Source organism: Protopterus annectens, chromosome 10.part0 (genome assembly GCF_019279795.1).
Source record: "Protopterus annectens isolate FY-2018-M chromosome 10.part0, PAN1.0, whole genome shotgun sequence".
NCBI lineage: Eukaryota > Metazoa > Chordata > Ceratodontiformes > Protopteridae > Protopterus > Protopterus annectens.
In genome coordinates, this window is record NC_056744.1 from 624048044 (window position 1) to 624192222 (window position 144179).

A 144179-nucleotide genomic window follows, 5' to 3' on the forward strand; every position below is an offset into this window, starting at 1 on the left:
GGGAATTCAAGGTTAGCAGGTACAAACAAATAAGCTGGTGTATTTAAATGTGGTGCTTGTAATTATTGTTCTTATTTGATTACTGGGGATACCATTACTTTACCTGCCAGAAATAACAAAATTTTAACTTTAAAAACTTTTATGAATTGTAACACAAAAGGGATTATTTATGTTGGGTTATGTAAAAATGTAATGCTTTTACATTGGCAAGAGTGAAAGAAAGGTTAAGCAGAGAATTTATGAGCACACCTATGATATTCGCATAAAATGTGAAACAAATTCTCTGTACAAACACACAAAAACTTGTCCTGAAGCTGAATTTCAGTTTTTATATTAGAGGTTGTGCCAAAGGACCCCAGGGGCGGTATGTGGGAGACTTTAGTTGAATACAGGGAATTATACTGGCAAGTGGTGTTGGAGGCCAGTAAATTCCCTGGTTTAAATGACATGATCTCACTTGCCCTGTATTAAAAATGAGATCAGCAAAATTGTGACTTTAATGTGTAATAATCCTCCTTGTCAGTAGAGGGCAGTAACTCAATGCATTTCTATGTACAATGATTGTTTTACTGGCTGTTTTTAAAATTTGGATGAGTATATAAAAGCAGTTAACTGAATGTATTAGTGTAATCTGATGAAGTTGTGGGCCAACGTATGGTGATTTGATTCAGCGTTATTTTTCGAGTGAACTGTTCGGCTTAATAAATTTGTTTGCCTACCTAGCAGTGGTTCAGGGTGCTTTGTTTCTATTTACTGGTTTGTTCTGCATCCTCCGTTTTTGGTTACTAGTAACGATGGGATGGAATCACCTGCTGGGAGTGTGGCAAGCAATGGAGCAAAGACTAATGAAGTCGGTGAGCTCAGGAAGCTTATCGGACAGCTCACTCAACTTGTGGGGCTTTTGACCCCAGTCAGCCAATCTTTGGCCTCGGTATTGACGTCTGTATTGGAACCAGGAAACCAGGAAGTGCATCGGAGTGTTGAGGCGAGAGAGGCGGGCTGTTGGTGAGGAAAATGATTCCAGAGATGTAGAAAGGCGAAATGGAGCAGGATCCAGCAGTCTGGATGGTTTCCCTCATTTTGCTTGAAGAAACCGACCACGGACAATCTGAGCAGCCTAACTATGTTAGAAAAATGTGTGAAGGAGTTCGTTTTGGCCCTGGTGGTAGTTTAAACTCTACAGGTACAAAAGACATTTCAGTGACTTATTCAATGTTGTTTATGATTTTGCTAGCAAAAACAACACCAATGATAAACTACAAGGAACTTTTTCTCAAAAGCTTGATGACCTGGACTATTTTTTATACAAATGCAAAATGTTAGAAATGGATAACACTTATTTAAAGTATTGTTTAGAACAGAAAATTGTGCCCAAAGGGCTTAGGGTATGCAAATACCCTAACAAGGTTAATGGAAGGTACAGAGTTTTATTTTGAACTAATAGAGGCTTTTGATAATTGTGGTTTTGATATAATGAGGGCTATCATTAAAAACAATGAGGTAGAAATAAAGAAGTTGCAAGAAACTGTAGAATGTATAAACAAGGACATTACTCACGATTTACTATTTACAGTGGAAAGAGAGAAGCAAATATCATAAACTATTAAATAATTTAGAAAGTAAATGTTTGGAGGTTAAAACAGAAAATTAAACAAGATTGAGAGAGATTTAAATGAATACAAAACAAAGAAACAATACCCGAAGCCTAAGAATTGGGTGAGAAATGTTAGAAATTATGACATTAATCACTTCAGAGAACCTAACAATGACATTTCTGACAATGAATTGCCTTTAGAGAATGATTATGATGCTGCATTTCCACCTTTAAGGCGGTCTGAGAGACTTATGCACAGGAACCTGTTACTTACAATTCAAAAACTACAAAACCAGAAACTGGGGAGCTCAGGAAAGGAGACGACCAGTCTGGGAATAATTACAAACTGTGGTTTTAAATACAGTTATAAAGATTTTAATATTTTTAATTATACAGATGTAGCAATTAACAGTAGTCATTTTGAACTATTGACAAAAGGTTTTGGTTTTATACCTAGAGAGAAAACAAATATTTTTAAACTTTTAATTGATATTAAATTATTTATCAGGAAGAAAAACTTAGAATTATATTTTAAAGGAAATGGTGTCAACATGAACAATGTAGAATTGCGACGTAAGAGCACCTTTAATCCGCCAACACACCCTCAGCTAAGAAACTTTGAATTGAGCTTGGAACACGAGCTTAGGAAAATTCTGAGTTGTCACAAAGTGCAGTCTAATTTAACAGACCCAGAGTTGAAAACTTTGAAATCATTAAGTGAGAACAAGAATATAAGAATTATGAAGCCCGATAAGGGCGGGGGGGTTGTGCTTATGGATGCCATTAATTATGAGAGCAAAATGTTTGACATATTAAATGATAATACCAAATACACCAGAATATCCTTGAATGAAATTAATATTGCCTACAAGCGAATTTATGTTATTTTAAATGACTTATTAATGGATGGAGTTATTGACATGAGTACTTTTAAATATTTGCATGTAGACAAACCTAGAATACCCTCCATATTTGGGATACCAAAGGTGCATAAAGATGAAAGTGACCCACCTTTGAGAGTGATAGTGTCAGCCGAAGGTTCGGTCACTGCACCTTTGGCCAAGTACATTGACCAGAAGATAAAAAAGCTTGTTTGTGACAACAATGTTATTTTAAAAGATTCGTGGCATTTCTTAGGAAAACTAAATGAATCACTTGCAAATGAAACAAAAGGTTTTGGTACCTTGGATGTGATTGACTTATTTACAAGTATACCCCATGATGTAGGCCTTGAATGGTTCGAAGAAATGCTTCTTGAATCCAAACTACTAGGGCACAATGAGTTCAGAACTGTATTGTTATTAATGGAGATTGTCCTAAAGAATAATTTTTATTCTTTCAGGGCGAGTATTTTCGACAAACTAAAGGTGTGGCGATGGGGGCACACTGTGCTCCCACTTATGCTAACACTATAATGTCCTTCTGGGAGAATAAGTTTGTACTGAATTCAGAATATAGTAGTTTATGGAAGTTGTATGGTAGATTTCTGGACGACTTGTGTTTCTTATGGGCAGGCACTCAAGATGAATTTGGTAGCTTTGTGGAATACCTAAATGGTACCACAGAATTTTTAAAATTCACTCACAAATTCACTACTGATGAATTGAAATACCTTGATGTTAACATATCTAAAACTGAGTATGGCTTTGAGTCTAGAATTTATAGAAAAGAGACCTTTTCTAATTCTTATCTGCACTACTCAAGTTCGCACCCCACACCAGAAAAGGAGTGTTATAAAAGGGCAATTTGTGCGCTTGTGTAGAATGACTTCTGATGATGCATGTTATGGTAACGAATGTAAAAACCTGAGAAACATGTTCCTGAATAGAGGCTACCGGAAGAGCTCATTGATAGAGTTTCCAAAGAAGTCAGTGATGGGAGGAAGGAAGGTTTGCCCCTGTATTGGGTAAAATTGAAGATGTTGCAACTCAACAAGTCACAAACAAGAATGTAGATGGGTTAAATAATGAATTCGTATCAGGTATCATTACCACATATGATGGACAAGCTGGTGTGATCAAAAGAATTTTTGACAAAGAGTGGATTAACTTTTCTAAAGTTTCTGACTTAAATCACATTTTCCAGGGTGAAATAAAACATATTTATAGGAAAGGGAACACCCTGAAGGATATTTTTGAAAGAGGTAGTAAAGGGAATTCAAGGTTAGCAGGTACAAACAAAAAGCTGGTGTATTTAAATGTGGTGCTTGTAATTATTGTTCTTATTTGATTACTGGGGATACCATTACTTTACCTGCCAGAAATAACAAAATTTTAACTTTAAAAACTTTTGAATTGTAACACAAAAGGGATTATTTATGTTGGGTTATGTAAAAATGTAATGCTTTTACATTGGCAAGAGTGAAAGAAAGGTTAAGCAGAGAATTTATGAGCACACCTATGATATTCGTATAAAATGTGAAACAAATTCTCTGTACAAACACACAAAAACTTGTCCTGAAGCTGAATTTCAGTTTTTATATTAGAGGTTGTGCCAAAGGACCCCAGGGCGGTATGTGGGAGACTTTAGTTGAATACAGGGAATTATACTGGCAAGTGGTGTTGGAGGCCAGTAAATTCCCTGGTTTAAATGACATGATCTCACTTGCCCCTGTATTAAAATGAGATCAGCAAAATTGTGACTTTAATGTGTAATAATCCTCCTTGTCAGTAGAGGGCAGTAACTCAATGCATTTCTATGTACAATGATTGTTTTTACTGGCTGTTTTTTAAAATTTGGATGAGTATATAAAAGCAGTTAACTGAATGTATTAGTGTAATCTGATGAAGTTGTGGACGAAAACGTATGGTGATTTGATTCAGCGTTATTTTTCGAGTGAACTGTTCGGCTTAATAAATTTGTTTGCCTACCTAGCAGTGGTTCAGGGTGCTTTGTTTCTGTTTACTGGTTTGTTCTGCATCCTCCGTTTTTTGGTTACTAGTAACTGTCGGAGGGAAGCACCTGCTGGGAGTGTGGCAAGCAATGGAGCAAAGACTAATGAAGTCGGTGAGCTCAGGAAGCTTATCGGACAGCTCACTCAACTTGTGGGGCTTTTGACCCCAGTCAGCCAATCTTTGGCCTCGGTATTGACGTCTGTATTGGAACCAGGAAACCAGGAAGTGCATCGGAGTGTTGAGGCGCGAGAGAGACGGGCTGTTGGTGAGGAAAATGATTCCAGAGATGTAGAAAGACGAAATGGAGCAGGATCCAGCAGTCTGGATGGTTTCCCTCGGATTTTGCTTGAAGAAACCGACCACGGACAATCTGAGCAGCCTAACTATGTTAGAAAAATGTGTGAAGGAGTTCGTTTTGGCCCTGGTGGTAGTTTAAACTCTACAGGTACAAAAAGACATTTCAGTGACTTATTCAATGTTGTTTATGATTTTGCTAGCAAAAACAACACCAATGATAAACTACAAGGAACTTTTTCTCAAAAGCTTGATGACCTGGACTATTTTTTATACAAATGCAAAATGTTAGAAATGGATAACACTTATTTAAAGTATTGTTTAGAACAGAAAATTGTGCCCAAAGGGCTTAGGGTATGCAAATACCCTAACAAGGTTGTGGAAGGTACAGAGTTTTATTTTGAACTAATAGAGGCTTTTGATAATTGTGGTTTTGATATAATGAGGGCTATCATTAAAAACAATGAGGTAGAAATAAAGAAGTTGCAAGAAACTGTAGAATGTATAAACAAGGACATTACTCACGATTTACTATTTACAGTGGACGAAGAGAGAAGCAAATATCATAAACTATTAAATAATTTAGAAAGTAAATGTTTGGAGGTTAAAACAGAAAATTAAACAAGATTGAGAGAGATTTAAATGAATACAAAACAAAGAAACAATACCGAAGCCTAAGAATTGGGTGAGAAATGTTAGAAATTATGACATTAATCACTTCAGAGAACCTAACAATGACATTTCTGACAATGAATTGCCTTTAGAGAATGATTATGATGCTGCATTTCCACCTTTAAGGCGGTCTGAGAGACTTATGCACAGGAACCTGTTACTTACAATTCAAAAACTACAAAACCAGAAACTGGGGAGCTCAGGAAAGGAGACGACCAGTCTGGGAATAATTACAAACTGTGGTTTTAAATACAGTTATAAAGATTTTAATATTTTTAATTATACAGATGTAGCAATTAACAGTAGTCATTTTGAACTATTGACAAAAGGTTTTGGTTTTATACCTAGAGAGAAAACAAATATTTTTAAACTTTTAATTGATATTAAATTATTTATCAGGAAGAAAAACTTAGAATTATATTTTAAAGGAAATGGTGTCAACATGAACAATGTAGAATTGCATGTAAGAGCACCTTTAATCCCCAACACACCCTCAGCTAAGAAACTTTGAATTGAGCTTGGAACACGAGCTTAGGAAAATTCTGAGTTGTCACAAAGTGCAGTCTAATTTAACAGACCCAGAGTTGAAAACTTTGAAATCATTAAGTGAGAACAAGAATATAAGAATTATGAAGCCCGATAAGGGCGGGGTTAATGCTTATGGATGCCATTAATTATGAGAGCAAAATGTTTGACATATTAAATGATAATACCAAATACACCAGAATATCCTTGAATGAAATTAATATTGCCTACAAGCGAATTTATGTTATTTTAAATGACTTATTAATGGATGGAGTTATTGACATGAGTACTTTTAAATATTTGCATGTAGACAAACCTAGAATACCCTCCATATTTGGGATACCAAAGGTGCATAAAGATGAAAGTGACCCACCTTTGAGAGTGATAGTGTCAGCGAAGGTTCGGTCACTGCACCTTTGGCCAAGTACATTGACCAGAAGATAAAAAGCTTGTTTGTGACAACAATGTTATTTTAAAAGATTCGTGGCATTTCTTAGGAAAACTAAATGAATCACTTGCAAATGAAACAAAAGGTTTTGGTACCTTGGATGTGATTGACTTATTTACAAGTATACCCCATGATGTAGGCCTTGAATGGTTCGAAGAAATGCTTCTTGAATCCAAACTACTAGGGCACAATGAGTTCAGAACTGTATTGTTATTAATGGAGATTGTCCTAAAGAATAATTTTATATTCTTTCAGGGAGTATTTTCGACAAACTAAAGGTGTGGCGATGGGGCACACTGTGCTCCCACTTATGCTAACACTATAATGTCCTTCTGGGAGAATAAGTTTGTACTGAATTCAGAATATAGTAGTTTATGGAAGTTGTATGGTAGATTTCTGGACTTGTGTTTCTTATGGGCAGGCACTCAAGATGAATTTGGTAGCTTTGTGGAATACCTAAATGGTACCACAGAATTTTTAAAATTCACTCACAAATTCACTACTGATGAATTGAAATACCTTGATGTTAACATATCTAAAACTGAGTATGGCTTTGAGTCTAGAATTTATAGAAAAGAGACCTTTTCTAATTCTTATCTGCACTACTCAAGTTCGCACCCCACACCAGAAAAGGAGTGTTATAAAAGGGCAATTTGTGCTTGTGTAGAATGACTTCTGATGATGCATGTTATGGTAGCGAATGTAAAACCTGAGAAACATGTTCCTGAATAGAGGCTACCGGAAGAGCTCATTGATAGAGTTTCCAAAGAAGTCAGTGATGGGAGGAAGGGAAGGTTTGCCCTGTATTGGGTAAAATTGAAGATGTTGCAACTCAACAAGTCACAAACAAGAATGTAGATGGGTTAAATAATGAATTCGTATCAGGTATCATTACCACATATGATGGACAAGCTGGTGTGATCAAAAGAATTTTTGACAAAGAGTGGATTAACTTTTCTAAAGTTTCTGACTTAAATCACATTTTCCAGGGTGAAATAAAACATATTTATAGGAAAGGGAACACCCTGAAGGATATTTTTGAAAGAGGTAGTAAAGGGAATTCAAGGTTAGCAGGTACAAACAAATAAGCTGGTGTATTTAAATGTGGTGCTTGTAATTATTGTTCTTATTTGATTACTGGGGATACCATTACTTTACCTGCCAGAAATAACAAAATTTTAACTTTAAAAACTTTTGAATTGTAACACAAAAGGGATTATTTATGTTGGGTTATGTAAAAATGTAATGCTTTTACATTGGCAAGAGTGAAAGAAAGGTTAAGCAGAGAATTTATGAGCACACCTATGATATTCGCATAAAATGTGAAACAAATTCTCTGTACAAACACACAAAAACTTGTCCTGAAGCTGAATTTCAGTTTTTTATATTAGAGGGTGTGCCAAAGGACCCCAGGGGCGGTATGTGGGAGACTTTAGTTGAATACAGGGAATTATACTGGCAAGTGGTGTTGGAGGCCAGTAAATTCCCTGGTTTAAATGACATGATCTCACTTGCCCCTGTATTAAAAATGAGATCAGCAAAATTGTGACTTTAATGTGTAATAATCCTCCTTGTCAGTAGAGGGCAGTAACTCAATGCATTTCTATGTACAATGATTGTTTTTACTGGCTGTTTTTTAAAATTTGGATGAGTATATAAAAGCAGTTAACTGAATGTATTAGTGTAATCTGATGAAGTTGTGGACGAAAACGTATGGTGATTTGATTCAGCGTTATTTTTTCGAGTGAACTGTTCGGCTTAATAAATTTGTTTGCCTACCTAGCAGTGGTTCAGGGTGCTTTGTTTCTGTTTACTGGTTTGTTCTGCATCCTCCGTTTTTTGGTTACATATGAGGATGGTGTTTATCAGACAGTCCATATGGTGTCATATTAAGCATGTGTACCATATGTGGCTGTGGCTATGTTTACATTGGTTGTGGGTATGAACTTTAACACAGGTGCATGTTACTCTGTGCTGTGACCCACTATAATCACAGGTACATGTGTATTCCCCCATACAAAATATAGTCCAGTGTTGTGGCAGTCTGCCTGTAGTTTGCACAGTGCTTTGTGACATACCTAGCACCCTAGTGTAATTACCCAGTGTGCTGATATGTCTAGTTATTTGCAAGACATACTGCTGCCAGGTCACCATAACTGTTGTGTATTTCTGACAAAGCAGTTGGATTCTGTACAGATGTATGTCACTAACTACTGGGTAGTATGTGGCCATGTGACCCCTGCACCACCAGGTATTATGTGTCAGGACAGACTGGCGTGTGTGCATGCATAAACTGTGTGGGCATACGTAGTCCAGTATTTACGTGATATACCCATGTGCATGGCTATCAACATCCACATCTCTCACATGAAGGGGATATGTGTACACCTCTGGACTGATCACAGAGTGCCAGACTGTCCACATATATTGGTCATATCTCTGCTGTAGTCCACAGGATCATTACTATGCTAACAATGGTACTATACTATGATGTCCTTAGGATGTCTGTCAGTAGCCAATGGCGCACATGTTAAAAGCAGATGTGACCTCCCAAGCACAACATGTCTCTTAAGACAACCCCTATTACAGTAGCAACAGTCTACATATATACCTGCAATACATACATGACATCCCCTTGCACTAAGAGGTTGGGACTATTGGGGCTGAGGTAGGACTCCACTCCATGTTCTGGACATATGGTGAACATATATGTATATGTGCATATATATATATATATATATATATATATATATATATATATATATATATATATATATATATATACACACACATATAAAAACCCACATATATACATATACACAGCAATATATGTCTACACATATACAGATATAGATACATATGCACATATACTTATGGATAGCTACATATATATCAACAGTAATAGGTATATCTTAATAGATATGTATGCACATATAGTTATATATATATATCTATATATATATATATATATATATATATATATATATATATATATATATATATATAGATAAATAGGTATATCTGTACACATAGGCTGTGCATACATATATATCTATATATACATATATCTATATATGCATGTATGTATGTATGTATATATATATATACATATATATATATATATATATATATATATGCATACATACATACATACACATATAAAAACCCAAATATATACATATATACAGCAATATATGTCTACACATATACAGATATAGATACATATGCACATATACTTATGGATAGCTACATATATATCAACAGTAATAGGTATATCTTAATAGATATGTATGCACATATAGTTATAGATATCTGTATATTTATCTACATAAACAGGTATATCTGTACACATAGGATGCACATACATATATATCTATATATACATATATCTATATATACATGTATATATATATATATATATATATATCTGTATGTATACACAAAGAGATCTACACACGGCTATATATATATATATATATATATATATATATATATATATATATATATATATATATATGATGCATTACACAGATGTGCAGACAGACATATGTATGAATATACATGTGTATGTACATATAGACATATATCAACATATGTATATGTATATATCCATATTCCTGTCATGTGTAAACATCACGGTTGTGTATACCTTCCCAGGTGTATCTCACTGTATGTATGTGATATGTGTACAAGTATAGGCAATTATTCAATACTAATCAATACCACTTTATGATGACCACTGTCACCATCAACCATACAGGTAACTGATACCACAATCCAACCCAGTTATGCATGTGCTGTGTGCAGCCTACCTGTAACACATTGGACACATGGTCAAGTTAGTTAGCAATGATAGGCCCAGGTCTCTCAGACGTGTGTCTGCCTGTTATGTGTCTGTTAATGTGTATATAATGGTATGTCACACTATGTATTGTCCATATACAACCATTACATCCCCCATTAGCATACTGTACATGTCTGGGGATATTCTGCATGTAACATGTAACCTGGAACACACCTCACCCTAAACACTGTATGGTGTGTGCAATGAAAGCCACACATTTCAGTAGCACTACATTCCTAGGTAGAGGTCGAGTCCCAGTGTTGCCAAGTAAGAGTGTGCATGTATGTGGATGGGTCTACATCAGATTGCAGATTACACATGTTCCAGCGGGTCACCTGTCCATGTGGCACAGGCAACAACTGTTATACAAACCTGTGACGTGTTCAATTGTACCCCAGATATGTCACAGCCATGGTGTCACTACAGTGCCATACCCCTTGTGGAATATGACTACAGACCATCCTCCTGCTGACACATTTACACCTACAACACAATTGGATAACATTATGGAGACCACAATCAACCAGTGTTACTAACAGCTATAATGCATCATTGCTGGATGGCTACACTACCTGACATGTATGCATTAAACATTACTCCTGACAACATGTTACACTGCAGTACTTTGGTACACTGTAGTACAGTCACCGTATGCATCAGAACCATATTAGCCTGTCCCTGCATCAATGCTATAGATGACAGGGATGTGGCACAGGTATCATCATATGCACAGGGTGTGTTGTTGGTTTGCCAGAGGCTGAGGGTGGGCCATACATTTGACACCATGTGTGTTGGTGAGGGGTGTAAGGTGTAATGAGTTGAACTTGGCCTGGTGATGTGGTGTGTGTAGGTATATGGTTGCCCTAGGTGTGGTCGTATAGTGTGTGGTTATGCATGCACACAGTTCTGCCATATGGCAACCTTATACAGGTGTTTATGGGCAACTGCAGACCATACCTGGCAGGGTGTGCAGTTTACTGCCTGTGGCCATGGACACATGGACTGTGCCTGCCAGGGGTTCCATGGGCATGTCCAGGTACAGGCCTCGACGTGCTACTCTCGCCTGATGATGACAGATGTCCACTGGAACCAGGTCTCTCCTGGGACTGGCCAGGACCATGTGCTCGTGGCCAGCTGTGGTGTGGATAGTGCCCCACCGCACTGCTGAGGCTGGTACTGCCACTACAGGAGCACCTTGATGTCTTGACATGTCCACGTTGACCACCAACTGTTGGTGTTGCTGGCCTACATCCACACAGTCATCGCTGCACTCCCACCACATGATCAAGCATGGACAAACCACGGTCAATGAGGCCCATCATCTCACCAAACCATCTATCCATGAGCTTGGTATAAGCACAGGGGGAACCAGACAGTTCATGGAAGTTGTCGCTTGCAGATGTGACAGCAGCCCTCTGCAGCCTCAGACCCTATCTGGTGTACAGTTCCATACATGCTTGTGCTCCCATGACAGCCTGAAACATGTGCCTGGTGGTACTAGTTGTGACACATCTGCCAGGGGCAGGATGCCTAGTGGCCCTACCACGAGCACTCTAAGACATCTGTCTATGTGATGCCCTGCCGTACATCTGGCTATGCCTTCTGAGACCAGATACAGTAGGCATGGATACCACACTCTCCTGTGCACTGCCACCAACCACCAGCTGTCCCTCCACTATGGCCACTGGTGATGGGGTATGTATAGTTACTGAAACTGTGTGCAGGGTTGGGGTGGCTAAAAGGGGGATGTCAAATGATGGCGCTGTTTCAGCCCTTGACAACCCCACCTGTGCCTCAACAGTGCTATCATCATCTTTGGTGTCTGTATGGACACCAACATTAGATTGCATGCAGGAGGGACCCTGACCCACCTCACCACCTGTGGGGGAAAACAAGAAACGCACTTTAAGACCTGTGCAGCATTACATAACAGTGCACACATACACACACTCTCTCTCACACACACACACACACACACACACACACACACACACACACACACACACACACACACACACCACTTTAATACCGACCTGTCCGTGACTTTACAGACAGTCTCAAGTTTATTTCCATCTGTTCCCCATCATGCATCACACTTGGTAACCTGCACTCATTAATACAACTCATTAATGTATCATTCCTCTAAATGCCTAGACAAGTGATCGCAGCACAAGACCTGTTACTCTATTACCTCCTTGACCTGAGTGGAGTGGTTTTACATGGCCTGACTGCTGTCATTCAGTGTTCACCCTGTGTATGTCTGGACATCGTGAGCATGGCCCCTATATAGGTTCATAGGTTCATAGGTTGGTACTGAGCTATCTGCCTGAAGGCATATATTAGCCCAGCCATGTTGTGCAGTATTCACCACCCCTTTAGTAGTTCCCTAGACCCTTGTACTAGCAGCTAGTACCCTTGGCCCCTATCTAGTAGTGCTGTTGGTGTGATCCCCGATGTGAACTTTCTGTTACCCATCCACTCATCAAGGTTTCTCTTGAAGAGTGATAGTGAGGGGCTCTGTCTTATGTAGATCGGGATCCTGTTCCATAGTAAGGGAAGTCTCTGCGAAGGGAATCTATCCCTCCAGCATGTTCTATTCATTGTTGTGTTGAGGTTTATATCCCTAAAGCATGTAGCTCGAGTAGATTTGGTTTTGCTAAGTTGGAGCATGTTCAACAGTTCTGGGTTGGACAAGGCTTTGTACGTTAGACAGAGACCGCCTCTGAGAAAGTGGTATGCAACAGAGAACAGTCTTAGCTTTTTCAATCGTGCTGCATAGGGCAACTGTTTGAGGCCAGTAATCCTGTTGGTTAGGTACCTTTGTGGTCTCTCCAGCTGCTGGAGATGTCTAGCCAGGTACATTCCAATTGGTGCATTGTACTCAATAATGGGTCTGATGAGGGAAGAGTAGAGGGGCACCATTACATCCTTAGATCTTGATGCAAACCCTTTCGTGATCAGATGGGTCACATAGAAGGATTTTCTAACCACTTTGGCAACATGGTTATCAAAGGAAAGCTGGGTCCCTAGATCCCTTATTTCTTCTTCAGATTTCAGGGGATTACCTCCTATGTTGTAGTTTGCGGGTACTCTGTTTTTTCCAAAGGAGATTACTACACATTTTTTTGCATCTAGCTTGAGACCATGGCTTTGACACCATGCATCAGTCTCATTTAGGCCCTTCTGGAGGATCTCCATGTTGGCCGGAGACTCTATTATAGCACCCAGTTTGCAGTCGTCCACAAACTTAGTCAGCCACAGCCCTTCCGTGCTTGCCTGTACTTTTGAGAAGTATATGCCAAACAGGAGGGGCCCCAGGACAGAGCCCAAATGCACACCACTCGTTACTGGTCTGGATTCGGACATAGATCCCGCTACTCTTACTTTATGGGATCTGTTGAGAGCCAGTTTGTGATCCATCTTGTGACATAATGGTTTATGCCCAGGCTGGTGAGGTTATCAATAATACCTCAATGGGGAATGGTGTCAAATGCTTTAGCAAAGTCAAGGTAAGCTGTGTGTACCTCCTTTCCCTTATCTATAGCCTGAGTAACTGTCTCAAAGAAATCCACCAGGTTCAGGAGGCATGATCTGCCCTTGACGAAGCCGAACTGTGTGGTGTCCAGCGACTGGAGGTTCCCAATCTCTCCATTTATGAGTTCCATAATGATTCGCTCCACAGCCTTACAGATCAGACTGGTCAGGCTTATTGGTCGGTAGTTCCCAGGGTCAATTGTGGCCCCACCCTTGTGTAGCGGGACCACCATTGCCATGCGCCATTCTATGGGCACATATCCTGTGGAGAGGCTGAGACTGAACAGGGTATTAAGATGCAGGGTTAATTCCTTTTGGAACTCGCGTATGACACAGCCTGGGACACCATCTGGTCCCATGGAGGCAGTGTTTTTAGCTTTAGATAGAGACTTGTTAACCAACATATCGGTAATAATTGGACTTACACAATCCCCTAGAATGGTAATAGGCCCTATAGGTGGTGAGGGGTGGGGGGAATTTGCACTGAACCTGTCAGCCAAGATGTTGGCAATGTCAGAAGGGTCAGTGTATTTTGTTCCATTTTGTACTAGCTCAGAACAGACCTGAGTATTGCCATTTAGGTTTTTGACGTAGCCATAGAAGGCCTTATGGTTATCCTTGGCATCCTTGGCAACTTTCTTTTCAAAATTAGCTTTAGTTGACTTGATGAGGGCCTCAATTTCTTACTAATGCTGATCAGGGATGATTTTTCTACTTGAGATTTGGCCTTTTTTTGTATAAGTCTCCTCCTTTTATTGTAAAGTTTGCTTATGGCTGGGGTCCACCAGACTGGTTTCTTCTTGCTTGAGGAAGGAGTTTTGATTTTATTTGGGATAGCACAGTCCATGCAATCCTGAAGATGCATATAGAGTGCCTTGGTGTAGGATTCTGCATCCTGGATATCATTATCCTTCTGCAAGGGAATAGTGAAGCTTTCCACTTCGGATGCAAGTAGTTTAAAGTTTTCTTTGGAAAGGTTTTTGACTATGGTTTCTTTGATTGGGGGGAGGTGGAGGAGTGAGGATGTCCAGGGTTATCAGTTTGTGGTCAGATCTGACCAAGGAGGGGGTGATAATGGGTGTTGTACAATGGGCGCCCATATTTGTGATGACTAAATCCAATATGTTGTCCCCTCTAGTGGAGGAACATACTAGTTGTTCAAGGGCATTTGAATTTATAAATTCTATGAATCACTGAGCATAGGAGTTGGAACATTGGTAGTTCACCCAGTCTATATCAGGGTAGTTGAAATCACCCAAGATTATGGTGTTGGGTAGGACCTTTATATTTTCCAATGTCTCAAGGAATGCAGAGTGAGCATCTTGGGACATGGTGGGTGATCTATAACCAGCTACGACTTGAAATGTGGTTTTGCCTGCTGATAGTTGCACATGGATGATCTCTGGGGCATCATGCTGCGCTACTAACCTGGAGATAAGGGTATCCTTGATGAATATGGATACACCTCTGCCCTTTGTACTGCGATCCAGTAACTGAGGCCGGAAGATATGATATGAATTGTAACCTGGCAGTGCTGGGGTGCTCTCTTGAGCCTTGAACCAGGTTTCCGTCACTGCGCAAACATCGATTTTCTCCATGATGAGGAGAGCCTTGAGCGTGTGCATTTTGAGGTTGAGACTTCTGGCGTTGAGTAGCATTATCCTTAGTTTTTGGTTACCTGTGCTGGTTACAGTGGTTGGTTTGTCCTTTCAACCTTGCCTAAAAAGGCACTATGGGGACAGCAAGAGCCTTGGCCAGTATTCGAAAACCTAGGGGTGACAGGTGCAACCCATCTCTGGCAAAACAGCGAGGCTTGTCTATCATGTCATCCCAGACAGACAGACACTGGATCCCCTTAGAATGACACCAGAAGCTTAGCCAATTGTTGAAATTGATCATTTTGTCTTTGTATTGTGGTATTATTCTAGGTGAGGGGCTACTATGTTTACTCCATAACTTCACACGCTGGAGTGTTATGTGTAAGTATTGCTCAGTACATGCCAGATATGCTGCTCAATCAACCTATCATGTAACAACTATAATATATGGATACACTCCCTGGTGTTGCCTAGTAATTCCCCAATTCATCTGTAATGCTGCATATGTGGGTGTTGGTCACCTCTCTACTGAATGTGATATTAAGGGTATACCTGGTGTCTATTTTTCCTCCCAATGCTTGTTCCTTGCTACAGACCTTATTATACTATCATGACAAGTATTCCTGGTGTGTCGTGTCAGTCCATGTCCATGTACTGCACGATCCCAAAAGGAAGTACTGCTGTGTGAACAACCCCACAATCACACATGTGCATACATGGACACCCACACAAACGCACATGCATGCACACAAACATCGTACATGCATCAACCTCCCTCCACTTCACCAGAGTGACCCTACAGATAAAATAATCACACACACACACACACATATACATACAGGTGAGGTTGCACAAAGATAGTACACACAGTCCTCCTATTACCCATCTGTCAACATGCATAACATATGTTGCACACCAGCATGCAGTGCAGCTATAGTCAATCCATGCTAGTAACAGTATACATGTGTGTGATGCATGGGCTGTGTTAGTAGGTGACGCCCCTTCCCCTGGATACCACCAGTATTGCTGTGCACCTATTCTGCACCCTGCCATGTACTGTGCACCAAACCTCACAGGCGTACAACTCATTACTGAATGTGTAGTACTGTGTCAGTTATGTCAGCTCTAATGCCCACAACCCCTATGTTTTTCAGCAACACATACTTGGGATGATAGGTGGGCAGATGTTATTTGTGAATGCCTGATGTCTGGTTTACAGATCTCAACATCAGCAGACCATGTATGACCAATCCAATACTATTACATTGATAACAGTCAGACAATACCTTGGCTATGGAGAGTGTACACACCCTTATTGATATGACGCATCCTTCCTTGATCTGCTGTGGGACCACATCACTGCATATATTAACAGTAGATGAGCCCAATATGTGACATATGTCCTGTACATTCACATGCAGTGTCTACGGAATGTGTTAGGTGTGCAGATGCTGACCGCGATGCATACACTATGTGTGTGCATACGTGTGCATACCCTTATCATGATGGTTTGTTGCACCTATTATGCGTACTACAGCAGTCACTATTCCTGGCAGGATTATACTAATATGGGCCATCTGCATTTGCCAGTGTATGTTCAGTCTGCCCTACACATGTCCCCCAAATCTGCATGATTGCAAGGTCTACTCATATGTACATCCCTTGGTGTTCACACACTGCTGTCACTATTGCTGTGGGGGTAGGGTTACATCTGCCACAGTTCCTGAACCTGTGCAGATACAACCATTCTTAGCATCCTTAGGATCCCTGCTGCAGTGCACTGATGTGTCATGCTGACACCCCCTCCCCACCTTCAGCCTTTTTGGAGATGCTTGACAAGTAAGGCCTACACATGTGTGTCAGTTTGCAGTGTCCCATACACTGAACATGACATGTTACAGCCTAGTCCCAGCTAATAATGTTGAACACAGTAATACGTTATGCTATAGTGTAAATCTGTAACAGTTGCCATTGTACTACTGGTATATACACTGTTGTTGCACTGCATACGGGTGATGTTTCACATATGTCCCTACTGCAGGCCATGTCTCCCACCATTATGTTAATCCCTGTGGACACATTCCACAATGACAGGATGTTAGTTATCTTGCAGGTGTCTAACATACCCTTCCAATACCCATCATGGTCACCATGATGCAGTGCATTTAACAGCAACAATACGTGAACATGTACAGCATACATTCTGGGTAGGCGTGTTAGATGTGTGCATGGAATATACCTTAGCCATTACATGCCCGGTGTATTGGCAAGCATCCACATAAACCATACTCACCAGCTACAGGCTGCTGCATTGGTGGTATACTGGAGAGACCTACATAAGAAGGTGAGAGATGCAAAGTCAGTGGCCACACCTGTGGCACTGCTATAGGGTGGGTGCAGCATTACAGTACATCAACAGTACATGTCCACAATACTACCACACATGCACATCTGTTTATTACTACTATGCAGCAGCAAACTGTATCTATGACATGTCAGATATGCATGATCTACCTGTACAGATACAGATGCATACACAACAGTGATCTACTGATGTGCCCTGTGGACTTACCTGCATGCTTCTCAGCCGGTGTGTGGGTAGCACCCACCTCCACAATGGTGTCTGGCAGTTGTTGGCTATGCGGATGGGCAGGTGACACGAGGCTGGCAAGGAGCTCCTCAACACATGTCAGGATGGATGGATGGCATGGCTCCCCCCATTGTGAGGTAATCCCCCAGACTGCAGCAGCATGCCAACAGGCATTGCGAAGCAGATCAGAACAATGATGCCGGACCTGCTCATAACTGCAGTTGTGCAGTTCAACATCATTGACCCTGTAGACTAGGTCTTTCCACAGGGCGGTCAGCTCCTGCTGCTCATAGGAAGCCCAGCCAAACAGGGCAGGGTAGTGCTGGATTAGATAGTTCAGCACTATGTCATTTTCAGCAGCTGAATAAGCAGTGAGGCATCCATGTGACATCTTGCCTGAAAGACATAAAGATGGAAACAGGTCTGAGCAACTCATACAGCAAGGTTATCACAGTTCTTAATACACATCTCTGTCACCTCCCCACCATATCAGTGACAACAAACTGTACACACAACTCGATAGGTACGGCTACAGCTTACCTACCAAAGGGACAGATATTGTATTGTACCACACTTTGTGCTATGTGTTTGTAGCCATGTTCCCTGTGTGGACACTATCATTGCTGGCCTGTTAGGACTATTCACCTGCATGCCATTGTCAGGGCCACTATGGTTCCATATATGCATGTGGTATGCTTGCTATGTCATTGCTGCACATCTGACATTCTGTGTTATTGGGGATATCTATGCATGCTGTTGGACATGTTCCGGGATTGTGTAGATTATTACTACCCACATATGTTCTATATCAGTGACACAATAGCATGTTCAGGGGATATTTGTCAGCAGAACCACCTCTCCAAATTCATCTGCCCATGTTACCAGGCCACATCACATATGGGACCCATCCTGGGGTCTCCTCATGTACTGGTCCAGCACTACCTTCAGGTGGAAACACCTCAGGGGGTGTTGTCCCCCCAGGGGCACACACATACATGATCCTGTACCCTGAGGTCAGGTTCAGGGTCTGTTCCATAGCGGGCTCCACAGACACATGTGGGATGTGCTACATCACCTTGAGGCACCCAGTACACATTCAGAGGGTTCACATGCTCCTCCCACTCAGTCTCCAGGCCACACACATTCAGGATGTGGACTGCTGTTGTGAGTAGCAGTGGGTGGGAGGCTTGTTCCCATTGTTTCCATATTGGGGCACATGGGGCTTCCACATCACAGACCACACACACCATCCAGGGTTTTTACCCACCACATTTGTTATATACCACCCTTGTAGGCTGTCCTCTACATCTACCAACCAGGACCACCTCCACAAATATACCTGCCATACTTCCCCATATTCCCATTCTCTACTTCACAGACCAGGTTAATGTGGTCCCAACAAGGGGTTCACATGTGACATACCCATCCATGTTGCACACACTGACAACTATATATATCTGTGTGTATTGCTATGTGTGCTGTTCCCTTGCACAAAGCATGCAGCACTGTGGTGGTAATATAGGGGACGTGTATTTACATACATATATGTGTGTGTGTGTTTCTATATATGTAGACATGTGCATATATATATATATATATATATATATATATATATATATATATATATATATTTTTTTTTTTTTACACATATACATACCTATATATGGGGTACATTCAGACATCAGGTCCACAATCTCAAAACTCCTTCCTGCACAGCTGCACTGTGCTGCCTTGCTACAACACAGACAGGTGCCACATATGGACACAGCCTAACATTAGGGGGTCATGTGTAGTGCCAGATTGCAGGTAACCTTATTACACAGCTATGGCATTTCAGCATGCTACAATACAGGTTGACCTGAGTGTCCTGCAAGTACTGGGCTGTGGAACCCACATGTCCATCATTATGGCATTAGTTCCACCACCAGCTACTGGCCACTGTAATATACATCCCTTCCATTACACACCACACATTATATTGGCATACATCTTGTCAGTCAGTGCTACTCTACACAGTTGACAGGTATGGGCCACTATTCACAGGGACAGACTCTAATGTCCCATAGCAGTTGTTCAACTGAAGATCATTACAACAGCAACACCCATTGGCACATGTATATCATTCCACATCATCTACCCCAGCATCATGGAATGGTAACTACAGTCAATTACATGCATATATTCTTCACATACCTGTTGTGGGGATGAGATCTGTTGTCAATTGTATCCTTGTAGGAGGTAACTTTTTTTCACTCCTTTTCCTGCTTCCTTTGTTGTATTTTCTGGTGTTGTTGCAGTTCAGGAGCTGTTGTATATTTTTGGGGTTTTTTTTCCTCTTTCACTTTATTTCTCTGCATCTCTCTCTCTCTCTCTCTCTCTCTCTCTCTCTCCAGTAAATGAATTGAGCTGCCTGGAATATATTGCAGCATTGCTTTTGTGGATGATGCACACAATCAGGTGATGGCCTCTGCACCAATCAGTGTCCTCTACTTGCTACCTACATACAGCCAGCATGTGTAGTACTTCCAATTACCACTGTCATGGCAACCCACTACTATAAATCCCTACATCATATGGGCGTGGTCCCTTTACCTTTCCTGTATGGTGGACATCCTTCCTGTGTGTTGACAGCAGTGTTACAGACAGCAGGTAGCAATACCTCTTACAAGAGAAGGCCAGCTATATATTTGTATGAGCTTCGGAACTACAAAAAGAGACTGTGAGTAGTGTTGTTGTATGCATTCTATTGCACCAGTGTTACAGGGTTTGTGTGTACATACTAGTTTAACACAGACTGAAGTCTGTCTGCATAGCTCTCAACTGTGTGCCTATCCACTTAATGGCCAGAGGTGTGCGTGTTATGCTTTGCCTGTCCAACACACAGGTCTTGTGTCAGATATATCACTGGCTGTGTGTGTGTTGAGTCCTATTAGTATATGGCTACATCCATTTGTGTTTCTGACTTCATATTCCTGACTATGGGTATGTTGCAGACTATCCTGTAACACCAGCGACTTGCTTAGTGTATGACAACACTATTTCACATATAGGCCTGTGTTCCAGTCTCTGTTCTCCACCTACATATCAGGCTTTGTCCATATGACATGCTGTCAGGGGTTGTTATGTAGTGGCCTGTGAGAATGTCATGCTGGCATTCCTGCCATCATTCCGCTGCTGTTGGTGGCCCCCACAAATATTGTGGGGTTGGGTCCATATTCATCTGCACAATACATGTGTGCCCTTATGCAGTCCAGAGGCCAATGTATGTAACAGTGGTATATGTCAGGCTATGGGGGGTGCACCATAACTAACCTAGGCTGTTACAACATGTGGGGGTATCAGGGGTAAGCTGCCTTAAGGTATCTGGATGTACATTACTATACAATTCACCTTTGGTAAATGCAGGCCTACTGCTTCCTGCCATACAGACTGTTCTGTTTGTCAGTGTGATTGTGATGGTTTCAGTTATGCCTTGTTATGTAACAGATACATCCCATTGTGTCATTTGAGGTATTTACCCCCTAGGGATTGTGTACAGAGTGTAGATAGAGGCTGCTGGACTATACATCTGCATTACTTACAGTTGATTTATTTTTACCCTGTGGCCCAGTCTGTCTTTACTGTTGTACTACTTGAAGGCCTTGGCCTGGACAGAAACATATGTAATCCTTTCCAGAATACTGTATTAATCTGTTTGACAGTTGCATTAGCCTGTTTATATGTATTTCAGAGTCTCAACAGCTATATGACATGACATATACAACTGTAATAATACACAAATAAAGCTTTCCCATGTATGCAAACCTGTGTGTGGTGTTATATCCTTTGACCTCTCTGTGGGTATATTTTGCAGGCAACAATTTTCATTTGTATGGGTGACTCATACAGTGTCCAGTTGGTAAGGTGGCAACTGTTGGCATACTGGCTGCTCCATATGGTGTGCACTCTCTACATATGTATCTTCCTATACATATCTCTGTGTGTGTATGTGTAGTTACACCTCTCTCTCTCTCTCTCTCTCTATATATATATATATATATATATATATATATATATGTGTGTGCATATATGTGTCTGTGTATATGTAGCTTATGAATGTTGATTGCTTCCACATTGTACATTCCCTATGGTAGTCAGACTGTACTGCATGATATGTTACTGATACCAGCCTGACATCATACAGGTGGGATGGAGTACTGTTAACATCTTGTGCCTATATTGTGTCAGGTCCTGGTTATCGGATTTGCAACAGTTGGTATTGTATTGCAGGGCAGACCTGTTTGGTTGTGGGGGGGGATATCAATATGTACAAGACGTATGTTGTTTGGGCCACCTCACCCCCATTAACGGTGCATGTAGTCATACATGTTTCTGTTATGTTATCTTTTATATCTATAAATATATATCTGTATATACATATATAGATATTTATTTATGCTTACATATATATATATATATATATATATATATATATATATATATAGACATATATCTGTAGACATATATATCTATAGCTGTATGCATATGTACATATATATGTATATCTGGTAAAAAAAAACGCACTAAAACGGAGATAAATTTCACTAAGAACGAACTTTGTGACACAAAAGCATTCAAAAAAAATTTAAAGGGAAACACCAGCAACTCTTGTATTATTTAACGCTTTCGTCTTCTTTAATATCAAGACTTCTTCAGAATGACATGTTTCATTAATACAAGTAACCATTGTATTAAACCATTGCAAAATAATGTTAAATGCTTGCTTGTATTAATGAAACATCATTCTGAAGAAGTCTTGATATTAAAGAAGACGAAAGCGCTAAATAATACAAGAGTTGCTGGTGTTTTCCTTTTAATCCTTTTTGAATGCTTTTGTGTCACGAAGTTCATTCTTAGTTAATATATATATATATGTGTGTGTGTATACACACACACACACACACACACACACACACACACACACACACACACACACACACACAAACACACACACATACATCTACATGTTTAAATACATTTCCTGTACTGTTGAATGACTGTGCTAGATGATACGTTTGTGAAAACATCAAGTTTATGTATATCTTATGTGGCTTAGTGGTAAATCACTTTGGCTATGGTGTGTGGGGTCCTGGGTTTGAGCCAAGCAGAGGCTGTTTATTTTGTTGCTGGGCAGAACAAGGGCCTTTACATACAGAGTGATTAAGGTACTTTTAAGCAGTTGTAAGCGGGTTTGTGCAGAGGTAAGCACTGCTAACTTCTGGTTACAGTTTCTTATACTCAACTTCTAAATTGCTTAACCTGTGTAGGCATTGCTTATCCCCATGCAAACAGGCTTAAACCCGCTTATTGCTGCTTAAAAGTGCTTACTCCCACTTACTGCCATGCTAATTTCTTTAAAAGAGAAGAAAAAAGGGTTAATAGGAAAGTGGTGAAAAAGGGGCACAAAGAGGGAAAGACAGAAGGGAAAATAGCTAGGGATGTGCAGGAAGGCTGTAGGGAAGGTCCATAGCTGCCCATTTCTTCTACAGCAACAGCTGTGCATATACACTGAATTTGGAGGTAGATTTGGACACTCAAACCCCTGAGAGAGGGTTGAGGACAACAATAATATGTTGTGAAGCCAGTTAAACCAGATTACATGTGTCCAGTGGGCATGTGTGAGAAATGAACAGCTATGTATGAGGTGAGATTTTTGGGGGGAACAGATTGCCCTTTTTTTTTCAGGTGAGAGTGGGATGTTGGGAAGGGATAGTAGGTATATTTGTTGAGATAGGTTGGGTAGGTTAACAGACAAGATAAACAAGATGCATACAGGGGTGGTATATGACACGTGGTGGGTAAACACCTTGATGGGGGAGGGGTGTTGGTAAATCAGAACCCCATGAGCCCCCTAGTGGAAACAGTGGGACTGAGGTCCTCACCCATGGGCAGTCACCAACTGCACCTTCACAGCCCCAAAGGTGGCTGTGCTTGGGGCTGAGTCGGAGAGCTAGGCTGACCTTCTAGTCATGACATGCAGCCCTCGAGCTGGTGTAGCAGATCTCCAAACTCCCAGTTGAGCTCGCTATGCACCACGACCTGGACCTGGCGATGGGTGACAGGTTCCTGTCCATGCCTGCTCCCTGGGGGGCAAGCCCCATCACCTGAGGCGGTTCCACCCAAAGGTGGTGCAGGGCCAGTGGATGAGGATGTCTCAAGTTGGGACCCAGATGTGCTGGTGCCTGATGCCACGGCCAGCTGAGGTGGGACAGGTGGGTCCGCTGGGACCCACATTCCCATACTTGCTATGGTGTTTATGTTTTATCAACATATGTGGGTTAGTAATAGTCAACACATTTCAGGATTAGGTATAACAACATGCATAGATATTCCCATTAACCCAGACACCAGGTATGGAACATTTGCATAGCAAACAGAACACATGCATATATGGGACCACAGTGGTATTTACAACAGCATGCAGGTACATTGATGGCACCATACCACCAATGTTGGAGTATTTCAACATAGTACATGCATAGAAACAGATTTAAATAATTACCAAACAACAGGACATATGTTCCAACATTACAGTTAAGTCAGCACATCCCAATTAAGTTGGGTATTTAGTTTATTGTTGTAGATATGGTGGGGGGGGGGGAAGATGTCAATTAACAACTAGTATATTCCTGTAGTTCACATTACTTTCCTAGTCAGTGCTGTTATCTGTACCTTACAAGTATTAGTACACTACCCTATTGCCTTACTTTGGACAGTGGTATGGCTGTCGACAAATATATACATTAACTGGTTTTACCTGCAGTATACACCTCTTACCTGGTATACCTGTGGAGGAATTGTTTGTTAACACTAACTGTTTCTATACATACTCCCAGATTCCAGGTTGATGTTATGCACATACCTGTCCATCTCTTTTTGCACAGACTCTGGGCATGTATTGACCACATGCAGATGAACCGGGACATATTTAGACTATTGCCCTCTTAAACCTTTAGTGACTTACAATACTCTTATACAGGATTTCCTAGACAGTTATCTTATGTAGCACAGTGTGGGTGACAGTGATGAGTGATACCTTATTATTCAGAGCAACTGCAACACTCACAATGCCATACATTACCAGAGTAAAAAGTACCAGTACAGGGTATCAATCTTTTATTACTAGGCACAGTGTTCGTATTTGATGGACCTGTGGGAGCAATGTTGAATGTCGTCACACAGATTACCAGATTCCACATTAGTATTATGCACATACATCTCATTCTGTTACTGTACACACTGTGGTCACAGCTTGACAACATGGGGGTGTAGATGGGACATACTTGGCTTATTATTCTCATAACAGTTTGGGGAGTTGCTAGAGTGACAGCTTTGTTCTTATAGATGTGTGACAATCAGTTGTATTTTTTGTTTGCTGCCTAAACATCTGGGATCATCCCACTGATTCCCCAGGGGGACAGGCAGCAGATATGGGCCAATTTACTGGACATTCTGGACATATCTGTCCAGTTGTGGGGTATAATTCTGTATGAAGCCTACTACCACTCCCAGGATTCGAACCATGGCTCTGTGTGCTAAAAATACAATAGTTCACATATCAGTTGCATGTGCTATTTGGATTTTGTTTTCTGTCTTTTCTCTGTTTTCTGTTTATGTCTCTCTCAGTTGTACTATATGAACTCTTGGGATTACACCAGTCATATACAGACATTTCTACACATTTTATTTATGTTGCACAGTGTGGGTAACAGTGCTTAATACAATAGTACTATTAAGTGATTGCAAATCTACATTACCATATGATATCAGAGTAAACACATGCAGAACAGCAGTTAGACCTTTATTGTCAGGCTATTATGCTTTTATTTACATACAACCTATATGAGACTCTTCCTGCCATATTCTCTGGTGTATGCAGTACTTGCCTTAAACAGTACAGGTTTTATACAGGCAATTAACTTACTAATATTTTTAGATTTATTTCCTATGACAGTACATGCAAGAGTATTACTAACCTGCCTCACCTCTCAACCGCTCCAAGCGACATCCATGGGCCTCCTGGTTTGCAGCCCGCTCACTTGCCACTGTGAAGGACATAGGAGAAATATTTAGCCATACATATCCATAATATACATGAGCTGGCAATTATTAAACAAGTAGTGGAGTGATACTTACACACAGCTGAGACCTCCCCTGTCCTCCTAGCCTCTTGTATCCATTGATCCAAGAGATCCCCTTTCACTGCTTCAAGTCGGCATAGTCATGCCTAACCTGCTCACCAGTTCAGGGTATGCCAGTGGCACTGGTGAGGTCACAGGCGAGATGGTCCCAAGCTACCGCTTTATATTGAGAACCCTGATACTGGCCCAGCAGCAGTCTCTGTTCATAGTCTTTCACAAGGAGTCCTGCCATAACTCTGGACTCCTGGATGCCCCAGCGCTGTGCCCAAAAGTGCACACCCATTCCAGATATAGTGCCTGCAAGGGGAAGCTGCAACCAGTTATGAGATGTATTCCCACCTGTTCAGTATAAATAGGGCCAATTTCCTGCACTTTGCCATGATTGGACAGTTTTGAAATGGCTAAGCTATGGGTAAACCTGCTTACCTAAGGTTGAGATTGTTTAAAGGGGTATATCAATGGGCAAATTGAGTTAGCTGGCCTACACATTGCTTACACCTACTAAGCTTGGCTGTGCAATGCTTAGCATTGCTTAATTTTTAATTTGCATTATATTTTCTTTTTGGCATTGATTTATTATTCATTACATGTTATATATGTGTCTGGTATCCATGATTCATGTGTATGTACACTGTATGGGATCCTTGTGTTTATTAGGGAAATTCAACACTTTATTACAATGATACCTCACATCTGGGCTTACTGCTGTACTCCAGTTCACATATTTATGTTATGTAGTAGCTTATGCATCATAAGACTGTATATAGATTCCTTTCACACGTTCAGTTTGATTTTCCTATAGTAAGGATTTGTTTGATGATACCTCAATCTTATGTACTGCTGTGATGGTTTAGTGTATAGGGTCCTGGGTTCAAGACCTGCAAAGGCTGTTTATTTTGTTTTTAGCCAGAACAGCGGTTGTTGCATACAGAGTGATTAAGGTACTTTTAAGCAATTGTAAGTGGGTTTACGTGGGTTTGGACAAAGGTAAGCAATGCTAACCTCCAGTTAAATATACCTGCAGAGTGTTAGCTTCAATATTGCTTAACCTGTGTGTGCATTGTTTACCCCCACGCAAATGGGCTTAAACCCACTTGCTAGTGCTTAAATATGCTTACTCCCACTTACTACTGCTTAATAGTGCTTACACTTGCTTACTAGTGCTTACTCCCACTTACCACCGCACTAATTTAGATAGTAATGCCCAATGGTTCTTGGGAAGGTGGGGGATTTGGAAGCTATATGAAGTTATCATTCATTACACATTTTACCTTTCATTTGCATCTCTGATTCCTGTGTACATATACTGTATGGGGCATGTGTGATTATCTGTGGGCTTTGCAACATTATGACACTGACACCTCACATCTGCATTTAATGCAGTCCTCCAGTTCACAAATATATGTTATTTAGTAGGTTATGCAACTAAAATATTGGCCATAAAGTGATTTGACATAAAAAATGGAATGTACTGCAGTGGGTCTTGAACTGGGAATGACTGCTCATAAGGCAAATGCTCTGCTGACTACACTATTGTTATACTGCTTCATTTGCATATATCTTGCTTTTTATCCTCTTCTGCCATTTAAGCTGCATTAACCATAGCTAAGCGATGGGCAAACCCATGCACCTACGGTTAAATGTAATCTGTTTCATAAAAAAAAAAAAAAAAAAAATCTTTATATTTGTTGTTTTAACTATTGCTCTTGTACACATGGGGGGATGTTGCTGGGGGTATGCGTACACCTATGAGTGGTCTCGCTCATTATTTTATGACTTGTCTGCTGTTCTTCATTACAGGGGTGTATATATCCTGAGAGCTCTGCTCTCAGACACGCCCCCTGCACTCTTACACGCTCTGTGTAAGATTAGGAGCTCAGGCAGTGCGCCTTCATTAATATGCATAGCGCCCTGCCGTCCTGCTCCTGAACGGCCACTTATGTGCAGGACTAAGCTAGTCCTGCATGAAAAGACAGTGAATCTGGTGGACAGCTTGTGTACACAGATCTGCACGTTCTCTCAAAGAAGAAAAATATTGTTGGAGAATTTCAGGACTCAAATGAGATCAAAATGAACTGCCATGTGTGTATAATGGGGTGGCATATTTATAAAGAGAAAAAAAAAAGCAAATGTTTGTTCCATCACTCAGCATGCTAAACAAGAACTAAAAAAATTAAATACATCCACAGCTTTGTTTTCTTTCTTCTGTTCAGCTTTAAATAAAGAAATCAAGATGATAAGCTGAGAATAAAAAAAACTTTTTCATGGATGGCTGACTCCCTCTCTTAACATATGCATTCTAACTAGTTTATGACATTCCCATAAAAATATGACTTTATTATGCATAACTATTAAATGCATTCTAATGTTTCCTTGGATTCTATCTGGATACAAAACAATGCAATACAATACTTGATTCTTATTACTATAAAAATGCTTTATGCTGTGACTCTGCTGTACAATTATGCAGAACTATACTGAATGTTAGAGGTTGCATTGTGACTACTATTAAAATCACTAATAATAACATGCTTTTATTAATAACTAGTGAGGCAGGATCCATTTCTGCAGATCAGGTCACTGTGCTGATTACAGACCTCTGTAATGGCTAGCCTACAGAAGTGGATAAAATTTAACCAGAAATACTGAAGGCACCAGATGTGGTTGGTGTCCTGGTTAACGTGTCTTTTCACTGTTGTGTAGAAGACAAGAAGGTGCTTCTGAGTTGACAAACTTCAACAGGAGTCTTTATTTTCAGAAGAGGAATAATAGGGTGTATTTCAATTAATAGAAGGAAAGCACACACCTTGGTTTCCCTGGGGAAAGTCTATGGTAATGATGTGCTGGAAAGAAGCCTCTGTCTAGTATCTTAACCTATCATTCAGGGGGTTGCATTGTGGATTTTCTCCAGTCCATAGAACAGTGGATGAACTCTTTGCCCTTACATCAATATTGGAGAGGTCAACAGAGTTTGCCAATTCAATCTACATCTCATTAGTGGACATGAAGAAAACAAATGGCCAAGTACCCTGAAATGTCTTGTGGAACATGCTATGGTAAATATGGAATTCCAGAGCTTCTTATTTTGTGCTATTCAGTCTTTTCATTTGCAGGGTAAGAGTTGTACCTGCATTCTTGGTGGTAAATCAAGTACTTTCAATGTGGGTGCAGAATTCGTCAAGGGTGTTCTTTCCTCCTCTTTGTTCATGATTTCCATTGATGTTATCATGGAAAAAACAATGTTTGAAGAATGTCCATTTTTGGGACATAAAGTTTGTATATCTGTTTTTGTAGATGATGTCTTCTTGGCCTCAAGAAAATGTCATCTCTGGCATGAGTAGGAATAATTACACTTACAGGCAAATTAGAAACAAAAAAAAATTCCCTTGACACCTTCAGAAACCTCGTACAGCTATGAATCTTTAGCCATATAAAGCACATGCACCTCGACCAAGCAGTCCAATACTTCAATGAAATATTCCTTGACTCCCTAACCAAACTATCACCCCCTCAGAAACATATGCATAAAATCAAAACCTATACAGTGGCTTACAGCTGAAAATAGACCAATCCTAAAGGAAAGAGACATAGCATGGAACCTTTACCAAAAAACTAAAACCCAAACTCACTTACAAAACTATCACCAGCTATGAAACCAAGCAAAAAAAGCTAATTAAACAAGAGAAGAGACAATATTATACACAAATAAAAGAACAACAAAAAATCCCCAAAAATTCTGGCAACCATAAATCAGCTACTAAGACCTAGCCAACCCACCATTCCACCACCATCCACAACTAACTCTACAGACAGCATAGCAGCATCTCAGTTCAATACACAATTCATAAACTCTAGCCAATCCCTAGTTAAAATAACATGAACACACCATTAACCAGTAATACAAACCCTGACAACAAAAACTGTTTCACTATCACACCAATTCCAACTTCATCCATAAAAAAACACCTAGCTAAACTCTAACATGTAGCCCTAGTTGCTGACCAGCTCTCTAGAGAATTTTTTAAAATCACTGCAGATATCATCTCTTACCCCATATCAATCCTTATGAATAGAACTATAACTGAAAAGTACATACCCATTCTTTGGAAAATCTCCTACATTACCCCCTACACAAAGGAGTTACGTACACAGAACTCACTAATTATCGACCTATTGCCATCCTCTCTCCCATAGCAAAAATACTCTAAAATGCATACACTCTCAACTTCTAGACCACCTTCTAAAAAATAACTTCCCTTCCTCATCACAACAAGTATTCAGGTCCAAACACAGCGCAACAACAACATTACTTAGTTTTATGGATACAATCAACCACCATAAGAAACAACAACCTACTGGTCTCTACCATCTTCTTAAGATATGTCCAAGGCCTTTGACACTGTTTCCCACCAAAAATTCATAAATGAAGTAATTTCCTTAAATCTCTCAGATTCTGCTCTATCCTGGTTTGCCAGCTACCTGTTGGACTGGCAGCAGTCAGTTAGATAGCAAACTGGCCTCTTCCTTCTCCTACCAGTCTCCGCAGGCATACCTTAAGGCTCTATACTGGGCCCACTCCTTTTCTCATTTTTCACAAAAAAAATTTCCACAGTTACCACACATGACCAGCATACAATATGCAGATGACTCCTCTTTCATATGTGCAGCCACCTCTCTTCCTGAACTCTTACAAAAAACACAAGCCTTCCTAGATGTAGAAAAATATCTCTCAAACTGTCAACTCATTCTCAACCCAACCAAACAAAGCTAATGTTATTCACAGTCAGCAGAAAAAATAACAATCCCCCTTTTACAATATACTCATTAAACAACACAAAAATAGAGCCAGTCAATGACAATAAACTCCTTGGAGTTCCAATAGACAGAGACCTCAAATTTGACAAGCACCTAGCGCTAGCAATCAAAAAGGTCCACATTAAATTAGAGTCACTATACAGGATCAAACCCTTCCTATTCAATACCACAAGACAATCAATCTCCAGAACTCACCTCCTCACCATACTCCTATACACATCACCAACATTTACCAATTTAAGAAAATCAGACCTAAATAAACTGGAGACATGTTATCACAAAATAAGAGGATTCGCCACTGACCTACCATCCAGATCACATCACTGTTCAGCATTACTTCCCTTAACATGGATGGAACTCCCCAATCTCCTAACTTGCAACCAAATAGTCCTACACACTCCATCCTAAACCATCCAGACATCTGTCCAGCCCTTAGCAATCTCATTATACTCCAAAACAACCACCTGTCCTTAAGATCCTCTCAGAAACTCTTACTAAATGTAATCAAACCCAACAAAAGATATGGTGAGGCATTATATTCCAACAAAAGTGCAAAACTCTGGAATATAATACCATAAGATATAATCAACACACCCAACCTATCAAAATTTAAAATGACACTAAAATAACATCTACACAATAAATGGCTATGCCCCTGCAACAATCCAGGATAAACAAAAAAAATAAATCAATAAATAAATAAATAAAAATAATCTTACAATTCTGTCCTTACCCTCCACCATCTCTACCCTACAATAAAATAGACATACAACTATACCTCTTCTCTAATTCCTTAAATCCTATTGTTCCAGCTGCTGTTTCTTACTTACCCACTTTTAACATGATATAATTCTCACTTATCTACTTACACTACCTCTGTAACTACAGTGCATACAATAACCAATAATGCTTTATTTTATTCTTCTGATATGCTATTAATGTGATAAAATAACACCACATTATAAATTCATCTGGAAGTATTCATCTTTTGATCTCATAGTTGTTAATTAATTAAATGTCACACTTAAGCATAAGCATTTTTTTCTTTTTCGCCTATCTCACATTGTAATCTATTTTATAAATTACCTGCTTTTGTTTTGTTTCAACTATTATGTGAAGCTTTTCTCCCCTGGCCTCTGCTGAAAATTAGTCAAAAACCCCAGTCAGACTTCCCCAGTAAACAAATGTAAAATAATAAAATAAAAATAAATAAAATAATTTGCTGCTGAATATGAAGTGGCTGGGAAGGGAATCAGGGGTCATGGTTCCATCTCAGAAAGGAGGAGTTTATGTATCTTGGGGACTTGTTCAGGAGTGAGGTTAAAAGGGGGGGGTCAGGAGATTGACAAACAGATGGATACAGTTATAGAAATATTGCAGGTGTTGTACTGGAGTGTGGTGGTAAATTGTGAAGCTGTCAATTTCCTCATCAAGCCTATGTCTCCTTCCTCACCCTAGGGTCGTGAACTTGGAATACTGACTAAAAGATTGAGATCACAGATACAAGTGGCAGAAATTATTTTTTTTCCTGGGACTACTGGGCTCACTCTGTGACTGAGTGAGGAGCTTAGCAAGGCAGGAGATTCTTGGTTTAGAGCTGCTGCTGCTGCTCGGGAAAGAGAGGCACCAGTACAGGAGAATTGAGCACTTAATGATTAGATCCCCATGTGCCTCCATCACATGTGTACCAAGTACAACCCATTGAGAGGAGGCCTTGGGCAGACTAAACACACACTAGAGAGATTACATCTTTTAGATGGCCTGGGAATGCATTGGCATCCCAGGAGAAGGAAGAGATAAGAAGCATTGTTGAAAATAGTGAAGTTTTGTCTGTTCTGCTCAGCTAGCTATCACTGTTACCTACATCAGTTTAAGTTATGTAGAAAATGGATGGAAAGTATTGTGCATTTTAATTTTTTATGAATACATACATATATGAATTCATGTTCAAAGCATGTATATTTGTGCATAGAGGCACCCCCCCTGCACACACTCATACATGCACTTACTGCATGTGTTTATGAAATATGTGAGCAGAGGTGCAAAATATGCATAGTATCTAGTACTCTACATGGTAGGAAAAGCTATATGTATAGGTTCATAGGTACATTTTAGGTTAGCTGTCCTTGCAGATCATTTTAATTTAGGCCAGTTTCCCCTTTGGTGATTGGATTAACCTATCCCATTTGGAGTTAAGATTTCTTATTCATCCCATGGTAAATAATTATATGTTACCCTTAGTGACAATAATTGGGATCACACCATAAATAATTAGAGGTAACCCATGTGTGGGATAAAGCATTTCGGATCTATTTCTGTTCACTGGAAGTGCATGTGATGAGTACTGAGGCCCTGTGTCAGGATATGAGATCTTATTCCTACGGTGCTAGATATTACACATATCTGACATCTCATCCAAATATATTCCAGCCACTCATTTTTACTTCTTTGTATTTTTGTAATTTACAGTTTCTGCCTTCTTTATTTGCTCTTGAAAAATGAAGGAACACAGGGATGATATACATTTTTGTGAATGTACTCAGTTATATTTTATTTTATATTTGTTTGCCAGAGTATATCAGGTAAGCAAATATGTTTCTTATTCTCATTTTCTAGTTGTGGACTTTTTTGGCATAGTAGCTCTAGATAGCTGTGTTACTGATGCAACAGGTAGCACACTCACTTTTGATACAGAAGGCTGTGGGTTCTATTCCCACATAATGTACATGGATTAATGACACTACAGTGAAGCATATGGGCACTACTGCAGTCCTGAGTTTGTCATCCTTCAGATGAGACATTAAACCAAAGTTCTGTTTGCATAACATGATGGTAGCTCAGGTAAATGTAAAAGATCCCATGGCACCTATCAAAATGAGTTGGAGGTGTTTCATTTAAAAAAACATTATGTACAATACTATTTAAAAACTTACATATTTATATATTTACATATTTATACAGTGTACAAATCTCCATTCTTTTCCATAGTCATACAATCATAGCTTTCTTGTTTTTCATTATTATGTTAAACATTCAATACCTTATTTAAACCCCACTCATGTTTCCACAACCAGTATCGCATTTTTCTTAAAATTACTGCTAGTCTCCATTTATCATTAAACATGATTTCATTCAGCCTTTCAATCTAAATGGTCCACACAACATAAAATAATATTTTATATATTTTACTAACATATTCCTTATTTTATGGCTATAATACCCATACATAATCAGATCCACATTTATTTTATTTACCTCCTTTATATTTTCAAGAACTTTTCTTTACTCAGTTTTCCCACAATTTTGCAACCATTATACATTGTAAGAAAACATGCTCTGCAGTTTCTTCTTTACCACAAGATAAACACATTCTTTCAATGATTTTTTATATGTCATATTTCCCTTCACTAGAAATTTATTAATAACTAATCTCCATAAAAAGTATTGGCATTCTATTTGCTTATTACACCATGCTTGTAGTACTTTTATAGCTTTAACTATTTAATTCACTAGATCAGCTCAAGGATTAGTATAATAATAGTGTATCATGCTATTATTATACCACACTTTCTTCTCATTTTCTATTTCAATTTTTATTTTGCATAAAATAATTTTTCTTGATAACATCTCATTACTTAAATTGAACATACTTTTCCTCTGTTGAGTTTTTTAACATATCTCAATGTCACTTATATTTGTACTTTAGTAAATATACTACTAACTTTCATTTTTATCATTTATCCAAAAGAAATGTGTATACAAATTCAAAGAAGCAGCATAAACAATTTATTTATTTATTTATTTATTTTACATTTGTTGACCGGGCTAGTCTAACTGGATATTTGTCCATTTCAGTAGAGGCCTGGGGAGAAAAGCTCCAGCATGAACAGTAAACAAAGTTAACAACATATAACAAAGACATGTATGAAAACAGTACAGTGGTAGCATTGGTTAAAAGAAATAATATAGTAATATAATTATAGGATAGACATTATGCTAAAAGTTAAACTAAGTAAAACAAAACAGGTATTGCACAACAGAGTAGAGTATTTATAATTTATCCTCTTACTCTGAAAAAAAAAATTGGTTTACTAATCCTAAACCTCCATCTTGCTTGCCCATGTATAAGACTCCTCTCTTCACTGAATTCAATCTTGATCCCTGTATAAAAGAAAAATTACTTGTAATATTTATTTTTCATAGATCAATGGCAGATGTATAGACACTAGCAAAATATGCAGTCCTTCCCAGTATAAATGAAATAATCAAATAAACCTTTTTTATTACACAATAGCTTGTATATTTTCCAAAACATCAAACCTCCTTTATTTCATCTAGTATCCTATTCCATTGTTCCTCACTTACATTTTTACCCCAAATCTTATTCCTAATACAGAGATTTTTTTCATCAAGAAACATACTCCTCCTCCTGTCTTTACTATATAACCCAGTCCTTTACACTTTTCTTTATTTAAAGTCATGAATTTTGTATTTAAATAGTGATGTACATAACATATCATTTCTTTCATCCAGACTTTGTTTCTCATAGTCAATATACTATCATCTGCATACTTAAACATGACTGGATTTTTTATCTCATTAGTAATATAAGCAGTACCTCTCGTGCAAATTTGCATCACTGACTAATACAGTCCTAACTAATGAAAGTAATATACTATTCATTGGACATCCCTGATGTATGCCTTTCTTTATATCTATTTCTTTACTTAACCATCCATTCACTAACATTCTTACTTTATTTTTATTATATTCAGAACATACATTATTAATTTTCTTACTAATATTACACTCTTCCATAATTTTCCACAAAAGTTTATGTTGCACTGTACCAAACGCTTTATTTAAATATCCTATCATGATCTTGGTCTCATCAGTTCTGTTTATATCATCCACAATTTCCCTTACTATGAATAATAATTCCTGACATCCCTTTCCCTTTAAACTATATATGCTACCTTCCATAACACTTTTCATTTTACATTCCATTCTCTTCTGAATCATTTTCTTAAAAATCTTATAATCTATATTGTTTCCAATTTTCAATTTTATTTTTTATCTTCCTTTTTCCATACATATTTAAGTATACTACTGCAAAAATCTTTATGCATAAAACATTCATTTAACCAGTCATTCATAACTGTTTTAAGAAGTATTTTTCTGCCAATCTGTAGAGTCCTTATAAAACTGGTATCATATTCCACCTGATCCTGAAACTGACAATAAATTAACTTGTCTAAGTACTTTATCTAATTCATATAAGGAAATGTCATTTTCTAATTCCCTTTTTGCTTGTTCTGACAATTTTTAACATGTCATTTTTGTACTTTCTATCTTGAAACATTTTCTTTACAGTTAGATGGCACTATCATCTTTCATTTCTCTCATTATACTAGTATTCTCTTTAATTATGCTACTCAAATAATCTGATACTTTTTCTTTTCTACCTTGTAAATATCTTTGCTTATATAATAATTATTTAATTTTCTCTTGATATTTTTCATAAATTCTCCATTTTTGTCACATAATATTCTCTATAATCCCTTTCCAAATTCTTTAAAGCATCCATATACATTGTTTTATTATGTATTTTTTCCACTTTTCTTACATCTGACTGCTATTCTAAAAACATTTTTTTATAATTTTACTTCAAAGCAAGCCACTACTCAGACCAGTTTTTATAATACACTCTAGTAGAAATGTGATCTTTCATAAAAGTATACTTTTCCATTTTCATCCCATAATTTCTCATTTATTGTTTTTATTACTTTTCCCAGTCTGATATACTCCTTTTTTTGTATTTCTAATCAAGACTGAGTGATCTGGAAAGCATGTTACAAGTATCTCTCCCTTAGATATATTTAAACCTTGTGAAATAATAAATAATCTAATTCCACCTTATATATACCTTAACTTTATGACTACAAATTATTCCAAATAATGTTGGTGGTGACAAAAGAGGAGAATTTGATTAAATCCTGGAGGTTTGTGAAGATGGACAACTGCTCACTGCCTCCCACAAATTGGCTGTTTTTGTTCTGATATGGACTTTGTACAAGTTTAAATTTAACACAGTTATGAATTCTGGTGCTCTAGTGTACTAAGCACTGGATCATTCATATCAGCTCTTTAAGATATTGAGATGGGGAGAGAGAGAGATAGAAGAGAAGAAAAGAAATGCATGTTACTACCAGAATCCTGTCACAATAAAGAAAAGTCTAAAGACTGTGGTATACTTATGACACCTGCTTACTCACCTGAATGCTATGGATTGGTCCATGCTGCTCATGATGAAAGAAAGGGCGGAAGGCATTAACTCCTGGTTGATTTAGAGGAGGTGTGGTTGCTCACTGCCTACCACCACCTGGCTGTTTCCATTTTGATGGAAGTTTTTTCTGGTTTAAATCTAGGACCGCTGCACAACCTGGACTCTATTGTGCTAAACTTTGCTGTATGCAGCTCCTGTAAGACTAGCACAAATAGCCAATAGAAAGATTACAACCCACTTACAGATTGTCTCTATAAATCATATTCTGTAGTCTTGTTTACTCAATTGTGACCAGTAAAACCCTAGACAGATCACCTGCACCAAGGCAAGGTTGTTTTTTTTCCAATTGTTTACCTCTGTGTAGTGACCTTCTGTTTGATACTGTACAATTGTTCCATTTAAACTCCTTTATTACAAATTCAAACTGAAGTGATCATTTTACTGTCATTTGTAATATTGGTGATAATTACTTTATAATACAATATTTAGTGGTTGTACCTATTTTACATGCTTCTCTGTTGAGTGTTTTTTATCTATAAAATATCTGCTTAATAAAGTAAAGTAGTGTTGTGTAGTGATTTTCTCCATAATATATTATATTAATGCTTTATGTCATTTAACATTTATCTACTGATTTTAGATACTGCAGGACTACTAAAAATCCTAGTTATACTTGCTTCCCCAATTAGCAACAAACATCATTGAATTCAGCTGTTACTTACCTCAATTTATCAAATGATAAATTACTTACCACTATGCCCCTTCCTTCACTAGCCTGCAAATAGTTTGAGCATTAATGCAGTGTAGCAATGACCTTATGTTTGCCAGCAATCCTTTTATCATGTCAAATATTAATAGTACCTTTGAGAGTTGGAAATATTTACTCCTACTAGAGGCAAATTTGTCCTTACTGCTTAGAGTCAGTAAGCAGCATTCTCCCATGTTAGAAAAATATGTATTTGAACATATATAAAGTGCTAGTTAAAAAGCAAATAGTGTATAATGCATTTTATTCTATTATTAATATGGCAATAAGAATGATTTTACATGTAATTGCTTGAAGCTTTGGAACTGCAGTGTATTTGAACTCTGACCCTGGCAGTAGCCAGCTCAGCAAGCTTATGTTTTTCACTAACGATTATCGGCTGGGTCAGGAAATTAAATGTATAAAGCATTGAAAATCTTCTTCTCCTTCCTTTGGGACAATTGGCCTTGTAAATGTTATCAAGATAAGACACAGCTGTTGCGAGAATGTTGCAAGAAGAACAAAGAAGTGTATTACAAGACTGAACCAGCTATTGTATTCAAGCAGGCCTGAAACCTTGAAGGAGTAACATTTACAGAAAGACATTATAACTGACAAGGTGCTTTGCAAGGCTATAGTATTCCCAAGGGAAAGCTTTTTAAAAATATGTAACATCAGCAATCTTTATGAATAGGATGTTGTGAACCATAGTGATGTAGGTGCCCTGTGACTAACCACGTCAGAAAGGTGGGCACAAACTAGAAAGTAGAAGCTATAAGAATTGTATACTTCCTGTATCATGTCAGACAAAATTCTGTACTTGTACGTTTTTTGCCTCCTGGTGTACACTAGTAAATTTTTGCATCTGAGCCTCCTGTGTTGTAATCTTTATTTTTATTTAACAGTTTGGTCCTTCTTGAACCGGAAACCCTCGGACAGCTACAGATCAGAGTGTACCGGTGGTCGAACACTGCGCAGGAGAAGCTACCGAAACGGTTCTTCTTGAAATATAAAAGACCTCCAACTGAATTGTCGTTTTGAGAGGCTGGCCACTTTCTGATCTGCGGCCGAAGAGCGGTCTTAAACTGGTCGACTCAGGAGGCTCAGGTAGGAAGATATTTGCCTTTTTTCTGTTTTAGATCAGGGACTAGGTTGCAGTAAATATTATTGTCAGAAGATTTGCTATACAGATCAGGGACAAAAGGAAATTACTGTATATTTTGTCAGAGATCAGGGAAACAGAATAAGGTAGGCAGTCATTCTAGATAAACTGTGTAAGGAACTGAAATACCACGTGGTGAAAAGGGTTACGTAACATTTTCTTTTAATATGGGAAATCAGTGCACTAAAACATCGCGAGATCCGGCCCTAACTGAAGATGCAAAATATATGCTGATAATGTTAGGTATTATACAAAATGGGTTAATAAATATGGATTTGATGGTAAATTGGATAAAATTTCATTAGTTAAACTCTTAAAACAACTTAAATCTGACGCAGAAGGTCAGGCAAAAAAACAACAACGATTAGGCATTCCTCAGGCACACAGGTGGATTGAGGAAGTAAACCGAAGGGAACAGAAAACTAAAAATGCTAAGACGTTATTTTTAGATAAGGAGGATAATAATATGGTAATAGCGACGGCTCCTCCCCCCTCCCCCTCCGATGCCTTTTTCAGGATATGAAGCAGGTGGACAAACTGGTCCACCTCCACGTTATCCTGATGTCACAATGACACTAAAACCATTTGTTAGAGACCCTATTGAAACTAGGTCCCGGACACGTAAAACACTTGGGGGACACAGACTTGTATCAAATAGGAAAAAACACACTAGAGGAAAATGAGGAAGAAATCTGTCCACTTATCGAGGTACCAAATCCTCAAGCAGGACAGGAAGGGCAGGACCCAACTCTTCTAGTGTACAGACCATGGACACCGGAAGATATTCGGAAAGCTACAGAGGGAATCCCCCATCCAAAAGTCAATTACACGAAGTTTTTACAAGATTTACAAGGTATGAGACTGAGTTACCACTTGAATGGGGAAGAAGTAGAAAAGGTAGTTAGACAAATTGTGGGTCCAGACTGGCACATGATTTGTGGCACCTGGAATCCTCGTAATGCAGAGCTTAAACCACTCCCACATAGTGACGCAGAACTAGACAACAGAGTAAAAGGTCTTACAGACCGAATTTCCAAAAAATGGAAACCTAGAGCAGATTGTACTTGCATTAACCAATGCATACAACAAGAGAATGAAACTGTAGATGGGTATTATGGTAGATTATTGGAATGTTTCAATAACCATAGTGGTATGGCTATTCCTGAAAATCAGACACATGATACCTCGTATGAACAACAACTGAAAAATGCATTTTTGAAAGGTTGCATTGCACCTATCAGTAGCTTCATTACGAAGCATATGATAGATCATCGAACAAGTAGGCTACAAGCCTTACTTGAATATGCTAGACATGCCGAAAGACACTTTAATAGTAAAAGAAAAGAAGACACAAGTCTTCACTGCTGAAGATGGGGCTGAGGTTTTGTAGTACAGACCGGTAAAAGGGTAACAAAATGCTCAGGAAACAGACAATCTGACAAGCGGTCAGAAGATTTTGAAGAGAAAAAAGAAAGGTGAGTGCTTTAAGTGCGGAAAGAAAGGACATTTAGCGAGGGATTGCAGGCAGAATAAAAAGGTGACTACAGAAAGCAAGGACGATGAAGACTGACTATATGATAGTGATGAAAGTCAGAAATCATCAGGAAAGGCTAACAAACAAAGAACAAATGTAAACGTAGTAGAAGGAATAGAGGAAGTGCAAGTAGATATGGAGGATGAAGAAAGTGAAATTTTAGATTTGGCATTACTGAGCTTGGAGCTCTATCTGGCAGACACAAAACCGGAAGTCACACTTCTGGTGGAGGGGAGGGAAGTGAAATTCCTATGTGACTCAGGAGCGTCACGGACTTTGATACACCCCTCCAAGTTACCAGAATATTCCGAATCACCTGATTATATATTAGTAAAAGCAGCAAACGGACAGCTATATAGGGAGCCACTCTCCCATGATATAGCAATAACTGACCCTGTTTCAGGTATGACTCAGAAAAGTAAAATCGTAGTTTCTGCAAAATGTCCAGTAAACCTACTGGGAAGAGATCTTATGCAGATATTTGGCATAGTGGTAGTTCCCACCATGCAGGGTATGGAGGCACAAAGACAAATGGATACTTTCATGGTGCGACTGGAGGGTGAGACTTTTTACTGGTACAGCCAGGACCTAGTTACGACTGGTCCAGGGGCAGTAACCGAGGAACTGATGAACGTAGCCATCAGTAAGGCCCCCTCCCTTGACACTGACCGACAGCATTTGTTACAGTGTACTCTATACTACTGTAGCATGCCAGGACCTGATAAAGAATATGAGCAAGAATTATTCAAAAATCCTGCTAACAGATTAGTATTACGAACCTTGTATTGGGATACTGAGGGAAACAGTGTGGTAAGCTGTTCATTACCTCAGGAATTCATAACACTGTACAAATCTAATCGACTACCGCATGTCAGCTTAACAAAAAACAAAAATATGAAATGGGCAGACTTAGGAGAAAAAGTAACAAGATGGGAAAAACAAACATAAATTCTCCAAAAACAAACAAACTGAGCAGGGAATACAAAAACAGAAATTGAATTGGCTAACACAGACACACTTACAAACTAGTGAAGACAGCTGATTAGCATTCTTATTAGAAGAAGAAGAAAAAGCCTTGTGTGATATATCAGAGATTCTTTGGTCAGCAGGCAAATCAGATGTAGGACTTATTCGAACAGCAGGACCAGTTACTATTACACCAAAATCAGCATTTAGACCACAAAAAAGACAATACCCCTTGAGGAAAGATGCAGAGCAAGGAATCAAGCCTATAATAGCAGCATTACTCAAGGAAGGAGTACTGGTAGAATCTCTTGATTCACCATGTAATACCCCTCTATTTCCTGTTAAAAAAGCAAATGGGGAATGGCGGATGGTACAGGATTTACAAGCTGTAAACAATGCAATAATACCTAGAGCACCTACGGTGCCAGACCCACACACCTTGTTGAACGATTTAAAGCCACAACAAAAATATTTCTCTGTAATAGACATAAGCAATGCTTTCTTTTCAATACCTATACATCCTGATAGCCAGTATTGGTTCGCATTTACATTCCAGGGTAAAAGGTATACCTATACTCAGCTACCACAGGGATATTGTGAAAGTCCAACAATATTTGCACAAGAAATGGCTAGCAACCTGGCAGGGTTTACCCCACCAGGAGGTAGTCAGATTCTGCTTTATGTAGATGACATCTTGCTAGCAGCCCCCACCCAGCATCAATGCAGGGAGGATACTATAGCGTTGTTGAAATTTTTAGTAGCACAAGGACATAAAGTAAACAAAAGTAAGTTACAACTTTGGAAAAAACAGATTAGATACCTAGGATATGTAATATCCAATGAAGGTAGAATATTAGACGAAGACAGAAAAACAGCAATTTTACAAACACCTAAACCAGCAACCAAGAAGGAAATGATGTCCTTCTTGGGAACAACTAATTTTTGCCGAAGCTGGATATCAAACTATGCTTTAGAATCTGCTCCACTGGCTGATTTAATATATAAAACACCAATGGCAGCACAAGATTTATTACAATGGACACCCAAAGCAGAAACAGCTTTCTGCAGACTAAAACAATTGATAGCTTCTTCATTAGTTTTAGGACTTCCGAATTACCACAAACGATTCTTTCAGACCGTAGATTGTAAACAGGGATATATGACGTCAGTTTTGATGCAACAGCATGGGGATAAGCAACGCCCCATAGCTTACTATTCATCACAGTTAGACCCAGTGGCACAGTCATTGCCTCACTGTGTGCAAGCAGTGGTCGCAGCTGCAATGGCAGTACAGGATTCGGCCTCAGTGGTGTTATTCCACCATCTCACATTGAGAGTGCCTCATGCAGTCACGATAATTTTACTGCAAGAAAAAATAGCATATCTTTCTCCTGCTAGACATCTTTCATGCATGACCATACTGCTGAGCCAACTTCATATAGTAATTGAACGTTGTACAACTTTAAACCCGTCAACGTTACTTCCAACCCCTGTGGATGGCACAGCTGCCTGCAGGAAATTGAGCAAACAACTTTGCCCAGACAAGATCTCACTGATATGCCCTTGGATGATGCCGAGGTGACATTTTACGTGGATGGCTCATGCAGAAGGGGTCCTTCAGGGAAAAATCTAGTGGGGTATGCAGTAGTTACAGATACAGAGATCTTAGAAGCCCAACCTTTACAGCATAACCTATCTGCTCAAGCAGCAGAATTGATAGCTTTAACACGGGCTTGCACTCTAGCGAAAGATAAATGTGTGAACATATATACTGACAGTATGCTTTCTCTACAGTGCATGTTTTTGTGCAACAATGGAAAAATAGGGGAATGATAACATCTAATGGTAAACCGATTAATCATGCGCAATTTATTTTGAACCTATTAGATTCTATTCAGTTACCTACTAAAGTAGCTATTTGTAAATGTTTAGCTCATACAAAACAACAGGATAGAACTTCAAAAGGAATGCAAGCTGATGCAGCTGCAAAGCAAGCAGCCTCTGACTCAGAAACTTCACTTTTAACCGTGGAAGTACAACCCTCTGCGTTATCAGTTCTAGAAACGTTAAAAACAATGCAGCCACTAACTACAAAAGCAGAGAAACAAAAATGGGAGAAACGAGGCGCAATCCTTGAAAATGGACTGTATGTCTCCAAAGAGAAAAAAACAATCTTACCGTCTAATTTATTTAGATATGCAGCCTTGTTGAGCCATGGGCAGTGCCATGTCTCAACAGGGGGAATGGTACAGTTAGTACATCGAATATTCCAAACATACGGATTCATAAATTATACCAAAAAATTTTGTGCATCATGCCATACTTGTAACAAACATCATGCACAAGGGGCATTCAAACCCAAGCAAGGGAGTTTTCCTACACCACCATATCCGTTCCACACTATTTGTATGGATTTCATAGAGTTGAATAAATGTTAAGGGAAAAAATACTGTTTAGTAATTATAGATATGTTTTCTAAATGGGTAGAAGCTTTTCCAACTAAAAATCCGGATGCAGTAACAGTGGCAAAAGCCCTAGTAAAAGAAATAATTCCTAGATTTGGCATACCGGAAAGGATTTATAGTGACAATGGGACACCAGCTTGGGAGATTCTTTGGAATTTCCTTAAAGAATCATTGTGCTTACCACCCACAGTCTGCAGGACTGGTGGAAAGGTACAATGGAATTCTAAAAAACAAATTGAGGAAGCTAGTGAGCAAGACACAGAAAAACTGGATTTGCTGTCTGCCTTTGGCACTGCTGAACATGAGAGCAGTTCCAAATGTAAAGGGTTTGACTCCCTTTGAAATGATATTTGGAAGGGCATATTATGTGCCGCAGTGGAAAGCTCTCATGCCTGCAGAACTAGAGGCTGACAGCTCATTAGCTAGCTACATGAGAAAACTGTTAACAAATAAAACTGTTTTGCAGTTGAACTCTTTTACAGATAAAAGACAGACCAGACCGTTGGAAGCAGTGCTGACTCCGGGGACCTGGGTGTGGCTGAAGGTTATGAAGAGGAAGAATTGGAGTCCAAAGTGGGAAGGACCGTACCAGGTACTGTTGGCAATGCCTACTGCAGTCAAAGTTGCTGAGAGGACGTCCTGGGTCCATCTGACACTGTAAACCGGTAAAGAATTTTCAACTTGATAAACATTTTGTGAATGATACACAACAAAGGCAGGATGGCAAAGAGCAAAAGAGTAAAAATGCAGATCAACCCCAAAGATGTTGTTTAATCATCTTGTTGACTATGCATTTATTGACTATGATTGTGATGACCTTCCTTTTGTTGTGGTTTTTCCTACATGTAACCACACAAGTGAAAGTGGAGAAACGTGATGAACTGTCTATAGACTGGCATCCGAACTTTAACAGATACCTAGCTATGAAGCGTGTATATGTAGAGACTATGAACATTTCAAATTGCTGGGTTTGTACTGCTATACCAACAGCATATGGAGGACTGTTAATGTCCGCTGTCCCCTTGGGGATAAATGAGACTTGGGAGAATTTACTTTTTGATACAGGATCTGTAAGATCACAATACAAAATTGCATTATATTTGCCTATCACACAGAAGGGAATTGTATGTTTCTATAAGAATGATACACTTCAAGTGAGTTGGAGTAACTGTAATATAACCATATCTTATAAATGTTACATTAAAGTTAAAGATAGAGGCACTGTTTGTAATACGAATTATGATTCATATTTGAGTTTAATGAAAACAACATTAAGTGAAGTGCAGAGAAATCCTGTTTTACATAAACAACTGTCTATTATAGACAAGAAAATGTTTCATGCAGAATTAACCCGCATCAGTACTAAAGTAGAAAACTGTTATTTTGTTTGTGGGAAAAAGGCATACAAATGGCTACCTGAGAATTGGTCCGGCAGTTGTTTTTTGGGTTATCAGGTTCCGGCCATAAGACTTACTGCAGAATTACCTCTGGGTAAGATACGAAATGTGAGAGATGTAGCCCGAAAACCTGAAGGTCCAATCGGAAAACCTGTAAATCCAGTGGGACAAATCGAAACTGGTTGGAAAGACCATCATTCCATAAAGAATAGAGAAAAATTGACAAATTATGGACTTGAGTGACAGTGTAATATCCTGGGCTGGAATACTTCCAGCATATGGAGCAGTCAAATCGATCTGGGAGTTGAGAAAGCTGTCGAAACTTCTCGAAGTAATGAGTAATGCAACTTTTTCTGCTCTCGAACTAGTGACTGATGAACTGAATGCAATGAAAACTGTTGTGCTGCAAAATTGAATGGCTCTTGACTTCACCCTAGCGGCGAGAGGTGGTACGTGCGCGCTTATCAAAGAAGAATGTTGTGCGTTTATACCAGACAATTGACATGAAATTAATGACCACCTAGAGGTAATACAGCAGGTATCGGCCATGACTGAACCAGGCCCAAACCCACTGATGAACTTTTTCCAGAATCTGTTTGGTGGGTGGGGTTCTATCCTAATGAACATCTTGATTGCCATTTGTGTGGGTCTGCTCCTATTAGGAGCATGTGTCTGTTGTGGGATTCCCTGCATGAAAAGATTAATCAAAGATTTTATTGATATATCTGTAACTGAAACTTTGTACCAAGACATTGAGTTAGAAAAATTAATTTCAGATGAAATTCTTTCCAAGTATAAACTAAAATGACTTACCTGGTTGAAAGTCCTTAAAAGGAAAAGGCTAGGAGATGAAATAACATTGTTTATATTTCAGAATAGAATAAAAAGTATTAAAAGGGAGGAAAATGTTAGAAAAATATGTATTTGAACATATATAAAGTGCTAGTTAAAAGCAAATAGTGTATAATGCATTTTATTCTATTATTAATATGGCAATAAGAATGATTTTACATGTAATTGCTTGAAGCTTTGGAACTGCAGTGTATTTGAACTCTGACCCTGGCAGTAGCCAGCTCAGCAAGTTTATGTTTTTCACTAACGATTATCTGCTGGGTCAGGAAATTAAATGTATAAAGCATTGAAAATCTTCTTCTCCTTCCTTTGGGACAATTGGCCTTGTACATGTTATCAAGATAAGACACAGCTGTTGCGAGAATGTTGCAAGAAGAACAAAGAAGTGTATTACAAGACTGAACCAGCTATTGTATTCAAGCAGGCCTGAAACCTTAAAGGAGTAACATTTACAGAAAGACATTATAGCTGACCAGGTGCTTTGCAAGGCTATAGTATTCCCAAGGGAAAGCTTTTTAAAAATATGTAACATCAGCAATCTTTATGAATAGGATGTTGTGAACTATAGTGATGTAGGTGCCCTGTGACTAACCACATCAGAAAGGTGGGCACAAACTAGAAAGTAGAAGCTATAAGAATTGTATACTTCCTGTATCATGTCAGACAAAATTCTGTACTTGTACGTTTTTTGCCTCCTGGTGTACACTAGTAAATTTTTGCATCTGAGCCTCCTGTGTTGTAATCTTTATTTTTATTTAACATCCCACTAAACCATAGATTCTAAGGAGGCCAAAAACATCACCTCTGCCTTCCAACCACCTCACTAGCATACCTCAGTCACTCATAAGAACTACTAGGGCCATACCTAAAGATGCACCATCCATTATACCTACTTCAGAGGGGAACAGCTATTGCTGAAAGCCTTCACCCTTAAGGGCTTCATTCTCTGCAACCCCCCTAATAAAGACTTACTTATTGATAAATTCATAGGCAGGCATACAGAATTTGCATTCACTAAGCCATACAAAGGTAAGGTAATAATAAGCTGTCCCTCTGGTGCCACGATTTGTGATGCCATCTATATACTTAGAACTGTCTCCTGCTCTAACTACAACTATGACCTTGTGGTTGCCCATTTGGACCTATATCTACACTAGGAAGAATGCAGGGAGACCTGAATGAACTCTCTTAATAGCTTAGAACTACATTCTTCATCAAGAGAAACTGGTTTTGCACAATGCAGTCACTTACTTATTTATGGCTATCTAGTATTAGCTTGTCTCTTAACTGCAATATATTTCTTTAGATTAAATAAATAAAATCCATTTAAAGAGACAGATACTCATTAAGTAATCATAGTAAATAATAACATTCCATAAATGATCTTACAATGAAGGCAAAATTGTCACTTTGCATGATCAGGCATCATACACTGACAGCACAGGAGACAAGTGAACAGCCAGCATGCAGTAGGTGAAGATATTACAAAACCTCTGATGCACACACTTTTACAAGTACATAGAGGTATGACATTCTTGTAATATTGCATCACTACCAGTGATGTACACACATTTTCAAGAAATGGAGCTCATCTCAGTGCTATAGAACTTTAGATCTTCTTTGGTGATACATGCATTAGAGGACATCATGGAAAGGGCATATGATGGACAATGACAAGACTGATCAGCAAATCTACCTGTTATTGAAATGTGATGATGGCAAAGTATGAAACATTCTGTTGAAGTAATACTTGTACTGATGTCTATGCACTGCAATTACAAAGATATAACAATTTGTTAATCTCTGAGATAAAGACATGTATGTTTGGTAAGGTGACATGTTGAAGCTGTCAACAGTAAGAACACATTTGTCACAATACATGATGTCCACATTGGACACCTGCAGAAGCACTTTCACTTCCTGTAATTGTCAAGTTATGACAAGTATAAAATTTTCAGATTTTTGTCTATACATGTAGAAGGGAACATGCCATCATGATGGGTAAGGTATCACACTGATGTTGGTATCTATAAAGGCAAATCTAATAGAAGACATTATGTATACCATCCAAATCTTCTAAGAAATAATACTTTGTTTATTTCTCAGATTATGAAATTAATATTTTCCGTATTTTTATCCACATCACTGTTTGAGAGAATTGAGAACATGATGGATATGGTAGCATTTTGAAGATAGCATATATGAAGACACACTGACCTCTAGATGGTATCTACTTAGCATACAATAAATAATCGGTTTTATTTACCAAGTTATGATAATTACAATATTTTCTTATTTTCTCTAGATAACTGGAAAGAAACAGGTCATCATGATGGGAGGCACTTCAGTTTTAAGCTGACAGCAGAAATAAATTAGCCCAAACACATCACATCCATGTAGCATGTGTGCAGAGATTGCGGAGCCCATTTTTCTGCTTCTGAAATTTACAATACTTTTCTTATTTTTTTGCTCATATATGTTGAAATAAGTATAACAGCATGTAGGGTAATGCTTCATTTTGAAGTTAATACTGGTAGTAACAGAGTGACCCAAAGAGATAGCATCTACGTATGTGACAAACCTATGGAGATGTTGTGCAATGTCAGAGTAATTATACTAGTTTTCATATTTTGTCCATATCTATGTAAAGGGACACAATATCATGTTTTCTTTTATATGAAAGAGGTGTATATTCCATACTTTTTGTCCTGACTACTGTTACCCTTTCTGGAAATTTTGAAGCCAATGTTTAGGGCCTTTACCAAAGTTCTTTTGTTGATTGGTGGATATGTTTGGGATGAATGATGGAGTCAAATGTAGGCTTTGCTGCTGTCTGAATCCACTTTATTGAGTTGGTAGGTGTTCATACATTGTATTGTGTTTGAGTAGTTGCTTGTATAATGTTCTAGTGCCCTAAGATGAAAGTTGATGTTAGATTGTAGTTGTTTTGTGCTTTTGTCTGCTGGGTTTTTGAAACTGGTATAGTGTTATTTTCTTTCCAACTTTTTGGAATGATGTTGGGATTTATCAAGAGGCTGCTGATGTCGGTCATTGTTTTGGCCATTTGTGATGAGAATATTTTGAGAAATTCAACATAAAGAACATTTAATCATGTGGTCATTTACTGTGAAATTGCTTTAGTTTTGGTCACTGTGTTCAATAAGACCATGCATAGTCAGAGTAGTACGACAGCAGGAGTTAGTTGCTACAGACCAATAAAGACTGAAATCACCAAATATGAGTATTTATCCTTTTTATGTTAACAGTTATCAAGGAGAAGATGTCCTCAGCTGAGGGTTTGGAGCCATTTGGAGTAAAAGTGACACTGACTAATTTGAATGTATTGAATTTTTGTCAGTCTATATAGTTTGTAGTGATAAGATAATTACAGTTCTGGGATTTACAAATGACTTGTACTAAATGTTATATTGTCAGGGTACAAGTTTGTTACCCCGCCCCTTATGCAGATATGTTTGGTACATCGGCAAAACAAATAGCATCAGAGCTATTAGATTAAAAGACCTAAATTCTACTTGCAACATAAATAGTACAAGTTGGAGAGACAGATATGTTTCTCAAAGACTTCCCATTCTCTGGAACAGGCTCCCCATCCATGTGAAGCAGAGTTCCTCCCTATACCTATTTAAGTAAAACTCGGATCAGTGGATAAGTAATCAGAAATTCACCTCTGGTCTGGATCTCTGGATTTCTGGAAATCCATATCCTCCCTTCTGAATCCAGGTAACATTCAAAATCCATTACCTGCTCCCAACAAAAACCCTCTCCAGATAGCCCAAATGTTCAATAACCATTTTATTGACACCATTCAAAAAATAAACAAGGATTCATCCTCTTATACAAATTCCATCTGTACCATTACCTCCATAGACCCCCTACTCCCCACTAAGTCTCTACTTAATTCACCCTTCTCACTCCAACCCATGCCTACATCCCTAGTTCAAAAGTTTCTAAACAAACTAAAACCCTGCTCACTCGCTGCTGACAACTTACCACCAGAATACTTACAACTAGCAGCCAAAGCTATAGCTTACCCAGTCAGCATTCTTATCAATCGTTCTATCACTGAATCATACGTTCCCCTACTGTGGAAAAAATCCATTATTACCCCACTTCACAAAGGAGGTAATCCCCATGATCTCTAATTACTGGCCCATCTCCATACTCTCCCCACTGTCAAAAATCCTAGAAAAATGTATTCAAAACTAACTATTCAATCACCTCATCAGTAATAATTCCTATCTCCAACTCAACATAGCTTCCACCCAGGCCATAGTACAACCTCAGCTTTACTCTCTTTTACAGATATAGTGAACAAAGCTCTTGATGCTGGCCAAGCCACTTCTGTACTGCCGCTAGATCTTTCAAAAGCTTTCGACACAGTATCTCACCCTAAGCATTTACAACACCTAGAGAAGTTTGGTTGCTCTCAGTGTGTAATAACCTGGTTTTCCTCCTACCTAAACAATAGACAGCAATCAGTTAAATGGCAAAACCAGCAATCTGACTACCTATCAAACAACACAGGCATCCCACAAGGTTCCATTTTAGGTTCACTAATTTTCAACATATTCATCGATGATCTAAACAAAGCCTCCCATCAAAGCACACTAATTCAATATGCAGATGATTCAACTATCATTTCATCCTCCAAAAAAATTTCTCTGACCTCCAGAAAATCACCCAAGATGCCTTCTTTTCTATAGAAACCTGGATAAACAACTCTCAGTTAATGCTCAACCCCAAAAAAACTAAACTGTAACTATTCTCATCAAAACCTCCAATTACAGAATTCAAAATTCTCTCCGATAACAAAACTGAAATCAAACAGGTACAATTTGCAACACTTCTGGGAATTACTATTGACAATAAACTCTCCTTTGAACAACATATACTCAACACAGTAAAGAAAACCCACTTCAAACTGGGCAAAGTATATCGACACAAACTCTACCTTGATAAACAAACTAGGATCAAACTAGCAAATGCTTTGCTTATTCCATCCCTTATGTATGGGAGCCCCATTTTCACCAACCTCCATACAATGCTACTATAAGATAGCAAAATTTGCATTTAACTTGTCTAATCGCTCTTACCACTGCAACACTCTCTCAAACCTGTCTTGGCTAGAGTTTCACAAATATTGCCAGCTTACTCAACTAACTATTGCCCACAAATTAATTTTCCAGCTGGATAGCTGCCCCACTCTCCAATCCATCTTACACAGATATACCCCCTACTTGATCCCAATGCTCTTCAGAGGGAATCCTTCTATGCATAGCTAAACCCAACAAGAGAGGTGGACAATGCCTACATTCCTACAACATAGCCTAACTATGGAATACCTTCCCCTCTTTCACTACCCAACTACACTCTATGAAGACTTTTAAAGTTGCACTAAAAAACTACTTTTTACAGAATCCAAATTATACATGTGAATTACAATCCAAGTCCCCTTAATCCTATAATTTATTTTTCCAAAAATCCTGCCTTAACAACTCTGATTATTACATGTCCTTTACTATGTGCCTATTTTTACTATGTTAAAATTTTACTTGTGGTATGGTGCATCTATAATAATTTGTATAACATTTGTTTGCATTTATGTTGTTTTTCTGTGATATTCTGATTTATTGTAACTGTGGAGCCTTCTTCCTAGATCTGTAATTTAAATGTACAATATTTTAACTTTCGTTATTTTGCTTTTAACTGTGGAGCTTTTCTCTCTGGGCCTCCACTGAAAATGGGATTTTGCCCAGTGGACTTTCCTGGTCAACAAATGCCAATAAATAGTAAATAAATAAATAAATAATGTCTCCGATAGATAGAGGCAGTCAGTAAATCACCCCTATATAAATCAGATTTTTGTGGGTCACATTTGGGTTGCATGGCTAGGTTTACAAGGGCCCTACTGGTTGTTAGCCTAGTATACACCTATGAAATTATGAACCTATGAATGATATTATAACCATTGGAAGCAATTTCAGTGTTTGAAATCTTTGACTTTGCCCCATCTTTGTCATTGCTAATATGTCTGTTATGTATTGCATCACTCAGCTATGAAATAGGGACTCTTGTTGCAAACAGAATGAGCATTCAGATGGATGGTTTCCAATCCTGACAAACTCTTCCAAAAAGGCAATACAAATCAAAGACAACTGTGTTTTTAGGGGACAGTCCTGAGATACTGAAGTACAGCTCAGATTACTTTTTTTTATAAAAGTTATACTTTGTAATCTAATAAATAGTGCATAATAACTCATAGCTTAGGTGTGTCCATGGGATTTAATTACTTGTAGCAGAAACTGAATAGTCTGGAGGTGTTGGGGGTTTGATGTGAGAAGAAGAGCGAGACCACTTTCAAAAAAGCAGCTTTCATTTGGCAGAAAATGTCCTCCTGATCTTCACAGGTTCATAGGTTTATAGGAGAGTACTAAGCTAGTGGCCCTAGAGCCCTTGCAAACCTAGCCATGTTAATCCCGAGTTGTCTCAATTGTCCTTGGTTAGATGAACATAATTCGCAGAGTGAGTCTATGATAAATACCAACTACCTCTGTCTATGAGGAACATGGGTGCTACCTCTAGGGTGAATTTGCAGTCTCCCATCCATTTGTCCAGGTTGTACTTGAATATGGTCAGTGATGAGCTCTGCTTCATGGGAATTGGAAGTTTATTCCAGAGTACTGTCAATCTCGGGGTAATATATCTGTCTCTCCAGCATGTTCTGTTAAAGTCACAGGATAGGTTAAGATCCCTAGAGTGAGTGACTCTTGCGCCATTTGACTTGCAAATGTGCAGCATACCCATCAGGGCAAAATCAGAGACTGCCATGTAGGCCAGGCATAAGTCATCTTTCAGCAGTCTATACAAAACAGAGTACAGTTACAGGGCTTTCAGATATCCATGAAAGTCACGGTCTGGCGGACCTGTATTTTCTTGGTGAGAAACATCTCTGGTCTTTCCAGCTGCTGCAGCTGTCTGGTGAGGTACATACAGGAAGCAGTATTGTACACTATTAATGGCCTGATGAGGTTCAAGTAAGGTGGAGTTACAACATCCTTAGACCTGGATGCAATGCCCTTACTTATGAGATGAGCAAAGTAGAAGGCTTTCGGTAGCACTGTTGAAACTTGGTGGTTGAAGTTCAGATTGCTATCTACCTGTGTTCCCAGATCTCAAACCACTGGGTTTGAACTTGGGGGGGGTGCTGTCAATATTGTAATTAGCAGGGAAGTCTGCTTTGCTGAAGGGGATAATAATGCACTTTTTTGCATTTAGTTTTAGACTGTGGCTTTGCTGCCAGCCATTTGTCTGTGTTAGCCCCTCCTGTAATATGTTAGCATCTTTGGGGGGACTCAAAGATTGTACCCAATTTACAATCATCAGTGAACTTGGTAAGCCAAAGGCCATCTACCTTAGCCTAGACTTCTGAGAAATAGATTCCAAACAGTAAAGGGCCCAGCACAGATCCTTGTGGTATGCCACTGGTGACGGCTCTACTGGCCAAGGTGGAGTCACCAACCTTGACATTATGTGTTCTGTCGGTGTGCCAATTGGCTACCCATCTAGTGACATAAGGTTTAATCCCCAGCTGGGACAGTTTCACAATGATACCTGAGTGGAGGATTGTGTCAAAAGCCTTGGTTAGGTCAAGATAGGCAGTATGCACTGTCTTACCTTCATTCAGGGCCTTGGTGAGTGTCTCAAAGATGTCTACTAGGTTTAATAAGCATGATCTACCCTTAATGAAGCAAAACTGGGTTGGGTCTAGAGTTTGAAGGTTGCCTATGTCCTTGTTGATAAAGTCTGTGATGATTCTTTCCATGGCCTTACAGACGAGGCTGGTTTGACTTATGGATCTATAGTTCCCAGGTTCTGTTGATGGTCCCCCCTTTGTGCAAGGGATTACTGTTGCCTGTTCTACAGTCTTCTAGAACAAAGCCAGGTCTCAGGCTATGGTTAAAGAGAACAGCAAGTAGGCCCACTAAGCCCTGTTTTAGATTGCTTAATAAGCAACATGGGATGGTATCTGGTCCCATTGAGGCCATGTTTTTGGCCTTGGAGAGCACACATATGATATAATCTCTAGAGATGCTAGGCAGAGGACTGGTGTCAGGTAAGCTTTGGGGGTATGGCTGGTGGGGATAGGGAGGTGAAGTTTGCACCAAGCCTGTCAGCTAGCAGGTTATCAATTTCCTCCAATATAGTATGAGCGGTATCATCTATTATTAGTTCAGCACATAGCTGGGCATTCCCTTTTAGATTTCAAACATAGTTAAAGAATGCCTTATGATTATCCTTAGCTAGGGATGCTATTTTAGTTTCATAATTAGCTTTAGAGGACATTACAATATTTCTGTTTTGCTTGTTCAAGCTGTGGAGGGAATTCTTCCTCTGCTGAGTCTTTTCCCTTTTGTTCTTAGACATCAATGTCTTCCTTTTGTTATATAATATGTTTATACTTGAGGTCCACCTGACCAAGGCCATCCATTGTTATGGCCTTGGTCAGGTGTGAAGAGCAGTGAACTGCTGATGATCTTGATGTCTTGAGTTTACTGTGTCTGAGATTGCTTTGCCTATAAGGACATTGCATATGTATGTCTCTCGCACACTGTGGTATACTGTTTGAGTAGTAGATGATCATCAGACAGCATGAGACAATTTTTATACTCTCTTAAGATACCCATCTCAATCAGGCTCACTACTTAAGTTGTGAGGAAGTGCTGATCCATGGTTTCGACTGGAATGACTCAGGGAGGGGTGACTATAACTGATTGGAGTTCAGTTTGTTTGGGATACTGTTGGGTGGATTAACTACTAAGGTGCAGGGGAAATGCCTAATTATTTGGTCAGGCATGTACTGCAGCTCAAGATGTGCTTATTTGCACTTAGCACAGGTTATTTGAGTCTCAAACCTGGATTTCTAAGGTCTCTTATAGTGAAAAATACTCTTGTACTGACAACCCACAAGAGAGTGAGTCCAATGGTTGCAGTGCACTGAGCACAGGTTTTTTTCTTCTTTTTTAATGAAACACTAACTTCTCACAACTCAGGACTTTTAAGCTTCTCAGAGTCTTGAATAAAAGACCCTGAGTGGGTGTAATTCTGTGCTAGCTATAGCTGTCTAGCTAGAGAGGGATCCAATCACATAAAGCCAACAGTGGGAGCTCTGTGACTTCAGAACCTGTAATAAGTCACAGTTCTCTTAATCTTATGACTCTGAGTTACAGGTCAATGACCCCAGGTAGGTTAGAATTTCAGAAACTAGTGCAGGCAGGGAAAACTGTAATTAGTGTACAGCATGTAGGGGGCAGCAGAGAGTGCAGTACTTAATTATCAGTTGGGGCTGGGGCAGACACAAAAAGGGAAAAACAGTAGTGATGTAACACATGGAAAGTCATTGGAATGCAACTTTAAGCAGGCAGATGATAAGCAGAATATAAGACTCTACCAGCAAAACTGGAAGCCAAATAGCTGTATTAGCACAGACACACAAATCATGCAACAAAAATTACAATACTGCTATTACTGCAATCCAAACTACAGCCTAAGGCACTAGACTAGGCAAAGATTTACTAGTAACACTGCTAGTGGAAAAATGCAGGAATAAATGACTAAATGATGCTTAGATCCTGTGATATGCTAGAATTCTCTTACAGTTGCAAATGGAACTACAAGACTAAGTTCTCAGACTAAGTTCAAAATACAAACATCTAGCTTTTCCAAGTAATGCTACTCATGAAGATAGAAGTGCAATATCTTGTATAAATGATGCTTAGATCTTGCAGTAATTCACAATTCTCCCACAACTGCAGATGAAGATATAAGTCCTGGAACAAGTTAAAAATGTGAACAGATATTTTTTGACAAAAACATGGAAAAAATATAAAAAAAAAAAGTATTACCACACAAGTGTCTATAGAAGTGCAACTGGACATATTTAAGTAGAATTGACATTAAAACTGTTTTCCTCTTTTTTTTGATGAAAAGCTAATTTCACACAGTCCAGGGCTTTCCATGCTTCTCAGAGTCATGAATAAAAAAGGTAGATGTAGTAGTCATGCAGGTGGGTAGCAGTTTGGGAGGTCAAGGATTACATCCTCCAGTATTAGGGTCATACCTCTCAACTGTCCAGATTTTCACAAACTATCCACATTTTTGACTTATATTTTTGATCTGTTCCTCATGAAATGTATGGTTTTCTGGCAAATCATTGAAGGTTGAAGTTGCTAAATAATGGCTACATTTGAGTTTCAGACTTTATATCATTCAGAAAATGCATGCTAACACAAATCCTGCTATTCTAGCAACTTTCTACATTTATAAGAACAATATTTAAAATCTGTCTATATTAGTGGGCCTTTGTCCCCATTATCTTAGGTTTTGTCCAGATGTATTGTGCTAATAGGTTGAGAAGTATGATTAGTGTTGAGCTTCCATATCTTGAGCTTTGGACAGGTGTACAGCATAGCTCTGCTGGTTTAGGACTGGTTGAGTCTTGCTAGAGGGATAGTACAATCCTTTGGGAGCATGTACAAGAGCACTGCTGTGGCCTTCAGTGTGTGGATATTATAGATGGACAGCATCCATGACCCTAAGAATGGTCTTTACTAAGTGTTGCACTCAGTAGGCCAACATGGGATAGAGATGATATAGAACTGTGGTATCCAGAGTGGAATAGTGGATGGATTTTGGAGACCATGTATTGGAGTCAAATGAGTGAAGGCCATAGCCAATGAGATTGGCCACACCTATGGGTGGTGCTAGCCATGAATGGGGATGATAGTGATGTAATTTTCAGAACAGTGTGTGCTATCTGTGTAAGCCTGGCCTGTGACTATCCACCATACATATAGACTCTTTACATGGCGATGGTAGGCATTTTCCAGTATCGTTATGGGTACACCAACAGGTACCATTTGAGACATCAATGACCTTAGCAGGTATGTTTGCTTCAGGTCCTTATATGCAATGTCACTCTGCATGCAGTACAAACCATCCTACAGTGCCAACAGTAGTTGTATATCCTCACATGGGTCAGTCATCCCCTTCACCATCACTGTCATGGTGTTTGTAACAGCAGTCTGTGCCTGGATCACCAACCTGAACATTCACTGATTGAATGATGTGTGGTACTCAGATCACAGCATGGGTTGGAGTCATGGTTGTGATGGACATGGTCAAGCCTCTCCCCTGTGGTGAGTGTGTGCACATTGGAGACAGTGTAGATCATGACTGTTATCTGAGTTGGTGATTCCTATGGACACTGTATGATCCCAGAGGTTCAGTTTGTCCCTATACAACCACCTATTACATAGAAGATGCATGTATGCCCACCAATGTTAGGATTTTTGAAAGTGCCACTGGGTTATCAGACTGTTTCATGTACATAATGCCATAATCATCAGCCACAGGTGACTCAATAGCTTAAGATGTGTTGATGTTTTCTGCTGGACTCTGCAACAGAGAAGCCTGTGAAACCATAAAGTTAACTTACCTGAGGCAGTGATGGAACAAATGCATTGGTCCCCCATCTTATGGTGCAGAGACTGACAGTGACAGGTAACTTATGTAAATAGCAATATACAACAGGAACAGTGGTTAAGTAGCAGCTTGTAGAATCCAAATGAACAGCAAGAACAAACCAATACAGCTAAAATGTATTAATTTTAGCTGTATCGGTTTGTTCTTGCTGTTCAACTTATGTAAATACCACATGGGCACATACATCCCTTGTGGTGCAAGTTGTTGCAGGAAAAGCCCCAATGTAACTAGAGAACAGATATGCATATCTGTTTTGCTGACTGATCCCTTTATATTTGTGGGTTGTTGTAAAACTGTAAAAGAACATGCTATTACTAATCTGATGCATTGTCTACAGATACTTGGGCAGTTGTCATTAGTCCAGCTCCATACCCAAGCCACCCTCATACTTGTGGATGGCTTGGGCAGTTGTCATTAGTCCAGCTCCATACCCAAGCCACCCACAAGTATGATGGTCTTCTTGCATGCCACAGAGTAGGTTACAGGAAATATTCCACCTCTGTCAACTGCTTTTGTTTTGATGGTCTGCTTCCTCTGGTGGACATATCCCTGGTGATGCTGTGCCTTTGTTTTGCTATGCAATGTCATATGAGTGACCCTATATCACATCTTCAGTGGTTTCCTATTATGGCCAAACAAAGAATTGATATCCTGCACTATTCCCTGCCATGCCTATCCCTGGAAAGCCTTGTCAATTCCATAATTTTCAAGGATAGGCATGCCATATGTGTATATGGCCTGCAATAGCACCTCTGATGCTTGTGTAGTGAACTTTTCTAGCCACTGGCATTTTCTCAGGCCCATAACAGCAAATGTAAACCTGTGGGTTACATATTTGGGTCAGTATTTGTATGTGCATATGTGTATGACTGCCTTTAATTGACCTTTGTGTCTTAGTACTATCCTCTTACCACAATTTGGTGGCCACATACCTGTTTGCTAATATATTTGACCATTCGACCATTCCCACTCTGTGCTATATGGACAATAGTAATGGGCATGTTGTCACTCCACAACTTCTTGCAACACTGCCTTGAAGGTGAATGATAATATGCACATGTTGTGGTTCACCACTCCCTCTTTGTACATGGACATGCATTGATCTATGTACAGGAGGCATTGTTCACTCTGTATCATGTCTTGCAGTCTGTGCACATATGCTATGGTGTGACCCTCCTTGTGGACAGTAACCTGACTGATTTTGTACTCTATTTTCTGTCAGGGGAGCCCACTCCTAGCTGGAAAGTAGCTTGTCAAACATTTGTGCTATGTTTACTATCTGTTCACATTGTTTCCATGTACCCATGTGTATACACGGCATTCCTAAGATAAATGACCGTTGTCTTGTCTTATTTCTGTATGCCTGTATCACAGAACAAACTGTTGCCCAACAAATTTTACAATATGGCAACAGTGTTTTCTTATCATTCTGCAATGGCTCTTATAGTGTGGTGGTTATGCTGATGAGGCAACGTAGTGCGACCATCTCTGAATTATTGCCGTAATGTGTTGCACTATCACCTACAGCCGGGACTACCATACTCATCCCTGCTTGGAGGTCATGTGCACACTATGCACAGACACTGCAAAGCCTGTAATGCCACCTGTCTGTGCTAGCGGTGCTTTCTACAGCACACTCTTTTTGCTTGACAATGTGCATCATGCAGCTTGTGCATAGGGCTACCATAAAGGCATGTTGAGTGGCCGTAGCCTCTTCAGCTGCTTTCTGTTGTCTTCCTGCCTAATGCAGCCAGGAGACTAAATTATTCTTTTATGTGCTGCACAGTAACAATGTAAAGTTCCTGCTGGACCATTGAGATAGCACTTATTGTGTTTATTTATTTATTATATCTGATATATGGGTAGGTGGGCTGGCCCTCAGAGTATGTTAAACCAGGGCTCAGGCCCGTAGTGCAAAACAGAACAGTAGAACAAATAACAAGATATTCAAGAATGTTTAAGATGCTAAGCAAATGTCAAATAAAACGAGTTACAAACATATACCAATCTAAAAAATTTACAAAACGTATACAGATATGTAGATATTCACATTCTTGGCTTGGATGCCACCACAAACAGCTTAATACAGGGATAAGACAATCAGTAGCCTACAGCTATGACTGGACTCAAGCTTGGAATGTCTACATACAGCAATCGATGAGTGCAAAAGTCAGTAAAGTCAGCTACAATAAGTAATGTTGTCTTAAAAACAGTAAACTGTAAACTGACTCAGTTTCTACAACTGCAGTTTTAGTAAAAAATTAATGGATCACAGCAATGGTTGGACTTCATCTCAGAATCTCCACAGCTAGCAAAAATAGTGGAAGAGACAGCAAACAATATGTCTACAGTAAGATGGGGTTGGACTTCATCTCAGAATCTCCACAGCTAGCAAAAATAGTGGAAGAGACAGCAAACAATATGTCTACAGTAAGATGGGGTTGGACTTCATCTCAGAATCTCCACAGCTAGCAAAAATAGTGGAAGAGACAGCAAACAATATGTCTACAGTAAGATGGGGTTGGACTTCATCTCAGAATCTCCACAGCTAGCAAAAATAGTGGAAGAGACAGCAAACAATATGTCTACAGTAAGATGGAACTCGACCCTAAGTGATATGGCTCTCTGCAAGTGTTCTTAAGTGCACAAAACTACATTTATGCGTCCATAGCTGTCCACTGCTACTGTGCTCAGTCATCGACAGGAGTGTGTAAGTGTGCCCATTTAGATGCTGTTGTCCTTTTAGTGTTGTACCTAATCATGTGCCAAAGCCGGACAGTTAAATTTAACTCATTTTCCCTTAAAATCCAGGCAGAAATATCCATTTGCCGAGTTCCTCTGTGATCGCTTCTGAAAAGTCATCCCGAATGACAACAGTCTTCAACCTAGCATTATGGACAGTTGGGCTACTCTTGTTTCTACTGCAACCTTGTTGACTTGGGTCTCTTGAGGCAGTGTAGCAATTGCCTCATGTACACAGACAACCCTTTACTAATAACACACTCTAGTACAGAGTGCAATAGATGTATTTACACAAAGAATCTAGATTCCATGCTCTCTCTCACTCAAAACAGTAAAACAGAGAAGGTTGTCAACTCACCCACCACTACATATTCACATAGTACCACTACTCATACACATATCGCTACTCATACACATAGTACGCATCAAACATGTAAATCCACATACTGAGAGAGCTCGACCATGTCTCTCTTCATATACTCCAGACTAAACACCAGAGACCTCCAAAACACAAGTCTACTACAGCTAACATTATCTCCACAGCACCCATGACACATAGCAGCACCAGTGTGTCACCCATCAAAGCTGTAAGCTGTAACACTCAAAAAACAAGTTTTCTTGTCATTGGAAACTCAATAATGAGACACACTGATGTCCCACTCACCAGGTTGGACAAGGAGAAAGTCACAGTCAGCTGCCTGTCTAGTGCCAGGATTTGCCAAATCACGCATGCACTCAGGTCTCTCAGCAACAAGTACCATTATGACTCTGTCATGGTTCATGTGTGAATGACCTGAGATGTACCTCACTGGACTATATGAAGAGAGACATGGTCAAGCTCTCTCAATATGTGTCCCAGGCATGTATGTCCCTAGCCTTGAGCAACATACTACCTTCACCTAGAATGATGACACAGTATAAACAAAAAATGACTGATTTCAATAACTGACTTAGTTTTTGGTGTCATTCTAAGGGGATCCAGTTCCTGTCTGCCTTGGCAGCTATGGTCGACAAACCTTGCTGCTTTGCCAGAGATGGTTTGCACCTGGCATCCCTAGGCTTTTGGCTTCTGGCAAAGGCTCTTGCCTCCCCCATAGTGCTTTTTTTAGGCAAGGTCTCAAAAACAACATTACCAACATTAAATTAACCAAGCAGAACAAAATAAGGGTCATGCTGCTTAAATGCTAGGAGCTTAAACCAAAAACTGAATTTTCCCTGGAAGCACTACTATCACTAGAAGATGTAGATCTCTGTGCAGTCACAGAAACCTGGTTTAAGGCCCAGAGATTACCCTGGCTCAGCTAGGCTACAATGCCTTCCACACTTTTAGACTGCAAAATGAACATGTGAAAACCAAAGGATGCAGCGTTTCAATCTATATTAGATATAAATTCACCTCCTGTCTAGTTAGACTGGACAACTCCATGGAGTTTCTCCAGGTTCAGGTTACAGTGGGTAAGACCCCTATTCAATTCCTAGCCAGTTATATATCCCCCTCCATGGGTCACAACACCCATTAAGCCTACATAACCAAATTGAAGGCAATCCAAATTTTACCAAACCCACTCATTATGAGGGATTTCAATTATCCCACTATCTACTGGAAAACTTACTCTAGCTGAAACTTGCTAGCATAAATGTTCCTTGACTGTGAATTCAAATGCCGTGGAGCAAATTGTCCATACCCTGATAAGAGGAACAAACATTTTAGATCTGGTCCTCACCAACATGTCAAACATGTACACTGCTGCAACTGTTGGACCCTCATTAGTTAAAACTGACCACAAATCAGTCACCTTAGAACTGATACTAACACCAGAACTCACAAAGGGTGAAAATGTAAATGCATTCCAAGCCTCGCCCCAAGCTGAAAGTGGTAACTACGCCAAAGCTTACACTAAAGTCCTGTACTATCACTTGCATAAGTGTATAAACTCAGTTGTACTAGATAGAATCAAAGCCAGAGCCCCAAGTAAAATCAAGCTGCCATGGTGGACTTCCAGCATCAACAAACTCTGCAATAAATGCAAAATGTTGCTGTTCAACAAAACAAAGATAAGGACCCCAACAATGGAAACACACCCTCCTCTGCCTTAACAGGTAAATAAGACAACTTGTCAAATCCTCCAAGAGCTCCTTTGAGAGAAACCTAGCAAGTACTGCCAAGTTTAACCATAAGGCCTTTTACAGCTATGTACGTAACCTAAAGAGTAAGACCCAAGCATGTGCATAACTGGTGGCTAATGGTATCACACACACTGACCCGACAGAGATAGTGAACCTACTAGTGGATGGGTCTGGCAAACATTTAATTCCCTTATTCTCTCCTAACTTACAACAAACCCTCCCCCAAACACCCCCCCCCCACCTTAAATGAACTAGCATCACCACTAAATACCCTTTTCAATCATAGCCTCATTGTAGGCTTTGTTCCTGCGGAATGGAAAACAGCTACAGTTATTCCCCTTCACAAAAGTGACCTAGTAACAGACTTGGGGAATTACAGACCCATAAGCCTGACCAGCCTCATCTGGAAGGCCATGGAATGTATCATTATAGACCTCATAAATAAATACATAGGTGACCTTCAAACCCTGGATCCTACCCAATTCAACTTCATGAATGGCAGATCCTGCCTGTTAAATCTGATGGATTTCTTTGAAAGTGTGACCAAGGCCATTGATGAGGGCAAATCTGTGCACACATCAAACCTTAATTTGGCAAAGGCTTTCGACACAATCCCACATTCAGGCATTCCTGATAAACTTAGCAAACTAAATGTAAATCCCTTCATTGTAAGATGGGTTGCCAACTGGCTCACAAACCAAACACACACTATCAAAGTGGGTGACTCCACATCAGCCAACAGACCTGTTACCAGCAGGGTGCCATAGGGGTCAGCCCTGGGCCCCTTACTGTTTGGTATATATTTCTCAGATGTTCAGGTCAAAACTATAAGGTTGTGGCTGACCAAGTTTGCAGATGACTGCAAACTAGGTGCAATCATTGAATCACCAAATTATGTCAGTGTGCTCCAGGATGGTCTCACACAGCCCACCAACTGCTGTATTAGTCACGGCCTCAAACTGAATGCTAAGAAATGCATGAACATTCCCTTTGGCACAAACAATGTCCCTTCACACTATCAAATCCATAACAATACCCTAAGTACCCATGAAGTGGTAAGGGACCTGGGATCACAGGTTGACCACAACCTTAACTTTAACCACCATGTGTCTACCATTTTCAGGAAAGCTTTCCACATAGCTCACTTGATTAGTAAAGGCATCGCCTCAAGAGCAAAAGAAGTTATTACCTCCCTATACTCGGCATTTATCTGGCCCATAATTGAGTATAACACCCCATTCGGTATGTATCATACTAAGCACCTACAGCAATTAGAGAGACCTCAGAGGTTTCTAACAAAGAAGATTAAGGGCCTCCAGTATGTGCCTTACATGGATCGACTAAACTCGGGATCATATAGACTTCTTAGGGGAGACTTATGCCAGGCCTAAAGAGCAACCCAAGACCCAAACCTAATGAACTTACTGCATATCTGTAAATCAAATGGGTCTAGGGCTACCCATTTCAAGGACTTTAAGTGTGGCCTGTGACTTAAATAGGACATGCTGGAGGGACAGATTTATCTCCCAATGACTGCCATGTCTTTGGAACAGGCTACCAGTTCATGTGAAACAGAGCACCTCTATAACACTGTTCAAGACGAACCTGGATGAGTGGATGGGGTATTGTACATTCTTACCGGGGATAGCACCCCAAACCATCCTGGACATGGGCAGTCATCACTAAATGCAGACTTGGGTATTGACTAGTACCTCTACAGTATTACATTGGGTTGAAATGGCTAGGCTTAAAATGACCTGGCTGATAGCCTAATAATCTCCTGTGATCCTATGAAGTGTGTCAGAGATGATACCACTTCAAAGTTTTTTTATAGAATCAGATAGTGAGAACACTTGAAACTGTTGTAAATAGTTTTCAACAGTGCAAAACCCTGCTGCAGAATATGCAACACTTGCCAGATGTTGTTGGGTTTGGTTCTTTGGTCGATTATGTATTTTCTGCTGTCCTTGTGATCTCACTGTAAATAGTATAGACTGGTCTCCTTTGTATATATTATAAGGTCTTATAGGTTGTCTTACTTTCTTCATTGACATCCTCTCACTTGTTCAGGACTTTTTATTTCCATTGCTGTACAGAGGACTCAAGGCTCACTAATGACATTAAAGACTTGATGAAACAAAGGGATAAGTCCTGGAAGAACTGGAAAAGAAATTCCTTCCTTAACAACAACCTTCACAACAGCCACCTGTACCAAATATAGGCAACATTAAGGAAAACAGTCTAGAATAGCTACCAACTTATCTAAGTTCCTATCTTAGGCAAAAACAATTGTCTGCCACTACCAGCCCAAAGCATTTCTGCATTTTTGAAAAGAATTAAAAAAACTTACTGGACCAATCACAGACTCATCCCATACCTCGGATTCGGCTACCAGTAATACCTCATTGATTATAGCTGAGAACTACAAATCTTCTATCATTTCTACTATCACAGACATCATTTTAAAGAAGAGCAGCTGACAAAATTGCCAAACCACTCACCTACATATTCAGTCTTTCCCTGACCTCAGGACTAGTACCATCAGCCTGAACCAGACCTCTCAACTGTCTCTATTTTGAGGGAACGTTCCTATTTTTAGGCCTGATTTAGGATGTTCCTATTTCTGGAGGTATGTCACTATTTTCAAGCTTGATTTACTCCTTTACAAAGTTTTCTGACTTACCCTCATCACATGTGATTGTTTTAAAGCTGTCTGATGCACAGAAAACTACACTGAATGACCAACAAATTCATGGCACCAATAATTTCAAGAAAGAGGACACACGTCTTACAATTCTCTTTTTTCCGAAGCAAACATAATTGACCTTGTGCAGTAGAATTTTGTGGTGCAGTTCATTAAGGTCTACAGTTTTTATGCTGTCTCATTAATAATATTCTTGTACTTTTCCATCATTTTTGTCACTCTCTGTTTTTAAATGTGTTTCTGAGTAGTATCCCACATTCCTATTAGAGTTATGTTCTATTTGGATATATTTTATGCTAATTAGACGTCCCGATTTTTGGTGGGATATTCCTATTTCTCAAGAGCATTTTTTCCTATGTTCAATGTCTGCAGGTTGAAAGCTATGACTGGAAGTATTATATTATCTCTCTCCCTAAACTTTCTTTATCTAAATCTCTCAAAGATGTCTGATTCATCTTAAATTGCTGACTTCTTGCTAGCATCAGCTAAAATCATATACAGACAATTTTTACAGCACATGAACAGCTGTGGTCTACTTACAGACCTACAGCATGGCTTGAGAAATGCTTTCAGTATATCAACAGCCTTGCTCACAGCAACTGACGCCATCTATAGTAATATCAATGATGGGTTCATCACTGCTGGCCTCTTCACAAACATGACAAGAGCATTCAAAACTGCAAATCATGACCTTTTCCTCTGTAAACTCAGAAAATTTAACTTTGGAAATGACAACTTTAAGGGGTTCCAATGTTATCTCAAAAATAGAACTTTCTATGTCCAAACAGATAAAAAAAAAACTCTTCTATCAGGATACTCAGTACAGAAATCCCACAGGGCTCTGTTCGATAACCCCTACTGTTTTCCCTCTTCATTAATGACTTAACAGATGACATCTCATCCTTAGATGTCATTGTCTGTGCAGATAGCACTCCTCTTCTTCAGGTCAGTAAGTGCCACCCCATCTTACAAACCCAATTGCAGCATTCCTTCTCTGAGCTGTACCTTTGGGCTAAATCTAATAATCTCCTCATCAACCTTAAAAAAAGGTCATCTTATTTACCTCCATTCACAAACTAGCCAACCTTCCTAGTTTTGTCATCAGTATCACCTGTAATAAAATTACTCACAAGTTGCAGAATATAAAGACTTTGGCCTGATCTTTGACTCAGCATTTTCATTATCACCCCAGACTGGGGTGTATATTATTTCATCAAAATCTACTTATATTGAACTGCTATTCATCAAAATGACATAACTGAACTTCCCTTCATCAAACGTTCACATCTGCAAACATTTTTCCCAGGTAAGGAAACTTGTTGGCCAGCACACCAACTGACACACAAACACATTAAATTAAACCCAACCCAACAAACTGGGGCTATGCCGCCCAAACCCCCCTACTTATATATACCAACTCAGAGATCACACTACAGTGGAGAAAAGGGCAAATTTTCATATGTTGTCCAACTAGTTTCCTTACTTGGGAAAAACACTCGCTGACTTGAACATTCGATAAAGGGAAGTTTGATGAATAGCAGTGTGTGATGTAAGTAGATTTTGACTAAATGATATAGACCCCCCCTCCCAGACTGATATAATCACAAACAAAGTCTTCTCACAGCTAAAACTCTGCTACATGATCTCTAATTTTCTTTCCCCTGTGACCCAGTTTGCCCTTACCAAAACAATTCTCATCCCCAAATTGGAATATGGCCATCCACTATTTATCTGTAACCTGATCTAAAACATTCAGAGATTACAGATAGCTGAAAATAAAATCTACATTTCAACTGTAATTCATACATTGGTATGTTCCAGATTTAACTACTGTAATGCGTCTGCCTGGGACTGCCTAACACTAAGTTGGATTGCCTACAAATAGTGCAGAATTATACAGCAAGGTTACTAACTTCATGTTACCATCATATGACACCAGTTCTGCAAAGTCTTCATTGGTTTCCAATTTACTATCATTTTAAAGATCTTAGTGTTAGTATATGTGTCCATTTATGACTTGGGTCATTATTACTTGAAGGAACTTATTGAGCCTTACTGTCCTGCATGGGTTTAACATTCATTTTAGACAATGAATGTCATAATCTTAGCTCTTAGACTACGTTCTGTCAAATAATCTGTTATCTAATACACAACATGGCTTTCGACCTAGGCTTAGACCCAGTACAGCTCTAATTAGCTTTACTAATACCATAAATCAATTCAAAAACAAAAACCAGCTAGTGTCTGCTACCTTCCTAGACATGTCAAAAGCACTTGATACTGTGTCTCATCAAATACTTCTCAATAAACTGGCTTCTACCACTGCCACTCTGAAGCCCTAAGCTGGTTTCATAGCTACCTGTCAGATAGGAAACAAGCCACTTTATGTGACAATAAACTCTCCCCCAGCTCCCTATATGTGTAGGAGTCCCACAAGGATCTATCCTTGGCCCACTTTTATTCACAATAGTGGGCCAAGGATCTATCCTTGGCCGACTTTTATTCACAATTTTTACCAGTGACCTAAACTCCTCGGCAAATCCAGCCTCAATCATACAATATGCTGACAATGCTTCTTAATCTGTTCTGCCCCCTCTATCAAGGAACTCCAAGAAAAAACTCAGGCAGCCCTCTACAATATTGAAAACTACTTAACAGCCCATCAGCTTATACTTAACCCCAATAAAACTAAGTTTATGTTCCTCTATAATACTTCAACAACTAACCAACCACCTATCTCTATTTCCTCCTCCAATGGCACAAAAATAGAACCCATTGAACATACAAAACTTCTTGGTGTCACAACTGATGGTGAACTTAAGTTTGACAAACACTTTGCACTAACAATTAAAAAAGTTCATGTCAAACTGGGTTCTCTCTATAGGGATAAATCATATCTTGCTGACCATCCCAGACTCGCAACAGCCAGAAGCCATCTCTTATCTTCCCTGCTTTACTGTTCACAAATATTTACCAGTCTTTGTAAATCTGAACTGAATAGCCTTGAATCTTGCTATAGCAAAATAGCCAAATTTTCCACTAATGAGTCTCAAAGATCTCACTACTGCACTGCCCTTCTCCAGGTGAACTTGTTAGAGCTCCCTCGCCTGCTTACTCTGACTCGGTTACTAACTGCCCATACAGTCTTATACAAACCTGACAACTGCCCAGCTCAATTTGACCTTGTCCAATCCTACACAAACCTAAAATCTCTTAGGTCTGCTGATAAAGTATTGTTGAAGGTTAACAAAACCAAAAACTGTCACAGTGTCTCCATATACTCACATATCATTCCCAAATACTGGAATTCTCTACCTCAGCATATTCTGTCCATCAATGATACACATTCATTTAAACAGTCCCTAAAGGAATATTTCACCAAACACAGGCTTTGCTCATGTTCTCCACCAGGCTAACTAATTTAACCCCTTACTGTCTAACTTCCTTCTCTCCACCACCCATTATAAAAATTTCTTGGCAAATGAGCCTTCTTAGCTTCAGTTTGATATTTTTATCATGTAAAAAGAAAACAAATATGTATTTTTATTTTGTCTGTATGAATAGTATAAGCTTATTGTACTACCATTGTTATATGCTTTTAGATACGACATCAACAATGTTACCCCACATGTATCACTACTGTGGGCACATGCATTACCTACCCCACACCACTGCAGACACATGTAGTACCCTCCCCATGCACATGCACGTTACCCCACATGTATTTCACTTCATGGATCTTCAGTGCTGTAGAGACCTTTGTTTGCATAGTGGCAGCCAGCTGACTGAAACTACCTCTCCCTCCCCCAAATGGATGAGATAATATTACCACTCACTCCTATCCTCCCCTGCATGGGTCTTCCAGTGCCCAAGCCTCTATTCAAACACAGGTCCTCTAGGACATAGCTAAGGCTGTTTCCCCTCTATATCACACAACCAGAGTTTGTACATGTGCACTTGTATTAGCAGTTATATTAGGTCTGTAGTAGCAAGCTACAGTTCACATGGTTTGTTTGTTTGTGTCTTTCGCTTTTCCCGGTTAGGGGTCGCCACACCAGAACTCCGGTCCACTAATGATTGGTAGTTGATTTTTTCATGTGAGTTACCAGCCCTGGCGCACAACCTTCAATGAAGGTACGCCCATTCACGCATGTCTCCATGCAGAAGATGCTCTAGCTGAGAATCGAACCGGACAGCGTCTTACTGTGAGGCGACAATGCTACCGCAACACCACCACCGCCTACACAATTTTCTGTCAATCAAAATCACTAGAGTTTGAGATAGTCACCTTTAAAAATAACAGTCCAGATGAAAAGGCATCATACTTTGTGTTTACAGCCAAGTTGATCTAGTCACTTTATCTGTTAACTTAAAGCAGTATGTGTCTTAGATCTGCAGAAGGAGCTGCAGTAAATCTTCTATTTTAAACGAGATTGTTATAAATAAGTTAACATATTAAAAAGATCAAAATGATGTAATACAAACAGGATCTGTTAAACATAAGCTTCACTGGAAATATCTTCTTCTTCCTTTGACTTTTCCTGGTTAGGGGTTGCCACAGCAGATCACCTGTCTCCTCATGATTGGCAGTGGAGTTTTACAGTGTCAAGTTGCCAGCCCGGCACCCAACCTTCCACAGAAGGCACACACATGCACACACTCACACCTAGGACCAATTTAGAGTGTCCAATCCACCTACAGCATTTCTTTGGGATGTGGGAGGAAACTGGAGCACCCGGAGGAAACCCACGCGACCACAGAGAGGACATGCAGACTCTGCACAGAAGGCACCCCAGCTGAGGATCGAACCGGAGAACCTCTTGCTGTGCTGAAAAATGTTATTGACTTTTATCAGTGGACATAAATTTGACCTCATTATTTACTCAGATGTGGCACAAAACTACATCGGCTTATTAATTAGTTATCCTTTGTGAGGTTTTAGTATGGATATTGTGGCCTTTTCTTTCATATACACACAAACAACTGTGTCTGGCAACAGAACAAATGATCAATGTAGTTCCATTCAATGACAATACTTAGATGGTGTCTGTGTGAATATAATTTAAATAAAAGATCAGTAGGGACTTTGGGGTGTTTATCGTCAGTTCTAAGTTAGCTCTTTCTTTGTAACCTAGGAACTAAGAAGTTATTTTGAACAATTTTGGTTTTGATACATTATATTTTAACATTGCTAAAATTCATCACAAACCAAGTGTACTTTGTTAGTCAACAGAAATACCCTTGTAGTTGAAGATGACTTTCCATAAAATTAAACATATTTGAGTTAAACTATTAGCTGTCGTACATTTGCACGTCACTATTGCAGGGTGTTAATGATTACTGATTTGATTTATTAGTCTGCATTCACACTAAATTCATTGCTATTAGACTTTGGTTGCTGATGAAATTATCATTAATAGGAGCTATTAAAACGTGTGAGCTGGGAGGAGACTATAACTACAAAATGGAAAAAATACACACACACACACACACACACACACACACACACACACACACACACACACACACACACACACACACACACACACATGCATTCACGCACAAATGGACACTCTTGTTTGTGTACTTTAACATTTTAGATAGTTCATACTAAAATTCCAGACATGCACATTTAAGTTTAAAGCATTAAATATGTAAAAAAGTATATCATAATTAAAATGAATCCAAATACTCTCATGAAGTCATTTTACCCTAAACAAATATGCAGCTATGTGCTACTGACTTAACGCTGTGTCTTATAAGCCACTTTATTTTAATCAGAATTTCCATTTGTACATAGCAATTATTTTTACTGCAGGCTGAATAAATTGTTTTATTAGTTAATTAATTATTGCATATTCCACAAGGAAACAAAGTCCAGTAAATATGATGAGTTGAAAATTGTGCAAGTAATATATGACCTAAAATAGTTCAGGGAAACAGGTCTAAAAATGGAAAAAAATTGCTTCAGGTATCAACTTTACATGGTCTACATTGCCCTTATTGTCAGTTATTTTAGTGCATGTATTTTTCCAACATTGGTTTGAATTGTAAAGGCTAGGCTTTGACACCTACTCCCACAGCAGTAAATCTTGCATATGCCAGTAAGCACTAAGGTATCTGTAAATAGCAAAAAGATAGACTGAAGCTATTTAAATGTAATTTAACAAAGGTATCTGGAAATTGCAGACATTTAACAATATACACTACAAACAAATAGTTGCTTGCACAGTAGCCATGCATGAGATATAAGATGTGCACCTAAAAAATTAGTCTAGATCATTGCCACTTAATCTTATGAACTTTAGTCTTTAATTGTGCACAATAAATAATGTGGTTTATTACAGGAGCTTAAGGCAGTTGGTGCATTTTTGCAGCTCTTGTGAGCTATTTTAGATTATATTATGTACCACAGAGATTTGAGTAATGCAATTAAATTACTTAGGAAGATAAAACACTAAGTGCAGAGTGTTACTGTGGAAAGCGTCTTTTTATTTATTTATATTTGTTTATTGGTGTAGTGCCCTGATCAATATTGATGAATTTCAGTCTCAGCAAGGGTGAGCAGTTTATTCACAGGAATAAACTGTTGTAGGTAAGAGTAACAGTCAGTTACCAAAAGAAACATTATGCAAATATGTGGTGAAAAATATGAGATAACAGTGGCTGTATGAGGACTGCCCTGTTGGAGATCTGATAAAGCAAGGCTCACTGAAATATCTGACATAGCTGTTGGGTGGTTGAAAGCAATCTAGTGAAATGTTACCTACCTTGAGGCGCTTTGATGTTGTACTTAGTTGTTCATAGTTTGTGGAAGGCATGAGGGGGTCACAAGTCAGCTTTCAGTAACAAAAACAGTTATAAAGATGGTTCAGCAAAATTCTTTCATGCTAATTCTAATTTTGGTCACTTTCAGTATGTCCAAAAGCAGTCTCTATGAAAGTCTTGCATGCAGATAACATGATACATTTTCATACAGATAAAGCAAGCAACATTGACCAAGAAAACATGACAAGTTGCATGTACATTACTCATCGCAGCGAGATATCCTAGCTTGCTGTGAGGCCACAATTCTCTTATGTTCACTACCATACTATGTCCATATGTTACCAGCAGTACCTTTATAATGTATAATGTATACCTTTATAATGTAGTCCTAAGTCTGGCCATATGAAATGACATGATCATGTGGAAAAGATTCTTGATGGTACTGGGGTGTTCACTCAGGATTATAGTTTGGCAGCTCTTGTTGATGAGGTGAAAGACAGGGCAGATTCTAGAACATTGGCCTTGAATAGGTCCAATAAAACTAGACCTTCAGCCTCTAGATAACAACACTAGGTGACTGCCTAAGGCATATGTAAGGCCTTAAAGCAATTATTGGGTAGCCAGACTGTCTAAGCCAGTAATGTTCAGAATCAGGCTGCAGATAAGTTGAATAAGAATTTGGCGCAATAATAATTTGGACTTTAGTGGTTTCTGTTTCAGTACAGGTAATGGGTATTGAGAAATACACTGCTGATTTTATTTTACTGTTGATTCCAGCTTGCTCCATCAGTGATGCCTTCTAATTGCCTTGTGGGGCAGTAGATAGAATGTCATTGTTAACCCAGGATAAGCTCTTAATTAAGCTTATAGCCAATGACGAGTATTGTTTTTGGCCCGGTCAGTTTATAGATGCCCAAAAATGTTATGAACAGAATTTAGCCATTGCTCATGTATAGCTCTTTAACTTTTCTTGAAGAGAAAAAAGGCAATTAATCAGTATGTTTCAAGGAAAAAAAATGTCTTGAACAAAATTACACCAATGTAAATTAAATTAAAATGACAAAGTCATCTTCATGATTTTCTGAATAATGTCATTTTAATAGTCTACAAACTGCATTTTTCTAATAATAAGTGGAACAATTTTTTTTTTCAGTTTCTAATAGCAATTTGAAATTGTTATTATTTTGGAGGGTAAGCATAGAAATACAATGGACATACCAGAGTAAGTTATAGAAGTAAGGATTCAGAGTAACATCATACAGGTGGAGGGTGGGTTTGCTGCCGGTACTTGTCATTGTACATGGTCAGAGCTTTCTACAGATGTCATTACAAATACCCTCTTAAGAGAAAAAAGAAAGAAAGAAAGAAAAACACAACATGGCATCCTTAACAGAGATAGTGAACAGAAAAATCAAGTATTCTAGGAACATCTGGAAATACATGATACACTTGAAGTGATGCTTAGTCTAATTGCACTATTTGATAGATGGTTTCTAGTTCAGAGAAGAACTGTTTAGGTGTTTGGATTTATTTCTGAGCATACGATCATATGATCATAAATGTTAAATGGCAAATAGGCCAAGAGAGACCATTTGCTCCTTTAAGATGCATCTCCAACTTCCAGAATGGCAAAACATGTCAGGCTAGGGCTGAGTTTGCAGATGTTCAGGCAATCATTCAAGTTCTTTTTGAAAGATAAGAGCATCAATTTTTTTAATATGTAAAGGAAATTTGCTTCAGAGACAAGGTAATTGCCATGTAAAACAAATCTGTCCTTCCAATGTGTTTCATTTATGCAGTGGTGGAGGTTTATACCCCTAGTGCAACTGTTTATTGCCTTAGCTAGTGGCTCTGGGACATGGGTGACAGAAGGTTGTCACACATTTCTGGGTTCTAAGAATTGTTGAATAAATGGTATATGGATCATGGATGTCAGTTCAGTAGTGATGGGGATCCACTGGTATAGATACAAGGCTATACAGGCAGTCCCCGGGTTAAGGGTGAGATCCGTTTTTTAGTCTGTCCTTAAGTCAAATTTATATGTAAGTCAAAACACATACATGGAACATTCTACTGTACTGTACTGAAATACAGTACAGTAGAGTAGAATGTTCCATACAAACATATGCTAAACTTGCCTCTTTTTAAGCTTCACTTCTCATTTCTGTACTATAGGCATCATCCATGGATGTTTTCCACTCTTTCCTGAACTTTCAAACCTATGCCAGGCCTCCTACTGTCATCTAGACCTTAGTGAGCTGCAATGTCATTTGCCCATTCTACTGTACAGTGCACTAACTGCTTCAGTACTGCCTACTGTACAAGCCAGCAGTCTTGACCAATCAGATCACCAACACAGCGATCTCTTAACCAACTGGATCTCTTATTTTACGTGAAGGCAGAAGTAACTGCTCTAACAGGACATGCGAGCAGTTTCACGAACTGGGAAAAGGAAAGTACAGCAAAATTCTTAGTTTTAAGCTAAGATTTGAGCAACTTTAAAGATTTTTATTTATTTTCATGGTATTTCCAACATTGCGGCAGCCTGTTCTTATCTATGGGTCATCTGTAAGTCGGATGTCTGTAACTCGGGGACTGGCTGCACTGGTCTGTTAGGATGCATTTATTAAGTAGAGAAACCAGGATACAAAGTAACAGATTTAAGTGTGTCATTCATAAGCACTTAACAAAGAGGAAGGCAGACAAAAACATTCTTAGGATCATAGCATCCCTACTCAAAAACTTTAGAATAACTAGTGATATAAACACCAACAGTGGAGAAAAGTTCAGGAGACATTCTGTAGTAAATGTCTCAACATTTACAACAAACAATGAAGATAACATACATGAATGAGACAAAAAATAACAGATCAAAGAAAACTGAATGGTAATAAATACCAGTGCCCACAATCTAGGTGAAAGGCTGCCTTAACTAGTGTCTATGATGCAAATACAGAGCAATTTATATTGTTGCAGTAACAGAAATGTGGCACATGAAAAACATGACTCTTATGCTAATGTTAATATAACTGATATGCCACTTGGTCAAATAACACTACTGTGGTATTTGTACAAGCCTCTAACATCAGGATTAAATTTGGAGTTTGGGCTCAGTTTAGTATTTAGGGTTGGAATGGGGTTAGGTTTAGAGTTGGCTTAGGTTTGTGGTGATTGGCATTAGGGATAGGGTTAGGTTTGTGTTAAGAGTTATGACATGTATGGGGCAGTATGTTTGTACTGAGTTGTGGTAGTCTGCATTCTATAAGAACTGGTCTAAATAACTATGAATGTGTGCATTTTTTGCTAAATTTGCATTTCAATGAAGTGATTTTTAGATTTCCTGATTTTATAGTATGTGGACTTGTTTATGTTGTTTCCAGTAGGTTTGTGTTTGACTCAATGACTTAGAAATGAAAATCCAAAGCCAGATCTAAAGAAAGGGTAGCCAGTTCAGTCCAAGATGGAAGATTTAAACCATTTATAGGACCATAAGTAAAAAAAAGGTAAACGGATGGACAGTAAAGCATAATTAAAAGGCATTATGTTGGTAAAACATGAAGATGAAAAAGCAGATTCTGCTCGGCATTCACAAATGAAGAAAACAGATATTTGCCAAATGAATCCAGTAAAAGTGCCCAGAATAAAAGTGTGTGTAGGTTGAGGGGTCTCATTTTATCTCACTTCTACTGCAGAATAAAAGCTCCATAAATTAAGGAGCACAGCACAATGGGATCTGATGGCACTCATTCTAGATGTCTTGGGGAAGGGGAGAACTGGCAAACAGCAATTATGTGAGTCACTCACCATAATGATGTATTTTTGATATGTAAGTTCTGGTTGCTATGCAGTATAGCACTGTGTCTCCTTTGCACAAGGACAGCTTGACAATGATTTTCTGTAGTACACAATCTAGGCCTTACCCATGGACCATGTCCTGCTTGTAAATGTGGAAGAGTTAGTCTCCTTTCTACTTCTTTCTTGATGACCTACCAATCGAATACCACATCTGTACTGAGTTCCAACATGTGCCATCATGAGATGACACCTAATGGAGATGGATGGAGGAACCTATCCTGTATACAGAGCTGAAATCTTCAAAATGCATTGTTAAAGCCAGTACCTTACATAAATGTTGTATTTAATTCAGAGACACTCTGGCTATAATACTCCATGGGACAAAGTCCTGAACAGAGCCAAGGATCCCATGAAGTGAGGATCTTATGAGGCTGATGGCATATTTTTCAAGACAACCATTTCAAAGGATGCCTAGGACCTGCAAATAGAACCAAATTTGCAATATTTAGTGAAAGAATGTGTGGTAGGCTAGGATAGAACCTCAAAAATCTCATCTATGGGAGATGATGCAAAAAAGGACATTGCAAGTACAAACTGGTTTAATAGAATGAGCATTTGAAGTAATATAAAGTTCATTCCTGTGTATGTAATAACAGAAAATAATGCCATTCAGAGGCATTGAACAGTCATCTTCCTGCCTTCCTCAACTCTTGGCAAAAGAGACAACTAATTCAGTCTTGTGTGTGTATTATCTCGATTCCTAATGTACATAATAGATACACAAAGATGTGCCCTCACATCTGAGTACTCTAGGAAAAGACTAAAAATGTAATGTACTGCGTCATAATTATGGCAGTAGCTACTTTGGGTATGAATTGTGTTTGATGTAAGAAGTAACTTTATTCTTGTGGAAACTGAGGGAAAAATGGATGAAATGACAGAGCTCCTAGCTCAGAACTTCTGGCTTATGTAAAAGCCTCAAAAATACTATTTTCTGAGACAGAATATTTAGTTCTGTCTCATGGGCTAGTTTTATTGGAGGAATAGCTAACTCTTCCTTCACAAAAATGTGGTGTGTGTGTGTGTGTGTGTGTGTGTGTGTGTGTGTGTGTGTGTGTGTGTGTGTGTGTGTGTGTGTGTGTGTGTGTGTGTGCAAGAAAAGTGTATCCCTCAAAAAGGTTTTTTGAAGTTGACCATGTAATCCCATATGGAAAATGAAGATGGCGGCCAAATGCAGTTTGTATAAAGGTTGATATAAGGCCAGAAGAGTGCAAGTAATAATCCAGCAACATAGGTGGAGCAACATGCTCCGTGAAGACCAGTTTATAAGTCATTCAATAATCAAGGCATCTGCATTTTCTTTTGCCTTAGTAGGGTTTCACAGTCAATGGTTTCTGGGCTACTAAATTAATGTGTTATACATCCACTAAAAACACCGAACTCTGGCATGCACTAGAATTACAGAACTCGTGTCATGAACTGTAGTTTGAAGAGGTCTGTGTGATGACACCCTCAAGGATGAGATAATAGGAAGTCTTCTCTGATGGTGGGTTGAGATGAGTATTTGAAACGAGCTCTGCAAATGTATGAAAAATCATGGTTGTGTTGGGCACAGGTATGCCATCAGAAATAGCTCTTTTGCTTCTAGCTCATTGGAAAAACATAGAAATCAGAGATACTAGAAGATATGCTTTCAGAAGATTTTTGGGCTAATTAAATGAAATCATCCTGATAGGAGCTATATTTGGAGGGAATTTGGGAGAAGAAGCTCATTCAATTTTCAATAAGTTTCTTGTCAACCCTTATTACTAGAACTTATAGCAGTATATACATTTTTAGGTGACCAGTCACAGAGCAAATAAAACAAAATAAAACTATGGTTCAACTTGTTCATTAGATAGCCAAGCTTTCCCAGAATAAAGATAACTGTTAGGGAATTGTTATTGTGAACCACCTATTTCTACACGACTATGATTTCCCTCCAAAGTTCGTAAGAGCCTTTTCCTCTATTTTTGTTGATATACCACACCACTGTTTCACTGTTTAAATGGATCCAGCTTAGGCCCTTCAGAAGATGGGATGCAATGCATTACAAAGCTAGGAGTATGGCCTTCATCTCACACATATTTATATGAATAAGACCCAAGAGCTACATTCATCTAATGGTAGTGGCTACAAGATGAGGATCAAAAATAAAAAGGCTGAAAGTCCTGATTATCCAGTTGTACAAAATGCTTAGAAACCAGTTTTACTTAAAAAAATCTAGATCTTTATTATCCATTCAGTATAAAGGATAATGTCAAGAGAAAAAAAAAAAAAAAAAAAAAAAAAAGTTTCCTAACTCTTAGATTAACATTATCAGTTTTGTCTGAACGTATAATTGCCCCTGCAAATGCATTCCTATTGCAGTGGACCATTTACTTTATATATCCCTCCAAAGTCATAAATGAAGAATTACAGCCCATCAAATTTATGCAGGATTCAGTGGTACTTTGTATCATTACCGGTTTTTGTACGAGCAGGTTTTGCTGGCTAAAAAGAAGCTATTTATAAGCCCCATCACCTGTACCAGTACCAAAGGAACTGGTCGTTCTCTGCCTGCACAAAGGATAAAAAGCAACTTCTTAAAAGATATTCAGACATCTGGCACTATATCTCAAATGTTCAAGCACATTATTACAAGTTGAGAAAGAAACAAAGGAAAAGTTCTCAGTCTCAATATGTACAGCAATTGTGCACAATCCACAGCCACAAGGCAGCACAGACCTATGATTTCCTGCAGCCATAACATTTTGAAAAAAAAAAGTACTGCTAACCTTTTAACAAACTGCAACAAGGGCAATATTCCTAAAGACTAGGCAGTGGTAGGTATAATTCTCATTTACAAAGGTGGAGAAAGTTGGAATCTGGAAATTATTAATCTCTCAATTTAATCTCAGTTGTTAAATTGACAGACATAATTAATGACAAAGAAAATATTTTGTAAAAATGAATAGCTTGCCTATCTGTCTGTCTGAATGTCTATCTGCCTGTCATTATATTTGTGTAGCTGTCTAGCTATTTAGCTAGCTAGCTGCTTTATTTTAGAATCTCTTGAAGCCAATGGGTTATATGACTCATGATAATATTCACAATACAAAAATTATGGTAACAACTCTATTAGTTTATTTTGACTGAGTAAATTAAATCAGAAAGGCGTACTAGATATGGTCTAATGAGACTTTATCAAAGCAAATGACATGATGCCGCATAATAGACTAAAGAAGAAATTTAGAAGACTTAGAATGGGTCTTATCGTAATAAAGTGGGCAAAAGATGGCTAGGTGACAGTACCCAGGGATTCTAGTAAATGGAGTTAACTCCAGGGAAAAAGATGGTGACGATGGCAATAACAGTTGGCGTCATTACAACAGACATTCCTAAAGAACTGGAAGGAAAATCTGCCTTTTTACTAATACCAAAAAAGTATGAAACAGGGCTGATATACAATATTAGAATGTAGAAATGACAAAAGACTTGGCAAAAGACTGGATGAATGCTCTAAATACAGGAGCTTATATTCATGGTAGTGCATTTTTGGAAGCGAAAACTATGAAATAATTAACTAGAGGAGAAAATGGCAACAAGCTAAAAAAAAAGGAAAACATGAAGTTTTCATTTTATTTGAGCTAAAAGCAAGCAACAAAAAAAAATGTCTCCCCCCACATTTCTTATTCATACTGTAAATATTTTTAATCTGCCCCGACAGTTGTTACTATGAGGACATCTAGACACTGTTTAAGAGCAAAATCCATTTTAGTGGTGGAACATTCAGAATGTGCAAAACATATAGTATTATGTCAAGGTTAATCTACCATTTTGTGACAACACTCCACATTTCAAATAGAGGTAAACAGATGGAAGAAAAGTGAAACAGAGTAGGCAGTCATACAGACAAACAAGGAAACTGGAGATTACAACTATAAAAGAACACAATGACCCAAATTATTCAAAACAGTTTCTGAAGTATGTAAATATATATTCTTTTGAAAATTGTATGGAAATTGTTAGGTGAAATCAACTCCCTCACTCAAACATGCATATGTACAGGTACAGCTCCTTCCTTTGTAATTTACTAAGTGCCTTGTTATCACCTCTGATATCAGTCTTGTTATGCCAACTGACTCAGGATACTCACCTTTGTACATTGCACTGCATTCATTTGTTTGTGAATTTTGTGAACCGACTATCAGAAACTAGTTATATTGGTCACCACAAACTTCTAGGTTATAAAAAAAAAAACAAAATGTGTCTGCCTGTGTACTAATACGTATTCTAAAAGAGAAATGTAAAGGAAGATGATACCGCTGCACAGAGGTCAGCATTATTTCCTCACAGCGCTTGATTTTCTACTTTGGTTATTGGCTGGAGTGTCTTTTTTGTTAAGTCTTCATGTTGCCTTTTGGAATTTGTCGGTTTCCATTGGGTGCTTTGTTGCTTTAGTTTCCAAAATATGTAGATGAATAGGTGATCTTCTGAACTACCATAGGTGTACATGCCATGTGAGTGCATGTATTCTGTGATGAATTGGCACACTGTTTAGGGTGAGACTCTATGTCTTGCGCACACTGAATGCAGGGATAGGGTACAACTTTTCCATGACCCAGATCTGGGTTAACTGGGTAATAAACTGGAGAATGAATGAATAAAGTGAATAAACTCAGGAGATATAGTTAAACTGAGACTGGACTCCCCCATCAATTTCTTCAGCTTCTACCACAAAAATCTTCTCTGTAACACACTGATGAGATCAAACTTTCAAAAGTACACTGTCTCACTGTTACAGCTAGACTTACCCTGTGGCACTTGCAGTTAATAATGTGTACACTAGATTGTGTAACTCGATAAGTAGGTGGTTCAAATCCAGCTTATATAAGTACTATCAGTGTATGCATCTGTACTGTCAGGTAGAATTGGCTTCATCAAAAGATCTATTGTGTACCCTTCCACTTATGAGACATATTTTCTCTGGGAAAGGACACATGATCAGTCTGTTGCATTTTAATAAAAAAAAACATTCTGTACAACACACTGATGATACCATCCTTTCAAATGTGCAGTATCTCAGTGTTGTAATCAGGCTTCTCCTGTGGAGCTCACTTTTGATTCTCTAGATTGTGTGACTAGATAGATTATTCAAATTCAGTACTGTTGAACTAGAGTGAGCGTGCGTATCTAGTGTTAGGTGCACTTCCACTGAGAAGAAACATTTACAGTGGAAGAGTGCTCCTACATCAGTTTCTCACACTTTTAACATGAACATTTGTTCTGCCAGACACTGATGAGGTCATTCTTTCAAATGTGCTTTATTTCACACTTAAATTAAAACTTCTCCTGTGGTGCTTGTGATTAATACTGCATATTCTAGACTGTGTAACAGGGTTAGTAGGAGTTTTGAATCCAGCATTACATAAATACTATGTGAGTGTGTGTCTGATGTGTCAGGTTGAATTGGTTCCATCAAAAGATGCATTGTGTACACTTCCCACTGATAAGGCATAATTATACTGGGAGAAGCCTCCTCCATTAATTTGGTGCAATTTTAGCCAAACACATTTTGCGCAAGACACTGATAAGATAGTGTTTCCAAATGTGCACTATCTCTGTGTTGTAAACAGACTTGTCCGGTGGAACTTGCTTTGATGCTGTGCTCTCTAGACTGTGTAACTATATAGGAAGGTGGTTTGAAACCAGCAGTGACTCACTGCTGGGAATGTGTGAGTCACTCTTGTGCTAAGTAGCTTTGGTTTCACCTATGAATATAATGTGTAGCTTTACAGTGGTAGTGGGCTCTACAACCACTTTCATTCACTTGTACTGCACGCATCATCCTATGAAACAATGGTAATGTCATCCTTTAAAATGTGCACTGTCACATTTATAAACAAATGTGTCATGTGGTGCTTGTGATTCATTCAATGCTCTTTAGCTTGTGATGTCAGTTAGATGGTCAGTTTGAAATCAGACATTACTCCATAGACTTAGATGTGTTAGAATGTGTGTGTGTGTGTGTGTGTGTGTGTGTGTGTGTGTGTGTGTGTGGGTGTGTGTGTGTGTGTGTGTGTGTGTGTGTGTGTGTGTGTGTGTGTGTGTGTGTGTGTGTGCACGTATGAATATACATGTAGGTAAGAATGGTGCCACCCACATATCTGATGTGCACACGTATAGCCGGAAAAGTCTCTTTCACTACTTTCAACCCATTTAGTACAGACAACTGCTTTGCTAAACACTGATGAGGCCATTTGTTGAAAGGTGTTTTATCTCATCCTAGTAATAAGCCTTATGTCACATGAGAAGATAATACAATGTTTTGTAGTATGTTGGTATAGTAAACTATGAGTTTGAATATAGGATTATCTACACATTGTGCAAGATTGGTCTTCTACAGTCACATGGGTGACTGCATTATACAGCATTTGTGATTGGCTGCACCTACTATTATGCAATATATTGTGAGACAAAGAGGTTGATCACACCATTCTTTCAATCATTTAAAAGGCACAAATATACCTTACAGCAATAAGATGATGTAATACCATCAAATACACCCTATCTCACATTTATAGCAATACTCCTCCTTTGACTCATGCAGTCAAGACAACATCCAGTAGCTTGTGCACTTAGATAGGTAGGTGTTCAAAACCTGCACTAGCTGAATAGTATGACTGTGTGTCAGTATTTTTCTGTGAATGAATTACATCCCTCACAGTTTTAATGTGTCCATTTACAATGGGAGATGTCTCCTCCATTACTTTTAGTTCAAACAACTGCTTTGCACCATGATGATGATGTTATGCCTTCATATATGTTCTGTCTCTCGGTTATGGTAAGAAGAACATTAATTTTGGTAGAGCTATGGAATTAATATATAGTCAAGATATCAAAGGTGTACAGAACATTATTTGCCAGAAATTTAATATTATATCTCATTTTGATAATCTTAATGAAATTTATATGAGGCTTCAGCTTTTGATTACAAAAGAGGGGCCAATATAAAAAAAATTTGGATAACAACTAAAATGTGAGCACCATTTGTAACAGTGAAGTTACATACGCTAGGAGATCTGATGCCTCTAACCAATGTAGTTACATCTACAATAATGGTCAAAGGATGTTCTTTGGGCAATTTAATTTTCCAACTAATTTTTGTTGAGTTAATTATGAGATCAAGGCTTTAGTGAATTTAGCTGTTTATTCATTATGTGACATATTTTATATTACAAAAAAACAACATAGTTTGAAAGAAAAAATATATGAACATGTGTATACTATTTGCAAGGTCAGCACAAAAATGCACTTAGCAAACATGCTAAACTGTGTAAGAGTCTTTTGAAATGTACATTTACTATACTGGGCAAAGGGAGAACAAACCCCATAGTGGGAAGCTGGGAAATGCTCTTGAATACCATGAACTATGATTACAGTTAAGTGTAAAAGCCTGCACCCCCCCCCAGTCTGAATGAGTACTAACAGTATTCTGAAGCTCAAATTGGCTAAACTTTAGCAGGGGTTTTCAATGGCTGATTCACTTGTTATTCATTAATTTTATTCATTTTTATTGATTTTATTACCTATTTCACAGCTTATAATTATGGGAGTTTTTATCAAATATCAATGCATACTATATGAAGAGGATGAAGAACGGAAAGGCTGTTGGTCCAGATGACATACGTGTGGAAGCATGGAGGTGTTTAGGTGAAATGGCAGTGGAGTTTTTAACTAGATTGTTTAATGAAATCTTGGAAAGTGAGAGGATGCCTGAGGAATGGAGAAAAAGTGTTTTGGTACCGATTTTTAAGAATAAGGGTGATGTGCAGAGCTGTAGTAACTACAGAGGGATTAAATTGATCAGTCACAGCATGAAGTTATGGAAAAGAGTAGTGGAAGCTAGGTTAAGAAGGGGGGTGATGATTAGTGATCAGCAGTATGGTTTCATGCCAGGAAAGAGCACTACAGAAGCGATGTTAGCTTTGAGACTGTTGATGGAGAAGTACAGAGAAGGTCAGAAGGAGTTGCATTATGTCTTTGTAGATTTAGAGAAAGCATATGAGATGGTGCCTAGAGAGGAGTTGTGGTATTGTATGAGGAAGTCGGGAGTGTCAGAGAAGTATGTAAGAGTGGTACAAGATATGTACAAGCGTAGTGTGACAGCATTGAGGTCTGCAGTGGGAGTGACGGATGCATTTAAGGTGGAGGTGGGATTACATCAAGGATCAGCTCTGAGCCCTTTCTTATTTGTAATGGTGATGGACAGGTTGACAGACGAGATCAGACAGGAGTCCCCGTGGGCTATGATGTTTGCAGATGACATTGTGATCTGTAGTGAGAGTAGGGAACAGGTGGAGGAGACCTTGGAGAGGTGGAGATATGCTCTAGAGAGAAGAGGAATGAAGGTCAGTAGGACTAAGACAGAATATATGTGTGTGAATGAGAGGGAGGATAGAGGAATGGTGAGGATGCAGGCAGTAGAGGTGGTGAAGGTGGATGAGTTCAAATACTTGGGAACAACAGTTCAGAGTAATGGTGAGTGTGGAAGAGAGGTGAAGAAGAGAGTACAGCAGGATGGAGTGGGTGGAGAAGAGTGTCAGGAGTGATTTGTGACAGACGAGTACCAGTAAGAGTGAAAGGGAAGGTCTACAAGAGGGTAGTGAGACCAACTATGTTATATGGATTGGAGACAGTGGCATTGACAAAAAGGCAGGAGTCAGAGCTTGACGTGGCAGAGTTGAAGATGTTAAGATTTGCACTGGGTGTGACGAGGATGGACAGGATTAGGAATAAGTATATTAGAAGGTCAGCCCAGGTTGGAAGGTTTGGAGACAAAGCCAGAGAGGCAAGATTACATTGGTTTGGATATGTGCTGAGGAGGGATGCAGAGTAAATTGGGAAAAAGATGCTAAGGATGAAGCTGCCAGGTAACAGGAAAAGAGGAAGGCCTAAGATAAGGTTTATGGATGTGGTGAGAGAGGACATGCAGGTGGGTGGTGTGACAGAGCAAGATGCAGAGGACAGGAAGAAATGGAAACAGTTGATCTGCTGTGGTGACCCCTGATGGGAGCAGCCAAAAGAAGAAGAAGAAGACTATATGTACTTTGGACGGTATTTTATTCATTCATATATTCATGCTGTAACAATAAGTAACAAACTTAGCATTTCTTTGGTACTATTTTAATTGGTTTTGAGAATATTTTGGTGTTTAATGACTTGTTTTTACAATCTAAGGATGGCAACTAGCTATAAGCATTTGATATTCATTTGGCTTATTATTCAATTTATTGAGATTGATGGGAGTGGCATTAAAAAAGGACTATTTAAGAGGACTAAGTTTGTCATGACTGTTTGAACTTTGAAGAAGTCCTGGTACTTTAAAGGATGAAAGTGCTAAGTTTGTTATTTATTGTCACAGCTTTATTTTTGTGTGGAAGCAAATACTTAGTAAACTACTTTTGTTTTTTTTATATATACAGTACAGGTCCATTTTCATTTCTGGACATTTGAAGGGATTGCTTTGTGGAACCAATCTTTCTGAACTGACATATAGTAGGTCTGAACTGCTGTTTATTTAAGTTTTCATCATTTCCAATGTTTTTCTGGTTTCAACCTTTATATAAAACTAAACAGGCTAAAAACATTTTCACTGCTTGTATCTGCCATAAAACAGAGCTCCCAATTTAGTTTGGTATTATTTTTTGTTTAGTCTCCTCCCACATATCCTTAGCTGCAATAACAGAATCCTTTTTAATCCATACTCCTAAGTTCTTTTTTATCATATCCCCATAAATATGGGTATTGCTGAATGAATTAATGTGTGGATAGATAATTTACAGCTATTGCCTTTGTTTTATCTTCATTGAGTTTGTATCCCAAAAAGACCTGAAACTATCTCAGAATGTTCCACATCACTGAAATATTATTTTCTTGTTTTATCAGGTACAAAATAATATCATTTGTAAACAAAGCCAAATTTTCTTGACTACCATATCAATTATATTCTTGAATTTCTGAGTCCCTTATTTTCTTTGCCAATGGTTCTAAATACAACACAAATAATGGAGGGGAAAGAGGACACCCCTGCCTCATTCCTCTGCTCAAACAGAGCTTATTATAGAGGAACTCCCCACTTTAATTTTCACATCTGATCCCTCATATATCCTTCTAATCAACCTTATTATTTTATCAGGGAATGCAAATGCTTCCATTGCCCTACTCATATAATCCCAGCTTACTCTCACAAATGCTTTTTCTGCATCAAGATCCACCAACAACAGCAGCATTTTCTTACATTCTACTTCCCTCTAGATCTTCATTGCTCTATTAATGTTGTCTCCATTCGACCTCCTGCCGTTTGCTGTAGTGGTGTCGACAAGATGCACGTCGGCATTATAATAGTAAACTGTTCACTACCCATTCCTTAAAATCTTGTCTTTTTAACAGGTGTGGAAACACCAGTGTCTCATTTTTTTTTCATTATCCTGCATTTTTATTTTAGTTATTATTGGCTCGTGATTTGAAATAGTTATTGGATACCTATCAAAACTTTCAATTAAATGCAAATGTTTATGTCTATACAGGGTGAAACCCCACCACCCAATCAACAAGCCTTAATTAACCCTGCCTCTGAATGCAATACAGGTTCAAGACCCAAGATACTTCCATTAAATATGAAGCATTTTTTACCATTACCAGTGAAAATATGGACAGTATTGCAAACTAGGTCCAGCAGTCGGGATCATCGAAAGAGGAAATACTATGGAGAAGGCAGCAATATGAATCGCCGAATCAGGAGATAAGTGACTTAATATTTAATTTTTCAGACTATGCTTTGAGTCCAGCTGAACTTTCTTTATTAAATAAAGGGTTGTCTTTCATCTGGTCGTAATACAGCATTGAAATTATTATTTATGAAAGAATCTGCACATGAAATTGGATCAGCTAATATATTGAAACATAAGAGCTCATTTAATCCCATGTTACCTGTGCATGTTGACTGCTTTATTAAGATGTGTGAAAGGGATGTATATGAGTTGTTCTATGATAGAAACGCTCATAAATGTTCTTTCTTTAATCTAAAAGCTGACAAAAAGGAAGCTTTGTGGTCTTTGCAACACAATGAGACTATTAGAATTAGACCAGCAGATAAGGGAGGGGGATCATTTTAATGAATAGTATAGATTATATGGAAGCAATGAATCAATTTTTACAGGATACAAATACATATGCTATCATTGATAATGACCATTATACTAACATTGTCAAAAATGTTCATGAAAATGTGTATGATTTATTAATGTGTAGGCAGATAGATTATGAACTTTATAATTATTTACATATAGAGTTTCTGTTCATTCCATACATAAAAGGCCTGCCGAAAGTACATAAATTAGTATATCCACCTCTTGTGAGACCCATAGTTGCTGGGGGTGGGTGGGTGACTGAAACTATGTCTGTGTTCATAGAACAGAAGTTGGGATCAGTAGTGAAAGACATTCCTATAATATTAAAGGATACTATGCAACTATTGAATGATATAGATATATATACACAAGAATCTTTACCTCATGGATGTCTATTAGTTACTCTTGATGTGAAAAATCTCTTTATTTCTATTCCAAATGAATATGGCTTAGATGCCATTAGGGAGATTTTGACTGATATGAATATACTAGGGAATAGTGATTTGATATTATTATGCAGTATGCTACATATGGTTCTTTCTAACAATGTCTTCATGTTTAATGACCAATTATATCTACAAAGATGGGGTGTCGCCATGGGCACCCCATGTGTGAACTCCTACGCTAATTTGGTTGTACATCATTGGGAAAAAAGGTTTCTACTGAATTGTATCTATAGTCCACATATACGCCTATACAGGTGATTTGTAGATGATATCCTTTTATTTTGGGATGGTGAGCCTTCTATTCTACATGATTTTATCAATTATTTGGAGTCGATGACTGACTTCCTAAGGTTCACAATGACATATTCTACATCCCAAGTAGATTGTCTAGATGTTACGATTCATAAAGATCATTATGGCACTTTAGCCACTGGGTTATATCGTAAGCCTTGTTGGAAAAACAACTTGCTAGATTTTAGTAGTATGCATCCCCGATTTATATTTCCCAATATAGTAAAAGGACAATATTGTAGATTAAAGTGAATTTGTAATGATCCTATTGACCTGAATACCCAGGTAGATACACTTGATCATCTTTTTATGTATAGGGGTTATAATGGATCTATACTGAAAAAAGTCAAAAAAGAGGTTTTTGGTGATAATAGGGATGTCAGAACATGGAGACTAGGTCCTAAAAATCATTATAGAGGCAAGAGGATTGCTGTCATAATCACCTATACCAATGACAATGCCTTTGTAACAGACATTAGAAGATGTAACTGGCATGTACTCACTATAGACTCAGCCATGGCTAATATAGTGGGAGAGACACTGGGTTTTATATTTAAGAATAGTAAGAATTTGAAACATCTTCTCTGTGGTGATAAAGTGGGTAATACTATGAACAATAGGCATTTGAGACCTGGCACCTTCCCATGAGGACACTGTAATATGTGTAAAGTAATAACAACTATTCTAGTATTATACCAGTAATATTGCTTTAAAGGGAGTTCTGTGTAATAATACAATGCAAAGAAAGTAAATTGTCTGCCAGAGGAACAGAAGTTTTATTAGCTGTACAGTGGCAGCTATAAGGTTCTTGGCAATCTTAATCTGATTAAGTTTATTACACCACAAATACTCTGGTCTTGCATGACAATGACAGAGCCAGGCTTGTAGTTACTACCTGCACTGTATCACATTTCTAATTATGTTTGCAGTTTATAAAATAACTGTAGTGTGAGGTCATTGTTATATACATGCAGAGAGACAGACAGAGAGAGAGAGCGAGAGAGAGAAACAGACAAGCAGACATCACACACACACACACACACACACACACACACACACACACATACACACATACACACACACACACACACACACACACACACACACACACACACACACACACACATTGTAATAGTTGCAGCACTGATGACTTGGGCTGGGGAATTTTTCTTTGTGAGACCTGACCGTCTTTTAACCCTTTTGAAAACAACCCCCACCCCAAAAAAAAAAAGAGGAACTACATCTGTGTGTGAATTTGTCTAAAGGTAAGTACAGCAATTAATGGTAATGGTTTAAGAAAAAAATTACTCATATGTCCTGACGTGTATTGTTTTTAATTTAGTAATGGGTAACAAATCAGCCTTCATTATTGTCACTATACAGAGAAAACCACTGAAAATGCTTAGTATGTTGTAAATAGGGATGAAAAACTATCACTTTGTATCGCTCCAGTTTCTTCTAGAAGTTAAAAGAAGATGATGCAATGGCTGCAAAATATTATAAACAATACACATCAACTTTTCACAAATTCTAGTGAAATACGTTTTAAAAGAGACATGATACTATTCACAAGAAATTACTGTGATTAAGCAGGGAACTGCAAATGCAGCTACTGACCCCCGCCCCCATGTGACTTTCATTGCTTTCACTCTGCCTTGGAGGCATGAGCACTTATGATGTGGGTAATACTATGAACAATAGGCATTTGAGACCTGGCACCTTCCCATGAGGACACTGTAATATGTGTAAAGTAATAACAAGAACACAGTCTTTCAGTCATCCAACCCTGGAGTATAAATTCTTTCCTAAGTTTCATGCCATTTGTGACAATAGTTATTTGGTGTACCTTGCTAACTTCAATCACTGTGATTGTTTCTACGTTGGTAAGACATCTAGGAGGCTTAAGGAAAGAATATATAATCATATTTATGATATAAAGAATTTAAATCAACGAAATGCCCTTGCAAAACACATTGTGATACATAAGGAACATGCTTTTAATTTTAGAATTTTGCAGTTAGCTACAAAAAAAACACAAGAGGTGGAAATATCAACAACTATTTGGAGTCCATGGAGTTAAAATGGATATTTAGGTTACGTGCTTACATTTTTCCTTGATTAAATAATTAAGTGAGCATAAAACCTGCCTTAGAAGCACAGCCATTGAAATAAAATAAAATAGAATGAAATGTTAATATAACAGATGAATTAAAAATGCTATGAAATGAAATAATAGATAATAGATAATAAGTAATCATTTTTGATATATTGTATTTTATTTTGAATTACATCAAAGTCAGTTAATTGACTCTATATATATATTTTTGTATATGTATCTCTATGAATACCTGCACTTTTGTGTTTTTATACTCCATGACTTTGAGACATTAATTATTTTAATTGTTTTATATGTATTAATTGAATAATTGATAGGATATATTACTATTTAAATGAAGGTTACTGATGATTCCTTGAGATCTGATGAAACGTGTCTGTATACACGAGAAAGCGCTTATCCTGTTTTATTTTGTTTATTAAACCTAGGTTTTATCTACGTAGTGGTCCTACCTTGTTCCTTGCTATATTCTGCTTTGTTTCATTATCTTGGTTGGGACCTTTGGGCAGCCGTGTGTATTTTCATCTTTATAAATGCAAATGTTCCTGTGAAATACAATTTCTGTCTAGCTTACTTCAGTGTTTATACCTTCAGGAAAACTGTCTCTGAGCTCGTAATACTGAATTTACATCTTCCATACCAAATATTTTCATGCATTTCTTCAAAAATCTACCTTCTTTTGTTATATTTTCCCTTCTAGGCCCTCCACATATATTCTCACTGTTGCAAATCAAACTACAGTTGCTACCTATAAGTAATATTCCCTGATGAAACCTGATTATTTCTCCCAGAATTTTGCTATGCTCCATTGTAGTAGTTTTATGTAGAATATAAATACATGTCAGCATAATCCTCTTCCCTTGCCAGTAGCGCCTTACTACTACAAGTCTACCGTTATAGTTTTTTTTCTCTTTCCTGACTACTGAAACTCCTCTGGCAATTAATATAAGTACTCTCCTTTTCATTTGTCCCAGATATTCTGCTGAGTAACCATCCCAAATCCTTTCTTTATCAAAATCACATGCTCAGTTCTTTGCAAATGTGCCTCCTGTAGCATAACTATTTGCACTCTGCATTCTTTTAATATAGTTCACTACTCCTTCTTTTTGTGTATACCTGTGAGGCTATTTACATTTAAGGTAATAAGGAAGGTGCTGTCATTATAGGTTCATATGTAAATACTAGGCTATCTGCCCCTGTGGGCCATTTTAAGCCTAGCCAATTTCCCTCCAAGGTAAGAATCAAACCCTGTACTTTGTGTATCCGAGGTAAACATCCTAACCATTATGCCAACACTCCCAAATTATAAAAGTTATTAGTCCCAACAGTTATGTATCAAAGCTTTTTAAAAATGTCTAGTTTCAGCTTTTGTCTTACATGTATATACTAATGCTTGGCAGGTTGATCATTTATAAAGTTATTTCTTGTCATATCTATTTGAACCTATGTCACATCTTACAAGTTTTTTTGTTGCAATGAAAACCCTCAAAAAACAAAAAACAAAAAAAACACCTCCAGAACACCACCATAATGTACTAGCTTAATTCAAACACACAAAACTATGTACATCTTCAAATAATGATGTTTAACCCTCCTAATAGGAACGGCTGTCCCAGATTGGCAGCTGCACTCACAGGCTTGACTTGACCTATAATGAAGGTTATTCATGCTAAGATACATGGTACAGCCTATGTTTCTACTTACACTAATTGTTGCCTGTTTTTGTATTATCATTATTCCTCTCCCAAATGTAAAAACAAATTGAATACATTCAGAAATCATTATCTTCTAGCAACTGAAATGAAAACTATTCTGTTTTAGTGCCCTTATTAGCTTATCTCCATAGAAATATGAGAACCAGATACACAGTTGCCTTCACCTACAAGCTTCTCATGCTGCACTGTGAACATTTATTTGCTAAAGGAAAACTTTTCATTACAATCAGTGTTTTTTATTTACTTGCTTCCCCTTAACACCTGTTGTTTGATCAAGCCAAGGGCCTTAATCCAGTCATGTCCCTATGCAAAAACAAGAAAAAGCATATCAGAGCTATACTTATATCATGTTCTTTTTGTCCAGGGTTTCCTTTTTACATTGCAGTGTCTACATTTCTTAAAACTGAGGAAGAAGAAAATAAGAAAGAGAAAGAAAGAAAGAAAGAATAAAGAAAGAAAGAAAGAGAAAAAAGAAAGAGAAAGAAAAAGAAAGAAAGAAGGAAGGAAAGAAGGAAAAAGGGCACCTGCTTACTTTAGCATCCCTATTCCACACACAAATAGCCAAAACACTTTACTTTATAACATGCAGTGTATTTCATGTTTTATAAAAATACTATTAAGAACATCTTACAGTTACTTCTTTCCTTCCTGTACTCCTCTCCTTAATGTCCTTCCAAAATTAATGACATGAAGTAGGGCACATGCTTTGGAATCCCCTACAAGTTTAACAAATTAAAAAAAAGTCCAATAGTTCCAGGTTTTCTTTTTCTGCCTTATTTCACAAATGTGGTTACTGCTTTGTAATCCCACATTTATTTATTAATTTCTGAGTTGCTTGTTTTCTTCCTGTTGAGCTTGATCTCTCATCTCAAGCCTCTGGTTCATTTCCAGCATACTCCTGGTTCTTCTAGTTAACTCCTGTGCTGTTTTTCTGTCTCTCAAACATTTCCTTTGGACCATTGGAAAAGGTTTCAGTGGCATAATCTCTATGAACTTTATTATCAGAAGAATAAGAAGTAGAATTTCCTTCTGTTTGATAGCTCACTTTCTTTGATGGGCAAACTTTTTGTATTTCTTCCTTAGTATGTTCTGCATCAAAACATGACCTTGATCCTCCAGGGAAAAAATAGTCTGAAGATAACTTGGTAAAGAAGCTTGAATCTCAGACCTGCTTCTTGACAGTTCCTGATTGCTGGAATAAAATTACTACTCATCTGCCTGGTGGACAGTGAGTAATCATTTTCCACAAAAACTCTACTGACTCCAACTTTTAGTAAATTGTCCTTCTGTCTCACTTTTGTCAGAATCAACTCTTTCTGTTGGTTGGATTCCATCTTTACTATTAGAGGTCTTGGCTGATTTTTGTAGTCAGGTTTGCAGCATACACACAATGTGCCCTTTCAATGAACAACTCCTGCTGTGGAATACCATTCCAGTTGCTTATTTGTGCTTTCATAAAAAGTAATACAGTCTGTTCTTTCCTGTTTGTCTGGTACAGTAGATAATTAAGGGTTTTCCCTATGTGCTCTGTTCCATAATTTTAAAGTTTTTTGGAGTATCTCTTCTTAGACAGTCTCATACTCAGCCAGCCTTTTTTTTTCATTTCACCCATTGATTTTTTGCAGTTTTATCAGCCCATCTGAATATCCGTTAAAGCTTCATTCATTTTTTCAATCTTTTATTGTTTGAAATGATATACTGCTTCAGTGTTTCGTTTATTTTAATCAGCTCTGAGCATATTTGACTTATTTTTCCTCTAGATTACTGGAAGTCATGTCTTGCACCAAAACTGGAGCTTGAACTGCTTTTTGCTGAACAGCTGCATGATTCTTCCTAGCCAGCATTTTCTCATCCTTTTTGATGGATGTTCATTCAGTTTCTCTAAATTGCTTCTTTGCTGGCATCCAGGCAGTGCACTTATTAGCCAGTATCTGAAACTTACCTAAAAAGACACATTCACTGTCTCTCTTTTCTGAGTTTCTGTTTTCACACTGTGAGTGCTGAAATTAAGCTGTTAGTGTGCAGTCCTCATGGAAGTCTCTGTGAGCTTAATGTTAATATTTTAACTATGAATGTATTTTTTATTTAGCTTGTTTTCTGCTGGCACACAGGTGTGAAATGTAGTGTGTTTGGAATACAGTAGTTTGTCTAACAGTACAGATTATTAAAGCTATGAGCTGTTAAAAAGCTTCTTCCATTGTAGATGGTTCAATTCCTTTGGCCTTCATTTGTCTTCTATGTGACTTTGCCAAGTTACTTAACTGGGTAGTACTCCTGGGCTGCTTCAGCCACTTGGCTATCCCAGGCTGTTAGCTAATGTGTTATACTTTGTCTTTTGAATTCCTGCACCCTGCACATAGACACTAATTAGTTATTCACTATATGACTATATGCTATTAGAGTATGAATCTTGGCATGTCTGTTGTAGTGTAGTGGGTTGCCAGATGAGTTTTCACTATATGTGAGTTTGAAGGGAAGGGAAGTTTACTGTTTCTTGTGCTAAGTCAGTTTTCAATGTGAGAGTGTTTTGTTTTGTTTAGAAAATAGCTATCAGTTTTTTTTCTGGAAAATTTTAAATACATTTTAAAATGTAATCCAAATCTATGTGATAATTGCAAAATTGTAAAAGTAAAGAAAGACTACTATATACACTGATTTGAACAATGCTTATGGTAACTGGGGAGAGACAGACAAGTAATGGGATACTAGTACGGCTGGGGGCTTGATTTATTGAGATGTAGGTGTCCCGAAAGCATATACTGTAAGTCACCCAAAATAGTATGCTATACAGAGTAATATGTATGACTTTTGTATAACTTACACATTGTCAAACAAAAATTGCTGTAGCATATGTATTGTCTTAAAATGCTTTGCTTTATTCATTGTAACATATGTTAATTTATTATGGGGTCAGGGTAGGCAATCAATCTAATGACTGTTACATGCCTAAGCCATTGACCAAAGGTAAGAACCAAACCCCTGTTGCATATTTTGTGATACAGTCTTCTGTGTCTGATGCTAGTGATCCTATACAGTCGATTGGCACAGATGCTTCTGTTGAAAATGTATTTTAGACATAAAAATATACATGTATTATTTTAGCTGAATTAAATATATATGTTTTAACAGAGGATACTGGAAGAGAAGAGGTTAATAGCATTCCTGTTTGTAAATCAATGTTTTACAATTAATCTGATTCTCCATTGAGTCATTTCTATTGGTCCAGCAACATTGGTGTTGATGTAGTGTTCTCCATATCTGTGCTGTGTCAGAAATAATACTAATGCTACAAAAAACGATTCTCAATAAAGAAGACTAAAACAAAAATAAACACAAAAACCTCTGTGGCACTGCAAAAAAATACACTTGAACACAATGATAATGAGCACTCATCCAGATGTTGATTAGCTTTCTTCCACTTTTTAATAAAAGAATGAACTGTTAAGACCATAAATATAGTGTTTAAAACAATGCAGGAACCAATACAGCCCTAATAAATATATTGACACAGCTGTACCTGATAGGATCAATGGTGGGCATCTAGCATTAATAAGTTATACAGAGAGGTCCCAGCACTAGAAGAACACCCCATAACCTAAAATGTAGGACCCAGACATGTGCTGAACTAGCTGTGGATGGAATCATACACAGTGACACTGTGAAAATAGCTAACATATTAACTGACAAGTTTGGTGAAAATTTCACCCCACTCCCCTGTCCCCTCCAAATATTCCACAAAGCATTCATTCTATATCTCCCTCACCTTGCATCTCCAAAGAACAAGTCATTAATGCTCTCTCTAAGGCCAATAACATAGTCTGTATGGGAATGGATGGCATCCCAGGTTGTGTTTTAAATGGTCTAAAACATGAGTTAGCAACTCTGTTAGGTATCCTCTTCAACCACAGTCTGAGTACTGGTTTTGTTCCTGCTGAATGAAAAACAGCAACCATCACCCCCCTTCATAAAGGAGGTACCACAACAGACACTGGGAACGACAGACCCATAAGCTTAACCAGCCTTATCTGTAAGGCCATAGAACAAATCATCATGGACCTTTATAAATAAGGATATAGGTGATCACCAAACCCTTGATCCAACACAGTTTGGTTTTGTCAAAGGCAGGTTATACCTGGGTTATGCCTGTTAAACCTGGTGGAGTTCTTTGAAAACATCACCAGAGCCATAGATGAAGGCAAATCTGTGCATACAGCACACCTTGACTTAGCCAAGGCCTTTGACACAATCCCACATTCGGGCATCATTGATAAACTCTCCCAGTTGTATATCAACCCTTATGTTGTCAGGTGGGTTGCTAACTGGCTCACCAACAGATCACACTCAGTCAAATTTGGGGACTTTACCACAACCAACAGACCTATCAGTAGTGGTGGTCCACAGGAGTCAATGCTGGGCCCCCTATTGTTTGGAATATACTTCTCAGAAATTCAGGCTAAAACCAAGGGGCTGTGGCTGACAAAGTTTGCTGAGAACTGCAAACTAGGTACAATCATTTAATCCCCAAATGATGTCATTATACTTCAAGAGGGACTTACACAAAACAATGACTGGTGTCAAAGCCATGGACTCAAACTCAGTGCTAAAAAATACATTATCATCCCCTTCGGTAAAAATGATATCCCTGCACACTATCATATAAATAATAATACCCTAAGTAACAACTCAGTAGTGAGAGACTTGGGAATGCAAGTTGACTGTAGCTTAAACTTTGACCACCATGTGTCTACTGTGGTAAGAAAGGCATTCTACATTATACATCTCATTAGCAAAGGCATTGTCTCAAGAGCAAAACAGGTCCTAACTCCCCTGTATTCAACCCTCATCAAGCCAATAATTGAGTACAGTGCTCCATTTGGTATGTATCTTACAAGGCACCTGCAGCAACTTGAGAGACTTCAGAGATTGCTAATCAAGAAAATTCAGGGTCTCCAAGCACATGTCATACAATGACAGACTGAAGACACTGTCACTGTACTCAGTAGCATACAGGCTACTTAGATGAGACTTGTTCCTGGCCTACAGAACAATCTTGGACCAAAACCTAATGGAAATGCTGCACATCTGCAAGTCAAATGGAACAAGGGTCACCACTCCAGGGATCTTAACCTGGCATGCGACATAAATAAGACATACTGGAGAGACAGATATGTCTCTCAGAGGTTGCAACTCCTCTTGAATAGGCTACCAATTCACATCAAACAGAGTCCCTCTATGTCCCTGTTTATTGTCCCTGTTTAAGTGTAACCTGGATGACTGGATGGGAAACCGTAAATTATTTCTGGGGATTTCATCTATGACCCTCCTAGATATGGGCAGTTGTTGCTAACTAAGATCTCAAGTTTAGGAATAATCCTTATATTGGGTTTCTCTAGTATTATACTGGGTACACACAGCTAGGCATATAAAGACCTTCAGGTCAATAGCTTATTAACCACCTATGAACTTATGAGACTAAAGTCCCAGGGCACTCTGTTTTTGGAAAATGACAAGGAAAGACCCCTCACCTACTTCAACTTGCCTTGACCTTTTCTGTAACTGTGTGAACCTGTTTATCTGTGTTATTTTAATATTTCATGTGATTGAAACTCTGGTGTTTATTGTAAATAGATATTTAGTGTTTTCATGTTCTTTTCTTATTTATTATTAAATATATTTAAACTTTTCATTGTGGCTGGTCTTTTAGAGAAAATTTTAATCTCTGAGAATACTTATATATATATTTGGTGACAGCTCTGACCACTCCTGAAAGTCTTACTGCATTGGCCAAATACTGCAATTTGTATTAATATTAATTTCACTCAGTATAATTGAGTACCCTTGTAAGTGCCTTGGAGTAGCTGGCTTTGGAGTGTCTGATGGCGGTGCAACTACCTTATAGTCTGGGCAGAACATGGCATAGCTAGCAAATTTGTGCCAGCCTTAGAAAGGTGTGTGTGCATGTGTGTGTGTGTGTGTGTGTGTGTGTGTGTGTGTGTGTGTGTGTGTGTGTGTGTGTGTGTGTGTGCACAAATCAAATCCCAAAGAGTGTGTGTGTGTCAGTTGCTTGGAGCAGGGACAAGAAGCACTGGTTTCACAGAGAGGGTACTGGAGAACTTGGTTTGGCCACTTAGCTGAGGTCTCAACTCTACAGCTGTGCCAGTGGGGAGTCTTACTCGGGACCTGGAGGGAGACAGATAGAGAAACCCAGACCCCAGACTGAGTGTGTTCCCTGTGTGCTCTTAAGGGAAATTGTGCTTGATACAGAGAGCTGCATTTGGAAATACTGGGTGTATCTATTTTTGTTTCAAGTGAATGTCCCTCTCCAGTGTCAGTGGTAAGGATTCAGGCTACTTGATTACTGGCCTAGACTGGGGACTTTACACTGTTATCATCTGATCATTTTTAAACTGTCTTTAATCTGGCTTTGCAGTATGTGTGTGTGTGTGTGTGTGTGTGTGTGTGTGTGTGTGTGTGTGTGTGTGTGTGTGTGTGTGCGTGTGTGCGTGTGTGTGTGTGTGTGTGTGTGTGTGTGTGCAGGCAAGTGTGCGCGTGTGTGTATAGATTAAGTTGGAATACCTTGGCTACTGTGTGCTTTTGTAAAACAAATTTGAAATGTGTAACTTTGAGTATTATTGTTAATTTTTGACACAGACATTGGAGAAGGAAGCACTCAACATTATAGCTATAATTGTTGGGTTTGGGAGATGTCTGTGGATAAAAATGACTGACCCTGCTGAGCTGACAAAGTTAAAAAGTCATTTGCCTGTCTTATCAGGACTAATGTGCATTTGTGGAAAGCAAATTGGAATATTTTATCACAATCATACACATGATGTGTCACAGTCAATAAAGTGGCCATAATTATTTATTACAGATATTGCTGGATTTTAATGACAGCAGTCTCTGAGTGGTCTTTTATGGTTGAAATTTTCTGAAATTGATTCTTTTGTCATTATTGGTTTATATATTTTGCTTCAAAGCTTGCTGGATAAAAAATATTGAAAACTGCAAATTTAAAACACAATAACAAATGTTGCTATATTGAATACTCAGGAAGGTGAATCAAAAAACACATGTATTTATGCATGTCCTAAAAATGTGTGTGGGGCCCATGGATGGAAAACAGCCCGGGAACCAAAGCACATTAATCTGCCACTAATCAGATGCATTTTCAGTGAATGTGAGTTTCAGTACATTTTCAATGACTGTGAATTTCAAGATATGAGAATTTTACTGCCATGCTAAGTGTTTACAATGTGAGATTGTTTTTTTTTTTTTTATTATTTATTTAGCAAGTGGTCCTCAGTTTTTGATGTACAAAATCTGAAATATCAAATCTCTGTAATCATTGTAAATGTAAAGAAGAAAATAATATGCACACTGACACGTCTGAAGATTGTTTATGATAAACAGGGAGAGAGACAGATAATGGGACATTGGAATAGCTTGAGGGAGGGCTTGTCCAGATTTTCTCAGAATGCCCAGATTTACGGCTTATATTTTTTGTCTGTTCCTCATAAGATTTGTGTTTTTTCTGGCAAATCATTGAGTACTGAAGTCACTAAATAATGAAAGACATTTGAGTTTCAGGCTTCATATCCTTCAAAAAATGTTTGTTAATGCAAAACCTGTTATTCTAGTAACTTTCTAAGTTTATAAAAGCAATTTTTAAAGTCTGTCCCTATTTTTGGGCCTTTGCACCCCACATTATTTTTGGATCTGTCAAGATTTTTTTGGGCTAAAGATCTTGAGATGCATGGGAGGAGGGGGCTGGTCCATTATGCTGCCTAGGGCCCTATTTGACCATGATCTGACTCTGCCTAAAGAAGCAGTTGTGAGGTGATGGTCTACATTACAAATACCAATACACACCTGTAACTGCCAACAGGTGTCAGTAGGTGTAAAGACACGATAGAGATTAAATTCAGGAATAAAAGGAGTGTTTTCATTATTTGAAACCATGTCTCTGTAAGATATTTAAGATGCAGGAGGGCTTCAAGTTTGGGATTTTTTTTCTGTTAAGGCTCCTTGCACTGAGTGGAACCTCATTAATATGTTCCAAATTAGTATTTACTAGGATGGAATGCCCAGAAGATAGACTCTGCCTTATATGGCACTCAGGGGCAGGGGAGCAAAACTTTTAACCAGAATACAAATGACATGGTAAGCGAAACGCACATCATTGTTGGTAAAACAGGAAGGCTGTTCGAGTATTTCATCCCAGTCTGACATCTTACTTTTCATTAATTAGCTTTGTGTAATCCTTTACTTACAGTTGAAATATTATCAGTGAAGATAGTTTTCTTTTAGTTTAACATCATGTCCGATGGATGGCTTATGCTTGCATTCCCCAAACTACAATACCATTGGGAGTAAAAGACCATAAATTCAGTTGCTTGATGCAAGGCTAGAACCCACAAAATTCAGATCTTCTGGTCTTCTGGAAAGTGCACAGCCAAGCAAGTCACTGACAGCAACTTAAGTCCTTGAACTTATTTATTTTAACGTCATGTTATCTAGTGTTCAGATGAGAAATTTTGTTCAGTATGCAAAGCTGAAAATGATGTTTGTGTAGCTTAACCAATTCTGTTACTAAGAGATTTCACTTCATGATGTTACTGAATATTATTCATTTTTTAACCTATCATGACTAAAACTGCTAGTCACACTGTAATTAGCCAGTCAGCATCTAGAATAGCTTATAACCATTTCAATGTGAAAAAATAATGAATAATGTAACTAGCAGTAAATTAGTCACACAAGAATGGAAGAGCACTGCGCTGAGAATTGGATGCAGCAGGACCTAGAGTTCCGAAGCAGCAAAAGAGCAAAAACATGCACAAACAAGTAAAATGGTTCTCTATGGCTCTCTTGCATTGTTTAAATGTTAACTAAATATTTGCTGTCAGTCTGGTTTGTTAGCAAAACTAAATGAAGAACTTACCAAATAACAAAACAGACAATAAAATTCCTCCTACTTTTGTTGATTTTTCAGGTGGTTGAAATGACGTTCATTAAGTGACCCCTTCTGTTATAAATTATGAAACTTTGGTCATTTTTACGTGTTTGGGTAGCAGTTTGAATTCTGATATGAACCAGTAATATTGCTTTAAAGGGAGTTCTGTGTAATAATACAACGCAAAGAAAGTAAATTGTCTGCCAGAGGAACAGAAATTTTATTAGCTGTACAGTGGCAGCTATAAGTTTCTTGGCAATCTTAATCTGATTAAGTTTATTACACCACAAATACTCTGGTCTTGCATGACAATGACAGAGCCAGGCTTGTAGTTACTACCTGCACTGTATCACATTTCTAATTATGTTTGCAGTTTATAAAATAACTGTAGTGTGAGGTCATTGTTATATACATGCAGAGAGACAGACAGAGAGAGAGAGAGCGAGAGAAAGAAACAGACAAGCAGACATCACACACACACACACACACACACACACACACACACACACACACACACACACACACACACACACACACACACACACACACACACACACACACACACACACACACACACACTTACACATTGTAATAGTTGCAGCACTGATGACCTGGGCTGGGGAATTTTTCTTTGTGAGACCTGACCGTCTTTTAACCCTTTTGAAAACAACCCCCACCCCAAAAAAAAAAAAAAAAAAAGAGGAACTACATCTGTTTGTGAATTTGTCTAAAGGTAAGTACAGCAATTAATGGTAATGGTTTAAGAAAAAAATTACTCATATGTCCTGACGTGTATTGTTTTTAATTTAGTGATGGGTAACAAATCAGCCTTCATCATTGTCACTATACAGAGAAAACCACTGAAAATGCTTAGTATGTTTTAAATAGGGGTGAAAAACTATCACTTTGTATTGCTCCAGTTTCTTCTAGAAGTTAAAAGAAGATGATGCAATGGCTGCAAAATATTATAAACAATACACATCAACTTTTCACAAATTCTAGTGAAATACGTTTTAGAGACATGATACTATTCACAAGAAATTACTTGTGATTAAGCAGGGAACAGCAAATGCAGCTACTGACCCCCGCCCCCATGTGACTTTCATTGCTTTCACTCTGCCTTGGAGGCATGAGCACTTATGATGTTCTACCACTTTGCAATACTCCCAATGTTTTGCAGCACAAGATTAATTTTAATCAGTGGGTTTGCTGCACTGATGAGATTCTGGAGCCATGTGTCACCAAAGGGAAAATGCAGTAAATCCCCTGAATAAGATTTTACTCGTAATATTGCATTAGAGACATTCCTCCTCTTGCCTGACTTTCTGCTGCTTCTGACTGCAGAAATGTCAGATCAATAAAATACAATCATGTTTATGAGTCAGTGACTCAGTTCTGCAGCTGTAATACCATCCAGAGCTTAAGGCTGTCAATCACATTTGCTGACAGCTAACATGACTGGGTGGGGGTGGATAGTCATTCACTTATTGTTGGACAAATTATTCATGAAAAGAAGCACACAAGAAATACACACGCCGAATTCAAATGTGAAGTAAAATGTCCATGGAGTGTTTGAAAATTAGCATGAGCAAACTAACAATTCTTAGCATATCAAACCATACACTGTCAATGGATGGATGATCATATATAAATATCATAAGAACATTTGGGAAGAGAGAGACATTAGGTAACAGGGATACTATAAATAAAATGTTTTTCATAGAATGCAAAATATCTTTATGTCACTAGGCAGATAACCCTTTGTAATCATAGTGTGCAGAGAGAGAAATTGACTGCAGAAGTGTGTGGGAATGGGAAACCATGTAGGGTCGCTTCATACGCAAGGGAGACGAAGGTTTAGGGGAAGCAGAACTTAGTGGTTTTCAGATTACCTGGGGGAAACTTTGAGTAGGTTTATGCAAGCTAAACAGAAAACAGCTTTCAAAATACGACTGAAATTAACTTAGTTGTCAGTCAGTCAACATAATGACCAGGTAATAAATGCCAATGATAGCAGCCTAATTTAGAAATAAAACTGTAACCTCATATAAAAGATGTTAAAGAAAATCAAGCATTCTTGTGATAATCAGAAGGAAAATGTTAGTAGTAAGGTCAATTAACTTGAATCAGTGATAGATTAACACTAACAGCACCAAATGCAAATACTCTGAAAACATTTTGCTGAAAGCATTTCCAGCAAAACTTGGAGTGAATATTTTTTGCAGAGTGACAAGCCCCTCTGTAACCCTCCTCCATGAGGTAGGCCAACCCTGCCCAGTCAAGAAAAGGAAATTATTATATCACCAAAAGTGCTTTCAGTGAGACATTTTTGGTTAAATGGCATTCATCTGACTATCATCAACACACTGACATTCTCCCAATTAAAGTAATGGGAGGGATTTTTATGAGTATAAAATCAAGATGTTCCAAAGTAATCTTACTCTTACATGATTCTGGTTAGAGTCAAACTGAAGCAGTAAGTTTAAATGGGACGCTTGAAAGAAAAGAGGAAAATTAATAATTACAAGGAAGTTACAAGACTTTAAAAACTTGCAGCATGCTAAAGGGATTAGGATTATATTTTGTTAGTTACATAAGATTATGGTAGACGGACATAATGTCTGCATACACCTGTGTCACCTGGATGCTTTGGGCTACCGACATCCAAGTATCAGAAACCTGAGCAGTGGCAATAACATATAATTAATATGTCAAGCAGTTTCAGGCATTATCTGCTGGATATGACTGACAGAAAAAAGACATGTCTGGAAAAAGGTAAATAGATTTTACTAATAGCAGGAAAGAAATGCATGGCATTAGACAAAATGGTGGCAAAAATGGATATTCTACCTGTACCTGCATATATAGTTGTATTGTCTTGTACTTACATCTTCTTTGATATCCAATACTGCCATCTGACATATGGATTACAGAGGGGGAACCTCTTGAAATAAAACCTTTGATTTTGACCCTGTGATGACATAAGCAATAACACATTGGCAACAAATACCTACTTAAATATGCCCTAGCCAGAGAAAATGGTGTAAAGGAGGAACATTATAGTGCAGATGTTGAATGTTATCAAATACTGACATTCAAAGATTTCTACATTCTGTGATAGATTATTATTATTTATAATTTATTTATATTTGTTGACCGGGAGTGTCCAACTGGACGTAGGTCCATTTTCAGCGGAGGCCCGGGGAGAAAAGCTCCACAGTTAAAATAAACAGACAGTAGTTACATTGGATTACATAGCGATTAACAATTTACATAGCAATTACTTACAACATATTTACAGATGAAGAACATAGTACATCAGTAGACAACTAGAATCTTTATCTGTGAAGTACATAACAGACATTAACAAATGTTACAATACGACGCTCCTGCTGTATAATAAGTACTAGGCTTATGAGCATCTGAGCTTGCTATAATCAAGGTAGTTAGTGGAGTGGAAAGAAAGGTAGTGGTTGGATGGGGTGGGTGATATTAGAGTGGGAGTTGCAAGGGCATAGCCAGCATGTTTTTAGGTGGGCTTTTAGTAAAGTTTTGAAGTGGGTGCATGATGGTATGGAGGTAATTGTGGGTGGGAGGAAGTTCCATAATTTGGCTATGGTGCAAGAGAATAGTGCTTCACCAGCAGAGTTATTGGCTTTAGTGATCTGCAAGTGATTTTTGTTGCTGGATCTTAGTGGTCTGGTGGTATGATAGGGTTGGAGTAGATTCTGGAGGGATGGGACATTTAGTCTAGTTTGTGGGAGAGTGAGAGTTGATACCAAAAAAGGTAAAAGAGGTGAAAAAGGTAGGCAAATTAATAGACTGATTAAGTGACAACTCATTAACCACCTTGGGCATAAAATAAGGATTAGTACATGCAAGGACACCCTGTCCTCATGAAATATCAAAAAAGGTGGGCTTTCAACTCAGACACCCATCTGGCAGAAGTAAGAGCTAACAAAAGAAATGTCTTCCAAGAAGAATGTTGCACGGAAGTCGAAACAGCAGACTCCAAAGGAGCTACAGTCAGAACAAAATTAAGATCCCAGGGAGAAGAGAAAACCTCTTCCATTTAGATAAGTAGGATTTCCTAGTAGTAGGTTTCCTGGCCTCCTGCAGGACCTGCAGCACGTCCTCAGGAAAAAAAAGGCGTCTATGAGGAATCAAAACCCTATTACCCACAGTGTCAGTTGGTGTGGAGAGGTAACTTCTGCATCTTGCCAGGGGCAATCGTCATAAGTAGAGGGAACCAGTACTGTCATGGCCAAAAGGGAGTCACCAACAAGATTTTTTTGAGCATCCTGTTGAATTCTGAACAGGACTCTCAGAATGAGGAAGGGGAGGGAATGCATAAAGACATCCCCTTCCAAGAAAATGAGAGGGCATCCACCTTCCAAACCAGAGGACCTAGGACTCTGTCACAAAACAGAGGAAGTTGTTTGTTCATAGGGGAGGCAAAGAGATCTACTTAAAGAGTACCCCACTAGTGAACAATTTCCAGAAACACATCCCTGTGAAGCACACATTTGTGGGACTGAGTAAAGGATCTGCTCAGAATGTCTGCCACAACGTTCCAATCTGAAGGAATGTACACTGCCTGAAGATACTTTAGATACTTTGAATAGTGTTATTTTTAAGCCAGTTCTTCATTTATTTACAAGTTACTCACTTAATCCAGTTCAGGATTACATATAGGCTGAGATTATACTAGTCGTCAGTGGATGCAAAGTACAGAAACTAGTACACACAACTACTCACTTGCAAATGGAAAGTATACCGATAGGCAATATGGAGGACTTAGCAGGTCTTTCAGATGTGAGAAGATACTGGAGCACTTGGTAAAAATGCATTTAGATCTAAAATGGATATGCAGATTTTAAACAGAAGGCACTCCAATTCTGAATCAAACCAGAAAACCAACATGAAGGAAGCAACAATATTAACTGCTATACGAATGTGCATCGCTTAATACCCATACATGCATGTACAAATATAGCTCAACCTCACCACCCTCAGCCCATTGTGTTCAAAGAATCTAACTCAGCGTGAACCTTAACATGTTTGGTGCCAAAATTAGAGTAATAATGACAAACATTTTACATTGCCAAATAAGAAGAAATGTTTTATGTTTATTTACATTCCAACAATAAAGTGATACTGTTATGCAAGTGTTTAGATTAATCTCGAATATCTTTTCCCAAGCAACATTTATTTGACTCAGCCTGTGACTACTCTAGCCATCTAAATAGCAACTGTTCCAGCATAAGTATTTTCTGTCACTTCAACATATAATTTGTTAATGATTAGAGGAATGCTGACTACAAAATCCCACTGAAAGGTAAAACAACATTAAGTAATAGCCTACAACCAAACTGAAAGTATGGATCAAATACAGCCTGTAAAATCTAAGCTACAAATAGTCCTGGCAAATATGTTAAGATATTGTCTAACTATAAAATGTCAGGGTAATTTAGGCTGCACATTCAGGACTCACTAGATCACGCAAATAGTATCCTATCATGGTATTACAAGAACATATTTTTCAGTGCATCACTCAAAATCAACCAGCTTATCTATGACTTATCAGTCATCATTGGAAGGGTCCAAATGGACATCCATAAAATATTGTTGTGTTAGAACTTGAGTGCCTAGGAGAAATAGTTGAATTCTTGATCTGTGGTGAGAAAATCCTTCTGCATTGCACAACTTATAAGTAAGGGCATGACATCCACATCCAGGTAGTTCATTGTTCCACTGTACTTATCTCTCCTCACACCACTCATCATCTGCAACACACCCTTCACCATGTATCTGACTAGGCAATGGCAACAGCTTGAGACACCATAGAGGTTACTCACAAAAAGAATACCAGGAATAAACAAGTCCTATGCAGACCATCTCAAAGCCCTCTCCCTGTACTTAGCTTCCTACAGACTGTTGAGTAGCAATCTATGCCTAGCCTAGAAGGCATCCTCTGATCCCACATGGATGGATTTGCTGCAGATAAACCAAACAAACAGCATCTAAAATAGCCATTCTAAGGACCTAAACCTCATCTGCAACATAAACAGGACATGTTGGAGGGACAGGTATGAGTCTAGTATAACTATTTGAAATGTTGCAGCAAGTCCTTAAATGCGGAGACTGAATGGTTGAAAGACTGGACTTACCAAGTTTTAGAAGCCATTTCTAAGAATACTCCCTTTTCTCTGATGTATGGTGATCTCAGAGTTGGTATATATAAGTTTGGGGGTGTGGTGAGATTTCCCCTTTGTAAAAAGAAGTTTTAAGGAGAAGAGTGATTTTCGAGATTCACTTATCTCCTGTGCTTTCACTCTTTTTTTTTGGCTTGTTGGTACTCGGCATTTTGAGTCTCGACATTTCAATATGTCACCATTAGAAAGATTTCCCCTTCTCTGGAATAGGCTTCCCATCCATATGAAGTAAACTTCATCCCTAACCCTTTTCAAATATAATTTGGAGCAATGGATGAGGAATCAGAAATTCACCCCTGGTTTGGCTCCTATGTCCTTAATGGACAACTGCAGCCTGTGAATGTTTGATGTGTACAAGCCTATATCATACCTGTACAATTACTTGGGGTATTGATATATATCAGCAATATTTTTCTTTTAAATTTGGAGTAAGCTTGGTTAGGCTTTAAAAGGCTCTTGGGCCAATAGCCTAGCAACCACTTATGAACCCATGAAAGTGTGAGAAAACAAGATGCAAGGTTTGCCACCTTTGAAGTACCATCTACAAGTCTGTGGAATTACTGCTTTGCTTGGGATGGACATGTGGCTGCAAACAGTTTTTTTGAAAAATATTGCCAATCTATAATGATCACTTTGAAATACTAATATGTTTTAACATACCCCCCTTCTCTCTTCTTGTTTGTAGTCAAGATATGTTAAGACCTCTTTTTCTCTGCTTATGTGACTTATGGAACAGCTTCTTCATATTTTCTTCAGCCATTAGTTGTGGTATTTTTTGCTGCAGCTTCCAACATGTAGCAGAGTTTTCTAGCTACTGTCACACTAGTTGTTTTTATAATGATACTGTCCCTTTATTTCTAATCATTTCACCTGCATGCTTTTGTATTCTAACATCATTCTTGCCCTCCCAAGTGCCTTCTCATTATACTCTCTGACTAACTTTAGGTCCATAGGACTAATTATTCCTAGACAGTGATCTTGTTTGATAGCTGATAGTAGCCCCTCAGCCGAAACAAATATGATCTCCTTGGGTTCTCATGAATAAAATGCATAACAGTCCACCTTTAAATAACAATGTTCTTATGTTTGACTGACCCTTTAATGTTGACAAGCCCCTTTCATTAACATTTTTTCCTTTCTGATATACTTGCCATAGTGCAGCTGCCCCCCCGCCCACAATGGGCAAGTACCCATCCTCCCCTGCTCAGCCCTCCAATACCTGTGTCACTGGTCAAACATGGGCCGTCTGGTGTACAGTCAGGGCTTTATCCCGCTGTGCCATGTTGATGGCTCAGTCAAGATAGCTTTGTGAATCAGCAGCGATGCAGCTGGAATGAATGTAACATCCTCCTCAATTCAATGTGGCCAACCACAATCCACTTTTCCATCTGCCTTTACCCACCTGTGGTGAACGTAAAAAAAAAAATAATAATCCTTATCCCCAAGTCCAGTCACATTAGCTATGAGTAACTTGCACAGAATCCCTAATGCTCCCAAGCTTCGAGGGTCAAAGGGTATTGGGTACAGTGGAAATCTTGCTGCAAATTGTTTTCAACCAGGTCTGCATCTCCCTGTCTGTTGCTAACTGATCAGAAATAGACACTTGGAAAATGGCTTTTGTTTGCAGGTTCTGCAGATAGCATACTTAAGTATCAATAAATACACAGCAAACAGTCCTGGATAAGGAGCCCTTTCAGAGCAAATACTATGAAAGTCAAAAACAGAGAGGGCTCACCACGGCCGATGAAAAACTCTTATTACTGCAGTACAAGTAAGCGCTTTCGCGTTCTCTCAACGCTTCATCAGACTTCAAAACTGTTGCATTCAGAGAACCTTCTCTTTAAATACACTCACCAATAAAAACAACCAATCAACATTGTTACAAAATCATCACATGGTTACATTACTTAAAAAATAAAGATATATATATATATATATATAAAACATGTATATATTATATAAACTCTAGTCATTCCATAATAAATATATATAATAAACTTTCCTAAATATATATATAGACAAATATATTAAAACCCCTCAATAAAAATATATTTAATAATAATGTACAATTTCATAAGATTAGTGCTTATAGGGGCGTGCTGCTAGAAAAGGTTTTAAAGTAACCTTCTCATTAAGTCCTCGTCCCTTGTGTGCCTGTAATCTAATAATCCATCTGTTTTCACATTCTTCTGTCTGATTTTTTTATATTCCCCAATCTATTTGTTCTTTTCACTAACTGCAGAACACTAAACTTAAAAGAGTGTGATGTTCCTACACTTAATATATGTCTAGCTAGAGCATTGTGATCATCCTCCTTGCTGATGGCATATACATATTCCCTCACGCGTTCCCTGAGACTTCTATTCGTCTTTCCTACATAGAAACAAGAGCATACCTGGCAAACAGCCAGGTATACTAAGTCTCTCGACCTACAATCAGCATAGAAATCAAACTTGAAAGACTTTCCTGTGTCTGGATGAGTAAAGAGCAAAGCTAGGTTTATTACCCACTATTTCAGAAATGCTGTCATCAGTGGTGAGAATACTCCAGTTCCTATTTATTATATCCTTGATCTTCATGTTCTTATTAGAGTAAGGGGTAGTTATCCTATTTACACCAGTTTGATGTCCTCTACTGCCTATAGGAATATGAAATCTTTGAAAAGGTTACTTTGCTATGAGAGTAATGGCAAGAATATTATTTTATCTAATAGGAAGGGTACACTCCCTTGTAGAGGCTGCCATCGATGTACATATATGTCTGGAAGGGTCTACCTGAGATGGTCGACAAGCCATTTGATCGACTTTCATTTGGTCGACAATTGATTTGGTCAACAGACAGATTTGCCCCCCTCCCCAATGTTGTGCAACCCTGGAGTTGATATATATAGTTAGGGAGGGTGTGGGGGGCACAGCCCCTCACATAAAACTGCTTGTCGACCAAATGAACTGTCGACCAAATGAAAGTCGATCATATGGCCTGTCGACCATGTGATAGGGATCCGTCTGGAAATAGTGTCTTTACTCATCCAGACATAGGAAAGGCTTTCAACTTTGATTTCTATGCTGATTGTAGGTTGAGAGACTTAGTATACCTGGCTGTTTGCCAGGTATGCTCTTGTTTCTATGTAGGAAAGACGAATAGAAGTCTCAGGGAACCCATGAGGGAACATGTATATGCCATCAGCAAGGAGGATGATCACAATGCTCTAGCTAGACATATATTAAGTTAGGAACATCACACTCTTACGTTTAGTGTACTGCAGTTAGTGAAAAGAACAAATAGATTGGGGAATATAAAAAAATCAGACAGAAGAATGTGAAAACAGATGGATTATTAGATTACAGGCACACAAGGGATGAGGACTTAATGAGGAGGTTACTTTAAAACCTTCTCTAGCAGCACGCCCCTATAAGCACTAATCTTATGAAATTGTACATTATTGGGGTTTTAATATATTTGTCTATATATATTTAGGAAAGTTTATTATATATATTTATTATGGAATGAATAGAGTTTATATAATATATACATGTTTTATATATATATATATATATATATATATATATATATATATCTTTATTTTTTAAGTGATGTAACCATGTGATGATTTTGTAACAATGTTGATTGGTTGTTTTTATTGGTGAGTGTATTTAAAGAGAAGGTTCTCTGAATGCAACTGTTTTGAAGTCTGATGAAGCGTTGAAAGAACGCGAAAGTGCTTACTTGTACTGCAGTAATAAAAGAGTTTTTCATCGGCCATGGTGAGCCCTCTCTGTTTTTGACTTTCAGCATACCTAAGTAGCTTGACAATGGAAGATCATTTTCTTCTGCTCTTTCCTTTTTCATTTGACAGTGGCAATAGATTCAAAGGTGTTTACTAGGCTAATGACAAGGGCCTTTTTAAGCCTAGCCATGCATCCCAAATTCCTGACAAGTTTTGGTGCCCTTAATAAGTGTAAGCAGGGGCTTGGGAGTGAAATATTTACAAGTATGGGCCTGGAAGATGAACCATTTACAAGATGCCTGTGTCCATTAGTGACATGGGTGACAAACCAGGGCTGAATTTCCTGTTCCTCATCCAATTGTCCCAGTTACACTTGAATTGGATTAGGGAGGAACCCTGCTTCACATGGATGGGGAGCCTGTTCCAGAAAAGAGGTAGTCTCTAGGATACATACTCATCTCTCCAGCAGGTCTATGTATATCACAGGCAAGGTTTAAATCTTTGAACTGGGAAATTCTGGTGCTGCTTGTTTTGCTGATATACAAGAGGTCCATCAGAGTAGGGTCTGACGATGCCTTGTATGGCAGGCATAGATCTCTCATCAACAATTTGTAGGCGACAGAATACAGGGATAGAGCCTTCAGATGATCTGCACAGGACATGTTACTTATGTCCTGTATGCTTTTAGTGTGGAACCTCTGTGGATGTTCCAGTTGTTGGATATGCCTGCTTAGGTACATACCAAAGGGGGCATTGTACTCAATGATAGGTCTTATGAAAGCCACATATAGTGGAACAATGACTTCCTTGGACTTAGATGCCACCCCTTTGTTTATAAGTTGCACAATATAGAATAACTTCCTCACTAACAGAGAAATGTGATGGTCCAAGGTTAGATTACTGTCTATGTGTGTCCCCAGTGACTACTGGATCAACTCACAAGGGTGTGATGTTAATATGATGGTTACCAGGGGTGGATGACTTCCTGAAGGATACTATTATACATTTCTTTGCATGTAGTCTTAGTCCATGGCTCTGGCACCAGTTGTTTGTCTGTGTCAACCCTTCCTGGAGAACATTTGTGTCAGTGGGAAATTCAATGACAGCTCCTAATTTTCAATCATCTGCAGATTTAGTTAGCCAAAGGCCACTGACATTGGCCTTGAATATAGAAAAGTAAATGCCAAAAAGGAGCAGTCCCAGGACGATCCACGAGGGACTCCACTTGTGACTGGCCTGACCTCTTTGCAGAGGTGGACTCCCCAATTCTAGCTTCCTCAGTCCTGTTTGTGAGCTAGCTGGCTATCTGATAGGTGATGTAAGGATCTGTACCTATCCTCTTATTTCTGTCAAATGCCTTGGCCAGATCAAGGTAAGCATTGCAAACCATTTTTCCCTCATTCATTGCTTAGGTGACTTTCTCAAGTCCTTCAGGTTGATTTGGCATGACCTGCCCTTGATGAAACCAAACTGGGTTGGGTCCAGTGTCTGGGGGTTTGTTATGCCATTATTGATCATTTCCATGATAATTCTTTCCATGACTTTGCATATGATACTAGTGAGAATTATGGATCTGCAGTTCCCAGGGTCAATGGCCCACCTTTGTACAGAGGGATGACGGTTGCTGTTCTCCATTCATGAGGTATGAAGCCTGTTTGGAGGCTGCAGCTAAATAGCAATTCCAGATGGCCTGATAGATCACGTCTCATGCTATTTAGAAGGCATTGTGAGATATTGTCTGGGCCAATTGATGCAGTGTTCTTGGCCTTAGTGAGAGCATTAAAGACCTGTTCCCCAGTGATAGCAGGGGGGTTATATATTTGATGGCATTTCCTGAGGGAAGGTTGATGGGGAGAGAGGGGTAAAGTTGGAGCTGAATATATCAGCCAGGAGGTTTGCTATATCTTCTAGTTCAATATAGGTGGCTCCATTTACAACGAGCTCTGCACACAATTGTGTATTGCATTTGAGGTTGCATACATAGCTAAAGAATACCCTGTGGTTGTCCTTGGCCTGGGATGCCAAATTTACCTCAAACTTAGCTTTGGTAGACTTTTTCTGCCCTCTGGGTTGTTTGTTTAGTTTGGTGAGAGTGCTTTTATCCTTCTGGGTGCTGCACCTTCTGGACAGAACTGGAATGGTGAGAGTACATCCTTTGTAGAAGACTTGAGAAGTGGCATCATGATTATACTCTTAAATGTCACATTACATGTATTCATCTCACACAATATTCTTGCAAATAACAAAACATCAGATCAACAGAATAGTCTCTACCATAGGTCTTGCAGAGGAGCAAGTAATATTCTTGTAGGATTTTAGCAGCTATTAAATAAGAGTTGAATAAATGTAGTCTATAAATCTTGCTTTAACTAAAAAAAAACAATCAGTCATTTGTACTTCACTTGGCTTCACCTACTGACAACCCATGCTGTAGCTTAACAGCTGCAGCTAGTGGACTGCCAGTGTAGCACTCATTTCCATCATTCATTCCTTTAGATGCTGGTCTTTATCTAATTTTTTTAACCCTTGTTAAAAGTGTTTTTGCCCTAATCTAACATACCACTGTTTTGTGCTTCATTCCTTTTTTTTATTTTTTCATGCCTAAACAAGATACCAAGACTTTTTACAGTTTCACTTATTGATGAATATAGTAGCTTGCACCTGGGTCCTTATCTGTTTGTTTTGAAGCTTGTTACACACAACTGAACATTCTTATCCTTATCAGTATTTTTCTCAAGCTGTACCAGCATGTTACATACACATGAATGCCGTTTTATTTATTTATTTAATTTTTAGCCGAGAACAGTTTAATCCTTTAATATATGTATGCCAGCAAACAGAAATGCATGTATTTAATTGACTGCATTATTCCTACATATATTATAGCAACAGAAGTGTATATGCATCTAACTAGCAAACAGGTGTACATGCATTTATAAATCTTTAAATATATATATATATATATATATATATATATATATATATATATATATATATATATATATATATATATATATATATATATATATATATATAACAATTCCCTCTGTTTTTTTAATACAAAACAGTCTACATTAGAATGTACTTTTAGTCAAGTCATAATTTTTATCGCTATTAATTAGAAATACATTGGGAAACAAAACTTTTAGCCCCAGATTCTCTATGCCTTGCATGGCATGTAGGATCAGTGCAGGAGCTCTAGCAGGCAATATGTCTGCCGTGCGATCCAGGAACAGCCTGCAGGGGTGTGCACGAGAGCTCTTGCATTAGTCCTGCACAGACTAAGCCCCTGTATGCAAATCACCCCATTTGCAGGAGAAATCCATGCAAATGAGGTGAATTTGCGATCCAGAAAGCTTGCAACCGGCCGTGCAGGACTAGTGCAATCTGCAGAAATATACTCGGTTAATAACAGAGTACATTTCTGCAAAAATCCAAAACGGAACTGTGACAGCTCCAAATAAAGGCTGTTTATCAGTTAGGAAGCATGCCAATTGCCAAGTATAAGGCCATTGGCATTGCAAACAGCCAAAAAAATAAAAAAAAAATCAACTTTTATTTTTTTTAGCTGATCTCGGCTGTTTAAGCATAGGGCAGTGGCGCACAAACTGGATCAGGGGCGAAATAACAAAATAAACCTAAATTAAGCATTCTAACTAAAATCACTATTCTGCCATGCAAGTCAATGGCAGGCAGAAGACAACATTTTATTTATTTTTATTTATTTAACATTTGTTGACCGGGAAAGTCCAACTCGGTTCCACAGAGCCTGTTTTCAGTGGAGGCCCGGGGAGAAATGCTCCAGATGGCCAGTGAGCAGTGGTTGCTAAGGGGGGAGGCTCAGTGTAAGACATGTAACTATGCATTAGCAGGCAATCCTATGCAAATGAGGGGAATGATAGTGAATCCCAGTTTTCCCCAGCATGCTAGTCAGGTCCCAACAGTGTAAGAGTAGGAATAGCTTGGTGCAAGCCTAGGAGTTAGCTGACATCATGGAGGGGGTGTCAGGCATACTGTAAGTGGATTGGAGCCCTGTGGCTCAGATTTGCACCTAGCTTAGCTCAGCTAAGCTAGGAGGTGTGTCTGTATCTGGCCAGCACTCTTTACATTTCCTAAGCGGGTGTGCGCGCCGCACACCGGGTTTTAAAGGAAGAAAAAAAAAGTTAACCAGGAAATAACAGCACTGTGCACATTTGAGTGCTCTGTTTGCACGGCGTGCCCCCAGGCTTAAACAGGAAGTCAATAGGAAGGGAAAACAGCAGTAGGAAGGTAAATAATAGAAATAGCATAGCTGGCAGGTGAAATGTATCAGGATCAGCCAATTACATAGGCAGCAGACCCGCTCAGCCAGAACACTACTATAAACTATGCAAACACCTTTCCCTCTGGATTTACCACACTCTACACCACCAGTGTATACAAGCGGGGAACTTTTAACAAACAAACCTACAAAATGAGAGGGGATGCAGCAGGCAACATAGAACAACATGTGCAAGAGGCTGAGGGTGGTGAGGATGTGAATGCTGCCAATCAACCCACAGTGAGGAGACGGGAAAGAGTGGACAGACCCAGGGTAACCTACCAGGGGCTACATGAGCTGGAGATAGTAGAGCACTATAGGGTGGACAGGGACCTCCTACAGCAAATTGTTGACTTGTGCCGGCCACACCTGACACACCAAACTGACCGAGGGGAACCCATCCCAGTGGATACTAATGTATGTGTAGGCCTAGGAATTCTAGCCACAGGTACCTCCCAAAGCTCAACTGGGGATATCATGGGGATCTCACAGGCATCAGCATCCAGAGTATTCCACCATTTCCTGGATGCCATGGTAGCACATGCCGGTGAGCACATATATTTCCTCAACACCCGTGAGGTGCTGGCTAGCAATATGCGTCTCTTCCACCAAATAGCAGAATACCTTGAGGTAGTGGGTGCTATAGACTGCACACACATATGCATCAAAGCACCACCCAAAGATCAGGGTAGGGCCAACATCAACCACAGGGGCATCCCCTCCATCAACTGCCAGGTTGTCTGTGATGCCCAGGGCATTATAATGAATGTGTGTGCTGGCTGCCCTGGAAGCTATCACGATTCCCACATTTGGCATCTGACGCAGCTGTACCAGAGATTTGCCAATGGAGACATCCCCTATGGTCACCTATTGAGGGATGCTGGTTACACACTGGAGCCATGGCTGATGCACCCATGGCCTCTGAATGATGCCTATGGGTAACCTCCCCTCCAGGCCTACACAGACTACAGCAGGTCAGGCAGTGGGATATTACTTCTGAAGGTTAGGAAGTCAGACACTAATATGTAGGGCAACCAAAGCTAAGATCTGTAGTACACTGGTATGCCTCTAATCAGCATGATAGGTAAGAATACAGAATGAAATGGCATACCTGAAATACCAGTACAGTCATAGCAAATATGTACAAGTGTCAGGTGTGTCTCCCCCATACTGAGTAGTAATGTAATAACAGTCAGGTGTGCCCCCCCCAATCCTGTGTACAAATGTAGAAATAGTCAGGTGTGCCCCCCCATCCTACGTAGAAATGTAGTAACAGTCAGGTGTGCCCCCCAATCCTGTGTAGAAATGTAGAAATAGTCAGGTGTGCCCCCCAACCTATGCAGAAATGTAGTAACAGTCAATGCCCAATGATCGACAGATACCCTGCAGAAACAGCGTGCTACCTGTAGGTGTACAACACAAAGGTCAGCACTGCAGTACAAGCTACCTGGACTCGATCCACACATTCAATACAGACGGGCATACTGGGCATGCTCACACACTTAAACACATGAAGGCCATGTCTGCAAACACCAGTGGACCAGACATATCTGGCAGTCACAGATATTAGTGCAGACACTCCTCAGTATGCACCACTCATGCTTTGCACACACAGTGGATAGGAATACAGACACATATATATAAGGACAGCACACTATAATAAGCCAAAGGTAGACATACATCAATGTGTGGAAGAGGGTGACTGTGACAAGGAGCCATCCAGGCCTGCCCCACCCAGCACACATCCAAAGGGCCACAACCACATGAGGTTCAGATGTCACTTACTGCAGATACTAGCCACTGGTATCTGTCAGCATTACAGACTATGTGGTGCACGTGCTAGCTGTGCAACATGACTGTACAAGGAAGTAGTCATCTAGCAACTCTATACACTTACCTGTGAAATATGACCCTGTGCGTGCCCGCATGTGGTGTGTCAACATCTAGATGAATGGGTTATGTCCCATACACACACACTGCCCTCCCCATAGCCCAACTATGACAAGCCTGCTAAGATCATCCACTGTGAAATACACCTTTGGGAGAGCTGCAGCCCAGTAATCTCCGTGGTTTGCCCCATAACTGCGTACTGCTGTAGTGTGATAAACTAGTTAGGTAGGGGTTCCAATCCTAGACATGGTAACTGTGTGTGTCTGTCTGTCTGTCTGTCTGTGTAGAGAGCAATGCTTTTTAGGTTAGTCACACTACCTACAATTGAAATGCTCTATTTTGGTAAGGCTGCTGATGTCATCCACCTAGAAATACATCTCTGGGAAGGTTATAGCACAGTAATCTCTGTAGCGCGTGCCATAACTGGGTACTGCTGTAGTGTGATAAAATAGTTAGGTAGGAGTTCTAATTGCTGACTTGGCAAGTGTGTGTGTGTGTGTGTATGTCTGTGTAGAAAGCAATGCCTTTTAGGGTAATCACACTCCCTACAAATGAAATGCTCTACTTTGGCAAGGCTGCTGATGTCATCCACCTAGAAATACATCTATGGGATGGTTGTAGCCCAGTAATTTCTGTAGTGTGTGCCATACGTGTGTACTGCTATAGCGTGATAAAGTAGTTAGGTAGGAGTTCTAATTCCAGACTTGACAAGTGTGTGTGTGTGTGTGTGTGTGTGTGTGTGTGTGTGTGTGTGTGTGTGTGTGTGTGTGTGTGTGTGTGTGTGTGTGTGTGTGTAGAGAGCAATGCTTTTTAGGGTAGTCACATTCCCTACAATTCAAATGCTCTACTTTGGCAAGGCTGCTGATTTCATCCACCTAGAAATACACCTCTGGGAAGGCTGTAGCCCAGTAATCTCCGTAGCGTGTGCCATAACTGCGTACTGCTGTAGTGTGATATAGAACTCTGGTAGGGTTGTATTCCCACCAATGGCAGTTCTGGATGTTTTGTGTGTGTTTCAATGTCTGAGTAGGGAACAATGCATTTTAGGCTAGTCACACTCAGTACATTTCAAATGCCCTACTTTGGCAATCCTGCTGATGTCATTCACTGTGAAATACACCTTTGGGGAAAGGAAACTAAACCAATCCTCATGGTGCATCCTATAACAGCATCATGCCGTAGTATGATATAGACATCTGTTAGGGGTTCTAAACCCACACATTTCGGTTGTGGATGTTTTGTGTGTGTTTGAATGTCTGTGTAGGGAGCAATGCATTTTAGCCTAGCCACACCCACTGCAATTCAAATACCCTACAGTGGCAATCCTGCTGATGTCATTCATTGTGAAATACGCCTTTGGGGAAGGAGTACTCCAGTAATACCAATGGTGCATTCTATAATAGCTTCATGCTGTAGTGTGATATATACCTCTGTTAAGGGTTCTATACCCACACATGACAGTTGTGGATGTTTTATGTGTGTTTAAATGTATGTGTAGGGAGCAATGTATTTTAGCTTAGTCACACTCACTACAATTCAAATGCCCTACTTTGGCAACCCTGCTGATACCATTCATTGTGAAATATGCCTTTGGGAAAGGAGTACTCCAGTAATCCCCATGATGAATCCTATAACAGCTTCTTGCTGTAGTGTGATATATATATATATATATATATATATATATATATATATATATATATATATCTTTTAGGGGTTCTATATCCACACATGTCGGTTGTGGATGTTTTGTGTGTGTTTCAATGTCTGTGTAGGGAGCAATGCATTTTAGCCTAGCCACACTCACTACAATTTAAATGCCCTACTTTGACAATCCTGCTGATGTTATTCATTGTGAAATACACCTTTGGGGAAGGAGTTGTCCAGTAATCCCTGTGGTGCATCCTATAACAGCTTCATGCTGTAGGGTGATATAGACCACTGCTAGGGGTTCTAAATGCATACATGTTGGTTGTGCATGTTTTTTGTGTGTTTCAATGTCTGTGTAGGGAGCAATGCATTTTAGCCTAGACACACTCACTAAAATTTGAATGCCCTACTTTGGCAATCCTGCTGATGTCATCCAATGTGAAATACACCTTTGAGAAAGGAGTACTCCAGTAATCTCCATGGTGGTCCTGTAGTGTAATAAACTAGTTAGGTAGGAGTTCTAATCCCAGACATGACAGGTGTGTGTGTGTGTGTGTGTGTGTGTGTGTGTGTGTGTGTGTGTGTGTGTGTGTGTGTGTGTGTGTGTGTGTGTTTGTAACTCCTATCCTGTGTGGAGGTAGTTGTTTGTAACTCCTATCCTGTGTGGAGGTAGTTGTGAGTGTGTAACAACTGGGCCCAATGTGGAGCATGTTTTGCAAATTTCTTATATGGTGGCCCCAGTATATATCACAAAGTCCACAGTACAGGGATAACAGATGTGAAATAGCTGAGAGGCTGTGGTGCATATCCATACCCATACATGTGAAATCAAGGCCAGGCAAATAAAGTTAGCAACCCTAGTATTACCCAGAGAACACTCTCAACCCATGTCTCATACACTCACACACACACACACACACACACACACACACACACACACACATACACACTTGCCTAGGCATCAGCCACTATGTTGGTAGTACACTGCATATTGCCCACTGATAGTAACTATGGAGTGATTGCAGTGGGCTGCAGAGGGCATGGCACCCTGTCCATCTGTCCAATAGGCACATACATGCAGATAGTGCACCTTCCCCATGTTCCCCACTGGACACCTGCAACACCTGGGGTGCCATCAAATGTGACCCACAAAGGACATACCATGCCTGAAAACATGACCTGTATGGACAGATGCCACAGACACCAGGGAATGCTGTTAGCATGCTATCAATGTAGGTGCAGGGTAAACCTGCTGTCCATTACCAGTTCCCACCACATGAGGCCAGGACTGGCACTTCTGATAATAATCTGTGTGCACAACATGGGCCAGACACCCCAGGTACAGTTCCACATGTCACTGTATATGCATGTGGGAGGTGTGCATATCCCAGACACCATCCATATCATGGACCAAGGAACACATACATGGCAATCAATGCACAGCATTGGCCACATGCAATAGTCACCCAGGTGACTGGATGGTGAATACAGTACCCACCTGTGTGGGCAAATCCATCAACTGCACCTCTGAGCCACAATGCAGACCATTGTCATGCGGCGTGATGCCAAGGTATACCCATCACCTAGCCTTGTATAGCCATCTGGCACAGTCAACCACCACACACCCTTGAAGCAATGCACCCATGCATGTCAGTACTGGCACCATATGTGTGTGTGTGTGTGTGTGTGTGTGTGTGTGTGTGTGTGTGTGTGTGTGTGTGTGTGTGTGTGTGTGTCTGTTGTATGATGCGTATGATCACATTCACACTCACTACAACCCCCATTGGCATACTGAAGCATGCTGTCTGATGTCAGACACCTCCCCATATTCTTTGCCAATATAACCTCCGTATGACCCCTGTGGTGCATGTGATACCTGCACAGTAATGTGTTGTGGCAATCTCACTAGTGATGAGTTGTATTCCTGGCCCTACCAAGTGTGTCAATGTGTGTGCATCCCTGTGAGAATGTGGCTGTGTTGTGAGAATGTGGCTGTGTTGACGCTGGTACCTGTTCATGCAGACAGGCACTTGTACTACACCTACCGTATAGCTATCATATCCCTGTTGCAAATGTCAATCACATATACATTCTGAGGGCTCCTCAGCATGTAAACCTATGTGCACATCCAATAACTGCACAGAAATGTGATTGCACTACATAGTCATCAGGGGTTTGATGCCCTGTGCTGGTAGGTGTGTGACACAAACATGCTTAAGTTTTACTCTCTCACCCCTCCCTGACTTGTCTTTGCCTCTGCCTGCCTCTCTGGTGGATGTGGAGACCTGCACCTGCTTTGCTTAGGCAGCAGAATGTGTATTTTAAGTGATGCTCATGATCAGCTGATGGCCTCTGCACAAATTGCAGCCCTCCGCTAGCTGATTGCATGTGGAAGAGTTGTGGTAACATTCCCATAGCCAATTGCATGGAAACACACTCCAATATCTAGGAACATCATGTTGGTGTTGGGCCTTTTCATTCACTCTGAGCAGGAACTTGATCTGTTGTTTGGCAAACAACATCTCAGATGGATTGGGGATTTATCTCTAACAACATACACTGTGGAAACAGGGCAACCACAGGAGGGGTGTGGCTGACCTGACTACAGACTGTAAGTGCTACTATATTGCATTTGGAGTAATGGTTTAACAGGGTGTGTGTGGATATGGCTGTCCTACATGTTTTAATACCTGCCATGTCAATGCTATGTTTATGAGGAATCCCCATCTGTAGGGTCATCTGCAGACTGGGCAGTGTGTGGTGCCTTTGGTTTCATGTGTTACCCACAAAGCATCTATCTGTGAACTGCAGAAGGTAGTGTGAGGATTGCAGTCTATAGATGGTGAAAGCCATGACAGTTACTGACTTCATATCCCTCATAGGACATATGTTGCAACAAACCCTGTTACAACAGTAAATGTATGATATTATTACAGCAACATGTTAATATTGGCCCTGTGTATGTGCTTCTAGGAACAACTTTGTCAACCTTTGTACATATGTCATGCATTAAGAGGTGCATATGTGCTGTACTCCATAATTAGTGACATCATATCTGATAACAAGCCAGTGAGATATCAGACTGCTACACATGTTATGTACAGTAGGGGTTATAATTGATGACATAACTTGGACATTCTGTGGTTGTGTGTGTAGTACTGAGGTATTTGTACTTATGGTGAATGTCAACAGTGTGTGTATTGTTAATATGTACTTTGGCCTGTGTACAGACTGTGGTAGATGTCATTGTTCTTGGTCCTGTCCTATCTGATGTTACATGCTGCTCCACTGTATGCTACCCTATTGGCTTACATGTTTGTAGGGCCATACACACACATGTCCCATACCACAGACAGGCATCGGCCCACACTGTGTAGTGGCCCAGTATATGTAGGGTTAGTGTGTGAGTGGCACATATGAGGATGGTGTTGAACAGATAGTCCATATACTGTAATATTATGCTAGCTTACCAAATGTGGCTGTGTTCACATTGGTTGTGGCTATGCACTTTCACACAGGTGTATCTTACCCTGTGCTGTGACATGTCTGTAGAGCCTGCTATATATGCAGGTTCATGTGCATTTCCCCCATAGGAGATGTAGGCCAGTGTTGAGCCAGTCTGCCTGTAGCGTGCACAGTGCTTTGTTACATGCCTAGCAGCATAGTGTACTTACCCAGTGAGATGTCATGTCCAGATACTTGCCAGATGTACTGCTGCCGGGCCTCCCTTAACAGTCATGTATGTCAGACAGACCAGTGGGATGCTGGACAGATGTATGTCAATATCTAGTGGGTAGTATGTGGCCATGGCACCTCTGTACCAGCGGTTATTATGTGTCAGGACAGACAGGGATGTGTGAATGCATAACCTATGGGGGCAAATGTATACCAGTCATTATGTGTTATACCCATCTACATGGCTGTTGACATCCACATTGAGGACAACAAATATAAGTTGTGATGCAAATTAGACTGGATTACATGTGCCCAGTGGACACGTGTGTGAAATGGACAGCTATGTATGGGGCGAGAATTTTTTGTGGGAACAGATTGCCCTTTTTTTTTCAAGTGAAAGTGGGATGTTGGGGAGGGGTAGTAGGTATAATTGTGGAGGTAGGGTGGGTAGGTTGACAGACAAGACAAACAAAAAGCATACAGGGGCGATATATGACACATGTGGGGGTAAACACCTTGATGGGGAGAGGTGTTGGGTAATTGAAAGCCCACAAGCCCCCTAGTGGTGACAATGGAACTGAGGTCCCCACCCATGGGCAGTCACTACTGCACTTTCACAGTCCCAAAGGTGGCTGTGCTGGGGGCTGAGTTGCAGCACCAGAGTGATGCTCTAGTTGTGACACACTGCCCTTAAGCTGGTGTAGAAGATCACCAAGCTGCTGGATGAGCTCTCTACGCACCACGACCCGGACCTGGTGACAGGTTCCTATCCACACCTGCTCCCAGGGGTGCAAGCCCCATCCCATGAGGCAGTTCCATCCAAAGGTGGTGCAGGACCAATGGACAGGGAGGTCCCGGGTTGGGCCCCAGACATACTGGTGCCCGGTGCCACGGCCAGCTGAGGTGGGACAGGTGGGTCCGTTGGGACTGGCCTTCCCAAGCGTGCTATAGTGTTTAGATGTAATCATCAAATGTGGGTTAGTAATAGTCAACACATTCCAGTGTCAGGTATAACAACATGCATAGATATTCCCATTAACCCAGACACCAGATACGGAACAGTTGCATAGCAAACAGAACACATGCATATATGGGACCACAGTGGTAATAAGAACAGCATGCAGGTACATTGATGGCACCATGCCACCAATGTTGGAGTAATTCAATATAGCACATGCATGGGAACCATTAAAATAGTTATCAAACAATTGGATAGTATCAGAACATATGTGTCATTAACCTACCAGTTGGGGTGGGTATGTTGATTATTGTTGGAGATATGGTGGGGGGAGAGAAAGATGTCAATTAGCAACTAGTATATTCCTGTAGTCCACATTACTTTCCTAGTCAGTGCTGTTATCAGTACCTTACAAGTCTTACTACACTACCCTATAGCCTTAGTTTAGACAGTGATATGGCTGTCATCATCATTACGCATGAACCAGTTTTACCTGCAGTATGCACCTCTTACCTGGTATACCTGTGGAGGGAATGTTTGTTAACACTAACTGTTTTTACACATACTCCCAGATTCTGGGTTGATGTTGTGCACATAGCTATCCAACTATTTCTGCACAGATTCTGGCTATGTGTTGATGCTGGTGTGCCAGGACATATCTAGAATATTGCCCTCTTCCACCTTTAGTGACCTGACACACATATACATGCTTTCCCACACAGATATATCATGTAGCACAGTGTGTGTGACAGTGACCAGCGATACTTTATTAGTCAGAGAAAATGCAATACTCATAATTCCCTACAATACCAGAGTGGACAATACCAGTACAGGTTATAATGGTCTGTATTTCTCAGCACAGTGTTCATATCCGACGTACCTGTGGGAGCAATATTTGTTAGCACTACCTGACTGTTGCCACACAAAGTTCCGTACTACACATTAGTATTATGCACATACATCTCACTCTGTTACTGTACACACTCTGGTCACAGCTTCACAACATGGGAGTGTAGATAGGACATACATGACATATTACTCTCCTACCAGTTTCACGGGGTGCTACAGTGACAGGTGCATTCTCATAGATGTTTGACAATCACTTGTATTCCCTGTTTGCTAGCTAAACATCTGGGATCATCCCACAGACATACCAGGGGGACAGGCAGCAGATATGGGCCCATATACTGGACATTCTAGCCTCATCTGTACAGTTGTGGGGTATGATTCTGTGTGCAGCCTACTTCCACTCCCAGGATTCAGAGCATTGTTGTGTCTGCTACAACCTAAACATAGTCCATCACAGTTGTGTCTGCTATATAGATATTGCTGTATATCTCCTATCTGCTTTCTGTCTTATTAATCCCCTGTGCTTTTGCATTCTGACCTTGTATTACAATACTCTTATACAGATTTCCTAGACAGTTATATGTTGTAGGACAGTGTGGGTGACAGTGATGTGTAATACCTCATTATTCAGAACACCTGCATATCATTATTGTATTTCTGGGCACAGTGTTGGTATCCGACAGACCTATGGGAGGAATGTTTATTAGCACTACCTGAATGTTCCCACACACAGTACCAGATTCCACATTACTATTATGCACATACATCTCACTCTGTTGCTGTATACACTCTGTCCACAGCTTGACAAGTTGGGGTGTAAATGGGACATACGTGACGTCTTAGTCACATAAGGTATTGGGGACTTGCTAGTGTGCCAGTTCTGTTCTCATAGATGTGTGTCAATCAGTTGTATTTCCTGTTTGCTGCCTATACATCTAGGATCATCTCACTGATTCCCCAGGGGGACAGGTTGATAGGCAACAGATATGGGCCACTTTACTGGACATTCTGGACATAGCTGTACAGTTGTGGGGTATGATTCTGTATGCAGACTACTACCACTGGCAGGATTCGAACCATGGCTGTGTGTGCTAAAACATCAACAGTTCACATCTCAGTTGCATGTGCTATTTGTTTTTTGTTGTCTGTGTCTTCCCTGTTTACTGTCTATGTGTCTCTCAGTTGTACTAAATGGCCTCTGGGGATTACATTGCAAAATTGTCCATTTACACAGATAGAAAATATGATTTATACACTGAAGAATACTGTTTATATATTAAACCATTTACTGTACAGCATATGCTTGCCTGTACAGATTGTTTTGTATTTGTACATACATGGGCTGTAATGTACACTCAGTCCAGTTTACAAACTTAGTATTAAACTGAAGCCTGCTAATTAAACATTACTGAAACATTAACATTTATTTTTTGGTATTCTTGTTTCACTACCGTACATGTTGATGGCATCCTAATCACTTAATGACAATAAAAAAGCATGGTCGTCTTTCAATAATTACTGAATTGTTAACACAGACCAATATGTTTTTATTTATACCTTTATTTTAGTCCCTTCTGTAGTACTGTTTACACAGTTCATGTAAAATTGATAGCATGCCCTTTCCCCCCTGTAGTACAAATCATTTTATTGCAGTATTGCTTATTTGCTTTATGCTGTGAGAATTGAATTGCTCTTAGGCTGTTACCCAGACTGTGACACTTTGGTCTAACAGATTTACTATAAAGCTTCTGTTGTTGCCTTTGCTATATAGCTTTAGTAGGAATTGCCTCTACCCATTTTGAAAAGACGTTTACTGCTACTAGTAGGTATTTGTACCCTCCTTTTGTTGTCAAAGGAAGTGCATAACTTATTTTAACTCCATACCAAGGCCCATTTACTGGCTGTACTCGGTGTAACTGAGGTTAGTATTTACCTGCAAACATATTATTAATGACATGTATGCACAATTGTGACATTTTATTACAATTACCAGAGTTTTTCAAGACTCTCTTACTTTTTGCTCAGTGCTGCACGTGAATGCTTTGATAATGTTTTAGTAACAGTAATGTTTTTAAAAAAAAAACATAAGCCAACCTGGCCTGGCAACCAGTCTTGTTTTTTGACCTTGTAAATTTCACTACCAGTAACATTTTATTTCTTTAACATTTTTTGTAACTACCCATTTTAGCCTGGGAAGGAGTTCTCATAATGCGCATTTTGACTCTGTAGACTATAGTATATCTGTTAACCCAGCCACTGGGGATGCACAAGCCAGTGCGTTTCTTTGTGCCAGTCCCAAGCCCGGATAAATGGGGAGGGTTGCATCAGGAAGGGCATCCGGTGTAAAATTTTGCCAAATCATACATGCAGACAACAGTACAGATATACATACCGGATTGGTTGAGGCCAGGGATAACAGCGACCTCCACCAGAACTGTTGGCCAACAGGGTGCTGGTGGAAATTGGGCTACTGTTGGCCAAAGGAGGAGAAGAGGAGGAAGGCATGCCCGAAGGCAGGTAAAGGCTAGGACTGTGATAGTGAGGGTCGGAACTTTGAATGTTGGCAGTATGACTGGTATAGGGAGAGAGCTAGCTGATATGATGGACCAAAGGAAGGTTGGTATATTGTGTGTGCAAGAGACCAGATAGAAGGGGAACAAGGCTAGGTGTATCGGAGGTGGGTTCAAATTGTTTTATCATGGTGTGGATGGGAGGAGAAATGGTGTAGGGGTTATCCTGAAGGAACAGTATGCTAAGAGTGTTTTGGAGGTGAAAAGGGTGTCAGATAGAGTGATGTTTATGAAGCTGGAAATTGATGGTGTAATGATGAATGTTGTTAGTGCATATGCTCCACAAGATGGGTGTGCGATGAATGAAAAAGAAAAATTTTGGTGTGAGTTGAATGAAGTGGTGATGACTGTGCCCAAGGGTGAGAGACTGGTGACTGGAACAGATTTCAATGGGCATGTTGGTGAAGGGAACAGAGGGGATGAGGACGTGATGGGTAAGTATGGTGTTAAGCAAAGGCATGCAGAAGGTCAGATGGTAGTGGATTTTGCAAAAAGAATGGACATGGCTGTGATGAATACATATTTTAACAAGAGGGAGGTGTACAGGGTGACATACAAGAGTGGAGGAAGATGCACACAGGTGGATTATATCTTAAGTAGAAGGGCCAGTCTGAATGAGATTTGAGACTGTAAAGTGGTGGCAGGGGAAAGTGTAGTTATGCAGCATAGGATGGTGATTTGTAGGATGACATTGGTGATCAAGAAGAGGAGGATGAGTGTGAGGGCAGCACCAAGGATCAAATGGTGGAAATTGAAAAATGGTAATTGTGAGGTGGAGTTCAGGGAAGAGTTAAGACAGGCACTGGGTGGCAGTGAAGAGTTACCGAATAGCTGGGTAACTAGAGCAGAGCTAGTAAGAGAGATGGCTAGAAAGGTGCTTGGTGTGACATCTGGAAAGAGGAAGGAGGACAAGGAGACCTGGTGGTGAAATGAAGAAGTACAGGAGAGTATACATAGAAAGAGGATGGCGAAGAAGTGGGATTGTCAGAGAGATGAAGAAAGTAGACAAGAGTATAAGGAGATGAGGTGCATGGCAAAGAGAGAGGTGGCGAAGGCTAAGGATATGGCGTATGAAGAGTTGTATGAAAGGTTGGACACTAAGGAGGGAAAAAAGGACCTGTACCGATTGGCTAGACAGAGGGACCGAGCTAGTAAAGATGTGCAGCAGGTAAGGGTGATAAAGGATAATGAGGGAAATGTACTCACATGCGAGGAGAGTGTGTTGAGCAGATGGAAAGAGTACTTTGAGGGGCTGATGAATGAAGAGAATGAGAGGGAAAGAAGGTTGGATGATGTGCGGATAGTGAATCATGAAGTGCAGTGGATTAGCAAGGAGGAAGTAAGGATAGCTATGAAGAGGATGAAGAATGGAAAGGCTGTTGGTCCAGATGACATACCTGTGGAAGCATGGAGGTGTTTAGATGAAATGGCAGTGGAGTTTTTAACTAAATTGTTTAATGAAATCTTGGAAAGTGAGATGATGCCTGAGGAATGGAGAAAAAGTGTTTTGGTACCGATTTTTAAGAATAAGGGTGATGTGCAGAGCTGTAGTAACTACAGAGGGATTAAATCGATCAGTCACAGCATGAAGTTATGGGAAAGAGTACTGGAAGCTAGGTTAAGAAGAGAGGTGATGATTAGTAATCAGCAGTATGGTTTCATGCCAGGAAAGAGCACTACAGATGCAATGTTTGCTCTGAGAGTGTTGATGGAAAAGTACAGAGAAGGTCAGAAGGAGTTGCATTGTGTCTTTGTGGACTTAGAGAAAGCATATGACAGGGTGCCTAGAGAGGAGTTGTGGTATTGTATGAGGAAGCTGGGAGTGTCAGAGAAGTATGTAAGAGTGGTACAGGATATGTACAAGGGTAGTGTGACAGCGGTGAGGTCTGCAGTGGGAGTGATGGATGCGTTTAAGGTGGAGGTGGGATTACATCAAGGATCAGCTCTGAGCCCTTTCTTATTTGCAATGGTGATGGACAGGTTGACAGACGAGATCAGACAGGAGTCCCCGTGGACTATGATGTTTGCAGATGACATTGTGATCTGTAGTGAGAGTAGGGAACAGGTGGAGGATACCCTGGAGAGGTGGAGATATGCTCTAGAGAGAAGAGGAATGAAGGTCAGCAGGACTAAGACAGAATATATGTGTGTGAATGAGAGGGAGGATAGAAGAATGGTGAAGATGCAGAGAGTAGAGGTGATGAAGGTGGATGAGTTTAAATACTTGGGATCAACAGTTTAGAGTAATGGTGAGTGTGGAAGAGAGGTGAAGAAGAGAGTACAGCAGGATGGAGTGGGTGGAGAAGAGTGTCAGGAGTGATTTGTGACAGACAAGTACCAGTAAGAGTGAAAGGGAAGGTCTACAAGAGGGTAGTGAGACCAGCTATGTTATCTGGGTTGGAGACAGTGGCATTGACAAAAAGGCAGGAGTCAGAGCTTGACGTGGCAGAGTTGAAGATGTTAAGATTTGCACTGGGTGTGACGAGGATGGACAGGATTAGGAATAAGTATATTAGAGGGTCAGCCCAGGTTGGAAGGTTTGGAGACAAAGCCAGAAAGTCACGATTACGTTGGTTTGGACATGTGCTGAGGAGGGATGCAGAGTATATTGGGAAAAAGATGCTAAGGATGAAGCTGCCAGGTAACAGGAAAAGAGGAAGGCCTAAGATAAGGTTTATGGATGTGGTGAGAGAGGACATGCAGGTGGTTGATGTGACAGAGCAAGCTGCAGAGGACAGGAAGAAATTGAAACAGTGGATCCGCTGTGGCGACCCCTAATGGGAGCAGCCGAAAGAAGAAGAAGAAAAATATAGTATATCTCTTAACCCTTTCAGCACTTTCTTTACCTTCAGTCATTTGCCAATACACTTGCAACTTGATATTAGAATGCATTGTAAAACGCTTACCCAAGGATTCAGCAAGTTCTGCACGGCGTGCAGGAATAGTGCAAGAGCTGCTGGAGGCAATATGGCTGCTGAGAGATCCAGGAACAAGCTCCCAGAATGTGCACAAGTGCTCCTGCACTATTCCTGCATAGACACAGCTCCTGTATGCTAATTACCCCATTTGCAGGTGAAAACCATGCAAATTAAGTGAATTAGCAATCCAGGAAGCAGGCATTTGTTTGTGCAGAACTAGTGTAACCTGTAGAAATTTATTTGGCTAGTAACCGAGTACATTTCTGCAAACTACAAAACGAGCCATGACTGCTCCAAATAAAGGGTGTATATAATGTGGAAGGCATGCCAATGGCCAAATATATGGCCATTGGCATGGAAAATAGTTTCAAAATAACAAAAAATAACTTTTTTTTTTGGCCGATTTCAGACGTTTAACTGTAGGGCAGTGGCGCCCAAATGGGATCGGCCCGAAAATAAAAATAAAACCTTGAAAAAAGCTTTTTAGGCAAAAATCACAATTTTGCCATTATAGTCAATGGCAAGCAGAAAACAACAAGGCCACTGAATAGTGGTTGCTAAGGGGGAAGGCTCAGTGTTAGACTTGCAACTAAGCATTAGCAGTCAGTTCTATGCAAATGAGGGGAATGATACTAAATCACAGATTTCCCCTCATTGCTAGCCAGCACCCAACCGTGTAGGTGCAGGAAGACCATAGTGCAAGCCTAAGAGTTAGTTGACATCATAGAGGGATGTGTCAGTCATACTGTAAGCTTATTAGAGCTCTGTGGCTCAGGTTTGCCCTTAGCTTAGCAGAGCTAAGGAAGGGGGCATGTCTGAATCTGCCTAGCAGTATTTACATTGTCTAAACGGGTATGCTCACCGCGCAACGGGTTTTAAACAAACAAAAAAAATAATAAACCAGGAAATAGCAGCTCCATTCACATCTGAGCACTGTGTTTGCACGGCACGCCTTGGGGCTTAAACAGGAAGGCAATGGGAAGGGAAAACAGCAGTACGAAAATAATCAAGGAGAACTAACATAGCTGACAGGTGAAATGTATCAGAATCAGCCAATTACACAGGCAACAGCCATCCCAGCATACAACTATAAACTATGCAAACACCTTTCCCTCTGGTTTTTCCCACAAAATCTACACCACCGGTATATACAAATGGGGAAATTTTACCTAACAAAAGCAACAAAATGATAGGGGCTGTTTTTGTTCTCATAAATCAACAGGTGGAAGAGGCTGAAGGTAGTGAGGATGACAATGCTGACAACCAACCCACAGTGAGGAGAAGGAGAAGAGTGTACAGGCTCAGGGTAACCTACCAGAGGCTTCATGAGTGGAGATAGTGGAGCACTATAGGGTAGACAGGAACCACCTACAGCAAATTGTTGAGTTGTGCCAGCCACACCTCACACACAGAACCAAAAGAGGGGAACCCATCCTAGTGGATACCAAGGTATGTGTAGGCTTAAGAATACTAGCCACAGGTACCTTCCAAAGGCCAGTTGAGGATATCATGGGGATCTCACAAGCATTAGCATCCAGGGTACTCCACCAGTTCCTGGATGCCATGTCAGCACATGCCAGTGAGCACATATATTTCCTCAACACCCATGAAGTGTTGAACAGTAATATGTGGCTCTTCCACCAGATAGAAGAATACCCTGACGTAGTGGGTGCTATAGACTGCACGCACATGCACATCAAAGCACCACCTGGTGAGCGGGGTAGAGTCTCCATAAACTGCAAGGGCTTCCCCTCCAACTGCCAGGTTGTGTGCGATACCCAGGGCATTATAATGAATGTGTCTGCTGGCAGCCCTAGAAGCCATCATGACTCCCACATCTGGCATATGACACAGCTGTACGAGAGATTTGCCAGTGGGAACATCCTATATGGCCACCTAGTGGGGGATGCTGGTTATGCACTGGAGCCATGGCTGATGACACCCATCAGAAATGCACACACACACACGAACAAGAACTCCATAATGAGGCACACGTACAGACCAGAATCATAATAGAGCGTGTGTTTGGGATGCTCAAGTCACGGTTCCAGCACCTGGACGTATCCAGTGGAGCCTTGCAGTACTCACCAGCTACATGCACCCAAATTGTCATTGTATGTGCCATGCTACACAGTATGATCTTGCGGAAGCAGCTGCAGCAGGAACAGCATGGGGCAGGGCCACACAGTCCCCCACCATTGCCAAGGCCAGCACAGGCACAGAGTGACTCAGAGGTGGAACAACCTGAGCCTGCCCCTATAGGCAGACGGAGGTGTGCCCAATATGCCCAGGCCTTGGCAAAGAGGCAATGCATAGCACATACACTGACATGGTAGGAACCCAGGGAATGACACCTCTCTCTCTCTGACTCACACATACAGTAAAAGCAATGCCAAACATGACACTACCTGTGATTAACCATGTATAGGGCGTATACTATGTGTATCTGACATAGTCAGACCTCCAGCACCATCCTCAATACTGGTGCAGCCACAGGGTAAGTCACTCTCACTATCAATTGCAGAATGTAGTAGTATGTTCTGCTACCTGTATCTATGGTATGGATGTGAGCATGTAAGGGAATTGGGTGGCTGACTGGGATGGCAGCAAATAGTAGATGCCTATATCGGCAGCATGAAATCCATAACAAATACTGGTGTCAACAGAGTAGGTAGTACTAGACAAGGTGACAAAACCCACTACAGGACATGTGGTGGGCCAAATGTGTGTCCATAGGACACACACATGCAAGTCAGCAAGGCTCTCATACCCAACAGTCTCAGCCAGCAGGACAGGTGTAGACAAACACAAAGAAAAGCTGTGCTAAGGCCTCTGATTGATGGCTATGGAGAACAGTCCCCCTCCAGACCTACACAGACAGACAACAACAGGTCAGGCAGTGGGATGTTAGTTCTGAAGTGTAAGAAGTCTGAAACTGAAATGTAGGTCAATAAAACCTAAGAACTGTACTACACTGTTATGCCTCTAGTCTGCATGATAGGTCAGAATACAGAATGAATTGGAAGCCAACACCTGAAATACCAGTACAGTCATAGCAAATGTTTACAATTGTCAGGTGTGCCTCCCCCCACAATCCTATGTAGAAATGTAGTAACATGTATGTGTGGGTATAATAACAGTGGAGCACAGATTACCTGAGCTGGCCAAAGTAGCGGGATAGATTGTTGCATGTGTACAATATGCAGGGCTCTGTGTGTTAGGTTGTTGTGTGTTGTATATTGTGTGAAAGTGGTCAGCAAGTAGGCATGTAGGGTTGTGTCCTGGTGGCCAGTGGCCAGTACTGTTGATGACAGGTCCAAGGTCTCACAACTGCAGTGCCAAACACAATGCATCCCAGCAAGACACAGTCCAGCAGTAATCCATACTAATTGTTTGGATGTAATATCTGTCACCTTCTGAAATATGGACATGGCATGAATGTGGGCCCAGACATACAAATAGTACACAGGTGGAAGTACCCTAGACAGAAAGTGTATAAAATGTTACTGTCAAACGGACACACCTTTGGATTTGTGCATACAGGTTAGCAGCACATCAGCTGGCTGTGTAATATGGAATACTGATGTAGTCTGGCCAAACACTGGCAAATCACAAAAGGCACAGGTATGAAGTGCTGAAAAACTGCTGATGTCCCCACGCAAGCCAGCATAAGTGGAATGCCCCACGTATATCTGTGAGTCAGCTGCAAGTAGCTTCCATATCTTACATGCACTCAGTTCACCCCACCATCAGCCACAGGTACCTCACAGGTCATATCCCTGCAGTTGGGGATGAGGACAATATGACCCCCACCTCTGTATTGGAATAGTCACAGAATGCAGCATGCTGAAGAGGTGTCCTATGCAGGTGTGTCCCTAGCTGTAAGCATCACCCTGCCAGCATCCACACCAATGGATCAACAAGGACAGAAACTATTGCCATTAACACCTTGCACACCTACCCTGTCAACCCAGGGGAATACAGTGGCTTGCAGCCTGGGACTGTAGGAGTGACACAATGCACTGGCCTGCTACAGATGGCCTGCATCACTACCAATGCCCTACAGTCCTCTGTCAAAGGACTGTATCTCGCCCATACTGCCAATGTATATTATCTCATGGACTCCTAAATAATGACATAACACAGTCCACAGAACACAAATGCAATGCCATGTCGAAAAATCCCAGTAGCATGTCCACCATGTCCTACTGCATGAACTGTGGACCAACTCCTAAATACTGCTGGGATGAAGTGATATCTATAGGGATACTTATCAGATATCATTTTCATAATGTTCGGAAGAGAATAGAATAATAGAGGGGGGGGGTAGAAGCATGGACTCCATGGAGTGTGTGAAGTCTGAAACTCAGATGTGTGCACATACTATCCCTGCCTGCAAACACAGGAATGGGTGGCTACAAACCTGCTCATAAACCACAATGTGAAGGGGTAATGACCAGAAATATGAGCCCTGCCTCTGGGTAACCTGTGTGAATCTGTACAGCTGTGAGTTATGGCCACAGCAGGATATGGCCATTCTGTCAAGTTGATAGATGTACAAACATGGGATCTTCAACCACAGTACCAAGGTGCTGAACCATTTACACAGACCCATCAGCAAGTGTCTGCAGCTCCCCCTCCAGAATGGCATGATTGTGCAGGAATATGTAGGCTGCAGACCACAATACTGGACACAGCTTCATTCATCTTGTATTCCCCAGGAAATTACTGCAAGGAAATACGTATACCTGTCAGTAGCTGATGACATAAAACATCACAGTGTAAAACAGTACATATGTTGGAATATCTCTGCTAACATCAAAACCATGTAACAGAAGCAGTACAGACACAATTAGTTACAGTATCCCACTATCCTTTGCCCATTGTGACCCCATATTGTCAACCGGTCTACAGATATCCTGCAGAAATAGGTTGCTAGCTGTAGGTGTAGAACACAAATGCCTGCAATGGAGTACAACCTACCTGGAATAGATTCACCCATTCAATACAGAAGGTCACACTGGGCATGCTGCCACACTTAGAGAAATGAAGCCCATGTCTGACAACAAAATACTGAAAGGTCATACTGGGGCATGCTCCCACACTTACAGAAATGAAGCCCATGTCTGGCAACAACAGTGGACTATACATATATGTCAGTTGCAGATGTCTGTGCATACACTCCACATTGCACACCAGTCATGCTTTGCACACACATCAGATAGGAATACAGACATATATCCAAAGACAACACACTATAATAGGTCAAACATATGCATACATAGATGTGGGGAAGAGAGTGACAGACAGTGACAAAGATCTTCCCATCATGAGGCCTGTCCCACCCAGCACACATCCAATTGGCCAATACCACATGATGTGCAAATGTCTATCATTGCAGACATTTGTTTCTGGTAGCCCTCAGCAATATAGTGTCTGTGGTGTTTGTGATAACTGTGTAATATGACAGTACAAGTCATTATTCATCTAGCAGATGTATACATGGTCCTGTCAAATGTAAACCTGTATGTGACTGAGTGTTGTATGTGGGCTTCCAGACGAATGGTTTATGGCCCATTCACACACACTGTACTCCCCATTGCCCTACTTTAGCTAACTTGCTGCTGTCATTTACCTTGAAATACACCTTTGGAGAATGGCTAGCCCTAGAAGCTCTGTGGCATGTGCTATAACTGTGTGATGCTATAGTGTGATATACTACTTAGATACGAGTTCTAATCCCAGACATGGCAACTGTACAACTATGTGTGTGTGTTTGGGTGTGTAGGGATCAATGCTTTTGAGGCCAGTCACAGTCACTACACTTTCCATTGCCCTACTTTGGCAAGGCTGCTGATGTCATTCACCTTGAAATACACCTTTGGAGAAAGACTAGCCCTATAAGCTCCGTGGTGCATACTATAACTGTGTAATGCTGTAGTGCAATGTACTAGTTAGGTAGGAGTTTTCATCCCAGACATGACAACTGTGAGACTCTGTGTGTGTGTGTGTGTGTGTGTGTGTGTGTGTGTGTGTGTGTGTGTGTGTGTGTGTGTAGGGATCAATGCTTTTGAGGCCAGTCACAGTCACTACACTTTCCATTGCCCTACTTTGGCAAGCCTGCTGTCATTCACCTTGAAATACACCTTTGGAGAAGGGCTAACCCTATAAGCTCCATGGTGCGTGTGATAAATGTGGTGCACTGTAATAGCAATATGTAGCTAGGTAGGGCTGTGAATCTCAGTACTGTCAAGTGCGTGTTTGTCATCAGTATCCTGTGTGGAGCTAGCTGTGATTGTGTAATAAAAGGACTCATTGTGGGGTGGGTTTGGCAAATTTCTTATATTGAGGACTTACTATATGTCACAATGTCCACCTTACAAGGACAACAGATGTCAAACAGCAGAGATGCTGGTGTAGATGATCCATACCCCTACATGTGACATTATGGATTGGTGAACAATATAGGCAACCCTTGTATTACCCAGAGAACACTCTCCACCCATGTCTCATACAAAACACACTTGGCTAGACAATTACCACTATATTGGTAGTTCTCTGCATATTTCCCACAGATAGTAACCACTGTGTGATTGCAGTGAACTAAGGAGGACATGGCATCCTGTTCCATCCCTACAAAAGGCAAATAATTGCTTACAGTGGTCCTTTGCTATGTTCTCCACTGGAAGCCTGCAGCAACTGTAGTGTCTGCAAATTTAACCCACAAAAGAAATACCATGCCTTATACACATGCCCTGTATGAACAGATGCCACTAACACCAGTGAATACCTGTATCATGCTGTCAGTGTAGGTGCAGGCACAACCTCATTTCCATAGCCAATTCTCACAACATGAGGTCAGGAATGCCACATCAGATGATAACAATCTGTCTACAGAACATGCCCCAGACACCCCAGGTACACTTCCACATGTCACAGAACATGCATGTGGGACATGTGCACAACCCAGACACTGTCCATGTTATGGAATATAGAACACATACATGGCAAGCAGTGCACAGCACTGGCCACTCACAATAGTAACCCAGATGAGTGGATGGTGAATACAATACCCACCTGTGTGGGCCAATCCAGGGACTACACCCTGTACTACACTGCAGACCATTGTCAAGTGGCCTGATGCCAAGGTATACCCTTTGCTTAGCTTTGTACAGCCTTCTGGCACAGTCAACTACTACACACCTGTGAAGCAATGAACCCACGCATGTCAGTACTGGCAAATCTGTGTCTGCGTGTGTGTATGGAGATTAATGATTTGGAAGCCAATCACACTCATTGCACCTCCCATTGTTCTACTGTAGCATGCCTTCTGATGTCAGTCACCTTGACATACCCCTTGCCCATATATCAGCCTGATAACCTGTGTGGTGCATGTTATATCTGCGTAATACTGTAGTGTAGCAAACTAGTTAGTTAGGAATTCTAATCCTGACCCTGCCAAATGTGATAATGTGTGTGAGTCCCTGAGAGAGTGTGGTTGTGTCTTCCTTGACACCTGTTTTTGTGGACAGCCACATGTACTACACTTAATTATCCCTCCTTTATCACTGTTGCTGATGTCACTCACCTTCAAAGATACCTTTGGACAGCTCTTCAACATGTAAGCTCTGTGGTGCATGCAACAACTGCATAAAAATGTAATTGCAATACATAGAGAGGCAAGGGTTTGAAACCCAATACTGGTAAGTGTGTAACACAAACATGTTTAGCTCTTACTCTCCAACCCCCTTCCTTTCTTATTTGTCTCTGTCTGCCTCCCTCACTCCCTCTCTGGTGGATGTGGAAAAGTACATCTGCTTTGCTAAGGCAGCAGCTTGTGTGTTGTAAGTGATGCTCATGATCAGTTGACGGCCTGTGCACGAATTGCAGTCCCCCACTAGCTGATTGCATGTGGAATAGCTGTGATATCATTCCCATAGCCAATTTCATGGAAACACACTCCTATAACTAAGAACATCATGTGGGTGTTGGCCCTTTTCATTCACTGGGAGCAGGACCTCATGTCGGTGTTTGACAAACAGCATCACAGATGGTAGTGGGATATACCTCTTACAACATACACTGTGGAGACAGGTCAACAAACAGGAGGGGGATGTTCCAGACATGAGGACAGAATCTAAGTCTTGCTCATCTACATTTGAAGTAATGTTAGTTTAACAGGGTTTGTGTGGATATGGCTGGTCTACATGATTTAATATCTGTCATGACAATGTTATGTGGTTGGGGAAACTCCCACCTGTAGGGCTATCTGCAGACTGTCCAGTGTTTGGAGTCTAACATGTGTTGTGTTACTCACACATGTCCTATCTTTAGAAATGTAGCAGCATATTCTGAAGATTGCAGTCAATACATGCTGACATCCATGTGAGTTACTGACTTCATATCCCTCAGAAGATATTTGACACAACAAATCCTGGTACAGCAGGTAATGTTCAGATTATCACAGTAATATGTCAATACTGGTTGCGTTTGTGCCTCTGCCCCACCATGTCTGTCATCTTTTGGCCATATGTCATGCAGTAAGAGGTGCATATCTACAGTACATCATTATTTATTGAAATCATACCTGGTATATCACAGCACTAGACGTTATTTATAGTAGGTCTCATATTTTAGTACAGAACCTGGACATTCTGTTGTAGTGTGTACAGTATTGAGGTCTATGTACTTATGGTGATTGTTGACAGAGTGTGCATTGTGCATATGTTACCTGGCCTGTGTACAGACTGTGGTAGATGTCAATGTCCTTGGTCCTATTCTATCAGATGTTACATGCTGCCCCAGGTGATGGTACCTTATCAGTGTACATGTTTGTAGGGCCAGACCAACACATGTCCCATACCACAGTCAGGCATCAGACTGCACTGTGTAGTGGCCGACTATATGTAGGGTTACTGTGTGAGTGGTTCATAATAGGGTGGTGTTGTTCACACAGTACATATACTATAATATTACTTAGGCTTACCTTAATGTGACAGTGACTGTGTTTGTATTGGTTGTGGGTATGCACTTTCACACTGGTGTCTGTTACTCTGTGCTGTTACATGCCTGCAGTGCCTGCTATATTTGCAAGTACATGTGTATACCCCCATAGGACACTTGGATCAATGTTATGGCAGTCTACCTGTAGTTTGCACAGTGCTGTCCGACATGCCTAGCAGATCAGTGTGTTTACCTATTGTGATGTTATGTCCAGATATTTGTTGGATGAACTGTTGCCTGCCCACCATAACTGTTGTGTATGTCCAAAAAAGCTGTGGGATGGTGTAAAGATGTATGTCACTAAGTAGTGTGTAGTATGTGTCCTGGGTCTATAGTAGAACACTGAAGTTTCAAAACTTCAAATTTTCTAATATCGACCCCTATTCAGCGAAAGCTGAAAACATCGAACATACAGAACAGTAAATTTTTTCCTAGGGAAAAAATTTGCTGTTCCAAAACACATACATACAACACAATGCAAAATCTGAAGGTAATGCTACTCAATGCTAGAAGTCTAAACCTCAAAATACACTCTCTCGAGGCACTCCTAAAAATGGAGAACATCGATATCTGTGCAGTAACTGAGAACTGGTTCAAGGCTCCAGAGAGCACCCCTGCAATACCAGGCTACAACTCTTGCCACACTTTTCGGCCACCAAACCAGGACCGAAACACTAAAGGTGGAGGAGTGTCAATATTCACCAAGGATATTCACACCACCAGGCTAGTTGCCCAACACAATGCGTCTGAAATTCTCCAGGTGCAACTAACACTAGGTAAGACTGCAATCCAAATTGTAGCTTGCTACAGATCCCCCAGCATACCCCAAGATTCTCACTACACCTTTCTAAACATACTGGAAAATATTAAGATAGAACCAAACACCCTAATACTGGGTGATTTTAACTACCCTGCCATTAACTGGAAAAACTACTCCTGTACCAACACCTTTGCCAACGGTTCTTGGAATTCATAAATTCCAATGCCCTGGATCAACTAATCCATAGTCCCACCAGGGGGTCCAATATTCTAGACCTGGTCATTACCAACATGGGAAATCGATGCTCCACACCTATGGTCACCCCCTTGTTAGTCAGGTCTGACCATAAGCTAATCAACCTTAACATTCAGATCTAACCCCCACTCCCCAGTAAGGAAACCTCCATAAAAAACTTCTCCAAAGCTAACTTCATGCTACTCAAGTCAGAAGTGACAAACTTCATGACACCCATGCAGACGGGAACTCAAAGTTCAACTGCTGAATCCTACACTAAGGTACTGTACAAGCACATCCACTCATGCATGAATCGTGCCATCCCAAATAGAACCAAGGTGCTCTCATCCAAAAAAAGGAAGCCAATCTGGTGGTCCCCTGCCATAAACAAGCTTTACAACAAAAGGAAGAAACTGTTGCAGAAAAGAGGAAAATCCCAGGATGCAAAAAACTCCCTTACAAGCCTCAGTAAGTAACTGAGATCCCTTATAAAATCCTCCAAAGCTAGTTACGAAAATAAAATTGCCAAAGATTCCAAAGACAACCACAAGGCATTCTATAACTATGTCAAGAATCTAAATGGCAATGCTCAGATCTGCTCTGAGCTAAAACAGAATGGCATTAAATATACTGATCCCAAGGATATTGCCAATATCCTGGCAGATCGATTCAGTGCCAACTTCACCCCCCTCTCACCCCCTAAATGGCCCATCTCAATACCGGAAGATTGCCAAATTCCAGTAATAATGGCCACACAGATAAAAAACGCACTCTCCAAAGCTAAGAATACAGCATCCATGGGACCAGATGACATCCCGGGCTGTGTACTACATGAACCACAAAATGAACTGGCACCTCACCTAAGTGTCATGTTTAATCATAGCTTCACCTCAGGTTTTGTGGCCACTGAGTGGCGCACAGCTAGAGCTATCCCACTCCACAAGGGGGGATCCACCTTGGATCCCAGAAACTACCATCCCATCAGTCTGACAAGCCTTATCTGCAAGGCCATGGAGCGTATTATCATGGAACTTATAAACAAAGACATTGGCAACCTTCAAACACTGGACCCCACCCAGTTTGGGTTCGTGAAGGGCCGATCTTGTCTCCTGAACCTGATTGACTTCTTCGAATCAGTCTCCAGAGTCATGGACAAGGGTAAGGTGGTCCACACAGCCTATCCAGACCTTGCTAAGGCCTTTGACACCATCCCCCACTCTGGAATCATAGATAAATCTACTAAACTGGGCATTAATCCCTACGTCACCCAATGGGTTGCTAACTGGCTTACTGAAAGAACCCACATTGTAAAAGTAGCCGACTCCAAATCCAGCTCCAGACAAGTGACAAGTGGAGTACCTCAGGGTTCAGTCCTGGGACCGCTCTTGTTTGGCATCTACTTCTCTGAAGTACAGGCCAATACTAAGGTACTCTGGCTAACAAAGTTCGCAGATGACTGCAAACTGGGAGCCATTATTGAATCCCCAAATGATGTGGATACTCTACAAAAGGGCCTTACAGAAACAGATGCTTGGTGCCAGAGCTACGGGCTCAAGCTCAATGCCAAGAAATGTATAGTTATCCCCTTTGGGAAAAAACATGTATCCATGAATTGCCATATAGGTGGCAGTACACTAAACACCGAAAGTGTGATAAGAGACTTAGGGACACAGGTGGACAGTGGTCTCACCTTCGATAACCACATTGCCACAACAGTCAGGAAATCCTTCTATGTGGCACACCTCATCACTAAGGGCTTTTCATCCAGAAAAAAGGAGGTCATTGTCCCACTGTACTCATCCCTCATTAGACACATTATAGAATACAATGCCCCGTTTGGTATGTACCTCTCAAGACATCTGCAACAACTGGAAAGGCCGCAGAAATACCTCACTAAAAGAATCACAGGCCTAAAGCAGATGCCCTGTGCTGACCGCCTTAAAAAACTCCAGCTATACTCTGTCGCATATTGTCTACTCAGAGGCGATCTCTGCTTAACATACAAGGCCATGTTAAACCCAAAGCTGTTGGACATGCTCCACTTAAAGAAATCCCAATCACTCAGAGCCACATGCTCCAGGGATCTAAACCTTGTCATCACAATAAACAAAACATGCTGGAGGGATAGGTTCCTGACCCAGAGACTCCCCAGGCTCTGGAATAGATTGCCCATACATGTCAAGCAGAGTGCCTCTCTGGCCATCTTCAAAAGGAACCTTGATGATTGGATGGGAGAAAGGAAATTCACCCCGGGGATCATGTCAGTTGCCCTGCTAGACAGGGGTCCAGGGAAGTAAATAGTGTGGGAAGAAATAGCCAGGGAAATGTTATGGCTAGGCTTGTATAGGCCCTAGGGCTGATAGCCTAGTACCAACCTATGAACCTATGAACGTATGAACAAGCACACCAAACAAACAGCAATCCACACACATACACCTAAAATCTTTTCACTTAACCCTACACTAAACTATGCACACACCACTAACTATCCACTTACCTTAACCCAAACCCTAACCCTAAGGTCCGTCACTATCACACACTCACCCGCGCCCTAACCCTAACTCACATACCTCGCCCTAACCCTCACATCCACACAATCGCACACATACCTAACCCGCGCCCTAACCCTAACTCACCTAACCCGCCCTAACCCTCACGTCCACACAATCGCACACATACCTAACCCACGCCCCAACCCTAACTCACCTAACCCGCCCTAACCCCCACATCCACACAATCGTACACATACCTAACCCGCACCCTAACCCTAACTAACCTAACCCGCATTCAATCACACATTTACCTGAATCCGAACTGTAACTTTCCACCACAGTGCTGAAAATACCAAAGCAACAGAAATGGACAATCAAATTCTTTCCCTGGGAAAAAATTTGGTTTTCTGTTGCTGCAATATTTTCAGCTTTCACTGAATAGGGGTCGATATTAGAACATTCGTAATTTTGAAACTTTAGTGTTCTAATATAGACCCTGTGGCCTTGGGACCTCTGCTCCTCCAGTTAATATGTGTTAGGACAGACAGGAGTGTGTGACTGCATCAACTGTGTGAGCTTATCTATTCCAGTATTTTTCTGATATCCCCATTTACATGGCTGTTAACATCGACTTTGTGAGGTGTGGTACACACATCTTGCACTAAGGAGGTAAGTGTATACCACTGCACTGATCAGATTGTGTCAGACTTTTCATGTTTATTGGTTATGTCTCTGCTGTATTCCATAAGATCAGTACTGTGATTAGTGTGGTACTTCACTATGCTGATCTTATGATGTCTGTCTGTCACTGATGGCGTACCTATCAGTAGCAGAAGAGACGTCCCACATGACATGTCTGTTAACACAACCCCTGTTACTGTAGCAACATTCCACATTTATACCTGCAACACTCGCATGATATCCCCTTGCAGTAAGAGGTTGTGACTATTGCTGCTGCAGTATGACTCCAGTACAATGTTACGGCCATTTTATATATATATATATATATATATATATATATATATATATATATATATATATATATATATATATATATATATATATCCCACCCGCCCCCAGCACCTCCACCTTTATTACCCCATAACCACACCCACTCACATTTCCAGTCCAGTCAGTCTCCAGAATTGCAGACACACCCATCCCCTACTCCACCCTAATTAACCTTCATTCACCTCTCCTAGTATTCCTCACCTAGCCAATTAGACTACATTACTATCTCAACATCCACTCCAATACTAAATCCCCATCAAATCCTTACACAACTATCTATTCCTCAGCACTATTTAAGTACTTACCAGATCCTCTACATATAAACCTCTCTCATTTCTACACTTTCTTCAACATCAGCTTAGCACCTCTAATTACCCATAACTCAAAATGCTCTCAAAACCCTCATTCATCTCCTTTTTACTACTTCTACTTCTTAACTTAACATACTTTCATTACCTCACCCAGCCCAGTAATTCCTACCACTCACAATCCTTCCATGTAACTAACCACCTTACCTCCTCTCTCTCATACTCTAACACCCCAATATCTCCCCATCTATTTCCTATAAAAAAACTTCTACTTTATCCATATAAACTAGTCACCACTCATAAACAATCCACCCCCATAGTAACTGGCAAATCCTTCATAATCACAATAGAACCTAATCTTTGCTCTAAACTGTCCAATTACCTCTCTAACCCAATCCTACACCTGATTACCAGTCTAATATCAGGTGATATCCATCCTAACCCAGGCCCCCCACCTCAACCATTACAGACAAGAGCATATTACTAACTTCTATAAACTCCCAAAGTATAGTTAACAAAATCCCAAACCTCCATGCCTGGCTCATACATAATAAATCTGACATCTTATCCATCTCAGAAACATGGTTAAAACCCCATATAAAAGACTCTGAAATAACTCCACCAAACTATTCTATCATTAGAAAAGACAGATCCCACAAAAAACGGGGAGGAGTAGCTCTCCTCTACTCATCCTCCCTGTCAGTTACCCCCTATAACAAACCTACTCCTCAATTTAATAATGCTGAACTTCTCTTAACACTACTTCAAGTTAACAAACAGAAACACATATGT